The sequence below is a fragment of the Eumetopias jubatus genome, unplaced genomic scaffold, assembly GCF_037043125.1.
Source record: "Eumetopias jubatus isolate StellerSeaLion01/CBP00866 unplaced genomic scaffold, mEumJub1_p1.0 scaffold_8, whole genome shotgun sequence".
NCBI lineage: Eukaryota > Metazoa > Chordata > Mammalia > Carnivora > Otariidae > Eumetopias > Eumetopias jubatus.
In genome coordinates, this window is record NW_028274814.1 from 80469095 (window position 1) to 80612706 (window position 143612).

A 143612-nucleotide genomic window follows, 5' to 3' on the forward strand; every position below is an offset into this window, starting at 1 on the left:
AACTGAGCCACCCAGGCGCCCTTAAGCTGGTTTAAATGGATGGATAGAACTTAGATGAAAATGAAAGAGAGTTCAGGAGATTTAAAACAAAAAAAATGAAAGTATATTTAGAAGTCAATGAAAATAGCAGCGACCAGCCTTTTTACTGAGTGATACTGGGTCAATTAGATATCCATGTGTGGGTGGGGGGAAGAACCTAGACCTCTATCTTATACATACAAAAATCAATTCCAAATTATTTGAAATCTGAATAAGAAAGCTAAAACAATGAAGCTTCTAAAAGAAAAAATATAGGCTAATAGCTGCATGACCTTGGGATAAGCAAAGATTTCTCAGAACAAAGAAAACATGAAAGAGAAGATGGAGCCTGATGCGGGACTCTATCCCAGGAGGCTGGGACCATGACCTGAGCCAAAGGCAGACGCTTAACCAACTGAGCCACCCAGGTGCCCCTCCTGTTTTCAGTTCTTAAGAACTACTTTTTATCAAAAGACACCATTAAGAACGTAAAAAGGAGAAAAAACATTTGAGATATATCTGACTTGTATGGAAAATATCCAAAGAACTCCCACAAATCAATAAGAAAATGCAAGTGACCCAATAGAAAAAAGTGGCCAAAGACTTAAACTGGCATTTCACAAAGGAGGATATCTAAATGGTCAATAAACATATGAAAAGGTGCTCAATACCGTCAGAGAAAAGCAAATTAAAACTCCAGTAAGCCAGCAAACATGAAAAACTGCTCAACCTCTTTAGTCATTAGAGAAATGCCAACCAAAACCCACAATGAAAACACCTCTCACACCCACTAGGATGGCTGTAATACTGTAATAAAAAAATTTTTTAATTTAAAAAGGAAAATAAGTGTTGGCTAGGATATGGAGAAATTGGATCCTTACATTGTTGGTGAGAATGCAAAATGGCTCAGCCACTATGGAAAAAGTTTGGCATTCCCTGCAATTCCACTCCTAGGTGTATACTCATAAGAACTGAAAACAGGAGGGGCACCTGGGTGGCTCAGTTGGTTAAGCATCTGCCTTTGGCTCAGGTCATGATCCCAGCGTCCTGGGATAGAGTCCTGCATCAGGCTCCCTGCTCCACGGGGAGTCTGCTTCTCCCTCTCCCTCTGCCTGCTGCTCCCTTCTTGAGCACTCTCTCTCTCTCTCTCTCTGTCAAATAAATAAATAAAATCTTAAAAAAAAAGAATTGAAAACAGGAACTAAAATAAGCACATGTGCACACACTATTCACGATAGCTCCAAAATGGAAAGTCCCCAAATGTCCATCCATGGATAAATGAATAAACAAATTATGACACATATAATGAAACATTATTCATCCATAGAAAGGAGTGAAGTACTGATATTTTACATGCTTCCTTGTGGATAAACTTCAAAAATGTTATGCTAAGGGGCACCTGGGTGGCTCAGTCTGTTAAGTGTCCCATTCTTCGTTTTGGCTCAGGTCATGATCTCAGGGTCCTGAGATGGAGCCCCTCATCGGGCTCAGCGCTCAGAGTGGAGTCAGCTTGTCCCTTTCCCTCCCCCTCTGCCCGCCCCCCCACTCATGAACTCTCTCTCTCTCTCTCTCTCAAATAAATAAATTAAATCTTTAAAAACAAAAACATGCTAAGTGAAAGAAGTCAGACCCAAAAGATTACTTATTGTAAAATTCCATTTGTATGAATATCCAGAATAGATCGAGAGAGACAGAACACAGACTGATGGTTGCCAGAAGCTCAGGGCAGGGGTGGGGAATGGACAGGAAGAGTAATGAAGAGAAACTAATTAGTGGGTAAAGGGTTTTACTCTGGAGTGGTGGAAATGTTTTGGAACTAAATAGACGTGGTAATTGCGCTGCATTGTGAATATACTAATTCCCACGAGTTGTTCACTCTAAAATGGTTAATTTTATGTTATATAAGTTTCACCTCAGTAAATTATTTTTTAAAAAACTGTAGTACCTCTATACATACCCACTAGAAAGGATGAAATAAAGAAGACTGTCATTTCTAAGTTTGGTGAAGATACAGAGCAATTAGAACCCTCTTACATTTCTGGAGGTATTATCAAAGTGAGACAAACACATGCCCTCTTTTAACCCCAGTATTCCATTCCTGTTTCTACCTGAAGAGAAATGAACACATATGGCCACCAGAAGACATGTGCAAAAGCTTTTGTCAGCTGTTAGCAGCTTTTGTCCACAATAACCTAAAACAATAAACAACCTCACTGTCTATCAAGGTAAGATGGATAAACTGTGCTGGATTCATACATGGAATACTGGCCAGCAATAAAAAGAATGAACTACTGGTACAGACACAACAAAGATAAATTTCAGAGAAAAGATGTTGAGTGAAAGAAGCCAAACCCTGAAGAGTACTTTATATTCTACTTATATGAAGTTCAGGAACTGGTCAAACTAATCTAGATCAATGAGATAGAGATAGATGGCAGACTAGCCTTTGCTAGGTTAGTGGTCATGGTGGTGGTTATTGCCGAGAGAGCTCAAGAGAGCTGTCTGGCTGCTAGAATCAATCTTCTATAACTTAATCTGGGTGGTGGTTACACAGGTGTATACACACACACACACACACACACACACACACAAAATAACCAATCTGTGCACTTGAGATCTATATATTTTATTATGTTCTACCTTAAGAAAAAAAGCCTAGAAAATCAAAACAAAAAACAGTCACCAGAGTAGATGTTCTTGCAGGGAAGAGTAGAAGAGAATGTCTGAGAAGTGTAAAGTTGTAGAAGACCTTGAATGGCAGTGGAGTGGCAGAAGTTTGGATGGTGTCCTATAAGTCTGGTAGGTTTGAAGGAGGGAAATGGCATAATGGAAGCAGAGATGTGCCTGGTAGTCTGAGGACTGGTCTACAAGTGGAGACTGTTGCAGTAGGACCTGGATGCCGGTGATACTGTTGCAAGTGGAAACTCAGAAGAAAGAAGAATTAGTAAGGCTGGTCACTGGTTGGGCAAGGACAGCAAAGGATGATGGGGCAAAGATGACTGAGATTCATTGCCAGATGGCTGGAAAAATGATGGCTCTAATAACAGAATTAAGAAAGCCAGGAGAAGGAATCAGTTTGGGAAGTAAAGAGATGAATGGTTTTACTTGCGTTAATTTTGAAATGGTGACGGCAGTTGTGAGACTCAGGAGAACAATTAGGGCTGGTGATCAAAATCTGGAAATCACCCATGTACAGATTATGTTGAGTAGATGAGATCCCTAAAAGAGTGTTGCAGAAAGATTGCAGAAGTCCGGCCCATAGAGAAGAAGAGACTGTAGTTGTAGCCAGAACCAGGATAACATAGAACGGAATGAGGATCTTAAGCCATATGGAGAGAGAGCGGGGCAGGAGATATAAAGGGAGAAGATACAGAAGTAGGAAAGGAAAAGCAAAGATTGAGACTGTGAGGGGGAGCGGGGATCATTGAGGGACCATGGTCTTGGAGAAGGCGGGAGGAAACAGGTTCTGGAAACAAAGGCAGAGGACTTAACCTTGGTCAGCTTGACCTTTGAAGAACACAGGGGTGTACAGTCAGGTCACAGGCTTTGTCAGCATCTTCAGTCACTGCCTCTTGCAGTATATGCATTTTTTTCAATTGGAGCATAGTTGACGCAGAGTGTTACATTAGTTTCAGATGTATAGCATAGTGACTGGACAAGTCTAACCTGTGCTCACCATGAGTGTAACTGCCATCTGTCCCCATACAACACTATGACCACACCATTGACCTTATTTCCTATGCTGTGCCTTTCATCCCTGTAATGTATTCATTCCATAACTGGAAGCCTGTATCTCTTCCTCCCCTTTATCCACTTTGCCCATCCCCGCCTTGCCCGCCCCCCTTGCCAACCATCAGTTTGTTCTCTGTGTTTATGGTCTATTTCTGCTGTTTGTTTGTTTGTTTTAGATTCTATATATAAGTGAAATCATATGGTATTTGTCTTTTTCTGTCTCACTTATCTCACTTAGCATTAAGCCCTCTAGGTCCATCTGTGTTGTTGCAAATGGCAAGATGTCATTCTTTTTTATGGCTGAATAATATTCCATTGTGTATATATGTGTATATATATATATACCACAACTTCTCTAGCCATTCATCTTTCTTTAAAAGAAATTTTTTTAAGATTTTTTTTTTAAAGGTTTTATTTATTTGACAGAGAAAGACATAGCGAGAGAGGGAACACGAGCAGGGGGAGTGGGAGAGAGAGAAGCAGGCTTCCCGCTGAGCAGGAAGCCCGATGCGGGGCTCAATCCCAGGACCCTGGGATCATGACCTGAGCCGAAGGCAGACGCTTAACGACTGAGCCACCCAGGTGGCCCATCGATTCATCTTTCGATGGACACTTGGGTTGCTTCCATGTGGAAGCAACTCTTGCAGTATTCTTTGTCCTCTAAATAGGAACTGAGGGTGACCCAGGGTTGAGAATGAGTGTGACTGTGAAAGCCAAGAGGTCCCAGGTATTTGAACTTATTATGTGTTTCAAGCATAATCCTATCATTTGTGAAAGGGATACAGAAGTAGTTTAAGGCACCACGCTTGCCCTCTGGGAATTTATAGGGTACAATTCAACAATGACTAAGAGCCAAAACAAGGGCAAATAGGATGTTTTGAATCCTGATTTGTCATTTTCTAGCTGTGTAACTTTGGTCAGGCTGTATTGTGTCTCTGTGTCTCTGTTTTCTCATCTCTTAAAAAGGAAGAATAATGATAACCTCATATGTTGCCCTGGGGATTAAATGGGTTAATAGAAGCAAGGTGCTTGGAACAGTGCCTGAAACATAGTAAGTGGTAGATAAACGTTAGCTAAGATCATGATAAATTAGTAAAGGCTGCAGCTGGTGGGAAGGTTGTGTGGAGGAGTGGGCATTTACCAGAGACAATTCAGGGATAGAGAGGAGGAAAGGAATGAGAGAAAAGGAATCTAGCGTGCGGAAAACGTTCTGAATAAAGTCTCAGATCAGCAATACCATTGGCACTTGCCTGTGATTTACTTGACAATCCAGACTATTCCTGCTGGGAGCAGTGCGGATTAGAGTAGAACAGGAGGGTGGGTGACTGGCCCTGGTCACAAGAAGAGACGTATGATTTGGAGAGTGAGGGCACTTTGGTTGTGATTTTTACCCTGGCCCTGTGACCTTGGGCAAGTTGTCCAATCTTAGGACCCCAAGTTTCCTAATCTCTAAAATGAAATGGACTGTATCTGTAAAATCCCTTGCTTCTCAAAAATTCTGTGCCTCATATGTGAAAATAATTTCTTGGACCCCACGGTCTGTGGAACAGTGGGTTTTTTCCAGCGCAGCATGGAGCTCTCTGGTCTTTGTGGGGGCAGACTTGTGGTTCCGGCATCATTAGTCCCATGCTGTAAGGGAGTGAGCTGACCAGCCCACATAGAGACACTACACACTGCCTTTGCAACACTTAGCAATCACTACCACTAGAGAAATCTGGGATCTCTGCGGGTGTGTTTATGAAAGGAACCCTTGGGTATTTCACTCTCAAATTATTTAGAGTTAACCCTACTACTGTTCTCTTGAGGAGCCTCGAGTTTTATGGATACTTGCCTTGAAGTGGACCCTGAAGGCTAAGTAGGAGGGAAAGAACAATCTTTAGCCTTTTAAAAAAAAATTTCCCAGATTGTCTTTGTGGAGCTCGCAGAACTAACGGCAAAAGCAGCACCATGAACACCAGATGAAATGCTGGTAAAGCCCTAAAGCTTTATGGTAAGACTCACCTCTTGGGTCCTTTTGTGACAGGCACCAAACACTGTTGTTTTTGATGTTAGAGATTCCCCTGTTTCAAGGTGTGTTTTGTTTAAAGTTTTTATTTATTGAGAGAGAGAGAGAGAGAGTGTGTGTGTGTTTGCTGGGGAGAGGCAGAGGAAGACAGGGAGAGAGAGAATCTCAGGCAGACTCCGTGCTGAGCGCGGAGCCCAACTGGAAGCTCAATCTCAGGACCCTGAGATCAGGACCTGAGCTGAAATCAAGAGGTGGACTCTTTTTTCTTTTTCTTTTTTTTTTTTAAAGATTTTATTTGTTTATCTGACAGAGAGAGAAACAGTGAGAGCAGAATCACAAGCAGGGGGAGTGGGAGAGGGAGAAGCAGGCTTCCCGCTGAGCAGGGAGCCCGATGTGGGGCTTGATCCCAGGACCCCGGGATCATGACCTGAGCCGAAGGCAGACACTTAATGACTGAGCCTCCCAGGTGCCCCTCAAAGCATGTTTTAAATAACTCAGGACTCTGTATGAACATGGAAATGGGCTTTTCAAATCCCCTGCTTAGAAATCATTGGCTCTAGTATGGCACTACTTCATTTTTCCTTTTAGAAGGGAAGTTTGGTTTGTTGTTCTGTTCTCACTTGTGTCCTTCGTGGTTTGAGCCCCTCTGGGCTGCACGCGGGCCTCTCTGCCATCCTTCACTCTGTGACGGGCACTGCAGTGCTGTTGCTTCAGAAGTTCTCGGAGATTCCTCTGCCATTTGCTTCCCCCCCCCCCCCGCCCCACCCCCAATTGTCCCTGGCAGGATCTCAGTCATCAGAGAGGTACTTCTGGACTCTGTACCAGATGGACTTTACACATCCTGGTGAATTGAAAAATAATTTGAAATGGAAGAGCCAAAGTAGATGGAAGCGATTTTATCTCTATTTTGTCCCTCCAAAGTTTAGTGTTTTCCAAAACTGAGATTCGAAAAGAGTGACGGTTTGCCCTTGTGTTGTATTTGGAAGGAAGAGTATTTCTTTAGGGAACAGAGTTCCAGGAAAGGAAGGTGACTTGGGCATATAAGGATTCCAAAGCCAACATGTGCCCCTGGGTAATGTTAGATATGCCTTATTAGTTAGAATAGAAGTTCCTTGAGGGAAATGGAATCCATCTTTGTAGTCGTATGTGGTTGCAAACAGTGAGTGGTGTGTAAGTAAGTAAGAAAAGCTAGCAATTCAGGAACCTCCCGTCTTTCCATCTCCCTGGCTACCCATTCCCCTGAGGGCTGGTGACGGGCCTCACCTAGCCCGTTCCCGCCACGGATTTTCTGGAGAGAAAAGTAACCGTGTCATGGAAGCAACTGTGTGTTGCCGAGGTTGTGAATAAGGGGCAAGAGTGAGATGGTTTGGTCTGGCCTCTTTTCAGAGCGGCGATTGATTACTGCTGTCTGTGTTGCCTTTTCTTCCAGAGCTGACCTGTCCCGGACGCAGCATAACTAACGAAGCTGCTGCAGGATGAGAAGATGGCAGCGCGGCTGCTCGCACCACCAGGCCCTGATAGTTTCAAGCCTTTCACCCCTGAGTCGCTGGCAAACATCGAGAGGCGCATTGCCGAGAGCAAGCTCAAGAAACCGCCCAAGGCCGAAGGCAGTCACCGGGAAGACGATGAGGACAGCAAGCCCAAGCCAAACAGTGACCTGGAGGCAGGGAAGAGTCTGCCTTTCATCTATGGGGACATCCCACAAGGCCTGGTCGCAGTTCCCCTGGAGGACTTTGACCCATACTATTTGACGCAGAAAGTGAGTTGGAGGAGGTGGCGGCCCAGCTTCAGACCCCCTTTCCTCACAGGCTTTAGGGGAGACAGGGGAGAAAGAACTGTCCCTTTGCCCAAGTTTGGATAAGTAGTTCACCTTCTGGTTCAGTTCTGGTTAATGGGGTTTATTTTTCAGTTTAATTGCTGCTCAGGGTCATTTGTGGGTCTTGACACTTCTCGACTCTGTTAATAAGACTTCCATTTTTGGCTCCAGGCCAGATCAGAAAAAGATGAAAACAGGTTAAAAACAAAAACAAAAGAGAACATAAATGCAATGGGACTATTTAACAGAGTCCAGGAAAGATGGCATAGTGAAAGATGATATAGCCGGGTAGACTCTCTCTCCCACACACATTCAAAATTCTATCTTTAAATATAAAGATGATGTAACTATTACAGTATCAACAAAGCCTATTGTTAATATAAAGGAGTTGATGGATTTGTACTCTATCCGAACTTTCTCTGTCCCTTGGTAACATTAGATCATAGCTGTTGGAGACAGGAATAGAATAAGGTAAACCAAACCGGGCCAGTGAGGACACGGGTCTTTGGCCTTGTTACTCAGTTGTGTGGGTTGAGCCACCACTCATTCTTCCATTAGAGTCCATTCTGTTATTCTTGCCGGTAAGAAGCACAAGTGAAATAAATGCTACTCTTCGTTTGGCCAAGAGTTTCAAACTCCCCTAACAAATATTTGACCAAACCGTGGGTTTCTTTCTCATGATTATCTTTTGAAACGAGGCAACAGGTGGAGAAACAAAGCCCCCTGGTTAATCCACCAGCCAACTAATGAGCCATTGCATACTGAGGAATGACATCAGACACCATTTTAGGGATCCCTCATTTGATAAATGTCAGTTAAAGAATTAGAGTGATAGGTGTTTCCAGATGAGGGGAGAAAAGGCTTTGTGTAATTACATATTCACAAATATACAGCTTACCTAAACCCTCTTTATTAACAAAATTGCCTCATAAACTTCTCCTAACTTGTCCTTCAATCTTTTAATTTGGAAGAAATTTTAGTTTCTTGGCTTAATAATGGGACAGAAGTAAGATGAGACCAGTAGATCTCTTGATCTAGCTATATAGTTGTGGAGTCATTTTTGGCTCAGGATGGCAAAAGCAGTTAAGACATTGTCTACACAAAATGGTCCTTCACTCACTTCTGTTGCACCTGAAAAATATAGAAAGTTTCAGAAACAAAGCATGATGTGATAGAAATAACAGTAGACTAGAAGTAAACACTCCTGACTCTGCCATAATTCACCATGTTTATTATCTGTATTTCTCTTTTCTCTTTTCTCTTTTGTGTATTGTTCAAGCTACCACAGATAGATTATAGGAAGAGAAAGTTGTAAATAAAGAAAAAACTTGTCAAAACTAGTTCATGTCTGTTAGCAAGACATGTCACTTCTCTGGGCCTAAATTTTCTCATCTAGAACTGAGAAGTTGGACAAAATTTCTAAGGACTTTTTCAAACATCAAGTTCTGGAACTGAGTAGTTTTCATAAACTTTCATTGATTTCCTCATTTACTCTTCCCTTTTTTAAAGTCTAACTTTGTAATCTGGGCCTTTGCAGAGTGGGGTAAATGGGGGAAAGAGGAGGCAGGCTGTAACATTCTGGGTTAGTGAATAAGGAAACATGGAATCGTAGGCTATTTTTAGAAAAAAATTACATTCGTTATAAAATTTTGAAATATTTTTAGATTTCCTTGCTCTTTCCTACCCTTACGTCCATGATCTTAGAAAAGGTACAAAGCAATGACAAATCACAGGGTTTAGGTTGTACCTATTTAGGTGAGTTGGCCAATGATATAACTTTTTCAGAAAGTACTCTTATGGCAATAAGAAAATTGCCTTGGACCCTGGCCTTTCAAGTTCCTAAAACCTCTTTGCTTTTATTTTAACTGTTTATTTTTCCAACTCAAATACAAAGTAAGTCTACCTTTCTTAAACCTGACTTAATATATGAAGAATACATAGAGCTATTTGTTGTCAGAGCCAGTTTCCCTTTGCATGCCTTTTCCCCTGGTCCTGCCCTATAGATAGCGTCTTTTCTCCTAATGCCTCAGATTTCAGTGGCCCTGGATCGGGACGGAGGCCTCAAGCCAACAGTCTCTGACCTTGATAGGTATCATTCCTTGGGTAGGATAGATGTTGATGGAGCTCTATTAGGGGACTGGCACTTCATGATAGACAGTCTGACTTCAGCCTTTGGCCTCACCACAAGGGTAGATAGTTTGCGGAAAGGATAACTTTAATTGTATTTTTTTTTTTTGCTCATCTTTTTTTTTCGTTATTGTGAAACATACCACCATGCAGAAAAGTTCATACAACATAAGTGCATAGATTAATGATTATTATAAAGCAAACAAACTAACACTCATGACAAGAAAGAACATTAGTAGCACTTCAGAAGTATTAATTATACTTTTAATCAAGGGATTTTTTTTAAGATTTTATTTTTAAGTAATCTCAACACCCAACATGGGGCTCAAACTTACAACCCCAAAATCAAGAGTCACATGCCAGCCAGGCACCCCAAAGCAAGGGATTTTTTAGTTGAATAATAATATGCTTGCTCAAGTTTATTTACAAATCTTCACTGGCATTACTAATACTTCTAACTAGGCCTTTCACTAGGCCAAATTAGCAAGGTCTCCTCTACAAGGAAGCACACTGGGAATTAACCACAAATCAAAAAATATTGAGAGTAGAAATGACTTTAAGAGGAATTCCCTTGCGTTTGTTTTTCATGGACTGCCTTAAATAATTCTTGCAAAATAGAATTTTCTTTGTTAAATGGTACAAGTGGATTTCTTTATCTTTTCTTTATAGGTCTCATTTTCTACCTAATTAATCATTTTTATGGTTCTCATTGAAATTGGTTTCTCATTTCCTTCCCTCTGTTTTAGAGGGTGAAAGAAAACTACTTCCCTGTCAGTAGAGTGGTTTTATCCCATTGTGGATTTCATACTCTCCAGGGACACAGGAACATAAACCTGTGTGTCATATTTTCAGGATACCCTTGTACCAGCTGGGGCTGGTTTGAGCTATCACAAGCTTCTTGAGGCCCTCAGAAATGTTGTCCATGTTGCATTTCACTCCCAGCTAGTCCCTGAAAACAGTCTAGATTATCCTCTCTCTGGATTTCTTCAGACCTACCAGTGCTATAACATTTTCTTTGCCTCTTGGTACTTTGTTCTAATGTCTCCGTTCTTTGGCTTTCTTGTATTTCAGCTGTTGCTTGCAAATAATTGAATTTAAGGGATTTGTTTGTTTGTTTGTTTACATTAAATAAAAATAAGTTGTATACCTACATGGTTAAAAAATCAATTGAAGATATTAAGTAAAAAGTCTCTCCTTTACACCTCTCCTTCATCTGCTCACTCCCTGTCTCCCTGAACAGGTAACCACTGTTAGGAGGGTCTTCCAGAGTTTCTTTATATATGTATCGGCAAAAAAAATAGGCATTCAAAGGAACTTGAACTCTCCTGAATGCCTTTGTTCTTGGTTTTCTTTCTGCTATTTTCTTAAGCCTGTTGAAATCTTAATTTTGTTATTTGTTTTCCCTTCTTTCATGCTTTGAATTCTTTTTTTTTAAAGATTTTATTTATTTATTTGGGAGAGAAGGAATGAGACAGAGAGAGCATGAGGGGGGGAGGGTCAGATAGAGAAGCAGACTCCCCACTCGGCAGGGAGTCAGATGCAGGACTCGATCCTAGGACTCCAGGATCATGACCTGAGCTGAAGGCAGTCGCTTAACCAACTGAGCCACCCAGGCGCCCCTGAAATCTTATATTTTATCGGTGTAAATTCTCAATTCATTTCTCCCCCTTCCAAACTTTTTTAATAAATCAAATCAAGGACTTTCTATTACTTGAAAAAGTGTCTCTCTCTCCAATCCTTAAACAATAACTTGTTGAATTTCAAATGGCCACATATATTCCCGATAACTATCTTAAGTGGGGCAGCAGGAAAGTTTGTGGATTAGGTTGAAAAAGGCCTTCAGAGTTGGCTCCTACTTCTTTTTCCACTTCTTAAATTAGTAATTGATCCATGTGTCCTTTTTGTTCAGTGGGTATACCCTCTTATAAGAAAGTCTTATGAACAAAAATCTAAATTATAGGATGGACTGATGTGCCTTTAAATAGGGCACATGCTATTGCATTAAAAAATTATATGTGGTTTCCCAAAGTTCACTTCACCTTCAACTCTTCATTTCTCTTTTCCTACAAATTGAAGTCTACCTAGAATCATAGAAAATTAGAATATTGTATCCTTAGACATTAGCTAATTCAGCCTCCTCCTTGTATAAATTTAATGAGGGGAAGTACTTGTCAAAAGCCAACATTAGGGACACCTGGGTGGCTCAGTCTGTTAAGCATCTGCCTTTGGCTCAGGTCATGATCCCAGGGTCCTGGGATGGAGCTAGGAGTCAGGCTCCCTGCCCAGTGGGGAGTCTGCTTCTCCCACCCTCTGCCCCTTCCCCGATCATGCTCTCTCTATCTCTCCCTCTCAAATAAATAAATAAAATCTTTTTAAAAAATGTGTAGCCCTTCTTCAAAAAAAATTTAAAAAGCCAACACCAGTGTTCGTGGTGGAGCCAGGACTAGAACCCCTGCCTCCTAACTCTTAGTTTGTTACAACACATTTCCAGTTTTCCACTTTTCTAATGTTGTATTAATTGATCCTCAGCTTCATTGGCTCAGTTCCTCTGAAGCTAGGCAGGCAAATTTAGAGACAGAAAGAAGAGCCTACTTTTTCATTCACATTCCTGATAATCCCTATGGTCTAATAACCCTTTTTAGGATCGGTCCTAAGAAGTGCAGTACTTCTGAGGGAAAGGATGGTGTCTGTATTAGCTCCAGTATTTTATCTTCTGAAGTGAAGGAGCTGAGTAGTCTAGCAGCCCTAGACAAGCTATTCTAGAGACTTGGGCTCAGTATCAGTACTTCTGTTACTATTCAGCTGGACATGTAATCTGAAGGCAATTTATTTAACGTCCCTACCTATTTTCACCTTTTTTTTTTTCTTTTTGGGGGTGGGGCAGAGGGAGAGGGATAAGCAGACTCTCTGCTGAGTGCAGAGCTCAATGCAGGGCTCGAGCTCATGACCCTGAGATCATGACCTGAGCCAAAATCGAGAGTCGGATGTTTCACTGACTGAGCCACCCGGGTGCCCCCATATTTTTACTTTTAACAGAAACATGATCCCCCACCTGTCCCAGTCGCCCAGCCTACTGACAGAATGGGAGAGTGAAAGGAGCACCTAACTGGCAATAGAAACACTTCCGTTTTAGTTCTTCCTTTACCCCTTGTTTGCCCTTGGCCAAATCACTCAAATTTCTCTGGGCTTCAATTTCCTTACCTATAATAAACGCAGGATAGGAGTTGGACCTATATGTCTATCCTTCTAATTGTATTTCACACTATGTCTATCACATAGTATATTTTAGCTGTGGCAAACTGCTTCCTGTTTCCCGAGTGTCCCCTGCCTCCTGGTCTCCATTACCTCCTCTTAGAATGTACTGTCCTTTAACTGCACCTTTTGCTGCTCAACCCATTCGTCCAGGCCCTAGGGCCTCTTCTTCCTTAGAGCCTGACTTGATTCTCTACACCAGAACTGATTCCTCCTCCTTCTGAGTTTTTGTAATACATTAAGGTCTTCAGCCCAACCTTTACTAAAAAGTGGTTTTTAGATTTAATTCATGTTAGCTATAGCAGGGCATCCTGTTCCCAGCAATGTTTACAATTTTCTCCTTACATGTGCGCACACACTCGCGCGTACACACACACACACACGCAGTTCCGTGCGCTCCTGGCAGAAAATCCTTGCTGAATCTATTTTCACACACTTTTCAACAGGTGTGCAGAACAGAGGCTGCTGAATGAGAGTTTACGTTCATTAGGTGTGATGTGAACTATTGCTAATGAGGTGTTGCATTTCCTGCTTTTACACAATAAGCCTAGATGCTCCGTTCTGTTCTAAATAAAAACTACATATTTTAAAACTTTGTTTTTAAAAAGCCATTTTACAACAATATAAAAAAACCCAAAATGGTGTTTCTGTTCTTTTATCCCCCAAATCAAAGTGAGGCAAATGCTTGTGCACCAGCAGGAGGCAGGCCATCATCAGGGTGATGGATTAAGGATGTGTGTGGGGGCGGGGGGGGATGCTTTTCTACTCTCCAAGCATCATTCTCTAGAGGGGAAGGAATTTAGTTGAACACTCCCACATCCAAATCCTCTTGAAAACCTTAGCGATAGACCAAGTGTTGGGAAATCTGGCTTCTGAGCCTATCCTCGTCTATTCCAGGCCATCTTGAGCATGTCCCTTAACCATTCAGTGTGTCAGTTTCCCTAATTTAGGAAATTGAGATTATGCTAATAGCTAATATCCCACCTATTTTGCTGCGTTGTCGTGAAGATCATTTCTTGACTAGCCTACATAAAACAAAACAGCCTATTGCTCCAACCCTGTTTCATTTTTCTCCATAGCTTAGCAGCCCCTGCCATATATTTATTTGCTTACTGTTCATCCTCTTGTGTGGTCATCAGCTGGAACAGTGCCTGCCCTGTCGTAAGTGCTCAATCCATATCTGTTGATTAAATTAATCTGAGGGGATAATGCATATGAAAACACTATGTACTTTTCTGAGTGTTTTGATCATGAAAGATGACATTATGATATTTTTTCTAATAAAAATGTTCCCATTGACCAAAATGCATTGAACCCTCGAGGGAAAAGAGACTGATTACCAGTATATCTTTTCCTTTCCCAAAGAATTAGTTTCCTTTAGAGGCTGAGGAAGTAGATCAGGAAGTAGTTTTCCTGACATTTTAGGTATTTTCAGAGGGCTGGATGACTGTTGTTAAATGCTACCAGTCTTGTCTCTCCTTTTGTAGAAACTTAGAATTGGAAAAGACTTTATCAAAGGTCATAGCCTCCACCTAGTGCTTGAATCTCTTCTTGGTTTATTGGTATTATGTGTCTATTATACAAGGGGTGTTATTTCCTGAATATTATAAGTTATCCTGTCATGTCTACCTTCATTAAGTGTTTTGCTTCTTTCTTGGCTGTATGAGTTGTGTTACCCTCCCTGTATTAACTGCCTATAAAGGAAATGAGAGAAACGGACATTGGAATATATACCAGTTTGGTTTGCCTCATATAAAACATGACCCATTTATTCAACAAAAATACTTCTTGAGTACTTCCTTTATGTGAGGCATTGTGGGGCAGGGGGTCTGTTCGGTTCTCTTGGGGAAACAAAGGTTAATAAAAGTCCATTCTTTACCCTTAAGTAGCTTATAACATGGCCTTGATTAGTATGATAAAATTATTGACAAGGGAGACCCAGAAAGGGCCTTACTTACTTCATAGTAAGAGTAGTATTTGAAACAGGCTTTGGAGTTTAGAAAAGAGAGATAGACAAACATTCTAGGCAGAAAGAAAAATGCGAGCAAAGGCTCAGAGACAAGGGTGTAGGACGATGGAAGAAAACACTGAGTAGTCTGATTTGACTGGAATGTGGGGAAATGAGTGAGGAACCGTGGGAGATGAGGCTGGGGACAGGGAGCTGGAGCCAGATCACGGAAGACTCAGTGTGAGATGAGGAAATTTGGTCCTTACCCGATAAACAGCAGAGAACTACCAGAGGTGTTGGGGAGTGCAGATTTGTGATTGAAGCAGAGCTTTGGGGCGGGGGGAATGTGGTATGTAGGGTGGACCAGAGGGAAAGAGACCGAGCTGTGAGGTGATGAGAGTCCAAACTATAATGGTAGAAGTGAAAAGGGCAGTGGATGAAGTCAAGAGCTGTTACAGAGATAAATTGATAGGATTTTGTGATTGATTGTGGAAGGTTAAGGACAGAGTCCAGCATTCAGTCATTCATTTGATAATTTGATAAATTGTTATTGAGCGTTTTCTGTATGCCCAGCCTCTGTTCCATGCCCTTGGGAACAAATCAGACAAGCCCTTTCTGCTATTCTTGGAACTTAGTTTTCGTTGGGGAGACAGGTAATAAACAAGTAAAGAAATAAATCATTACAGATAATGATATGTGCATTAAAGAGAATATGGCCCAGGTACTTGAGAGGTTGTGGTGCTCTAACTTGGTAAGAGACTAAACCTGGAGAATACAGAAGAATCAAAGTCTACTTGCTGTCTAAATATTCATTGTCTTAAGTAGACCTTTAGCAAGCACTAAATTATAATCTTTAAAAGGACCCATAATGCAGATATTCTGAGTTACTTAAAAGCCAGTATCGTCACTCTGTTGAGAGATTTTGCCAGTCTTCGATTTTTACGTAGGCAAGAGTCCAGTACATTTCAGCATCAGCATGAGTCACAGAGGCACCTGCAGATGAACCTAGCATTTGCTCCAGAAAAAAGGTTCAGGTCTTCTCAACTCCTTGCACAAGTACTAAGTTGTAGTTCCAAAGCTCTGAGCCATGTTAGTGTAGAAGAGACACCTTCACGGGAATTCTAGAATGCGTGTTATTAGCTAATCACCTCAGCCATAAAATTATACTGATTGATAGTTTTAGGAATTCGTCTCTGATGGTTTCTCCAGGGTTGTGAAATATTTTTATTTTAATAAAAATTGACCTGTTGAATGGGTTAGTTAATAATGGCCTTTGGAAATGTTGGAGGATGTCTCAAGATCACAATGATACTGATCATCTTCTGACAATAATTAACCATATTTTAAATCCTTTCTTAGTCAAAGAGAACAAGCCTGTGACATCATTATACAGAGGAATGCTTCTCTTACTAATTGTTTCCAAATTCACATGAGTTGTAAATTCCTTACGTATTGTTCTTTACATTTAACCCTGTTTGACACAGTTCAAAATTAGGATTGCCCCATTATATGACAATTTCTGCCAAATCTGAACCTGGCAGTAGAATTTTCCATAATGGCTCTGAAGAGGCACTCCTGTTCCAGACACTTTGTTGAGGTTACAAAGTTTGGCCTGTGGAAGCAAGTTGAATAAAAGGTCCCTCCAGTTTCAGACGATGAGGTCCCCTGTCTACTGTTCAAGGCCAGTCCCTCTCCCTGTGCCTTTGACCCCACCCATGCCTTCCAACCTTCTCTAGAACTTCACTCTCACTTTTCTGGTCTGTCAGTCTTTCCCTTTTCATCCTGGTTCCTTCTCCTCAGCCTATAAGCACTCCCAAAGCCTCTCCCATTCTAATGAGCCCTCACTTGAGCCTGCATCACCAGCTAGTCTAACTTCTCTTCTCCTGCCATTGAAACTTGTAAAGAGTAGCCTTTACTCACCATCACCAGCTGCACATCTCCCATCAACTTTCCCATCCTTGCAGCCTGACTGCATCCTCACCTCTTGCTGACATTCTCAAGATAAGATCCTCTGTGATGTCAAATTGCCAAATTTATCAGACATTGTTTTACATATTATCCCACTGAATCTCTTTACTGTATTTGATACTGTTGATTACTCCCTAATTCCTGCAGTTCTTCTTTTCCTTGGCTTAATATTCCGTATATCTCCGATCATTCCTTCTCTTCCATTTCCACCACCTCTCCCTTAAGTGTTGGTGTTCTCCCAGGTTCCGTACCCGTGTTCCTCTCATTTGGCACACTCTCCCTGGGTGATGTCACCCATTCTCTCAGGACTCTTGAATCTGTATCTCCAACCTGCACCTTGCCAGGCATCTCTAGCTGGGTTTCCCACAGGTAACTAAGTGTGTTCAATATTGAACTCCATTTCTCCCCTCAAACCTCCTTCTTTCATCTACTACTTTATGGATGACACTACCCAAATTCTAGATATCATCCTTGACTCCCCAATTTTCTGCAGTCCTTAAGGGTTACCAACATTAGGAAGCTGTCAGTAGAATGTTGTGTGTTTTTATAAGTAAGAAAATACTGTGGCTCAGAAATCTTAATTGTTTAGATTCCCTGAGCTAATGTGTGGTAGAGCCAGATTTTAGGCGCAGGAATGTGTGGTTTAATATTCATGGTCTTTCTGCCATACCGTACTGTCTCTATAGCGTATACTACAGACTGATTTTTTGTTTTCTACTGTCACTTTTAGATAATTTTCTAGCATTTTACACTGCCTCAATATGCAGTTAGTATGTGGTGTTTTGGGGGGTTTGTGTGTGTGTGTGTATGTGTATCTGGTTCAGGCTGTATCTTTAGCATGGTATCTAAGACACAGAAAAGATGAGAAGACTTTTCAAACTGCAACAAATAATTGTTATGGGCAGATGAGCTAAAGGGTGGAAAAGGTCAATTAGACACCTAGCAGGAAGTTACATGTAGTTATAGGCTAGCTGTATAGTTGTATGGCCATTTCCTCATGTCTAAGAGATTAATTTGTATATTCAGTAAACATGTATGAATTCTCTACCTTGTGCCAGATGGGCATCATATATTATGCACTCTGCTTCCTAAGTTGAGAAACAACAGTTGGAAGCCATGGCCCCGCCTTTAAGGATCTCAGGGTCCAGTGAGAGATACAGATGTGTACACAAAAATGACAACACTACGTTAACTGCTCTAATTGAAGTAAGTGCCACGTGGAGACACACAGGAAGGAAGGATATTTCTGTTTGAGAGAGTTGAATGGGGCCATCTGCAGAGAGGAGGTGATAGTTGAGCTGGACTTTAAAGTATTAAAATATGGTTTAAAAAATTCACCTGTTCAAAAAGAGAAGAAAGAGTAGTTCGGGTGTACATGCAAAGGCAGAGAGGCATGGGAAAGACGGAATTGTTTCAAATGGTGAGTTTAGTTGTGACGAGAGCATGGAGTGTGGTTTGCCAAGACAGGAGCCAAAGGTGGAGAGGCAGGTGGGTCCCAATGTGTGCGTACTAAGCCGTGTTTATTTTCTCCCTCTTCCGGAGTTCTCAGGTCTGACATAAGCTCTGGGGCCCATCTTGAGCCGGTGCAGCCATACAGGCGTCTCCTAGTGACTCTGGATACTTAGTCTGGCTTATCCTATTGACTTCTGCCAAGTGTGTGAGTACTAACTAACGTGAATGGTAGCCCTCGGGGTTTCCTCATGGCCACCCCATGTTGGGAGCCAGAGAGCAGGAGTGGCAGTAGTCTGTGTGATGGTCGCGGCAGCATCCTCATCACGGCCATTGAGGGTTTGTTCTGTGCCAGGCACTGTAGTGAGGATTTTTGGTGAATCTTCATTTAATTCTCATAACCTGATAAAGTAGGTACCATTAGTCATTATCCCTATTTTAACAATAAGAAAACTGAGTCTTAACAACCTAAATAAGTCGGCAACCTTTCTAAGAGCAAGGAGAACAAGAATATAGAATATTCTGGAATATGAATACAGTGACTAGAGGGGTTTAATATGCTTTACATAACAAACGTGCATTTTGTTTTACCCTGGAGCAGCTGCAGTCTGTGTACCCTAAGAGGGGAAAGGAGAAAGAGATCAAAGGCAAATTCATACTGAAGGGCAGCTAGGAAGAGTGGCCATGTAGGAGGTTCAGAGCTGCCCGGCCTCTAGGGAGCAGCATCATGCTGGCTCAGCGCTGAAGCACAGCACTGCCCTTCTGCCAGGTATGGCTTCCTGTGACCAGGATGTGGGCAGGAAGTGTGTCAGCTGCTCCAAATGTGGGTTGGAGGGCATGAGGTTACAAGGTCAAACCAAATGGAAAAGTGTATGCAGAAGCACCTGGAAAACAGTAAAGCCACAGATAGATGTGGCGCCAGCATTACCTTCATGCAGCTTACCTTGGGAAAAAGACCATAACTATAACCAGCTGCTGTGATCTCTGAGGCATATGCATGGGTTTTCCCTTTGCCAGAGTTAAAGGTATTAAGAAAGAGAGATTCCTTCATTGACTTAAGGATTGGACTGGATGACCTGGCGTGGTAAAAAGCATTCAGGACCAGATGCCAGGAGACCTCTCAGCTCTGTGGTGTTAGTGTGAGCAGAGGTGTCTGTGCTTGGTTTCTTGTCTGTAAAGTGAGGATTTAGATTTTTTTGAAGCCTTTTTAAAATTGCTTTATGATGATTAAGAGCATAGGCTTTGGAGTTAGACCGCCTCAGCTCAATTCTAAGTTTTTGCCACTTAATAAATAATTTTGTGGTCTTGGCAAAGTTACCTGACTTTCCACCTCAATTTCATCATCTGTAAAATAGTACCTACCTACGTCATGAAGTGGTTGCTGTGAGACAGATACTGAATGGGCATCTTAGTGGGCTGCCTGCCACAGAGTAAATGCTTAATGTTCAATGTTATTCCTCCAGTAGGCTTATAGGTACAATTGTCAATGACCAAAAGCAATAAAAACATAAATATGGGATTTAGAGGCCTCTCTTGCCCAATCCTCAGTGTAGTGGAACAGAGACTTGGAAGACAAGGGCTCTAAATACTCATAGGTCGGGGCACCTGGTGGCTCAGTCAGTTAAGCATCCAACTCTTGATCTTGGCTCAGGTCTTGATCTCAGGGTTCTGAGTTCAAGGCCCATGTTTGTGGAGCCTACTTAAAAAAATAAAAAAATAAAAATAAAATAAAATAAAAAATATTCATAGTTCAAACAGAAGTACAACCTAAAGGAAAAAAAATTTGTCCATGTTTCATGTCCCGCTTTAGTTCAGTATTTTTAAAAGGCAGTTTAGTACCAGGACACAGGTACTGAAGAAATTCAGGCCAGTTGAGCCTCTGCTGCTGGAACCTTTACGGAGGCACATGGGACTATAATTGTGATTTCACCTGAGGGACGCACTAAGCAGATTAGCATTAAGAAAAGGCATCTGGACTCTCTTCAACATGGTATAGTCATTTTACAGTGTGGGTCATTTATTTCCCAACAGCTTCCTAGTCTGAAGTAGAATCTGTTTAGACTCAGCATTAGATTTTCCCTTATTAAAATAGAGGAACTTTGAAGGGACATTGATTTGTTGCCTCCTGTATTGGCTCTATAGATAGTTACTCGGGAGTGAACGCCAAATGGCTGTTAATGAGTGGCCAGCGGGCTGCAGCTGTTGCCGCTGCCGTAGCTGTATTTATATTGTTGTTGGATCGAAAACTGTGCATGCACACTCTGAAACCAATCAGCAGAGAGGATTTGACCCTAGCAGAAGTCACGAGAACTAACAATTTATAGTTAGGCAGGAAAGCGCTAACAACTATTATAAGTCAAACTGGCCAGTTGCCTGGTTCAGAAGAAGTACATAGGTCTGGGAGAATAAGGTATATATATGAGGTTGAGGCAGGCAAGAACTTAAGAGTAGAGAAGTCAGCTAAAAGCAAAAGGGTCAGGCAGCTCTAGAGATCAAAACAGTTAAGATCCAGGAGCCAAACTCGGGGAGACGGTCATAAGTCAGTGTCAGTACCAGCTCTAGCTAGATAGACTCAAAGGGCATTGGTTCCCAGCTGCCCTCTTGTAGATTGGCTCAATCCCTGGGCCCCTCACTGTTCACTGTAGCCAGAGGTCATCAGGTATCTGCGGGTTACCTTTGCCCTAACGGAGATGATGACCTCACAGGGGAGGGAGAGCTAGTCTCCTGGGCCGTGTGTCCCATAGCAAACCAGGAGCTGGAGAATAAACCTTTCTCTAAGAAGCTTTCTGGTCTGTGATGTAGTCCACCCCTGTATCAAGTGCTCTTCTCCGTAACATCCTTTCATCTTTGTGTACCCTTTATTATTTTAATCTATACTTTTTGTATGATTTAAAAAGTTAATCCGATCCTGGGGTGGGGTGAGGGTGACAAAATGCCATTATATTGGCCGCACTGCAGTCCTTTGGTCCCTGCGTGCATTTATTGTACTGCATTTGCAGTATGCTAGGATTTGTTTGGTGTGTGTATGAATGTGCTTGTCCCTGGCCATGCACAGTGTCCCTTCCCCTCATGGTGGACCCTGAAGAGAATACATCTTACCCTGACTTAACAATGGCAAAGCTCCTCCGTCCTGTGCTCCAAGCCCCACATTGCTAATTAGCAATGAAAAGCCCATGCTTTTCAGAAGGTTCATTTTATGCTGGCATGACATATTTATTAATACTCCGTGCCATAACTCGTTAAGAGCTGTTCCAGTGCTCTTAATGGGCCTTGTGCTCAAACGCATCCAGTGGCTGTTATTATAAACTGATATTTCCCCTTGGGCAGTAAACCACAATTCAATTTCAGTTTTCCTTTTAACTCACTTCCCAAAGATCTAATTTAAGACAGATTAGGTAAAATATTATTGGACTTCATGGACACCAAGTGATTCTTTTTTTTTTTAATTTTATTTATTTATTTGACAGAGAGAGACACAGCAAGAGAGGGAACACAAGCAGGGGGAATGGGAGAGGGAGAAGGAGGCTTCCTGCTGAGCAAGCAGCCCGATGCGGGGCTCAATCCCAGGACCCTGGGATCATGACCTGAGCCGAAGGCAGACGCTTAAGACTGAGCCACCCAGGCGCCCCGACACCAAGTGATTCTTGCTTAAGAAGTATTCTTGTCAGAATCCAAAGCTTGCTGTCCTTCCCACTCTTCCTGGGCTTTGAAGAATCCAGTGTTGAACAAGGGACGAATCTCCTTTTCTGGATTCTATCAGCGGTTTAATGATGATTACTGAGAATTTATTAGCCATGCATATGGCTTTAAAATGCTTTAAATATATACATATATTTAAAGCATTTTAAATATATATATATATTTTTTTTTTTTTTTTTTTTAAGTCAGCCCATCACCAGTCATCCTGATTTGTTTTCTCTCTCCTCTTCACTGTTCTGCCAAGAACGGGGCATAGAAGCAAGGGAGACAGGGTGGGGGAAGCAGCCCTTTGTGCACTTCTGCCCCGGGACTGCTCCATGCTGCCCCTGCCCACGTAAGTATAGTTTTCAGGGTAGTATCACAGCTGTTGACCCTGGACTTTGACAGAGTATCACGTGAAGGAGCAAAATAACCAATTCAGGAGCGTTCTACCAGATGTAATGTGAAAGAATAAATAATAATAGGCTTTCTCCTCAAAGTATGGCTTGCTGCTTTGTTGCATTTCATCTTGGATGCTTCTGCATATTTTCTAAACCACAGAATCACAGATATCAGAGCAGGAAAGGGCCTGGGATGCCCATCAGACAGCCCTCTCTCTCATTTCGTAGACGAGGAAAATGAGATCCAGAGAGAGGCAGTAGCTCACCCAAGCCATACAGCTAGGTAGAGGCAGGTGAAGCAGGAGAACCTACGTGTTTGAAGACAGGTGTTCTGAAACCCCCCTGTTTTAGTGACCTGGAAGATGACCTGGTGGCTCCCAAATCCTGGTGAGCACAGATTCCTCTGCAGCTTATTGAATCCTGAACCTCTGGGGTAGGACTTGTGAATCTGCATTTCTTTAAAAAGCTAGTCACATAACTCCTATGCAGCCGGTTGGGCCTAGGTCCGGAACTGGTGTTCGTGTGTGACAGGGTTCACCCAGCTGTGCCCTGTGGGTCAGATCATCTCTGCCATTTGTTGTTGTATAGTCCCTGAGTTGAGAAGGGTTTGTACACTTTTAAGTGGTTATGGAAAAGTCAAAGGAAGAATATTTTGTGATGTGTGAAAATTATGTGAAACTTAAATTTCCTTGTCCATAAATAAAGTTTTATTGGGACACAGACACTCTTACTTGTTTATGTGTTGTCTGTGGTTACTTTTGCCCCACAGCGGCAGGGCTGAGTTGACTGTACAGCGCACAGAGCCTGCAATATTTACTGTGTGGCTCTTTACAATAGAGGTTTGCTGGCCCCTGACACATACTAAGCTATTTGTCATGTAAGCCCTGCAAGTGCCAGTGTCAGAAGGGAGATTCCTAAGCTTCAAGTACTTGTCTTAGTCCACACACCATCTTGTTCTATGCTAAAGATGCAGTTATGAAAACTGTGTATAAATTAAGCATACGTACTAATTATTTCAACAATAAAGTATGGTTTTTTTGGTAATACAGCCCGCTACTGGAAGTATGGAGGATTCATCTTCACTGCAGCCGGTTTTGTACGGACCATGTGCTTATTTCTCTTTGAGGAGAAAAAAGATACCTTCTTTTTATACTTGATGAAGATCTAAGATGTAAATATTTAGAAAGGAGTGCTGATAAACTATTTTTACTCTATGTGCAGTATTCAATACCTAAATTAATTATGAAATTTCTACTTCACACATAAAACACAAAACATTTTTTTTTCTTTTAAGATTTTTATTTACTTTTTTGTCAGAGAGAGCGAGCACAAGCAGGGGAGTGGCAGGCAGAGGGAGAAGCCGACTACCCACTGAGCAGGGAGCCCGACGCGGGGCTCGATCCCAGGACCCCGGAATCATGACCTGAGCCGAGGGCAGAACGCTTAACCGACTGAGCCACCCAGCCGCCCCACATAAAACATTCTTAATAAAGCCTTTATACCTATAAAGCCTTTATACCTATAAAACCATAGTTTTTAAATTCGCCAAAGATCCCTACTTTCCTTGCCAACTCCTCACTTACTAACTCAGAGTCCTAGCTGCCTCCTGGCTTTTCTTCAACCAAGGCTAACAGTTTCCGTTTCTTCATGTCTTCTTTTTCTTTTGCCTCTTCTCCTTGCCCCTCACCTCAGACACACAATCGTGTGTTCATTAACCAGGCAGCAGATAGTTGTTGGCGTGCGGACGCTGACTCTGCGGTAGGAAGTACCCTCAGTGGTACCTCTAGACCTGTGTTTCCACCGTGGTCGAACTCAAAGGTCAGAGAAATGGAGGGTGTGGAGTACACTACTTTTAAAAGTAGTGTACTGTTCCCTGTCTCCCTCTCAGGCACGCAGGTGATTTTGTAAAGGCCTGACCTGGTGGTTTGGAGATCCTGGGACATGGGCCAGGGCTTCTTTCATCGCTGCTTAGGCTTTTATGTTGTGTGCCCCAGGGGCTCAAATTTCTCATTCACCAGAGAATCCATCCCCCATCCCAGTTTCATTCTGTGCCACATTGCCACTAAACAGCCTCTCAACACGGCACCAGAGAAGCTGTAAAGAGGCTCCAAACTTGCCATAATATACTGCTTTTCCCTACGTGACCTTTGATAGGTAGTGTGAGCTTTTGTAAAATGTAGAACGCATAGGGGATCATACTCCCTCCTTCACCCATACCTCACAGGAATATTAGGAGGTTGAATGAGGAGGTTATTTAAAAGGCTTGGTGTTTTCATAGAGGGAGTTGCTATAGAAACCCAGAGGCCTACAGGTATTTCAGAGAGGGGATTTCTGGAAAGTCCCAAGGTCTTTGCTTCTTTGAGTAGCCAAATATGGAAGACCTGGACTTTGACCTATTTCAGCTTAACCCTAGGCCTACTGCTTCCTCTTGCTTTTAGGATTCGACTTTCCTACAGCATGCCCCGCCAGAGCCAGTACGCTCTAGTAACAGGAAGAACATTATCACAGTGCAGTCTCAAACACAAGGGATGGTGAATTGAGCATTTCCAGAAGGTATATGGCTCAACACCAGGACTGCTTTCCTACTGGGAGAGAAAGGCATGACTGCCAGATTAGGAAAGGAAAGACTAGATGATGGGAGGAAAGGATCTTTTAAAAAAATATATTGTTGGCAGCTGTTTACTGGGAGTGTGTGGCATGGGTTTGGGTTATTGGAACTGTGGGAAGATATGTGAGATTGACTCCTCCCCTCTGAGAGTGTAAAACCTAGTTTTGGGGGTAACTGGATGGGGCAGAGGGAGGGTTAAAAAAAAAAGACTTAGAGTGGAATGAAAGGCACAAAGTCCAGTTATAAATAGGAGTTCAGAAAAGGGAGAGCTCAGAGTAATTGGGAATATTTCATTAAAAAGTGGGACCTCAGGACCAATTTCAAAATCATGCTTCCTCTGTGGGAAGAGGGGATGTGTTTGGAGTGCATGCAGGAAGGAGCAGCATCAGTAAGGCCTTATCTCTTCAGCAACTGATGGGTACATGGATGTACAATGATGGTATCATTCTTTAGACCTTTTTATATGTTCTACTTCTTAAATGGTTCATTTTTTTTGGTTTTGTTGCTGTGGTATTTGTTTTTTACTGAGATATCATTCACAAGCTAGACAGTTCACCATTTTAAAGTGTGCAGTTCATTGGTCTTTTGTTCACAGGTTGTGCAGTCGTCACCGCTATCTAATTCTAGAACATTCTCATCACCCCAGAGAGACCCCTTTGCAGTGACTCCCCATTCCCCTCTCCATTCAGCCCTAGGCAATGACTAACCAACTTTCTGTCATAGATCTGCCTATTCCAGACATTTCATGTAAATAGAGTCCTACAATATGTGGCCTTTTGTGTCTGAATTCTTTTCAAGATTTTCAAGGTTCACCCATGTTGTGGCATGTATAATCCTTCATTTCTTTCTTTCTTTCCTTTTTTCTGGGCCCAGATGTTTTTAGTTTTCAAGAAGTTCTTCAAATCATTCTGAAGTTCACAATGGGTTAGGAACCACTTTTGGCTATTACTATTCTTAATTCTATTATTTGGCTTGGACTAAAGCTGATTTTTAAAAATTTATCAGTAACACCTTACAGGGCACTCTTCAGATAACGATGTATATATTTTTATTGTGGTAAAATATATGTAACATGAAATTTATCATTTTAACCATTTTTAAGTGCACAATTCAGTGATACTAAATATATCCATCATGTTGTACAACCATCACCACTATCCATTTCCAGAGCTTTTTCATCTTCCCAGAAGGAAACTTACACTCAAACGGTCTCTCCATTTCCCCTCCTCCAGTGCCTGGCAAATTCCATTCTACTTCTATCTCTATGCATCTGCCTATTCCAGATTCCTCAAAGAAGTGGAACTATACTTTGTGTCTGTCTTATAATTCACTTAGCATGATGTCTTGAAGGTTTATCCATATTGTAACATATAAATGAATCTCAATCCCTTTAAAGACTGAATAATATCCCATTATATGGATAGACCACATTTTGTTTATTCATCCATCATTGATGGACATTTCGAGTTCTTTCTGCTTTTGCCGCATTTTGAATAATGCTTTAATGAACCTACATGTATGAGTTTTTGTGTGAATACCTGTTTTTAGTTCTCCTGGGCACATACCTGGGAGTGGAATCGCTGGGTCATATGGTGACTCTGTGTTTAACTTTTGAAGAACTGCCAAACTGTTTTCCAAAGTGGCTGCACCATTTTACAGTCTGCCAGTAATATGTGAGTGTTCCAATTTCTCCACATCATTGCCAGCACTTGTTCTTTTCCATGTTCTTTTTTTTTTCTATTATGACCCCATCCTGGTAAGTGTGAAGTGCTGTCTCATTGTGGTTTTAGTTGCATTTTCTTAATGACTAATGATGTTGAACATCTCTTCATGTGCCTAGTGGCACATGAAGTTTGTCTATCTGCTTTGTAGAAGTGTCTACTTTAAAATTGAATTATTTGTCTTTTTACTGTTGAGTTCTAAGAGTCCTTTTCTAGTCTGGCTGCTAGACCCTTCTTAGATTCACAATATGCAAATATTTCTTCCCATTCTGTGGGGTTCTTTTAACCTCGATAGTGTCATTTGTTGCACAAAATTTTGAATTTTGATGAAGTCCAATTTATCTCTTTTTAATTTGGTTGCTTGTGCTTTAGTGTCACAAGTATGACACCATTGCCTCATCCAAAGATGCAAAGATTTACACTTATGTTTTCTTCAAAGAGTTTTATCATTTTAGCTCTTACATTTAGATCTTTGATCCATTTTGAGTTAATTTTTGTATAAGGTGTGAGGTAGAGGTCCAGATTCATTCTTTTGCATTTGGTTGTCCAGTTGTCCCAGCACTGATTATTGAAGGCTACTCTTTCTCCCTTGAATTGTGTTGGCACCCTTGTCAAAAATCAATTTGCGTAGTTGCATGGGTTTATTTCTGAATTCTCAATTCTGTTCTATTGATAGATACGGCTATCTTTATGCTAGTACCGCAGTGTTGATTACTATAGCTTTGTAGTAAGCTTTGAAACAGGGAAGTGTGAGTCCTCAAATTTGTTCTTATTTTTCAAAATTGTTTTGGCTCTTTTGGTTCCCTTGCATTTCTATATGAATTGAGCATGAATTTTTCAACTTGTTAATTTCTGGCCAAAAAAGCAGTTGAAATTTTGATTGACATTGCATTGAATTTGTAGATTAGTTTGGGGAGTATTCCCATCTTAACAACATTACATCATCTAATCCCTGAGCATGAGATACTTTCCACGGTTTAGGTCTTTGATTTCTTTTGATGATGTTTTGTAATTTTCAGTGTACAAGTCTTATACTTCTTTTATTACATTTATTCCTAGGTATTTTGTTCTTTTGGATGCTCTTGTAAATGGAGTTGTTTTCTTAATTTGCTAATTTTTGGGTTGTTTATTGCTAGTGTATAGAAATACAACTGATTTTTTATATTGATCCTGTATCTTGAAACCGTGCTGAACTTGTTTATGAGCTCTAATAGTTTTGTGTGTATGTATTCCTTAGGGTTTTCCATATGTAGAGTCATTTCATCTGCAAATAGAAATAGTTTTACTTGCTAAACTGCCTTGCCTAGAACATCCAGTACAGAGTTGAATAGAAGTGGTGAGAGGGACATCCTTGTCTTGTTCCTAATTTTAGGGAAAAAGCTTTCAGTCTTATCATTAAATGTGATAATAGCTGTGGATTTTTTCAAAGATGCTCTTTATCCGGTTAAGGAAGTTCCCTTCTATTTCTAGTTTGTTGGGAGTTTTTATTATAAAAGAGTATTAGACTTTGCTGAATGCTTTTTCTGCATCTGTTGAGATGGTCTAGTGGTTATTGCCTTTATTTTATTAGTATGTTGCATTGCATTGATCGATTTTCACATATTAAACCATCTTTGCATTTCTGGGATAAATCCCACTTGATCATGGTGTATAATCCTTTTTATATGCTGCTGGATTCAGTTTGCTGGTATTTTGTTGAGGCTTTTGTGTCTATATTCAAAAGGGATATTATAGTTTTGATTTTTTTCTTTTTTTAAAGATTTTATTTATTTATTTGACAGAGAGAGACACAGCGAGAGAGGGAACACAAGCAGGGGGAGTGGGAGAGGGAGAAGCAGGCTTCCCGCGGAGCAGGGAGCCCAACGCAGGGCTCAATCCCAGGACCCCTGGGATCATGACCTGAGCCGGAGGCAGACGCTTAATGACTGAGCCACCCAGGCGCCCCTAATTTTTTTTTTTTCTTGTGATGTCTTTGTCTGATTTTTTATCAAGACAATACTGGCCTTATAGAATAAGTTGGGCAGTGTGTCCTCTTCTATTTTCTGGAAGAATTTGCAAAGGATTGGTATTAATTCTTTAAACATTTGGTAGAATTCATCAGTGAAGCCATCTGGTCCTGGGCTTTTCTTTGTGGGGGTTCATTTTTTTAATGCAAGGTGCAGAAGAGTATTTATAGTACAATCCCATCTGAGAGAGAAAGAGAGTCTTTTTAAGGCTGTATCTGTGTGCTTGTATTTACACAGAAAAGTTCTGAGAAGATGTATAAAAAAGGATATATAAGCAGCAAAGGTTATCTTTGGGTAGTGAGATAGAGCTTAAGTCTTCTGTGCCTTATATATAATTACAAGCATGTATTGCTTGACATTTTTCGAAAAGCCTACTTAGAATGGCTAACATTTGACCTTTGCTCTTTCATCCACACAGTGAGGTGCTAGTGCTGTGGACTTGCCACTAGCCTTGTCTCCTCAGGAGCTCCGTCTCCTAGGCCCCCTGCATCTCAGGCTTCAGAGTCTGCTGCACCCCTTCCCTGTTCCTCCTCCATCAACACCGGATTACCTGTCAGCTCCCTGAGAACGACCCACAATTATGTGCTAATGTGCCTCTGTACCTTCTGTTCTATTCACCTTCCCTTTCTATTAACCCTTTATCTGCCAGCCCTTCCCCTAGTATCCTTGAAACCCCTTCCAAATATTAGAACACCTATATTAGAAGACCAAATATTGTGAACACCTTCCAGTTCACGCTCCTCCCTTTCATTCTCTACCCAAGGGGAGAAAAAACTCTCCCTCCTGCTGCCTCTCATACATTGCACGTATTTTTGTTATTGAACTTTGTATTTACCCTGCCTCATAATTACTAGTTGACGTATATGGCTTCCCTAAAGGTACAGTTTTATCCAATTCTGTAACCCAGAGTTTAGCACAAAACAGATGCTCAGAAGTACTTTGAATTGAATTCATGAGACAAGAAAAGGCATTGTGGGTAGGATGAGCAATGTGAGCAAAGGCCAAAATTATGAGTTACTATAACATGTACTAGTTTGGCAAGACAGGAAGATTCATGTTGGGAAACATGTTTGAATGATTTTGGCAAGGCTGATTGATCATGGAGGCTCTTAAAAGCCAGATAGAGAAGACTTGGTGGTAAATACTGGCAGAATGAAGAACTCTTCTCACTTACTTCGAGTCTTTGCTCATTTCTTTCTTCTCAGTAAGCTTACCTTGACCACCTCCTTTAAAACGGGTCACCTCTGACCCCAGCACTCTGTGTCTCCCCTTCCCTCCTCTTCCTCCCTTTTCCATAGCACTTAACACATTGTATATCATTTACTTATTCATTATGTTTTTTATCTGTTGCCTGTCTTCCCCATTAGAATATAAGCATCCTGCACCACGGTAGCCTTGTTCACTGCTGTTTCCCAAGCATCTAGAACATTGCCTGGGACGTAGTAGGGATTAGGAAACATTTGTTGGGTGAACGAATCCTGACTTAATGATCTCCAGTATCTTGTCCAGAGCTGGCAGAGTACGGCCTTAGATATAATTCAAATGGTTTGCTTCTGAAAGAAAGAAAGAAATTTATGGACATGTATAAAATTGCTAAGATAGTGCCCACTGTGTGTTATGTATATAATCTGGGGCAGGGCAGGGGAGGGTGGGGAGGGAGAGACAGATACGGTGCCTTAAGTTTTCTTGCCTTAGAAACCAAATTGGGAAGGCAAAATTACAAGTACATTTGAGTTTATTTCTTGCCTAGAAAAATGTTGTTGCGTGTGGTGATTAACTCCCATGCTTTAATAATTTCTCTTTTTCTTTCTCCACAGACCTTTGTAGTATTAAACAGAGGGAAAACTCTCTTCAGATTTAGTGCCACGCCTGCCTTGTACATTTTAAGTCCTTTTAACCTGATAAGAAGAATAGCTATTAAAATTTTGATACATTCATATCCTTTTCTACGAATGTGGAGTGAGTGCAGCATTTGCATGGTCACTGGTATATAGTATATGTTTCTGAACTTTGACAATTGAATTATATATTAAGTGTTTTATTGGTAGTGTTGTTGAAGGTTTGAGTGACCTTCTGCCAGATCCTGAGCTGAGCTTCAGCAAATTCTTTTTTCCTAGGATGATATCATGGTAATCTGGAATTTTGTTGGTATCGTGAAGAGAAACAAATTAAGACAGTAACCTGTAACTTCTTTAAAGTGCTCAGAGTTCAGTAATTTCATCCCGAGGCAAACGATTCAGTTCTTTAATGTAAGTTCAATATTAGAATTTTTGGAAGGCCACTTCTTGAGTACAAAGTATTGAATGAATACTTTAGAGATTTGCCTTGAATATTTCTGATTTCTTGGGCAGTGAGTGTGGAAAGTGCCTGAGATAGTTTCTCAGATTAAATGGCCTCCTTGGTATAGAGTTTAGATATAGATTGCAAGCCTGCTGTGAGTCTTTTTCAGTATTTTTACTCCCCTTCAACAGAAAATGCCAATTTATTCATGTGGCCTTTTATATCTTATTAATACAGGGGAGTGTATGACAGATGAAAAATTATGTGAGGAGTTTAGCAACTTTGCATAATAACTTTAAATTTTATGATTGGTGTTTAGTTTGTCGGTACTTAGTCCCGTGCTTCAAAGGATATTGTATTCTCCAAGTAGGATGAGGAAGGTGGCAGTTGCAATTTAGTAAACTGGTTTGCTAAGCTGTTGCCACATTTTATTAATTCTAAGGATTTAGCAGCATGATTCTGAAATCTGTGGTTTACAGAGACCATAGTTCTGAAACCTAAAGGTTTACAAGGAATCAATAATTCACAGTGGACTTCTTCCCTTTTGTTGGATCAGAAGACAGTGTCTTTTTCTCTTCTAACCAGAACGTGTTCTTATTCGCAGAAGAAAAATTGAGCTGTAGTGAAGAAAAACCCAGCTGTAAGAAGTATTTTTTCTTTTAAAAACTCAATTAGTAGAGTGAAGATAGTGAATGCCATTAGCAAGAGAGAGTGAGTTAGCAACAAATGAGATATGGCTTCTGTGCTTGTTAAAGTGACAGTCTGAGTTTGAGTAACTCACATGCTGACCTAAAGGAGTTTATTTTTTTCTTAGTAGACAAGAACAGAAAGGGCTGAGAAAAGTCTTGGTTGGAACTGAAAAGGCAACAAAATGGTTTGCTATCCGTAAACATTCCTGGACACTTTCAGAATGATCAGATAAATCTACCCCATTATCTAATTCTTAGGAGTATGGTGGTACATATATCCTTGAAATCCTTGCCCAACAGGCCATGACTGGTTTCCCAGATTGTTCAAATGCCACACATAGAGGCTGTTGCCTTGCCCTCTAAGGACAGTTCAGCCCTTTGGAGAACTAGGGGGAAAAACGAACCCTCATGGTCTATACCTGAAACTAACGTAACATTGTGTGCCAACTATACTTCAGTTAAAAAAAAAAAAAGTGAACCATTAATTGCATGTAGATTTTCAGATAACTAGTTATGCAAGATAAGATAACAATAAATGAGTACTGAATAATATAGATTAGATTTAATGTATTTTCTCACCTGATGACTTTGGCATCTGGTAGACTGGTAGATTTCTGGTTGCTATGTATACAGGTATTTAGAGGCTTATTCCATAGCCGCGGCTAAAGTGGCAAGAGGTGGGGGGGGGATGTTTTATCCAAAAGGAATAGAGCAGTGACAGCCCTTTTGAAAGAAAGAGAGTGGCTCTCCTGCTGTGTCCCCCCACAGTTCTCTGGTCGGGTGTGGATACATATGGCAGCATTCTGTGTTCATGGTGGCTTTCATTATCACCTCGCCATTTCCTTATCCTCTGTGCTTTGTCTCCTTTCAGGTTACTGACTTAATTCTCATGATACCCAATGTGAAATGTGTTTGCTTTCTGAGGAAGAAAACAGGCCAGATTTTGTATATTCTCCCTTGACTCTTTTCTACAGTATTTAGCATGATCATTATGTGCACTATTTTGACCAACTGTGTATTCATGACTTTTAGTAACCCTCCTGAATGGTCGAAGAATGTGGAGTAAGTAGCTCATTTATTTATTTGTCCGCTTGCTTGTTTTAAAGATTTTTACACACCAAATCTTGCTTTGCACAGTTTATCCATCAAGGAAGAAAAATGGTTTTTTTCCCACTCTTTACTTCACAGAGAAGGGTGAGGATCCATGTGGAATTTAGGAAATATCCCTAGAAGTCAACTCTAGAAAGAGAAAGTGCGCTCTGGAAGTTACTGCCCTTCACCTCCACCCTCTCCTGTGCTGGCCAGTGCCTTTGACCTGCTGCCCCAGTGCCATCTTGTGCCCTCAGTTAGTCCCTCATGGCACTGCCTTCTCCAACATGAGGTTTCCTATATATATATATATATATATATATTTTTTTTTTAACCTGTCTAAAGTTAAAAATAGCACTGGGGCCTCCTCACCTGGTTCAAAATGATCACCTCCTAGATGGCACCCAGTACAACATTCTAAAGTTCTTGGTTTTGTGTTTCGGTAAGTTTCCTTCAAAGCATCCCTTTCTCTTCCTGCCTTTCTTTCTGCTGCATTGGCTGTGCCCGCTCTGTTTTGTCTCCACCAGTTGAAACCACGTTTCAGGCTGTTATCTGAGAAGATTCATTTAAAGTTTCTGTCTGTTCAGAAATTACCTCAAGCTCTCCATTTCTTTGACAGGTACACATTCACAGGGATTTATACATTTGAATCACTAGTGAAAATCATTGCAAGAGGTTTCTGCATAGATGGCTTTACCTTTTTACGGGATCCGTGGAACTGGTTAGATTTCAGTGTCATCATGATGGCGTAAGTTGTCTGCTTACTTTATTGGTGTTCTGGGTGTGGTTATGGATGTGTGGTTGTATGCCTGGTTGTGTTTGTAAGTGTGTTTGTGGCCAGTTATAAGAGGAATTAATGGATAACCATATAAGGCCAAACGGGCTTATGCCTGTGATTCTTGCTTGCAAGGGCAATGACAGCATGTTTATACAGGAGAGGGTAAGCCAAGGCTTTACAGCTAGGAAAGAAAGTAGCAAGTGATTTTCCATTGACATGCTCTCATATTTTCTCCCCCCTTATAACACTGACCAAGGTTTGCACGCTTATCACCATGGGGCCTTGGTGAAGATTTTGAAATTTTCTAGGCGTTAACCTTAAGCTGAAAATCAGTTTCCTGAGTATGTTGTATTGCATGTAATTTCATGAGGCTGGTCCAGATGTTGCAGACTTGAGAGCACAGTTTAGAGTTAAAACATGAGCCAAGGTATCCGAACTGGTCCCTTCTTAAGGAAGTACTGACCAGAACTTCAAACTACTGTGAGAGAGCAGTATAACCCCATATTAGTATGCTCTAGCTGCATGTTTGTATACCCGTATCTCTTTGGGAAGTGTAACTGATGGCAGAAGAGTTATAGCAGACTTTACTATTTGCATTTTCAGGTGGGGAGGCACTTGGCGGTATGGTAGGGAGTAAGGGTGTCGTATACTTCGTGTGTGCCTGCAGATGTGTGAGAGATTGAGCAAGTTTGTATATACATGGGTCTGAGCATCAGAAAGATGTATTTCAGCTGTAAAATGTGAATGAGTGAACGATATGCATTGAATATTTGAAACTGAAACTTTGACTTTCTGTTATATTAAGGCAATTTCTAGCTTTCCAACATTATGAATACACACTCGTGTTCATTTAAAATTTAAATGTCCTTGCTGGGCACAGAGCTGGTGATAAAATGGGCACTTAACACACTATTTGCTTTGATCCCATGATCCTGAGCCTGCTTTTGTATGTCACGGGTACTTCATCAGTAGGTGTGACTGCAAAGATATGCATACAACTCTTGGATAAGTCATATATATATAGACATTTAGGCACTTTTGCCATTGTCAACTAGGGAGTTATTTAATGTAAATTTGTTTTTATGGGGCTTCTGCTGCAGAAATTTGCCTCCTTTTTCCTAAGAAATTGTTCACAAAGCTTGGGGACATAAGCCTTTGATACCTCCTGACCTTCCTTTTTACTAAAAATAATGAATGGACCAAGAGTAGTCGTTCTGATTGGGATCTACACAGCACGATGCTGATTAAGAGAGTAAGCCCTCGGAACCTCCTGGTTGTATCAGTTCTTTCAAATATTCTTTTGAACTCTCCTTGCCCAATTGAAAAAAGAAGTGTGTTCTTTAAGTGTTTATATTTTGAAATTTTCTTTTTCAACAACAAAAAGAATGAAATCATAGCTTGTATATAAGACCCTTTCTTCCCCCCATTGTCAAACCCTCGCCCAGTGGTACCATTACAAGTTAACTTTGGTTTGATTCTGCAGGTATATAACAGAGTTTGTAAACCTAGGCAATGTTTCAGCTCTACGCACTTTCAGGGTACTGAGGGCTTTGAAAACTATTTCGGTAATCCCAGGTAAGATGGCCCGGGGTTGGTGTTAGGTGTTGGGTTAGGGCCCTGACGTGACGTATTGTACTTTTTGTTTTGTTTTGGTTTTGTTTTTTTCCTTCGGTGTTTGTGTTCGTGTCTGTGTTTGTCATTTGTGTCTGTGTGTGACCTCCCTTACTACAGATATGTGACAGAGTTTGTGGACCTGGGCAATGTCTCAGCGCTGAGAACATTCAGGGTTCTCCGAGCTTTGAAAACTATCTCTGTAATTCCAGGTGAGAAAATTTATACACAAAACTGACTGCCTCATTTCCTCTTTGCCCTCCATTCATTTTGTCCACCACATTCTAAACCGGTGTCAGCACACTTGACATGGCCTTGCATTGCGCATGTTTTTCCTGGGAGACGTTCTCTGGAATGGCCCTTTGGTCCTAAGGCAGATTCAATGGCAGCGCTTTGCCAGGCATGCAGCCCCCATTCCATCCATGCTTTGAAAAAGCACGTGCTTATAAATCACTTGGATCTTCCAATATCTGAAAAAATTGTCACAGAGCTAGCTGTCTCTTTGAACATAAATCATTTGCTTCCTGGCCTCATGGAATTACAGTAAATTTAACATTCACCGTCATCCCATTGCTTGTGATTTCTAGGCTTCCTGTCGCATGGTTTGCTGATGGGATGTTATTCAACGAAGTACACTTTTATTGTTACTGTGTTAATGGAATTATTTAACCACAGAAGACCCCTACCCTGTTAACTAGTCCAGTCTTAGAGCCAAATTGAAGAGCCTTGGAGTTAGTGAACTAAACTTTAGTAATCACTAGCACATCCTATTGCTGTCTGTTTCACTGGAGTAAGAACCAGTAGACATCTACTATGTATGTATTCAGAGGCCATTCTCAAACACAAATCCCAGTGAAAGCTTGTGCAGATGCTGTTAAAACAGTGAAAGGTAAGATAACATAGATCTGTCTGAATGTAGGGGCAAACAACAAGGACAGAAACTTGAGGGAAAAAAAGGAATCAGTCAGTGGGTGGTTGTGAAGTAGTTAATTGACAATCGTTTCATAATTTTTGCCTTTTTCTTTTGGTCCTGGTTGAGTTAGCCCAGTGGTTCTTAACTTTTTGAAGGTTTTGGATCCTTTTGAGAATCAGGGGGAAGTTCCCGGACCCTGCTGAAACCCTCCTATGGACCCCACGTTGAGATCCTTAATTTAATTTAAATCCTTACTACCAGGTAGTGCTTAACTGTTTTTTCTAAAGGCTGGTCTTGAAATCTGGAAGGAAAGATATTTGAGCTAGTCTTTCAAGCCTGAGATACACGGGCAGTAACGTGGCAGAAATCAAGAGCGTGCGGCTGCCAACTGGATGCTAGTTCCGTTCAGGGGCTTTCAGGGAAGACTCCTAAGGGACCAAGCTTCCCGCTGCACTTTTGTGGAAACAGAGACATGAAGAACAGAGGCATCCTGTTCCTGGCTTCGCGTGACTCTTCTGGTGGCTGACTCAGAAATATTCCTCTTTTCCCCTTTTCAACTTTATCTGAATGTCAGACACAGAGAAAGGGAAGCACAAAGGTAGAGTCCTGCAGAGGGCTGACTTGGAATGTGGCTTTCTGAGAACCTCAAGGAAGGTAAACCTCAGTTTCTCCATTTACAAATCTGGGCATGAAGTGGGCCAGTAAATTTGGGCCCTACTGAAAATGAATTCTTTTATAGTTAGCAATGGGAGCTTTCTCCCTATCAACTAGAGGCTGGGCATCAGTTGGAGTATATTCTTGGCAAAAAACTACAACCCTGACTTATCAAGGTTCAGTTCCTAGCCATTTTAAATCGGTTTGACAAAAAAGTGAAGCTCATTCTCCAGGCAACCTCACACAGCTCATTGATGGTACCTTCACCCTTAGGAAGGCCTTGTCTTATTTCTTCAGGCGTCTGGAGCACCAAATCTTTACTTTCATTTTCCCTCTTCTCTCTTTCTTCTCTGCCCTCTTTTAAATATGATCCCATGTTTTCTGCTCCCTTCCCCCAACGTACTCTGCAAGGCATCTGTCTCTTTATGTTCTTGTGATCTGAAACTTCTCTTCCAGAATTAAATTGGAAAGCTGCGTTCTGTTCACTAACTAGGGCAGCAGATGCTATCTCTGGTCTAGCTCTTAGCTTCTGTCTCTGCTGTATGGATAGCTTCTGACCACAGCATTTCTGCAAGGTAACTCTTGACTGGCGTCATATTACTTATCCCTACTATCAAATTATTGATCTATCTATAAAATATATTTGTAAACACATAGTAGTGCTCCATAAATGATTTTAGTGTAGCAATTATTATTATAGAGAAGAAACCTAAACCCAAAGAAAGGGTTTATATCAAGGCTTAGACCTCAACTTCACAATTTGAAATAGATTCCTGATTCCTGTTTCCAGAAGCACCCCCACTGGAGCTGGCTTTGTGAAGTTAAGTGGGATGCAAAATAACTCTAAGGGATAATAAAGCCAATAATAGATCTCTGTCAGTGAGTGGTATAATTGATACTTGAATTAAAGTGTGACTTTTTATGCCAAGTCCTTTCACTCCCTGTACTATTTATAGAGGACTATTGCCCTGTTCCTACCTGCCTGTTAGCCAGCTCTCCTTTCAAGGTGGGAGCACCATTGTATGAGTCACTAGACCTAGTGCCATCTCTTGATTGGAAATCTCCGTCATTCTGACTCTATTGTAGAGCCAGGCCTTCATCCCCTCTTAGTGAAAGCCATTGTTGTGCATACCAAGTTTTCTCGTGGATCAGTTCAGTGGGATTGGTGCTGTCTTTACCTTTTCCTGTTCCCAGTTTGATTGTAGGCTTTTGCTGAAGCTGCCAAAAACAGAAGTGAGAGCAACCACAGAACTGACATGGGGTCTGCAAAATCCCACAAAGCCTTCAGCTCCCTTCATGAAAGTTTTCCTTTCCTGGACAACTCACCCACTCACCTGGGCTGACACTGCCCTCCCTCTTAGCACCTTTGGTAGATAGTCTGAATGTGTCAGCGTGGTCAGGACTCCCAGAAGATGGGACGGTGCAGTGCATCAGTTAGCTCCAGCCTTTTGGATAAGGGGTGCTTTGATTTAGAGCCTTCTAGTGACTTAGAAAAGACCAAACCCACATTCTGACCCTTTTTATTTGCTGATTGAAGACATAGATATGTATTACACATGGTTTCCCTTTTGCTTCAGAGGCCTTGGCTTGAAGAACAGTGCGTGCAAACTGCAGTTACAGGAAAAGACCCTTCCTACGTTTTCTTTGGTCCAGAATTTGCTGGATTCAACTTGACATTGAAGTATTCTGTGTAGAAATTCATGTCTTAAAACTTTGTATTCAGGGCACCTGGGTGGCTCAGTCAGTTGATCGTCCGACTCTTGGTTTCAGCTCAGGTCATGGTCTCTGGGTGGTGGGAATCGAGCCCCACGTCAGGCTCTGTGCTCAGCACGGAGTCTGCTTGTCCCTCTCCCTTTGCTCCTCCCCCCCCCCACCCCATCTCTCTCTCTCTAAAATAAATAAATAAAATCTTTAAGCAAGCAAACAAACGAAAACTTTGTTTTTGCTTTATATTCATTTGGGGCCCGGGCATAAAAATGAGCTTCCGAGTGACTTTGTCAGAAGTTTCATCTTCTGCCTGTTTTAACTATGTGCCACAGGACTGACATGCCCAAAGTTAGGGCAAAAATCTCAAAGCAGGAATCTGAGGTTTTTCCTATGGAGTAGCATTTAGTGGTGTAAATAAAACCAGTTGGGACAGCCTTACTTGCCAGTTGCTTCTCATTTCTATTATCATTTCAGTGACTCCCGAAAAGCGCTGCTTCTCTGTTTGCCAACACTATTTTAATATCATTTTGCTTTCTTTAGAGTTATAATTTTTTTATTCTTTTTCCCTTTGATTTTTTATTTCTGTGCTTTCATTTCTGTTACTTTCTCTCCTTACCTGTGGTATCAGATAAGAAGCAGGAAAAATGATGGGCCCTTCTTCTTCCCACCCCGGTATTCACAAAGAAAGCATTTTCTTCAGACGTATGCATTATGAATATGGCAATTTCTGCTGCACAGTGAAGGGGGATAGAAAGTGTTTTCAGACTATATTTAGATTCCTTGTTTCCTTTATAATATTCTAGTTTTTAATCCAGTTGCTTTTGTATTTCTCCTTTTCCCATTGCTTCTAAGAAAAGATAACTGAAGTTGAACACAGTGGTCTTACATGGGAAAACACTTCAGTCTCAAAGGATCCCACTGACCCACGTTTGGGAGCTAGTTTAAGTTTTGCTCAGACTTTGTGATACGAACCTGGTCTTGAGTAAATAAATCTGCTTCCAAATCTCTCCCAAATTATTCTTGATCTAAAGAACCCTCAACAATATCATTGTGAGGGGCACCTGGGTAGCTCAGTCAGTTAAGCGTCTGCCTTTGGCTCAGGTCATGATTCCAGTGTCCTGGGATCGAGTCCCATGTCAGGCTCCCTGCTCAGCTCTGCCTCTCCCCCTGCTCATGCTCTCTCTCTCTCTCAAATAAATAAAATAAAGAGTATCATTGTGAAACTTGAACCTGCAGCAAGAAAATTGACCTGGTACAACTTTACCCTAGGTCTTGTCTGGACCAAGCCAGACTTTGGGAATTGGGGAACTATTTTCCCCGGGGGTGAGAACTGCTTGTTACTGCTCTTGAGACCCATTCCAATGTTAATTTTGTAGAATTAGCTCATGTTGCTTCAAACCAGACAGATTTCTCAACCTGAGCCACAAGCTAGGAAATATAAATTTACTTTATTTATAATCTGGCATCACCACTGTAGAAGATTTTGATCCCAGTATGCATGGCTGGTTTCTCGGGACTTGGCACATAAGCAGGCTTTTTTCATTTGTCCAAGGGATTTCTGGGCATCATGAAAGGTAACAGGAGGTTCAGAGGTGTGTTTGGATATAGAGGCTTCACCTGCTTCTCAAAATTCCTCAAATGTCCCGACTTCCTCTCTGGTAGCTGACATTTCTGTACATTGGGTCCAGCTGTCTTCTCTTGATCGGTAGTAAATGTATTAACTGCTCCTGCCCAGACTCATCCCAATGCTAGTTAATGTTAGCCTTTTCCAAGAGTTCTCGCTGTCCAATTTGCCCCCACGGGGCTTCTGTTGCACACTCTGTTGTGTAGGAGTTGTTTGAAGGAGCATTCTGCTCTGTTTGGGATAATCAGTTTCCAATCAGTATCTTGCTTGTTCTGGTGTGTGGTGTTGTGAGCCAGTAGAAGAAGCAAGGCAACTTGTCCTCACAGCCAGAACAGTGGCATTTTCCATTCTTGCATGCAACAGGTCAGGAATTCTACCAGCAACTTCTTACTTTATTGATCTGTGTTGGTGGTAACAGGGAGCACTTTTGCCTGGCTGCATTTACTAGCGCGTGTCAGTCACTGCTAGCAAGACTATAGAGCTTGAGCTCAAGAAAGGCATTATATGAAAGACCATCAGGTCCATGAAAAGATCCTCAATATCACTAGTCATTAGGGAAAAGCAAATTAAAACCATAATGAGATATCACCTCACACAAGTTAGAATGGCCGTCATCGAAGAGACGAGATAGCAAACACTGGCATGGCTGTGGAGAAAAGGGAACCGTTGCACACTGTTGGGATTAGTAAATTGGTTCAGCCACTATGGGAAACAGTATGAAGGATCCTCAAAAATTAAAAATAGAACTACCATATGATCCAGCAACTCCACTTCTGGGAATATATCCAAAGGAAACGAAAACACTAACTCAAAAAAGATATCTGCACCCCATGTTCATAACAGCATTATTTACAATAGCCAAGACATGGAAACAATCTGAGTGTCCATTGATGGATGAATAGATAGAGTTGTGAGATAGATACACAATGGAATATTATTCAGGTATAAAAAAACGAGGAAATCCTAACGATTTTTGACAACATGGATGGACCTTGAAAAGTTGGACAAAGACAAATAAACACCGTATGATCTCACTGATGTATGGAATCTAAAAACAAACAAACTCATAGAAAAAGAGATCGGAGTGTGGATACCCGAGGCAGAGTGTGGGGGGAGGAGGAATTGGAGGAAGGGCGCCAAAAGGTACAGACTTCCAGGTATAAGAAAGAAACTGCTAGGGACATAATGTACAACATGACAGCGATAACTGACACCACTGCACGATACATAGGGGAGTTGTTAACAGTAACTCCTAAGAATTCTCATCACAAGGAAAAAATTTTTTTCCTCTTTTTGTCCCCTTCTCTTTTTATTGTATCTATATGAGAGGTGGGTGTTAGCTAAACCTACGGCGGCAATCATTTCACAGTATACGTGAATCAAACCATTGTGATGTGTACCTTACACATCTACAGTGATGTATGTCAATTATTTCTCAATAAAACTGGGGGGTGGGGGAAATGCATTCATAGGCTCATCTCCATAACTTGGCATTGATGTCTGCAAGTACGGTCATTCACAATCATTAACCCTAATGGAAGGAGGAAGCGTCTTGGCAGAGGCCAAATGACCCAGTGACCATTTACATTTAACATTGCTGTGTAATTGTATGTCTACCTCGGCATGCTAACATTACGCCACACCACCTTTCTTCTTGTGGGACCTGAATGAAAATCTTGGAGAGTAAACTTTTTAGTTGGTCATAGTTAGTGTTATTTAGCAGTTATTCTTGCTCAATTAAGATTTGTTTCTCTGAGCCCCTGTGAAGTAAAAGCAGCTGAATACCATTTCCAACTTAAGCTTTTATTTTAAGCTTCTTGAAAGCTGAAAGAACTCTCACCAAGGAGTTGATCTAAACCTCAGACTTCAGAAGAAAACACTTGAAGCTTTTTTTTTTTTTTTTTTTTTAGCCTTCTTGACTCATGTTTACAGATTTCTTCAGCAATGACTTCTGGTTTATGAAGAAAAGATTTTAAACCAACTGACTGAGAGCATTTAGGTCTATCCCCAGGAAAATGATGAGTTCCATGTATGGTTGGTGTATTAGTTGAACATCTTTGGTTGCAAGTGAAAGGATACATGAAGGGCTGGAATGCTTCTGGGCTTCTGGAAGCCAGTGAAACCAGAATGCAGAGCCAGAAAGCTCCAGATACCAGGAAGTATTTTTTCTTTATGTTTTTTCTCTCCATGTGTCTATTTCCTTTTTCTATCTCTTAGCTTACTAACTGCCTTTACTTCTCAGACATCCTAATATAATGACAGAATATGGCTACCACTTAGTTCCCAAATTTACATGTTACCATTCCTTCCACTTGGAAAGACTACTAGACTGTCTTTTGTCCCATTTTAAGGTCCCAGAGGAAAAGATCAGGATTTAGGTCAGATGTCCACCCTGACATCTGTAACCTATTAACAGACGGTCACTTCCTATAAATAAGGCTGCTGGGGGCCCCGCTTTATAAAACGGGATAATTTGAGCCTCATGGCCTAGAATTTCCTGTTAAATGGGCTTGGAACTGTCCAGAGAGTTCCCAGCCCAGGAAAATCAGATTAGACTCATGCTAAAATTGTATTTTTTTTAATTTGATTGATTGATATCGCAAATGCATTGGTTTGACTATTTTGTAGTATTATACTCTTGTTACTAATACAAATGACAGCTTATAGTTCCTTTCTCCATTCATTTAAAATGGAAATAGAAATGGCCTTGAACAATCATCCAGTGTTCAGATCAATGATTGTCTGAACCATTCAGGGAAGATATAAGCTCTTCTCAAAGAAATCCAGGAAAAGAAACTACAACCATCCTTCAGTGACCTATTCAACTATTTCTTTTTTTTTTAATCATGCTTTGACTTTGAAAACAGAACTGTGTAATTTTAGGAGCCTAGAATTAAATTATTGACCTAGTAGAGGCCCACCTCAACCGAGCCAAATACAATGAAGAACTTTTCTATTCCTCAGCAACTTATGAAAATAAGGCCCATAATACTGAAACAACTTTTATTTCTTGATGGTTGCTTTCTATTTTATACCACCAGTATCTTCTTACTTATCTGTGTGACTGTGATACAGTTTCTCAGGGCCTTTGGAATAAGATTGAAATTTCAGCTACTTAATCTCGAAGAAATAAATATCTCTGCCCTATTTTGAAAGACTTTTAAAGAAGATTCTTCAGCTTTTCCTCTACTGCCCACTGCTACATACTCCTGGGTGTATCCACATTCTGTGTATAAGAAAATGAGGTGGGACCTTGACTTTGTTCTGATGTACAGTGGGTCATAGCTAATGACTGAGCCAGGACCAGAGTTCCTACTTTCTGATTTCCTGTCTGATGCTCTTTTTGAACAGTCTTTTTTTTTTTTTTTTAAAGATTTGATTTTAAGAGAGAGAGAAAAAAAGAGCACTATCAGGGGGAGGGGCACAGGGAAAGGGAGAAGCAGACACCCTGTGAAGCAGGGAGCCTGATGTGGGACTCGATCCCAGGACCCTGAGATTATGACCTGAGCCCAAGGCAAACACTTAGCTGACTGAGCCACCCAAGTGCCCCTGCACAGTCTTATGAGGAGAAAATAATCAGGTTAGAAATGTCTTGTGTCCTATGCCTTGAATGTAGACAGTTTCTTCCTAATCCCTTTGGTGGCCACAGTCTCCATGGAAGGTCCATTCTATAAGAAAACGCAGGCCTTTGCATACTTTTGTGTCTCTACAATCTTAATTCATAGCTCTTTTTTCTTTATTTCCTCTTAGATCCCTTTCAGGGTATCTGTGTGAGAGGAAAGAAAATTTCTCATTCATTTGCTCTTTAAATAAAAATATGTCGAGTGCATGCTTTGTGCCAGGTCCTATGCTAGGCATAGCATGCATTACTATTATTGGACTCAGATAGAAAACTCTATTGAATTCAACTTTGAAAATTCTAGGTGGTTACTTGCAAAATACAGCAAAGAACTAGTCATGTCCATACTCCCCATTAGATCACCATGATACAAGGTCAGCCATGCAGTGTCATTATCCCAATCATATCTCTTTGACGAGGGCAACGTGTGTAATAGCGATAGCTTGCAAGCGTTAAGTGCCAGATACTATACTTGGTATTTTGCGTTCATTATCTTATTTAAGCCTCACAACAACCCGGTGAGGGGTATTGTAAATACCTTCTTATAGATGAATAAACTGAGGTTCAGGCAAAAATGGTTAACATTTGAGTCATTTACTATGTACCAGGTACAGTGTTAAGTGCTTATATGAATTATGCTTAATCCTCACAAGAGCCCTATGATAGTCAACTATAATTATTCCCATTTTAAAGATGAAAAAACTAGGATTCCAAGAGGTTAGGTATATTGCTCAGGTCATACTAGTAAGTGGTCTAACTTAGTTAAGAGTAGTAATTATGCACCTAGCTTCACAATTCAAAGCCAAGAATAGGATTTCTCTTGAATTTTAGTCTAATATTCCTGCCTTCAGAAGTGGATCATGGGTGAGATCACTCTTGAGTCCTATGTGTCAAGGCACTGTGACTGCCTTCCACCTGTCCTGGTACACTGGCCTCCCTGGAGTGCTCAGTGCGTTGTTGGCCATTTCCTATGGATGGCCTGATGTCTCAGCATGCCCAGGACAGCCTCACACAGAATCCGTTTTGACCCAAACATCATGAACCCACCACCATGTTTTCCTGTGTCTCCTATCACTGATACCTTCCTTGCAGTTAAGAAAGCTACACGCAGGTTCAAATTTGAACGAGTGGCTTGTATTTAAACCTCCAATTCAAGTGGGTTAGATTTTGTTTTGTTTTGTTTTCAATCTAGGACAGAAAAAAGGCCAGTTGTAGAGAACAGGGCATATATGTGGTCCAGAGAAGGTGTATTTGTAAATGGAAAGACAAACTGTAAATACTGGGTTGATAATAATTAACCTTTTCAATACATTGTTATTTCCAGAACTCTTGGGAAAATATTTATCATACTTTCTCACAACTTGGCTTTTAAACTTTCCAGTAGTTCTCTGTCCAACCAGGAAACCTCCTCAATCCCTGATCTTCCCATTTGTTTATTCAGTGAATATTTATTGAGTACCTGCTGTGGGTTAGGCAGTCTAGATACAGTTGTGAAAGAGACAGATAAATAATTAATTATAAGCAAGATAAATGCTATAGAGGAAAGTATAAGGTGCTATTAAATTATTAATAATAATGGGGGAGGGAGAAGAATTGAAAGTCAGGGAAGGCTTTCTGAGGGAATTGCTATTTAAGCTGAGCCTGAAGAATGAAGAGGAATTAGGCGGGTAGGACAGAGGAGTGGAAGGAAGCATTCCAGACAGAGGGAAGAGCATGTATGAACGCTCTGAGGCAAGTAAGAGCCTGACTCATTTGAGGAGCTAAGCAGCAGTCAGACCCAGGAGAGTACTTCCAGGAGGAAAAGAGCCGCATGTTGGAGAAGGAACTTTCTTTTTCTTCTTAAAAATTATTGACTTAAGAATTAATATGTCTGGAAAAATTGATAATATTGCTGACCCATTGTTATTCCCATGGCATAAGAGAGAGTGGCCATGGTTCAAGGGTGGTGCTGTGGGGAGGAGTAGAAGCCAGTAGCTAAGAGGGAGGCTGGGGGAGGTGGGGAGGGTTCTGAAGTGACTCTGATTCTGGGGCTTCTATCTCCTCAGGCCTGAAGACCATTGTGGGTGCCCTAATCCAGTCAGTGAAGAAGCTGTCAGATGTGATGATTCTGACAGTGTTCTGCCTGAGTGTTTTTGCCTTGATTGGGCTGCAGCTGTTCATGGGCAACCTGCGAAATAAGTGTGTTGTGTGGCCCATAAACTTCAACGAGAGCTATCTGGAAAATGGCACCAAAGGCTTTGATTGGGAAGAGTATATCAACAATAAAAGTAGGTGGCCCCTTCTCTGCAAGGGGCAAAGGACAAGTCTGTCTCTAATTTACATGGTCTGACGCCATCACTGGGCTTTAAAAAGTAGTTGGGGCCAGAAAGGAGTCCAGTGCTATGAAGTTATTCCCTGTCCTCGGGGTAGCACTGTGTTCAGAAGCGTCTCTGGGTTTTTTCTCTCCCTTTAAAACCCAACGTGAAACTCTATAGCTTTTTCACAGGCACCCCTAAACTTTTGCTTTCAAAATCAGGCTTAGGAGTTCGATAAAAATACAATTTGCCCTAGTTGGGTTACCTCAGATGGTTCAGAAAATGCCTCGTAAGCTCTCTTCATGGTACCACGACCTTAGTAGTCAGTCTGGTGTGGGAAGTCAGGTAAATCTCTAAGTAACCATTTGAGCCCCTTTCAGTGAAGGAGTTTTAATAATTTCATTTCAGGAACCACAGCACTTGGGTCTGCACTAAGGAACATTTGGTGTGGTAGTACTTCCATAAAATAATTGGGAAAATTTAGCAATATCACTGTTCATCACCCTGGAGGAACTAAAGGCACTTTAGTAGCCATAAAGAAAACGTTATTGCAAGGCAATTTCAGGGACACATACAGGAAAGGGGAAACATGCCTTCTAATTAATACAGGACAATGCAATGTGATCAGTGAGGGCTTTAGCCTCTCTTTGGTAAAGAGAAGTTTAAAGGATAGAAGGCTAAAGTTGTATGGAGGAGTAAAGAGCCCTGAAAACTCACTTTCAGACCCCTTAGACTCAAGTACCAGAAAGTAGCATATAGATGTCAAATATGAGTGGAGGCCAAGTGTCTGTAAAAAGGACATTGGGTTAGGGCTATATGGTAGCACTTTTTATTTTTAAGTATATATAAGAAAATAATTAATGGGAAAGAATTCTTATCAGGTTTTACTCTGTCAGAAAAGATTTATATGAACTAAAATCAGTGACTGTTTCTGCTGGGGCTAGTTAGGAACAGTGTAACCTTATTCTCTCATTCACTTAAATCTGCCTTATTCATTTCCTGCTCTTCAAACTTTTCTAGCAAATTTTTACACAGTTCCTGGCATGCTGGAACCTTTACTCTGTGGGAACAGTTCTGATGCTGGGTAAGTAGCTTGCCTAATTTTATTCTTCTCCCTTAAAATAATGTGTCAGATGAAAATGGGCAGTATTTTCACTTTTCTTTGTACTCATGTAGTAGATCCTAACTGGGTCTGACATATTGGTTGACTCAGATTTTCTTCCTGTTTCATATTCGTCCATCCAAAATTGGCATTTCACTAGTAGGTGAATGTGCCTATAGTCTCAAGCCAAAATTAAAAATGTAAAAGGCTAAGGATAGAGTCTATAACACCAGATACCTTGCCTGTCTCTTGTAGACTCCCCTCATTCTATTATAACACGATTAATAAAATATAGAGTAGGGACACTGCCTTGATGATAGATTAGTACCAAGGATGACCCAAAACATAGCAGGCCTGATGGCATGGGGAGGGAACAGAATAGCAACATAATATTTTTCTCCATTTTTAAAAAACATTTTATTTATTTATTTGAGAGAGAGCTCACAAGCAGGGGGAACGGGAGGGGGAGAGGGGAGAAGCAGACTCCCCACTGAGCATGGACCTGAAGTGGGACAGGATCCCCAGACTCTGGGGTCATGACCTGAGCCAAAGGCAGCCGCTTAACCAACTGAGGCACCCAGCTGTCCCTTTTTTTTTTTTTCCATTTTTAAAATATTGTGGTAAAATACGTAGAACATAAGATTTACTCTTGTAACCATTTTTAAGTGTCCCGTTCAGTAGCATGAAGTACATTCACAGTGTTGTACAACCATCAACACCATCCATCCCCAGTACTTTCCATCTTCCCAAACTGAGACTGTACCCATTAAACACTAACTTCCCATCTTCCCCTCCCAGTCCCCTAGTGACCACCATTCCACTTTCTGTCTCTATGATTTTGACCACTCTAAGTACGTCATGTAAGTGGAGTCATACAGTGATTGTCTTTTTGCAACTGGCTTCTTTCACTTAGCATGATGTCCTCAAGGTTTACCCATGTGATAGCAGATGTCAGAATTTCCTTCCTTTTTTAGGCTGAATGATATTCCATTGTCTGTATATACCGCATTTTATTTATCCATTCATCTGTCAACAGACACTCAAGTTGCTTCCATATTTTAGTTATTGTGAATAATGCTGCTATGAGCACAAGTTTATAGCAACATAATGTGAAACTTGATTCTGCTACTTTTAGCTTTGAGACTTTTGGCAAGCCTTTCAACTTAGGTGAGCCTCAATTTTATCATCTATAGAATGGATTTCATCTATAAAATGGATTTAATAAGTCACATTCTCAGTTCCTCAAAGGGTTATTTTAATGATCCAATTAGATAACATACGTGAAAGTGCTTTGTAAATAGAAAATTATATAAATGTGAGGATGTCAAATCATTATCCAGAGTATATTGGTCCTCAAGGAATTAGTGTTTTAAGATGACCATGACAACTAGAAGTCCGTTTAATTTCTGTATCAAAGTAGATACTAGAAATTACATTGAAATAACTATCAGGTGAATCTAAGCAAGAGAACTGATAAAACCAAGGTCACTGAAATCCCCAGTATGACTTAGGTTGTCATTAAGGTTGTGTATTAAGAGAAGAGAGGGGGCGCCTGGGTGGCTCCGTCATTAAGCGTCTGCCTTCAGCTCAGGTCATGATCCCAGGGTCCTGGGATCGAGCCCCAAATCGGGCTCCCTGCTCGTCAGGAAGCCTGCTTCCCCCTCACCCACTCCCCCTGCTTGTGTTCCTGCTCTCACTGTGTCTCTCTCTGTCAAATAAATAAATAAAATCTTTAAAAAAAGAGAGAGAGAACAGAGATGATTAAGAGGAACTTCTAGCTGGCCATTTGTCATTTGGGATAGTAGCTAAGATGAATTTGGTTGAATTGCACATTGATGTGAATCTAGGACAATGATTCTCAAATTTTGGCGTGCATAAGAATCACCTGGCATGCCTCTTTAAAATGCAGATTCATGGCTCCCATGTCCAGAGCTTTTATTCCTAGGTCTGGGTAGGACATAGGAATCAGCATTTTTAAGAGGCATGCCTGGTGATTCTGATCCTAGGCTGTTCCCAGAACATCATTTTTTTTTTTAAGTTGACCTGACTAGGGACGCCTGGGTGGCTCAGTCAGTTGAGTGTCTGCCTTCGGCTCAGGTCATGATCCCAGGGTCATGGGATCTAGCCCCGCATGAGGCTCACTGCTCAGTGGGAAGCCTGCTTCTCCCTTTCCCTCTGCTGCTCCCCCTGCTTGTGCTCTCTCTGTCAAATAAATGAATAGAATCTTAAAAAAAAAAAAAAAGTTGACCTAACTACTTTGTTCTTTCTTCTTCTTCTTCCCCCTTTTTTTTTAATACCTATTTTTTTGGCCTGACTTTCTAGATGGTTACTTATTATCTTCACAGTCCTGGAGATAGCTTAGAGTTGATGTTTGGGTAGAATTATGTTGAAAAACCCTCAACTTCCCTTTCTTTTCTCAGGCAATGCCCAGAGGGATACCAGTGTATGAAAGCAGGAAGGAACCCTAATTATGGTTACACAAGCTTTGACACTTTCAGCTGGGCCTTCTTGGCATTGTTTCGCCTTATGACCCAGGACTACTGGGAAAACTTGTATCAGTTGGTAAGGAGTAACACCTCTGTTTTTGAGTGCTGCCTTTTTTTTCTTTGGTGACAGAATTTGCATGAGGGTTTGTGAGTTTGGAGACATTCTGTGTCAGAGACCTTCAGTGAAGATACCATATAGGATTGTAGGATGTTATTTCTCAGAGTCAGCTGGTTTACAAAATTAAGTGAATTCTCCCAGCTCTTGTCCGTTTCTTTAGTACCCAGTCACGTATAGCTGTAGAGGCTCACAGCCTTCACAGCCTTTTCCCTGGCCTGGGAATCTGCTATCTCTGTTTACTTCCTGTTGTTTCACCAGACCATCTGCAGTATTCCTCTTCTCAGATTTTTGGCTTAGAACATCTTTTTAGGGAATATCAACTAAACATACTGTACAAGGCACTATGCTAGACGTGATAAGGATGAGATTTCTATCCACAAGGATCTTAGATTCTCAACGTATCAACATTTGTGAGATTTGTAACACATCTGAACTTGTTCAGGCAGGTTGTGACAGATTAAAAAAAAAAAAAAAGGCCTACCATTGTGTTGGGCTATCTTGGTGACTGTAGGCAAGTCATTTAACTTTGCTGGTGGTGATAGAGAAGTAAATCACGCTGGTGGTGATAGAGAAGTAAGTGTGGGTGATTGCTAAGGGTCTTCCAGCTTAGAAATTCCATGATAATTCATTGTTTTCTATTTGACTCTGTCATTTGGTGATGCCCGTTTGAGAGTGAGAAACATGTCTCCCTCAGGCATGAAGGATCTCTTGAAGGGAAGCTTCTAATTTTCATATCCCATAAGGAATTCTTACTTTCCATTGGACAGCCTAGAGTTCTCTTAGATTCAATTCTTTCTCGTGAAATACTTGCGGTTGTTGCTAAGTTCCATTAAATATTTGTGGTTGAAAAGAATAACAATGAAAACTAAGTAATAGTGGGTCACATATACATAACCTAAAACCCAAGTGTTCTTTGATGTCTGTTTGCTCACTAATAGTGAAGGGAATAGTCCGAGGATCTTCTTTTTTCTCTCCTGTTCTTTATGCCATATCCTTCTTTAAAAACCCACCTTCTTGCAGAAGGATAAGGAAGGATGTCACTTAAGAGGGGGACTTTCTGTGACTTGGACCTGATCCCTAAGATGGAATTTGTCTATTAATGCTCTTTGAGGACCCATAGATAAATAAGCTGAAGTCTTGTATTCTTTTCTTTATACTTGTTTTAGAACCAACTAACAAAGTCAAATATAATTCTTAGCTCAGAGCATTTTTTCCTTTAAAAAAAAAGAATCAAATGTTTTTCCATGAAAGGAGTATATTAGGAATATTTGGAAATGGAAGAGGATTTTTTTCTGTCACAATGACTGGGAGGTACTAGTGACCTTTACTCTGAGTTGAGGAATAGAGGAAGCCATTTGGCCATTAGGATGCTAAGTGCTCTGCAATATGAAGGCGCACCACACAATAAAGGACTGTTCTACTCAAAAGGCAGTGGTGCCCCTGCAGAGGAGTATTATCCCACGAGTTATTTTCAACCTGGTTCATTTGATGCACGTGACTCAGAAAATGGTTTCTGTCTTGACAGACTTTACGAGCAGCTGGGAAAACGTACATGATCTTCTTCGTCTTGGTCATCTTTGTGGGTTCTTTCTATCTCGTGAACTTGATCTTGGCTGTGGTGGCCATGGCTTATGAAGAGCAGAATCAGGCAACCCTGGAGGAGGCAGAGCAAAAAGAGGCTGAATTCAAAGCAATGTTGGAGCAACTTAAGAAGCAACAGGAAGAGGCACAGGTTGGTGATCAATTCTTTGCTACAGTAACTTCCTGCCAGAGCACCATGACTAAGGCTCCATCTGATTGTCATTCCAGTTGATCTTTTTTAGGCACATGGTCAAATAGAAGTCATTAATCTGATTAAAATAACCCAAGTAACAACTGCAGAAGGTCGGTCCAGTTATTCCATTTGTCTTAATGGCCCAGTTGTTTAATATGATCTCTAGTTGAGTTTCTCAACTGTTTAGTTTCAGCTACTCTGGTGGCTGGGAGGAAGACAAGTGGCCAGAGCAGGGTATATAGCGTCTCATGTAAGCACAGCCTTTTGGTTGAGGAAATCGTTAGGATCTCCCTCAGAGATTCTCTGCAGTCATGAAAATATTGGTTGTAATTGAAAAGAAGACACATGTAAGATAGTAAAGTAAAATTTGAAAAACAGACTAGTGATCCCACCACCCTAACACTTTGCTTTCTGATCCTTATCCAAATATACAAATGTTTTTATACTGTTGGGCCCATAATATATAATATAGTTTCTTAGCATTCATTTTCAGACTTGCCCCAAAGAAATTTTTGATACCAAGAAGGCAGCTAAGTTCTTGTCTGAGAAACTCGAGAGAATAAATCCCAGAGTTCTCACCACTGGGTTCTGCCCTGGTTACGTAGAGCCATGTGCCATAACACAGATCAACCAGAAAATGGAGACGGCCAGGTCCTGGCCACAGCCTCCTCAACGGGCTGGTCCGCCTTCCTCCTTTCCCCTGCTTCCCCTACCTGTGGGAAAGGAAATGATCTGCACTGGTCGTGTGGCTTCGGGCGGCTCCAGTTAACAGCTTCTGACCGGCCTCTCCTCCCCTAGGCTGCTGCAATGGCCACCTCCGCAGGCACTGTCTCAGAAGATGCCATCGAGGAAGAAGGTGAAGAAGGTGCAGGCTCTCCTCGCAGCTCCTCTGAAATATCTAAACTCAGTTCCAAGAGTGCCAAAGAAAGACGTAACAGGAGAAAGAAGAGGAAGCAGAAGGAACTCTCTGAAGGAGAGGAAAAAGGGGATCCTGAGAAGGTGTTTAAGTCGGAGTCAGAAGATGGTATGAGGAGGAAGGGCTTTCGGCTGCCAGACAACAGAATTGGGAGGAAATTTTCCATCATGAATCAGGTAAACTCTTTGCAGTGGGTCAAATAAGCCTAAGAAATTCTGCTTTTCCTAATCTCACTTGATTCTCGAATTCACCGTTGGCTCTTCATTTTCCAGCCCCTTCCCTCCATCTTCTGGCCTATCTCTCCATGCTCCATACTCTTCCCTAGAGGCAGGCTTTGTGGGTGTGTTAGGATGGTCCTCTGCTCCAAGGCTGTCCTCCCCACCCCCAACTGCTCTGGCCAGCCCTAGGACCGTGTGATCACCTTTGGCAGACTTACTTCAGCCGGAAGATCTGTGTCACACCAGTGGGCCTTCCATTCTGAAACTTCAGGAAGTACTTTCCTCCTTAAACCTCGGAACACCAGAATTTAGCTTTCAAACATCTCTGTTTAAGAACTGCATATAATTGTGGGTTAAAAAAAAAAAAAGAGTCCTGAAACTCTTTAGGTCACCTTATTTGAGTGTGGCAAATTCTAGTAATTAATTATTCTAGATATAGTGTCATGCTGATAAATTAGCCTACGGTAGATTAAAAGCCTCCAGTTGTAGCCAACTTTGATAAATGGGGAAACTAAGAGAAAGAGAGAGAAGAGGACTTATGGATAATTGCTGAGCATTCTGTTACTATAAATATTACCACATAACACCTATTTTTGGATTTCAAAGACCACCACCAAAATCCAATTCTTAGGCCATTTAATTCCCCATTTTAAGGAAATGCTAGAAAGTTTTTATGGTGTAGAATAGGTTATAGTTACCAGTTTTATGGCAGAGTACCCAGTGTCTTTTTTTTAATCTCCCAGAGATGCTTCACTGTGCCTCTCCCTTGTATCTCTCACTTCCCAGTTCAGTCTCTGCTAGTCCTGTTCATTTTATCACAGCGGACTCTCTCTCGTGTCGTTCGTTTTATCACAGCGGACTCTCTCTCATGTCATCCCCTTCTTTCTATCCTGTTAATCCTTAGTTGAGACCTTTGTTTTGTTTCATCCACTACAGTTAGCCACTACAGGTTAGTTTCCTCTGCTCTTTCTCCCTCTCCTGCATGTTTTCTATACCATTGACAGAGTACTTCTTAGTAAAACAGAGCTGTCATTATTCACCCCCAAGCAGTCACGGAGTGCCTGCCATGCGTCGGGGATTACGACGGGTCCTAGAGATTCGTGGGGGTTCGAACACAGTCCCTGTCGTGGAGCGGCCTCTAACACTCATTTCTGTAATAGCATCGATGGTTCCGTATTGTCCCATAATTGCACTAGGCTGGAGTGTTTTAGAGGGCACAGATCTCCCGCAGCCTGGAGGCGCGGCAACAGCTTTCTTGGGAAGGTAAATAAAGGACAAATGAGAATTAGGTAGTGTATGTGTGTGTTGGTGAGGGAGCAGCAGGAGAGAAGAAAGGACAGGTCAGATTTGGAAGAAAAGTAACTGCCAGTACGGACAGCCCAAGCTTGAATTACTTGTTGGATAACCAAGTAGAGAGGTCTTTTAGACACACAGACAGGCAAGTGATGGCTTTGGGAAGAGGTTCTGAGGTGAGAGACGGTGACTGGAACTGTGAGACTTGAGATACTCAAAGAGGTTGTGTCAGGTAAAGAAAGGAATGGTGGGCTAGGGACATGACCACTGATGTCCGTGGGCATTGGAGATGGAGCTCATGAAGGAAAACAAATGAGTGGTCGTCAGAGGTGCCTAGAGAGCCAGTTCAGTGAAGCCCTGAGAGCACAAAGGTTGGAGAAAGCAGGAGAGTGATCAGTGGATTGAAATTTAACGGAAATGCTTCATGTGCTCAGAATTGGAAATATGTGCTGGATTTGGCAATATAAGTCATTGAGAACTTTAAAGACACATTTCAGTCCAGCATAAGGATGGATATCATATGGAAGTGGAATGGGAAGTGGAGACACTGAGTGTAGACTTCTCATACAGACTTCTTTAAAGAATATGGGTGAAATTATTTTTATAATCTGGGGCAGGGAGCCCAAAAGAAGGGGAAATGGAGGTGGAAAATGGAGTAGAACAGAAAAGAAAATGGAACACAGACTTGGGAGATATGAAAATAGATGTAGTCTTTAATAGGAAAGGGACACCTTGTCCCCAGATGTCAGGATAATAGGGGAGGATGAGTGTGGATAAGTTTGTAGGTAGGAAGTAGGAAGTTGACTAAGATGACACCAGACAGTGTCTAGTGTGCAGTAAGACAGGAAATTCAAAGTCCTATTGAAGGGAATGAGAGATTGAGTAGGGGGTTTAAAGAAAATATTGACAGCGTAGAATAGTTATCATGAAGAACGGGAGAGGGAATTATCCTAATCAGATTCCCTCTGTTTACTAACAAAGCGCCAGCCCTGTAGCTGACAGCCCCAGCACCCCCCTCTCCTGGCCTTCTCAGTCCCCAGTCACTGCGCCCTGTCAGGCACCCTGCGCTTACACCAAAATGAACTGCTAGATGCTTCTCATATGTTTGTTTCCTACCCTCAGTTTTGCTCCAGAAACCCCCTCTCTAAGATGCCCTATTTTTCTCTCAATGTCCACACCATACTTACTCTTCACATCCTTCTCTCAGAAAACCTTCCCTGACCTCCCCCATTCCACACTTCATTGGACATTACCATTTCATCTTTCTATTATGTTTTATACATACCTCTTTATGTGTTGCTTTTTACTCTGCATGGACTCATATTCTTTCTTCTCTTAGATAAAGTGCTAAAAGCAGGGCCTGCATATGGCTAGCGTTCAGATATTTGTTGGACAATTGAATGGGGGACTTTTATAAATCTGATTTCACCCCTTCTGGGACTTCTTTGTGGCCTGGAACCATCTCTCTGTCTCACCTTCACCTCACCTTTCTCCTAGTTCAGCTTTTTTGGGGGAAAAGTGTGATTCAGCTTTGTTGTCATCCAACCCTTGTCTTGAGAGCCGTCACTGAGCTAGTTAATGAATACCTTAGTGCTGTTATTGAATGGTCTCTGATTAATCTATAGGCTTTAGCACAGAGTTGCACTGATTGCTCCCTAGCTCAAAAAATAAAACTGGGCTTCTGAAATGTCCTGCTTTGCATGAAAATGTTCACTTCCTCTCCTTTCTCCATCTGAAAAAAATTGTAGATTCCTAGAGGCCATGGCTGTCTGCCAAGACTTGCTGAGAAACCCCACATGGAAGTCATATTCTTTGTCCCAGGATTATTCTGCAGTTTCTCTGGTTTTCTCTGGAAGAATGACTGAGGAAACTGAGGCCGAGAGAGATTAACTAACTCACCTAAGGTCATATGGCTAATAGGTGTTAGAATCGGGATTTGAACAAGGTCCTTCAGACCACAAAGCTTGTACTCCTGAACACTACGGTACATAGCCACCCCTCCCCACTCACCTCCACACATACATGGTCCTCTCTTATTGGCTCACCAGTGAATGTAGCTTCCGTTTCCCATGGCCAGTTCAGGTGTGTATCCGTTTCCTTTATTGCCAGATCTTCAGAGAGCCCCTTAAGACATCTGCCCACCCCATCTCCTACTCATTTCTCTATAAAATTACTGCTGTTTTTTAGGGCTTAGGACAGTTCATAAATAGTAAGTATTTTTTTTTTTTAAAGATTTTATTTATTTATTTGAGAGAGAGAATGAGATAGAGACAGAGAGAGAGCACGAGAGGGAAGAGGGTCAGAGGGAGAAGCAGACTCCCTGCTGAGCAGGGAGCCCGATGCGGGACTCGATCCTGGAGTCCCAGGATCATGACCTGAGCCGAAGGCAGTCGCTTAACCAACTGAGCCACCCAGGCACCCCATAAATAGTAAGTATTAACAGTTTTTCATAGTATTTTAATTTTTCCTTTGCAGCATTTCTCAAGCTTTTTGGTCTTAGGACCCCTTGATATCCTTAAAAATTGAGAACCTTGGGGCACCTGGGTGGCGCAGTCGATGGAGCGTCCAAATCTTGGTTTCAGCTCAGGTTTTGATCTCAGGGTCATGGGATCAAGCCCCATGTCTGGTTCATCATGGAGTCTACTTAAGACTTTCTCTCTCTCCCTCTCCCTCTCCCCCTCCCCCTCATGCTGTCTTGCTCGCTCAAAAAAAAAAAAAATGTAATTAACAAATCTTTTTAAGATAAATAAATAAATAAATAGGAATCCTTCGCTGTATTAGCATCATAGCTCTATAACTCATGAATGATTTTTAGTATCATGCATTGATCATTTGGGAAATACTGATTCACTGAGTTACACAGATCTTCCAAGTACTGACACACAGTATTAAAAAATCACATACATTATTATCACTACCAGCTCATCAGGAAAGTCCAAATACTGTGAAACTGTCAGGCTCCCAGAGTCCACTCTATACTTGTGAGAAAATGAAAGTGATAAAGGCAGATATCATCTTAGTATTTATGAAATAGTTTTGACCTCTTGAGCCCCCTTAAAAGGATCACAGGACCCCCAGGAGTCCCTAGACCACACTTTGAGAATGCCTGCTGTTTGGGGAAGAAAAAGTGAAGTGAAGAAAAAGTGAAATATGGCATGGACATAGAACATTTAAATCACCAATTTGTCACATTCTAAGCATCCCTGTCATTGTTAAGCCTTGTCCCAACACACAGCTGACATGGTGCCCTAAAACCCTCAGTTTTTCCGTGGAAAAATATGAGGGCCGCATCCTCAAATCAAGAACACCCCAGAGCCATTCTCCCAAGCAAGCACCTAGACCTAAGGTAGTATGTTTAGTTAGCTATGGTGCGCCTGCCTGAAAGGGACCAGAAGCTCCTGATTGCTGGACAGGGAAGATTTTGAAAACAGGAGCTAAAGCCCACGCATTTTATAAAGCAGCCTGGATCCCAGGAGTTAATAGAGCCAAGGGTCCTGAGTCATCACTGAAACCCTCCAGCCCAGGGAAGCTGAGACTGGAGAGAGGCTGAAGTGGATAACCTCAAGATGTATCATCTCCTTAGAGAATGGGCTAGAGCAAGATTGAATGCTGGGTCCGAGGAGAGATGGGGCAAATTATCTTTTCCCCTTCCACATTTATTACAGGCAACTCTTTTGCCAAGAATGGAACATGAAATTAAAGAATAATAGATTGTTTTCTTTTAGTGTGTATTGTCTCAGGATCCTCATTTCTGTGTGTTTGTAGGTCACTGAATTGATCATTATCTTACTTATCACTTTCCTATCAGTTAAGAATAGATCTCATATAGTATATATTTCTGACTAGGCTGCAGGGTGCAAGAGGGCAGGGACCATGTTGTATTTCTTCTTTACCACTGTATCCATATCACTTAATACACAATGGGTATTTAATGATTGTCTGTCAAATAAATGAAGCCTCTTTCCTAATGTGGAGACCTAATGTACCATGTAGTGTCAGCAGCCAGCATCGGCTTAATGCAAAATCACAGATTTAGTCCAGGGAAGTGAACTTCTATGAGAAGTGAGGCAGTGACCCACTGCAGGTGTGGGGTAATGCTCAGGTGTGGGTGGCTAATTTACAGTATATAATCTAAATACATGTTCATTAAATTAAGCACTGTACCTACGATATACAAAGCACTCCAGGAGATACAAAGATGAATCAGGCAGATTGCCCCCAAAGAGCTTGTAGTTGGTTAAAAAGGAAAGCTAAAAGCATGTATATAAAGAACTGTAGTATAAAGTAGAGCTCAAGTACTCTAAAACAGAGGCTCGGGGCTGTGGAAGGGTGAAGGAGGTTTATAGAGGAAGAAGCTGAAGGGCTGGACCATGGACGGTGGCGAGGATTTCCACAGCTGGAAGTGTAGAACATACAGATCTGCAGGCAGTGTGGCTCCATGGGTGGGTCTGTGAGGGGAAAGAGTGAAAGATAAAATGGAAAAACTAAATTAGGATCAAAGCTGGAAGGATCTTGAAGGACATTTTTAGGACATTGATTGATGATATTAAGTGTAATCATGGGATTTAGCAAAGGAGCCCAAGAGTGCCTGAGTCTTGTCTTGTCCTGGCCATATTTCTCTTTAGTGAGCCCTGCAAGGGAGATACATATGCCCAAGGCACTTTTATTAACATCTAGGGAGATACATCCACCCAAGGCACTTTTATTAACATCTAACACAGAACCTCAGCTGAACTGAACATGTGGGTAGAAGCTCAAAGATATTTCCTATCCCCCTCCCCCTGCCACCCAATCTTGGAATCTTACTGTATTTCTTTTTAAAGATTTTATTTATTCATTTGAGAGAGACAGAGAGTGCACAAACCGGGGGAGAGGGAGAGGGAGAAACAGACTCCCTGCTGAGCTGGGAGCCCGACATGGGGCTCGATCCCAGGATCATGACCTGAGCCCCCAGGCGCCCCAAGGGATCTTACTGTATTAATTATCATTTTTATTTTCTGTATTTTATGATGCTTTGACATTTTAGGAGCCTTGCCAGCTGGGGAGAGACTGCCCCTCCCAGTGCAAACTTAATTCCTAGACAGTTAACAACTTGTCTGGAAGTGTGCCTTTCATATACAAATCAACCAATCCAAACCCTCAGCCCCAACTTTTAATCTAACACTCACACACCAAGACACACCAAACCAAAGTTTCCCCTGCCCTCAATCACTCTGAGCTAGGACCACTCCTACAGACCAGAGCCTGCTGAAATTACTCAAACCGCCCAATCCTAAACTTGTCAGATGTGCCTACTCTGCCTCAGCTGTTCCTTCTGAGGAAACCATCATACAGGCTCTGAACCACGCTTTTCCCTTGCTCCTTTTGCCTCCTAACTGACCCTAGTACCTTCCCATGAGGCCCTGCCTGGCATGGCGTGGCATGCCCCCTTCTCTTGAGAGCTATAAGTAATAAACTCTTCCAAAAGTTGCTGTCTCTGTGTCTGCCACCTTACCATTTCTCATCAGAACAAAATCAGAGGCACAATAGGAAGGCATTGCCTTCAGCGTAGCACATTGCCCTGAGGTATAAAAATTTAGGGGATGCCAAACAAAGGGACAATTGAAAATATTAGCGTCTTTAAGTTTTCTTTAACCCAGAAAATTTAAATCCAATGTAAGGCTTTCCAAATTTACCTGTCTTACAATCTGGGCCTTTGGAGTATTTTAAATTCAGGAGTGGGATAGATCTCACTTGGATACATATTAGTATATTTATTAAAAAGAAAAAATAAGGTCATAATTTTTCAAATAAAAATAAATCTGATTTGGCCAATTGCTTTGACAATAAGGGCTGGCTTTGCTAACTATATCATATGGGAGGTAGTTTTGTAAATTAATTGAGCTAAATCTGTGGCTTTAAGGTTTTGATGAAAATATCCTTAAAGCATGTATTAAGATAAAATTATTTTATTAAAAAATTAATGTTGGAAAAAAGTTGGCAGTGATGTATTGAAATTAATGATATTTTGATTATTCCAACCATTTCTTTTGGGTTAAATAATGTTCCTTTAAGTAAAAGAATAACCTCTTTAAGAGTAACCCATATTTTTATTTGTAAATAAAAATGAATCCTTTTTGGCATCCTCGGAAATCAAGAAATGGAATACTTCTAACAACTAGGTAACAAATCATGGGGCAAGTTGGGTGGTTTAGAGTTCTTTGCTTTCAGTAAAGTTGTAAGACTACCTGATTTGATTGTTAGCCAACAGATCATTAAGATAAATTTTGCTGATAGCTTACTATGTGATTCTGGTGTATCATTTGAAAGGAGATCAAAGAATTGAGTGCTATTACTATAACCAAATTCTTCTGTTCCAAGATATTATTTATGTGAATAAGGTTTCTCAGCACTTAAAAGTCTAAATATTAGGGGCGCCTGGGTGGCTCAGTCGGTAAGCGTCTGCCTTTGGCTCAGGTCATGATCCCAGAGTCCTGGGATCGAGCCCCGCATCGGGCTCCCTGCTCAGAGGGAAGCCTGCTTCTGCCTCTCCCACTCCCCCTGCTTGTGTTCCCTCTCTCGCTGTGTCTCTCTCTGTCAAATAAATAAAATAAATTTTTTTTAAAAAATCTAAATATTAGATAGGGAAGGGAAATGTTGATGTTGAGCCATGTTTGATTCTAATAATAAATAATACTGTCTACAAATATTTCATCACCAAAACACCAATTGGAAAAAAAACTCATTAAGAGATACGTTTTAATAAAATTTTCTTTTTAAGCTTAGTAATTACTTATAAAATGTATATGTATATATTTTGATCAATCTTATAAGAATTATAATAAAAAATCAATTCAAGAGAATTTTTAAAAATTCTTAGAGACTCCTGGTCACAGGAATTTTTTTTTAATTTTAAGTACAGTTCTAGAGGGGAGGGGGTGGGGGGATGGGTTAGCCTGGTGATGGGTATTAAAGAGGGCACGTTCTGCGTGGAGCACTGGGTGTTATGCACAAACAATGAGTCATGGAACACTACAGCAAAAACTAATGATGTAATATATGGTGATTAACATAACAATAAAAAATTTAAAAAAAATTTTAAGTACAGTTTATTTATAACTTTTTGTTAAAGAAAATTGTTGATCAAAGGTGATCAATAAAATATAGTAAAGCATAAAAATATACATTAGCATACAATTCTCTAGGGAATGTGGAATTGGAAGTATGGGTTGAAAGAGAAAAAGAAATGAGGAAAAATTTGTAAGTGATAAATAAAAGTTTTATTTTAAAATGTCAGTGCAGGGGTGCCTGGGTGGCTCAGTCGGTTGAGCATCTGCTCTCTGCTCAGGTCATGATCTTGGAGTCCCGGGATTGAGATCAAGCCCCACATTGGACTCCCTGTCAGTGGGGAGTCTGCCTCTTCCTCTGCCCTTCACTCTGCTCGTGCTCTCTCTCATTCTCTCTCTCAAATAAATAAATAAAATCCAAAAAATAATAAGAATAGTAATAAAAATAAAGAAAATGTCAGTGCAGGGGGCACTTGGGTGGCTCAGTTGGTTAAGCATGTAACTATTGATCTCAGCTCGGGTCTTGATCTCAGGGTTGTGAGTTCAAGCCCCGAGTTGGGCTCCACACTGCATGTGGAACCTACATACATACATACATACATACATACATACATACATACATAGTGCTGGGAATTATATAATTTACATATTTAAACTTTTGATGGAGGTGCTTGGGTGGCTTAGTCCATTAAGCATCTGCCTTTGGCTCAGGTCATGATCCCAGGGTCCTGGGATCTAGCCCCACATCGGGCTCCCTGCTCCCTGCTCAGTGGGGAGCCTGCTTCACCCTCTCCCTCTACCCCTCGTCCCACTCCCCATGCTCTCTCTCTCTCTCTTTGCACGCTCTCTCAAATGAAATCTTAAAAAAATAAACTTTTGATGAAAAAAATGTTGACTTTAAAATGGAGTAGGTGGGAACATACATGATATTCAACTGAACAAAAAATGCTTCAAGACCACTGTTGGCATAGGACTTACCTCGAGGGCGTGTACTCATTGAGAGAATAGCAAGTGATAAAGCACTTTTACATTCTGTCCTTTTTGTCAAGTGTGGCATGGACTCTAGCTTGAGTAAATGAAAGGCACACTTCATGTGAGTTCACAGTAATGAGAAACAGACACACCCATGTGTTTCCTGGGGGATTAGCTACATAGTGCTCGAGATAAAAGCATCCTTGCAGTGCATGGGTGAACGGTGAGTAGGATTTTGGTATGGTTAGCTGGTTGCGAGGCTATGGGGCAAGAAGTGAGTGCTTACGGGTGTTGAGTAGTACTACAAACGTAACACCCAGAAGTGCTTTCTGGGAACACTTGTGTCCCGATAGCAGGAGTGCAAGGCTGGGGCCAGGATGGGGAGGCAAACAGCCTTTGCTCAGCCTGTGTGGGGTCCGCTCCCCGTCTCATGGTGTCTCTGTGTCTTTCTCTGTCTCCTTGCCCCTGCAGTCACTGCTCAGCATCCCGGGCTCCCCCTTCCTCTCCCGGCACAACAGCAAAAGCAGCATCTTCAGCTTCAGGGGGCCCGGGCGGTTCCGCGACCCGGGCTCGGAGAACGAGTTCGCGGACGACGAGCACAGCACGGTGGAGGAGAGCGAGGGCCGCCGGGACTCGCTCTTCATCCCGATCCGGGCCCGCGAGCGCCGCAGCAGCTACAGCGGCTACAGCGGCTACAGCCAGGCCAGCCGCTCGTCGCGCATCTTCCCCAGCCTGCGGCGCAGCGTCAAGCGCAACAGCACGGTTGACTGCAACGGCGTGGTGTCCCTCATCGGCGGCCCGGGCTCCCACATCGGCGGGCGGCTCCTGCCAGAGGTGAAAATAGATAAGGCAGCTACCGATGACAGTGTAAGGAAGTAAACACATAGACCGAGCCTAGGCATGGCAGTCTCTCCCGCTCCCTCCTCTCTTCCCTCCGGCCCGGCCTCTGGCTCCCACGCTCAGCTCTTCCGTCCCCACCGTCCCTACCACCCCCGGCCGCTTCTGTCTTCTCCCTCCTGGTTTGTTTCTGTTTCTCTCTTCAGCCCCTCCTTGTTTTCCCTTTCACTTTAATCCCGGCTCTGTTCCCACCCACCCCCCACCAACTTCTTCCTTGTTTCTATTGCCCGACCCCATCAACTCTTTGCTTTCTTTTTCCTCCTTTTCTCTCTCTCCATCTTTGCGAGTCTCTATCAGCCTACCTGTTCTCCCCCCACCGCCACCCCCTCACCCCCGCCACCCCGGCTTTGACTGAATGCCTCTGGCCAGCGGATCCTGCCCGGATGGAATGAGAATGGCGTCCTGCCACCACCAATGACCAAGTCTGAGCCGGTTTGGAACTACCGTTGCTTCTCTCCCTCCCACGTCCTCTCCTCATAGGGAAACAGCCTGGAATTTAAAGCTCTTATCTTTCTGCTAAAACAACAACAACAACAACAACAATATAGCTCAGAATAATTTTCCAGTCTCCTCTGTAAGAATGAGGTGTGATTTTTCCAAAGAGGACCGTGGATACCTGGTGCTGCCAGCGGGAGGTGTGCACCAGGGAGAGCCAAGCAAGGAGAGGTTAGGCAAGCCGGTGCAGAACTCGAGCGAGACATTCAAAAGGGATTGAAATGGAAATAAATCAAAGGAGGGAAAAGTGGGAGGTTGGGGCAAGAACACATGGTGTATGGGGGAGGAAGGAAAAGGGAAGCAAAAAGATGAATTTTAAATGTAATCAAATGTCAGGCTCTGGAGGAGCTACATATAATAGCTTCGTAAAATCACTTGTCTAGGGGTTTGGATAATGGCTCCCCTCTTTGGGAAAAGCCATCTCTTAACACTTCTTTAAATTCTAAGCTGTTTATACCTTTTTTTGTAGTTTCAAATTCTTGTAACCTCAGCGATCCTCATTCTCCGAACCTCTAACTCCTTAACCTCCCTCAGTCCTTCGTTAGCTGGCATAAGCTCCTTGGGATAGCATGCCAGTCCGTTTTGTTCTAACACTTCAGTTTCCTCTAACACAGCACGAAGACAGCCGGTCCTCTAATTAGCATGATGCATGTGTGGAGGAGAACTGGACAGTCAAGGATGGAATAATTCACAATGATCTGTTTTTAACATTTCAGGACAGTTGTTGACTGTACAGATAAAAATTCAAAAGGCAGTTAGGATGTGTTTGACATTGTCTTTTCTCTCCTGCCTTTTTATTTAATAGCAAAATACCCCCCCCACACACACACACGTGTTTGTTTAGCTTTTTACAGGCTACACATTACTTTTACATTCATTATTTAATTTGCTCTGAATAAAAATTTCTGTAAGGCTGACCAAGTGGAAAGCGTTATCCCTGTTTTTAGATGGTGAAGTAGAGCTCAGAGAATTTGGGTTCCTGGAGGTCACACAGCTCATTGTTGATAGAGCCAGAGTCTTAGAGAAAAGACAATCTTCTCTTTCTCAGTGAATTTTAATGCCTTCTCTGTTTAGGCACATAGGCATTTTTCTTCTGGAAAATAGGAACAGTAGTATTCCTAGTAATTCCTAGTACTAGTTCCTAGTAATAGGAACAGTAATAATAACAAACATTGGTTCCAAAATCCCCCCAAAACCAGATGGTTGGCCAAAATAAATGTTATAGATAATTATCTTTACTTTAAATATAATTTTTGTTTGTCCCTAATTCCATATCTAGAGGTAAATTTTTAAGCTCCATAATTAGACAGTTATGTTCTTTGAAAAAGCAAGAGATGATATCAGCAGAGAATGAGGGGTTGGTCACCATGGACAGTACAGTTTGGGCAACTCAAATACTAAGAACCAAATTAAATTTTGACATTCTGGCTGGTTTTTTAAATACTTCAGCCAAATAATACATCTTGCCTTTTCTTTGAAAAGTAGGTATTAGAAAAGGTATTGAGGAAGGAGGAGGTTGAACTTCAGCTAAAGGCAGATGAGCATGTTTGCAGGTTTGGTTTTTGGTTTTTTTGCAGCTTCTGTTATAATATGGGGGGGGGAATTTGAGAGGCAGTTGAGCAGATGGCTGTGGAAGTAAGGCTGTCTGCAGCACCTTACACTGTAGCCCACAGAGTCCTGCCTTTGGGTTTTGGGGTGCCTGCACACTCAACACCCTATAAGCACTTAGGGGATTATCGCAGTGGTTCCAAGCGATGATGGTGACAGATTTGAGGATTCCCAAGGCCAGGAGGGCAGATCCCAGAGTGGCAGGAAATGAGGGAGGCAGGACTATTTTGTCTCCAAAGGCTTCATAACTAGGAAACGCTATTTCATTAGAAGCCGTAAAGAAGCACTTCCTAGCTATTAATTGTGTGGCAATCTATATAAGTTATATTAATAGGCCAAAAAGACGAAACAAAACAAACCCAGACTGCATAGTGTGTGTGTGCTATGATATCAGATCTATAGAAAGACAAACTACCTACAGAGAGAGGATGACTGACTAGAAGTCAACAGTAGTTGCCTTTGGGAGGGGAAATTAAAGGTGACTTTTTTTCTTCCTTACACTTTTCTGTTATTCACAGTTTTCCACAACAGACATAATAATTAGAGCCACCATATATTGCATTCTTGCTATAGTTATGCTAAGCACTTTATATGCATGATCTCATTTAATTTCTTATAATCGTTGTGTTTGGTAGGTGGTTTTATCCTCTTAACAGGTGAGGTTCTGAACCTTAGTGATTCATGGAAATGGAGCTTGAACCAAGGTCTTCCTGCTGTCAAAGAGGCCTTCCTGGCTGCTTGAATATTAGCTGCTTTGGGAAGTGGGAAAAACATTCATCTTAGAAGGACACAATAGATTACTAATGTTATATGCAGCCCAGAGCAGAGGAGCAGCGAATACCGCTTTAGGCTAGGATGTAGCGATTCTTACTGTCAAAACATTTGGGATGCGTCTCCAGTGGATTAACCACTAGAGTGCTTCCATTGTATGCTCATGCTTTGTGGAGTTGTATAGGAGCTGCTGAGGCGCACACGCTGGTCTCACACGGTCTTGATGCTTAGGCTATGCCACATCTGTTTTTTTTCCTCAGACTCAAGTCAAGAAATATAATATTCTCAGGGCGCCTGGGTGGCTCAGTTGATTAAGCATCTGACTCTTGATTTCGGTTCAGGTCATGATCTCAGGGTCCTGAGAGCAAGGCCCACGTTGGGCTCCACGCTCAGCAGGGAGTCTCCCTCTCCCTCTGCCCCTCTCCCTGCTTGTGCATGTGCTCTCTCTCTCAAATAAATAAATCTTAAAAAGAAAAAAGAAATATAATATTCTCTGTGGAGAAAAAGATACCCAGACGTCACCTCATTAGAGTTTCATCAGAAACTATTTCACCTGTTCATTAATTATTCAGTTATGATTAGTGAGTATTTTTCAATAGTTTAGGAATTTTCACTTTTGCTTTTTGCTGAAGCAGAGGATAAGGGAACTTTTCCCGTGTCTTCATCTCCAAGCTGGAAAGTAGGTGAGACTCTCATCACTCACAGAGAAAGCAGATGCTGCTGACAAATCCAAAAATCACAAGTAACTCAGAAATCATGTTGCACTAGCTTACACAAGCATTATCTCATTTAATGCACACAGCTGATAGATACTACTCTTGTGTGCATTTCACTGAGGAGGAAAGCAAGGCTTAGAGAAATGAAGTGACTTGTCCAGCATCACACAGTAACTGGTAGGGTTAGGGCTTGAACACAGTCAGTCTGACTCCAGGGCACTGGCTGGTAACCAGCGCACTGCACCAACTCCGAAGCCCGGGTTCTTCAGTTTATTTACTGATGTGATCCTGGGAAATGAATGTCACCTTTCTAAGCCCATTTCCTTATCTGTAAAAAAGAGACAAAAGGACCTGTGCTATAGGGCTATTGTAAAAATTAAATGTAACAACATTTATAAACTGTGAAGCATATTATTTGGCCCATTCTTGGTGTTCGGAAAGCCAGTTTCCATTTATTTCCCTATACTTTTTTGGCCTTCTTAGCCATGAGAAGTAGACATTAAGATTTCTCCTGAACTGCTTGACTTGGCAAGGGTTGCATTCCTTCTAAAATCTTAAAGAACCTTTGAGAAGAAGAAATTATTGTGCAATTATTTTAAAGCAGATTACTACAAAAATTTGAGAAAGGCTTGAACAGGAGATAAATGGCTAGGTTCTAAAGCTACTTCTAAAATGCTCTAAATTTTAGTTCCAAGAAAGGTAACTAACTGCCTGATAAATTTCCGTTCAGGCATCTCCATGGGAAAGCAATTTAGTTGAGCTTCCTTGGGCAGATCTATAGGAATGTGGGCAAAATCTGCCATCTGCAGGTGTTGTAGGATATCTCTTTGAGAAGGACGGCTACAGTTTAGGAGGTTGGAAATCCGAGGCTAAATGTCCTAATGAACTTTGCATTTGGGTTGAGAGAAATGGAACAAATTTGTACTGAGTTTAACTTTCAAAGAATGTAATTAAGGTTCTCAGTGGCTTCCTCTGTTACTGATAGTTTTACATGAAAGCTCCTTAGAGGCTGAATTCTAAAAAGGCAGAAGCTCCTGCCTTTAAAATGTTGTTAATTCTTCTCTTTCCTCCCCCAACAAAGTAAACAAAACAAACAAAAGAAATAAACACCTCCACTTACAGGAATAAAAAATGACCTGAATATATAGGGAAGGGGAAAGGAAAGAGTATGTGATCTTTCCCCTGGTCTTTGGGTCTCAGCATGGTTGAAGGAAGAAGCCCTCGCCCTCCCTCCCAGGTGCTAATAATTGAGCAGCTGAGCCAATAGCAGAGACACACCTCCCAAGCAGAGTCTGGAGGAAGGGCGCCTCTGAAGCTGCTATACATGGGAGAGTCCACTGCAGCATCCCTTCCCTCCAGCTGGCTAAAATCTGACACAAGATATAGCCAACAACCCGGAGGGTGTGGCCACTTTGGAGAACAGTGGCAGTTCCTCAAAAAATTCAACACAGATTTACCATATGATCCAGCAACTCTACTCCTAGGTAGAACTGAAAACAGTGTTCACACAAAAACTTGTACATGAATATTCATAAAATCATTATTCATAATAGCCAAAAAGTGGAAACAACCCAAATGCCCATCAACTGAGGGATGGATAACTAAAATGTGCTACATCCCTATTATGTAAGATTATTCAGCCGTAAAAGGGAATGACGTATTGATATGTGCTACAGCATGAATGAATCTTGAAAGCATGATGCTCAGCAAAAGAAGCCAGGCACAAAAGGCCACATAATATATGGTTCCATGTATATGAAATGTCTAGAAGAGGCAAGTCTGTAAAGACAAAAAACAGATTATTGGTTGCCAAGGGGCTAGGTAGAGGTGGGGCTTGGGATTGGCTGCTAACAAGTACTGTGTTTTTCTTTGGTATGATGGAAATATCATGGAATACACTGTAAATATACTACAAGCCACTGAATTGCACACTTTGAAACGGTTAAAGTGCAAAACACATGTGATGGTGGCTGACTCCCCACGTCAAGCTCAGAATAAATAGCCTTTCCCACTTGATTGATCTTCATTTATTTCCACACTAGAGATAGCATTTTATACATATTATATACACACTCTGTGTCCCATATTCTTTCTCAAAGGAATTGTACTGCATAATCAGCATTGCAGCAGTGCAATGGGTAACCGTCACCCAAGAGTTACCAAGGGTGTGGATATGATGGTGGTGGAGTAGGAGCTGTCTGACCAGCTGAGCGTTGTCCCCTACACCTCTTTGTACCACAAGACTCTCCCAGAAGGTACCCTTTCCTACTCAATCCCCTCACCTCTCTGAGCAACCTCTTCTATATGTATCACCATAGATGCATTTTCTTTCATTTTCAAGGACTCATACAATATGTATTTCTTATTTGGCTTCTTTCACTCAACAAGGTGTTTTTGAGATACATCCATGTTGTTTCAATAGTTCATTCCCTGTTATTGATGAGTATTGATAAGGTACTTCATTGTATAAATACACTCTACTGTGTTAGTCCACTTTCCTGTCGGTGGATATTCAGGTTCCTGAGAGCAGTCTTGTGCAACTCTTTTGGTAAATAAATGTTTTCATTTATATTGGATAATTATCTCAGAATGAAATTTCTGGGTCATATGGTAAATGTTATATTCAACTTTATAAGAAACTGCCAAACACCTCTCCAAAATAGTTATACCATTTTTTTAATGCTCCTACCAACAGTGTATTAGAGTTCCAATTGCTCCACATCCTAGCCAACATTTGGTGATGTTAGTCTTTGATTTTAGCATGTTAGTAGTCATAAACTCCATCTTACCTGCTTTTAATTTGCATTTCCCTGCTGATTAATGATGATGAGCATCTTTTCATGTGCTTATTGGCTTCTCACAGATCTTTTATTAGCTGCTTATTTTTAAAACTTTTACCCATTATTGATTTGTTTTTTATATGTTATGGATACGAGTCCTTTATCAGATACATAAATTTTTAATTTTGAAGAAATCCAATGTACCAGTTTTTTCCTTTTATGTTGTTTGTTGCATCCTGTCCAAGTAATCTTTGCCATTACCCAAAATTGTGAAGTTATTTTCCTTCTATAAATTTTACAGTTCTGGGTTTTATATTCAGGTCTCTGATGTGGCTCAATTTGTGTGTGTGAAATTAGATGGGAGTTGACTTGGATGAATATCTAGTTTTTCAGTACCATTTGTTAAAAAGACTTTACTTTCTCCACTGAATTGACTTGGCACCTAGGTCAAAAATCAGTTGATGTACATGTGTGGGTCTGTTTCTAGATACTGTTCTGTTCCCTTGGTCTGTTTGTCTGTGCTTATACCAATACTACATTTGTCTAATTACTGTGACTTTATAGTCTTGAAATGAGATAGCATAAGCCCTCCAAACAAAAAATATTTTAAAGATTATTAAATAATCTCTTAAGAGATTAATTTGCTATTCAGCTCTTTTTTAAAAGATTATTTTCCTATTCTAGATCCTTTGCGTGTCCTTATGTATTTTAGAATCATTTTCTGTCAGTTTCTTCAGAAAAGCCTAGAATTCTTATAGTGATTGCTGGGAATAATGGATGTCCTTGAGTCTTTCAATCTGTGAATGTGGTATAATTCTCATTTATTAAAGTCTTGTCAAGTTTCTCTCAGCAAACTTGTGTAGTTTGTGTTGGATGTCTTACCCGTCTTTCATTAGTTTTATTCCTTGGTATTTGTGTTTTTTGATACTGTTGTAAAAGGTATAATTTTTTAAATTTTTTATTTTCAAGTATTTGTTGTTGCCACAACATAGAAATACAGTTAATTTTTGTGTATGACCTTGTATCTCATCACCTTGATAAATTAACATATTGGTTCTATTAGGTCTTTTTTTTTTTTGTAAATTCCATAGGGTTTTCTACATGCACAATAATATTTTCTGTGAAAAACGGCAACTGCACCTTTATGCCTTTTACTTATTTTTCTTGCTTTATTGCACTAGCTAGGACTTGAGATACAAAATTGCATAGAAATGATAAAAGCAGACATTCTTCCTTGTTTCCATTATTAGAGGAAGAGAATTTAATGTTTCATCAAGAAGTGTAATGTTAGCGGTAGATTTTCATAGATATTCTTTATCAAGTTGAAGCTGCTACATTCTATTCCTGGCTCGCTAAGAAATTTTATTATGCAGAGGTGTTGAATTTTATTAAATGTTCTTTTTCTGCATCTGTGAGATAATCAGATGGTTTTTCTCCTTTATTCTTTTAAAGTGATGAATAACATTGACTTTTTTCCTAATGTGAAACTAGCCTTCCTAATATAAACCCTGTTGGTCGTGATGTGTTATCTTTGTATATATTTGCTTGTCTTGTTAAGAATTTCACATCGTTGTTCATGAGGGATATTGGTCTCTCATTTTCTTTACTTGTGGTGTTTTTCTTGTGGTGTTTTCGGCAAGTTTAGTATCAGGTTATGTTAACTTTATAAAACAGGTTGAGAAGTATACCCTTATCCTCTGTTTTCTGAAGGAATTGTTATTAGTATTGGTATTAGTATTATTTTTTATGTAAATTTTGATAGAATTCACTGGTAGAGCCATCTGGACCTAGACTTCTATTTATTGTAAGGTTTTTTTAAATTACAGCTTCTAATGTGGGCTATTTAGATTTTCTATTTCTTCTGTCAGTTTTGATAAGTTGTGTTTTGATAAGTTTGTCCATTTCATACAAGGTGAAATGACATGAAGTTGTTTACAATATATTCTTTTTTTTTTTTTTTAGGTTAGACCACTTAGATTTTTGGGTTTATTTACTATCATACTGTAGCTTATCATACTCTGACTAATATAAATATTGTATAGAAGGTTTCCATCTTACAATGGTTCAACTTACAATTACGGTATATTCTTATTATCCTAATAATGCCTATAGGATTTGTAGTAATGTTCCCATTCCTTTTCCTGAAAATTACCATTTGTGTTTTCTTTTTTTCTTGATCAGTCTTGCTAGGGAATTATCAATTTTAGTAATCTGTTCTTAAAAAAACATTTGCCCTTTTTGATTGTCTGTTGTTTGTCCACTTACTAATTCATTAATCTCCATTCTTATTTTTATTATTTCCTTTCATCTACTTACCCACAGTTTAATTTGATCTTTTTCTAATTTCTCAAGGTGAAAGTTTAGAGCCTTGATTTTATATCTTTTTTATATTCTAATGCAAGCCTTTAGCACTGTAAAATTTTCTCAAACCATGTGTTAGCTGCATCCCATAAATCTTTTTTTTTTTAAAGACTCCGTAAAGGTCATTTGTTTTTTTGTTTTTAAGATTTTATTTATTTATTTATTTATTTATTTGACAGGGAGAGAAGGAACACAAGCAGGGGGAGTGGGAGGGGGAGAGGGAGAAGCAGACTCCTCACCCAGCAGGGAGCCCAATGTGGGGCTCCATCCCAGGACCCTGGGATCATGACCTGAGCTGAAGGCAGACACTTAATGACTGAGCCACCCAGGAGCCCCTGCATCCCATAAATCTTAATGTATTGTTTCCTTTATCCTCAAAGTATTTTCTAATTTTCTTTGTGATTTTATCTTTGATCCATGGATTTTTACCAATTTAAGGGGACTTTTCTGAATATCTTATGATTACCATAAGACTTCTCAATGGAACCTGTTATTTGGATCTGTGGTAAATGTTCTTCCTATGTAAAAAGGTGACATAATGACTTTCTTTTTTTGCCCTCTGAAATTCCCCAAGTATGGTCTTTGAAATTTTTTTTTCTTGGTGTCTTCTTTCATTTATTTCTTTTCTGAAACTGAAGATATGTTCTATAACATGCCTTACTCTGGAACAAATTTTAACATTATAGAAGTTGTCTCCCCATATCCCTGCTACAGTTCATCTTCATCTTACATAGAAAGATATAAATAATAATTGTTCCATCTTAATATTAAGCTTGGGGATAAACTTTAGGTGGATTTTTTTAATCCAAGCTAGAAATTATTTTAGCTTTCAAATAGATACCACTAAATAATAATCTAATGATTTGACTAGGTCCTTTAGATAGCATTTTTATTAACTTTGTTTAAAGTTAATGTTATTAAAGTCTGAAGAATTTATATCTTGTTATATCCAGCAAGTCCAGAAAACAATAAGATATACTTAGAACCAAAGCAGTTTTAAATGCAGTTTCATCCTTTCTTGATGAATCAGCCAGTCCATCAGATCTTACAGTACCTTGGAGTCAGCATTATGAAAATTATCTACCATGTACTGTAGATCTGCAGAGGGCAGCTCAGTAAAATTCTAGAATGAGTAAATGCCAGAAACAAGAGTGTCTACTGTATGGGCCTTTCTGGATTCCTTTTTAGATGACTGTCATTTTTAAAATAGAGTAGTCTAATCTGATTTATTAGGTGTCTTGAATATCAGGTTGGCAATTGCAGCAAAAAGTGGCCTATCAAAGAAATACATCTTATTATGACCTGAGGTACTGGTCAACACATCGTTGTTACATTTACAGGTGTTTGTATAATAATGCAGCCAGGAATTCCCAAGGAAATCAGTTCTTTTTCTTTTCCATTTCTTCTGTTGCTCTGCCAAACAAAACAAAACCCTAAGGTAAACCAAATGTCTGAATCAGTGAAACAGTTTGATGAAATGCTGTAATGAGATAAATTATAATCTGCCAGAAACTTTCTTCTCTACAGTTCTTAAAATCTAATCATATCTAAGGGCAGAAAGGCTTTCTGATGTAGCTCTCTAGAAACAATTATTTTCTTTTCAAAACAGCTAGGATCATTCTGGTACTGATCAGATATACTTCTGTAGCTTCTTACAAACATGTATCTCCCCTGTCCTCTGAGAGACGGTGACTGTCTCTGCCTCTTACCTTCACAATGGAAGGGACAGCTGACATTACACGATGACCTGTTAGAGTGGTTGGCATGGTTACTAGAAAGCTAGCTTTTAAGCCACTGCGTGGAGGCTGATCTAATGTAGTACATTCAGGTTGTCACAAAGAGCACAAGCAAGGGACAGTAAGAAACACTGTGCTGTAACCTCCCGTACCAGTACTGCCCACAGCGGAGCATGTAACAAATACTTTGTGTAACAGGCTGATGGTGTTTTCTGCCCTTTTTGTTTGGGAATTTGAATATTGCAGGTTAACTTATAAAGTAAAATTTTATAAGGGCAAAATAAACAGTGCTATATATGTAATTAAAATAGTGAAACCCTTAGCACACTTGGAGTGGCTTGGAGGAGAATTAGGGTAGGACTTCAACTTGCTAACATTCAGTTAGGCCCAGGTTTGACATTTGGAGGTGACAGTTTGAGAGAGTGATGGTGCCTCCTTCCCACGGAGGAAACAATGTCTACAGTACTCAGTGTGATCAGGGACTTGGCCCTTAAGGAAATGTCGAATAGAGGTGAATTCGACTTATTTTATTGTGTGGTCCAATTCTAGCCAGATGCTGTGGATACAAGACTGAGACAGGAAAACTCAGGTTCTGCTTCAGATGGCATTGCCCCTGGAGATCTGGTCTGCATGCTAGGAATTGACCAGATGAGGTGTTTGGGTCCCAGCCAGATTCTTTGGTTCATTGTAGATTTGTACAAACTTACCTGATCTTATCATCTATAGAGCTAGGATGATGCGTGGTCATGTTTCCTTCTACTTCTTGAGGTGGATAGGATTGTAGGGTCAAATTTAAAAGATGTCATAAAGAGCATCTGTTTCTGCTCATACTCTGGACTCTCTGTCCAGTAAGGCCCAGCTGTAATGTTTGTAAGACTTTACTCACCTGATTTGCCATTTTTTTCAGGCTACAACTGAGGTGGAAATTAAGAAGAAAGGCCCTGGATCTCTCTTAGTTTCCATGGACCAACTGGCCTCCTATGGGCGGAAGGACAGAATCAACAGTATATTGAGTGTTGTTACAAATACACTAGTTGAAGGTATGTGCCCTTGATGTCAGTCCAAGCCACCAAGATATCAATATGTAGTGCGCATGATAAATATAATCCCTGTTCATTGGCCTGAGTTTTGCAAAAATTGACTCTGAACTTTAGGAATAGAGTCTACTGGTTGTAGAAACCAGCATCCCAGATCTGCATGCAGAGAATCAAATAAGGACTTCAGAGCTGCTGCCAGCATTGTACACAGGTAGGTAAGAAGAATGAAGGAATGACAGTCAGGAGTGAGCTAGAAGATCTCAAGACCGTAATGGTCATGAGGAGCCAGTGGGATGAGGCAAGGCATAAAAGCTGTAGACTGAAGAACTGTGAAAATATGAAACGATGGAATCCCCTCCGTGCCCTCTGCCTCAAAACATACCTTCCTCTTTTCCTTGTTAGCTACCTACAACCCTCTTGGTTTTCCCTGAAGGACTAATGTACTGTGCATTTTGATTGCACCTAATTCTGCCTCTCATCAAACACCCCCACGTATCCATAAATATATTTGATGTGTGAATAGGTAAGCCGAAACCCCTCTTATTCCAGCTCTCTGTGCCACAGGGAAAGAACAGGCACTGTTGAATCATAGTGTATCTGCAGTAATGTTGCTGTCAGTGCTTGTACTTGGTATTGGGTGGCTCCGCCACGACACAGCCTGGCATGCTGAGGAATATCAGGATTTTCCATGACACCACAGTCCCCTAGGAAGTATCAGCTCTCCATCCAACTGTGGTCTGGATGTGGTCAGGCTCCTCTTGCTTTCTCTGGAGGTAGATTCACTGACGGCATTTTCTCTCACGAGATTCTGATTCATTCTGCATGAATCTTCTTGCTTTGATTCACGTTGATTTAGGTGAGCTGTCCCACTATAGATCCAGAATATTCTCAAGGCCTCAGATTGCTGTTCTTCAGAGTTCAGACCCCCAGGCTAACCCAACAATAACCAGAGTTCCTGAAATAAGGAGATTCAAAACTATCCTGGTGTCCTTGCGACAAGTTATTTTTTGAGTCATTTGAGCCCAATACCACTTCTACTCTGAGAGAAGGGGAATGAGAGAGAGTGTGTGTTCATTCATTCGGCAGGGGCATCTGTGATAAAGGGAGAATCCCCAGAAGGGAACTCCCCTAGATTATTTACATTCCCACATGTGAGCAAGGTGTTAGACTGTACGTAGACTAATCTTAAGAATGTATCACGTAAAAAGAATATTGAGTTAACTGTTTTCAGCTGCCTGAACATTTATTCCTGTTTTCCTTTAATTCTCATCGAGGTCATCATCTGAGAAAATATCTTTAAACTTTGTGGTTTATACTTTGAGATCACAGGCAAATAACTGCAGAGCATAAGAATTCCAAGCTAAGGGGGCGCCTGGGTGGCTCAGTCGTTATGCGTCTGCCTTCGGCTCAGGTCATGATCTCACTCAGGGTCCTGGGATCGAGCCCCGCATCGGGCTCCCTGCTCAGCAGGAAGCCTGCTTCTCCCTCTCCCACTCCCCCTGCTTGGGTTCCCTCTCTCGCTGTGTCTCTCTGTCAAATAAATAAATAGAATCTTTAAAAAAAAAAAAAAAAAAGAATTCCAAGCTAAGAAACACTAGCTTAAGAACCTTGGCTAATTTTATTCTTTACTTGGAGACAAGGACAGGATTTCTCTGGATATCTGTGGACATGAGAAAGACAAATGAACCACCTCCAACAGGCATATTTTATGATGGCAAAGACATCAGAATGGGAGAACTATTAATGCAGTCCAACAGTTACTCAGTTGACTACTGCAGCGGCCCAGCACAGGGTCTAGTAAAAGTAAATGCGCCCAAAATGTTTGTTAGACTGACCCTTGCCGTGCTTAGAACGGTGGGGCTTCTGTGCTGCAGGCTTCATTTTGGAGGCCTTGGTGCTTCTATTCCTCTACTGAGTTGGGTAGAAACCACTGGAGCGGTAGCTTGGTCTTTTTCTTCTCCCTTTTCTTCCTCTTCTCCCCGTGCTCTTCTTTTTCTTCCTGTTCTACCCTACTCATTCTCTACCCTCCACCCTCTAGCATATACATAATAAAAAATAGATATACGGATAGCTCAGGGGAGAGAGAGACAGTCATACTTGTGTTCCTGAGTGGGAAGCCATTCCAGTTCTTTCTCCCTTTTTGAAGTCCCAATGTTCACATAGCCTTTCACTGCTCAGACATTCCCCTATTGCCTCCCCTAGTATTCGACTCCCTTTGTTAAAGCTGATGAGACAGAACTGCTGTAAGCAAAGAACAATGAATGGCTGGAGCTGAATAATGTGAGAGGGAATTAAAGGACATTAAGAAAGATCCATTCCTATTTAACTGCTGGTCCCTCTGTATTCAATGATTGCTACAACATGAAAAGCCAGCATTGAATGAATAATTGTTCCTGCTTCTCGGACTTCAGTTAGGAAACTCTGACGTTGTTTTAATCTTTGGATTACCAAACCAAAGAAGCAGGCTTCTACCTACCTGATATCTTAGAGAGCACAGTGGAGAATTCCAGAAGCGTGTCAATAAGGAGAAAATCTTGCCTGCTGTGTGTCCCCCAATCCCATTGCAGACATGCTCACCCGGATCCAGGAAACTCAGCAGAATTTAGTCAGCAGAGCCATCAGCTTGGGGATATTTCAGAGGACTGGGGGTAGGGTGTAAGCAGACGACTATAGTCTCACTTCTCTGAGCAGTGAAGCTGTGGGAGAAGGGGAGGGAGTTGGTGAAGTAAGAATGAAGAGGTGATGGTGGTACTTGGCATTATTGGTTCTCAGGTAAAACAGGTTCAAAAACTGCCTCGTAAAGACAACTGGCCATAGCCTTTGGCTGCCATGATTTGTTGATTCACTCTTGTGTTCGACTGACCAGCCCCAGGTGTCAGCATCATTACTTACCTGCTATCTGTCTTTCGTGGTGTGGCTGCAGGCTCTGTGAGGGTGGGGACTCTTATTCATCAGCGTATTCCCAGGGCCTCACACACTGTAGGTGTTTCAAAGTTGTTGAATTGAATTGAGAGAAGTCCTGCCCTCAGAACCCTCACGGTCTACTAACACCACCATCTTGGAATTGTGAGGCCCTCTCTGAAAACAATTCCCAGCACCCCTGAGGTTGAGTCTACGGTAATCTCTTGAGAATGTCCAGGAGCAAAGTAAGGGGAACCCCACAAACCTTTGGATATTTCTTTGGATATGTTAACCCATTCCCCCAGACCAAATTCTTAGCCGCTTCAGGCATGTGGGACCAGTAACAGTTTGTCAAGTTGTGAGTCACTTTATAAACCTCTGTTTTCACCTAACTGATCTTTTCTAGCTCCTAAAGCTCTACATTGTCTTACCGTTTGTGGAACAGAAAAGATTATCCTGAGATCTTACCTGAGAAAATGTGGATAAGATCCCTAGTATCCCTGCAGGAATCTTCCTGATGCCCCCGTAGGGTGGGGAAACCCTTCTGCAGTGTCTGGCAGAGACTTGGAGCCTAGAGCACTGTACAACACTGCAATTGTGTCTACTGTCAGAGACGTGAACAGTTGCTGCTTTAACCTCCACGTGCCAGTGAACAGACATTTGGAGAAGGGAGGAGATTAAAAAAAGGAACGGAACCAAATTTCCAAATATGTACTATAAGAATTTATGGAAATAAGAGAACCTTTTCATTTTCTTTTTTTGGTTAGAAAACTAAATTTACCTTGGGAAGGGAGGGAGTTCTATGAGGAAGAAGCCAAAGCAAATTTTCTTCACAGACTTCCTTTCCCACGCAGACTCCCACGTGGTGCTTACTGTGGCCCTTAAATCTGAAAAACCAAGGCAACCATTTTCTTAGCAACCAGGGAGCCAATCAAAAACCCAACCAAAGCACCCCATCTAAAATAAAGCCATCACCATGGGCACCATCCAGCTGGTTGGAAAAAGGGAAAGTAGACTAATTTAAGGCAGCCATCTTGTTCTTGGTGAAACGTTGGGAAACTTTTTCTCATTCCCTGAATGATTTGATTTTGTCAGCAGAATTGGGTTGGGGTGTGGAATAGATATCCAACCCCATGGAACGAAGACCTTGCTTCTAAGGGTTATCATGCTGACAGGTTTTCAAAGCTACATCTCTTAAAGAACATCCTGGGAGATCAGGGTCCTTGGACTTTTCTAATCCAAGCTATTATAAGTCATACTGTATTTGAGGAGGGCTTTGTTACCTACGGCCTAATGCCTGGATTGTTGTGGCTGCCCGCTGAATGGCTCTCTTCCTTTAGTGTCTAATGGTCCTTTTTCATCTTTGTTTCATGAACGACCTTAGAGGTCACCATGGTCCATGATATTCAGTCTATGTCCAGGATTCTAGGGACGTGCCTCAGGGAAGGAGGAAGTCTGTCAGACTGGGCTCCTCTTCCTGCATCAACTAGAGCAGTTTTTTATATTGGGGATCGCATAAGATCTTGTTGGAAACTAACCAGTCTGGTTTTTTTTTAAAGCAAGAGAGCCAGACTGAAAGACAGAAGATAAGAAAAAGGAAAGAAGAGAGAAAATAAGGAAGGGAAGAGGGGAGGGAGGATGAAAATGGAGAAGGGAAAGGGGGAGGGAATGAGAAAGAGAGGGACTCCTGTGCCCACCTCAGTGGTGAATGGTGAACTCACTACTTGTACTTCTTTGGGACCGGAAGGAACAGCCTGCACCGGGTTGCCGGCCACCCGCGCTGCCTCTGCCACACAGAGAACGGGAGGAGTGAACGCTTCTGTAGCACTTACTGTAGGCCAAGGCGCTCCGAGGCGCTTTCTGTCGTAGCCCGTTTCATTCTTCCAGCAGATTGAAGTACTGTACTCAGGTTCCCCCACTGAGCAGTGGCTGAGCACCCAGGTGCATCTGGCTTCAGGGTCTGTGCTTTTGACTGCTTCTCTGCTAATGATTTAGTGATATGACATATAATATAAAACCTGCCATCTATCGAGGACTCGCCGTGTGCCGGGCCCTGTGCTGGCTGCTTTGTGTTCACCCACTCGCTTACTCCTCAGTCAGTGGATGAGGATTATAGGACTCGTTTAGTCCTATAGCCTGTAAAGGAAGTGTCATTTCAGATGAGGCAACAGAAGCATAGAGGAATCAGTAACTTGCCTGAGATCACACAGTCGTGAGTGTTGAAGCCAGTTGGACCAGGGAGTCAGACTCCAGAGGCCAAGCTCCTAACCATGATGCTGTGCTCCCAAAACGGACAGATCAAACCCTAGTTTATAACCAGATAGTTGTTAACAGGGAAGTGACCTGGGACTGCCCCTGCCTCCTCTTTCCTTTCATGAGAAAGAAAATGGGGTGGGGGGCAGCAACTACACACTCAGGACAGACAGCACTCAAACCACCGTTCTTCTTGTGGTGAAGAGCAGTGATAATGGCCCAGCAGAGGATTAGTAGCAGCCCCCTTTGTTTTCTCCCTGTGTTTGTTCTTTACTCACTGCAGAGCTGGAAGAGTCTCAGAGAAAGTGCCCGCCATGCTGGTATAAATTTGCCAATACTTTCCTCATCTGGGAGTGTCACCCCTACTGGATAAAACTGAAAGAGATTGTGAACTTGATCGTTATGGACCCTTTTGTGGACTTGGCCATCACCATCTGCATTGTCCTCAATACCCTGTTTATGGCCATGGAGCACCATCCCATGACACCACAATTTGAACACGTCTTGGCTGTAGGAAATCTGGTAAGATGGAATACTGTCTTCTGATTTTATGATCTGAACATGTTTTGCCTGTAGGACATCTTTTTCTGATACTGGAAGCTGGAGTTTAGTTGAAAAGAAAGTAATAGTTAATTGGAAGACAAATGCTTCCACATATGGCGTAGCCCCAGTCACTTCTGCTCACTGTTGTGATCCCTTGGCTGTTTCCTCTTTCTGCAGAACTTTGAAGACGTCATTTAGGAGCTATTGGCAGAAAACCAGCCATGGTGACAGAATGGGAGGCATGGTGCGGTGGGTTGGTTTCAGCAACCTGAGCCAAGGACTTCTGGATTTTTTTTTCTCATTCTGTTTCTCACATTGATTCCTGCATTACTCCAGCACATCACTTCCCCTTTCACCTTCAGTAACAACCACCACAAAATAGGGGAGCTCTTTTAGTGCATTAAACATAACTATAAATTTGCCTGCACTGTCATATCTTAATTACCCATATGGGGCCTCTCTGTGGGAAACTTTTAATTCTAGGCTGGTTTCCCCCTCACATCCAACTTCTGGGCTCTCATCCAGTTTCTACCGTTAGTTGATCTGTGCCAAATTTATTTTAATGTTAGCTTAAGTCATATATTTAATTTATCATATTGTTTAGAAGATAAGAATGAGGTTTTTTTTTTTTTAATAGTTTCTCAAGTCAAATAGTTGTGTTTTGGGGATTATCTGTTTTATTTCTTTAATCCAAAAATCAGGAGTTGATTGAATTTTGATAGATAGGAAAGATTTAGTTGGAAAGAATCTTCTAGGTCATCTGGACTTCATTATTCCTTAGGAGTTTCACGATGAGCAAGTCAAATCTAGTTGTCTGTTACCTTTTGAGTATGATCTCTGCCTGATGTTCTCCTTTCCCTCTCTCTCTCTCTCTCTCTCTTTCTCTCTTTCCCTCCCCACATGCGCACACACGCGCACACACACATGCCTCACACACACAAAGAGTTTTTACATTAAGTCATAATAGACTATTAGAGTGTTATACTAGCATTTTGAATTCTGATTATGAAAACACACATGGCAAAGGAGGAGATCCTTTATCTGCTTAGTCCTTGCAGCCTATCATGTTCCCTGGTACATGTCCAAGATAACTCTGTGGTCTTTCCACTCTCCATGTCTGAGTTAGTGACACACTTCAGGCACGCACTGCTTCGACGTAAACCCTCATGTGCAGCCTGATGAAATATGGTTAGTGTTGAAACAGGACACTCTCATAGGCTGTCCAGGAAATCTGCTGACTCTGAAGGGTACCTGACAGTGGGCTGTGTGACTAGCTGACCAGAAGCTTGGCCATCAAGCAACATTTTGAACCAATCAACAAAATGGTACAGATATGAGCTTTATTTTATTAGCCAAGAGTTAAGTAATGAAAAATATGACTTGATAATTTTGTTGTTGATGATGGTGCTGGTGGTATTTTCCCTGTGATGGTTTGTTTTTCTCAAAGTCTTTACTTTTACTTGCTTCTTACAGAATGAGTCTTTGATTTTGAAGGGATTTCGAGAGGCCTTTTCACCTACCATCAGCAGAATTGCCCTCAGACCAGGCCAGGAGATAACATTATTTTTCCCTTTGTTAAAAAACTGTAGACTTAGGGTTACACCTAAATTAGAGCTGTGAGCATTCAGAAGACTTTGCTCAGAATCACTGAGAAGAAAGAGAAGAGAAGGGAAGGTCAGCAACTAATATTCAGGGATTTCTTGAAGGAAGCTAACCAAAACCGAGTTTTAAAATGAGAAAGCACTCTGGGGGCAAGAATTTTCAAGGGATTGTAAAGAATTGTAAGCATGCAATTAGTAGTGGGGATGGAAAATAGTGAATGGTTCAGGACACTGTGGCCTGGCCAGTAGATTCGAGGTGAGCGTGAAGGGAAAGAAATGAAGAATGGCACCTAGATTTGGACATTTAGTAGGTAAGAGGGAAATAGGATGACTGAGAAAGGAATAGGTGTGGAGTTTAAAATCAAGAGTTCTGTTTTGGACATACTAACTTATAATATGCTGTTCATTTCTAACCACAAATGTTTGCATCTGTAAAACAAGGATAACGCCATGTCATCAGTAGTTGGGAGGATAAAATGAGAACCTATAGAGAAGTTTTTGGAATAGTGAAAAGCACTCTACAAATCATGGGAACTGTATTAGTGTAATTCAGTAGCTTGGATTTTTTTTTAAATCTAATGGGCTTTATTAAATGATTCATTACTTAGGCAGCATCCCATCTAACAAGCAGAGAGGAGCTCCCAAAGGTTTAGACATCTAGAAAGTCTTTGACTAAACCTGAGAAAAAGAAGATGGAAAAGAGTGAGATCAACCAGCTTGTGAAATAGGGGACGATCTTGTCTCACGGTTGGAACTCTGAGGACTTCCCATAGCTGGGGCGGTGAATTGAACTGTGTTTATCCATAGATACACAGAGGGAGGTTTCTGATGGTAGAAGAGAACAGTTTGCTGTAAAGTGAGGGTCCCTCCTGCCTCCTCCACCCTCCCCACAAGGAAAAACATTAATCCGAGGAAGAACCTTACAGATAATTCTACCCATCCCCCATGTTCCATAGAGGAAATGGAAGCCCAGGGAGACTATGTGACTTCTACAACTTTTGTGTTATTCAGGAGATAAATGTAAGGATTCTTTTCTTGCCTTTTTTGCAACTATTTGAACACAACAGTGAGTTTATAAGGTGTTTTGTTTTGTTTTGTTTGTTTTTTAAGCAATCTCAATCTTGGAGAAAGATTTCAGGTACAGTCTAAGACATTTTTTTGGAGAGTAAGTTGCTGACACAGCCTCTCAGCCTCTCACGTGTGTGTTTTATGAACAGTACACTCTCATACAAAACCATGATACAGCCATCAGACTCGGGAAATTCCTGTGCACCTCACAGCCACTTCATTCTCAGGCCCCTTCAGGTTCTGCCAGAAATCCCAGTCATGTCCTCTGTAACAAAAGGACGCCGTTCCAGTGTCCTGTTGCATTCGGTTGTCCCCGTCTCTTAAGTCTTTTTCAGCTTGGCGGACTTCTTCAGTCTTTCATCGGCTTTCTTGACCTTGGCACTTGGGAAGGCTACAGGCCAGTTATTTTGTAGAATTCCCTCAAGATCAGTTTGTCTGATGCTTCCTCACGATTAGACTCAGCTTACACATTTGGCAGGAATATCACACAAGCGAGGCTGTCTTCTCTTTGAACCTTCCAGGTGGCACAGTTTCCATTTTGTCCCATATTGGTGATGGTCACTTGGTCAGTTGATGAAGGAGGAGTCTTCCAGTCTTCTCTCCTTGGAATTACTCATTCCATTTATAATTCCGTTATAATCAGTAAATCTTTGTGAAGATGTTTTGAAAATACCTAAATTTACTTTTCTTCATTAAAATTATGATTTATTCATTTATTTATATCAACGTGGACTCATGGCTTTCAGTTTTACCTGGTGGGTTATAATCCATTATTATCATTTACCTAAATGTTTAAACCGTTCCTGATTTGGCCTCTGAGAGTTCCTTCAAGCTGGTTTATGTGTCCTGTTAACATATCCTCATTACTTCCTTTTTTCTGGTATCACAGAGTATTCCAGGCTAATTTTGTATTTTTCCCATCTCAGGCCTGGACCAGCCATTTCTCAAGGAGCCCTGGTTGTTGTAGTGGAAAATGATATTTAGAAGTCAAGATCTATTGGAGGCAATGTGCATGACTGGGCCCTCTCAGTAGGGGGCTGGCTGTTTATTCTAGTCCAGCATTACCGGATCATTCTGGTGTCTCCCTTTCTATAGTTGTAACTCCTCTGACAAAAAGAAACCTGGTTGCCACTATCTGTAGTGTATTTATTTGATCAAAAAACCACTGTTACCTCTTGCAAGGTGATTGTCCTCCTTGCCCTGGTCAGGCTCTGGCTTCCTATGCTAGACACCCAGCATCTACACCAATGTCCTCCCTGTAGGTTTACCTCTCCCCACACTTCTCAGGCCCTGACACCCCAGTTGCAATTTCTTTGAGAACTGCTACCTTAGGACATAAATTCCTAGGTGAATATTTGAGGACACTCACAAGAGCCACATTTATGTACAGTTGTTGGTTGATACTCTGCTTATAATTCTCCTTTTTTCTCCTCCTCAAGAAGCATGCCACGGTGCAAATTAGAATGGCATCATAGGGATAGCCTTAAATCTACTCTTTCCCATTTGTAAAAAAGTAATTCTTTCGTACCAGCAAACCCCAAATGATGGCAATCACTGTATGTTGAAATAACATGGTTGCTGACCTCTGTCACAGGCGTTTCTGCCCGGCATCTGGGTGCCATTCATCCCATTGAAAAGCAACAGTACTCTGTCATCGTTGATTTTCTCTTAGGAACCAGAGTTCCCACAGTATAAATATTCCATGGTCAGTTAGCCAGTGCTTATTACTGAGCATTTCCTCTGTGTTCACCAGAACCAACAGGACAGCAAATCCAGTCTCTACTTATAAGTGTGTGCAGTAAGCAGGCTGACATTTCTATGTAGAGAAACCTTCCATAGGTTTACACTGAGCGTAAAATGTCTGTCAGGAATTGATTAGCTGCCCTCACTTACAGTGATGTTCCATCTGTAGATGCTTAGCATGCACTGTGAACTTTGATTTTGCTTAACTGGATCTCTCTAGGGAATATTTTCTTTCAGTTCTAGAATACTGCATCTTCAGTTTAGAAAAATGGGGAGCCATGGAAAAGTACACAGACACAAAACCTTACAGCCCACATATCCATTTTGATTTCCATCACACTGTTCTGTTTTGTCATTGCTATACATTCATTGAGTCTGTTTCCAAACACTGTCTGTAATCTTAAGTATTTTTCACTATTTCCAGTTTTGTCCTCAGACCATATCTTCAGAGTTTTTCTAAAACTGCTTCCTTTATAAACTTGGTAACCAGGTAGTTGCAAGCTGTAATTTATTATGAGTTTATAACCTATTACATATAAAGTCCTCTAAAATCATAATATTCAGTAAGAGTCTGTTGTTACATGGTTAGCTTAGAATGAGGGTTTGGTCTTGTCAAAACTGGCATTTGTGGGATTTTACTTTCTTACTGCATGTTATGTTACCAAGTCCTGTGGGATATAGAAGGCATTGGGAGACACAGAGTGCTCTGAAAGGTACAAAAGTAGGAGTCAGGTAACACCGGGAAGAAGTCATTCTCATATCGAATAAGCTCCAAGCCTAAAACAGTTATTACATCATTGATTCTCATACTGAAACAATCAAAAGGAAGCACCAAAGTCTCCAACAATAAGAAAAAGTTTTGAGGGGGCACCTGAGTGGCTCAGTTGATTAAGCGGCCAGCTCTTGATTTCAGCTCAGGTCATGATCTCAGGGTCCTAGGATCGAGCCCCATGTTGCAACAGGCTCCGTGCTCAGTGTGTTTGAGATTCTTTCTCTCTCCCTCCCTTTGCCCCTCCCCCTGCTCATGCTCTCTCTCTCTCTCTCTCTCTCTAAAATAAATAAATCTTTAATAAAAAGAAAAGAAAGTTCTTTGAGGATATACTCAGTAGAATTTTATACAAACGATATAAATGGGAATTCAGAAGCCGATGTAGCAACATGGATTGAATTATGGTAAGTGAAAAATAAGACCCAAGATATTATGTACTCTATGATTTTACAACTCTGTCAAAACATATATGCATTTGAAAAAAACCAGAAAGGGAATACGTAAAAATGATGGTTGTATGCAAGAGGATGAGACTATACTTTTTCCCCATAATTTGCACACTATTAGCAGTGTTCTGTTTCTTTTACAATTTAAAATAAGAAACTCTGCAGCCTATGTCAACCTTTGATAAAACACATAATATCAAATCAGGAATAATTGTATGTTTTTAAAATAGAATTATAATTCAATGAGTGGTGTTTTTTTTGTTTGTTTGTTTTAGGCAAATATCCCAAACATAAACATTCAAAATGACTGCTGACCCTTTAGAAGGGGTCTCCTGTGTGGTCTTCCTGTTGCTTAAAATAGCTTTTTAAATGCGGTCTTGAACAGTGTGAATTAGGTGGTTCTGAAAATGAAGATGAACGTTGGGACTAAGTACTTGATTCAAGAGGAAAACAAGGCTCTCCTGCATCATGTGGAGTAGTCATGCGGCATCTAAGTGCTGATGTCCTCAGATGCACAATTTAATAAGGCTAGCTCTTGCAGCTTCTTGGACATGTTGTATTCAAAGATAATGACAAAGGCATTCTCTTTCTATTATTTCTTTTTCTTACCCCCTGCCTTCCCCTCTTTAGGTTTTCACTGGAATTTTCACAGCGGAAATGTTCCTGAAGCTCATAGCCATGGATCCCTACTATTATTTCCAAGAAGGTTGGAACATTTTTGACGGATTTATTGTCTCCCTCAGTTTAATGGAACTGGGTCTAGCAGACGTGGAGGGGCTTTCGGTGCTGCGATCTTTCCGATTGGTATTCCATATTTCTCCAATTTCTTTTTACATTTCCTGTCTTGCAGCTACTAAAAAATTTTTGCCTAAGTTAATTTAATGATTAAAAAAATCCTTAGCTATATTCTACTCACAATTCCTGTTGGCAATTTATTGGCTTAGATACTAAAATCTTGAAAATTTTTCTGCTACGTGCCTAATATAGAAGTTAGTTTTTAATATCAATCAACAAACAGAGGTCAATTTTAGGAAGTTCCTCAGAAAATAATGGTTAATCGAAAAGATGAAAAAGGATCCTAAGGGCTATTCTGAGGTCTAATGAATTTGCTAGTAAATTTGTTTCTTTATTTGAACATCTCCCTGAAATGGAATTTCTCCTTGTTCAAAGATGTCTCTCATTTCTTCCATCATGGTGACACCTTCCAGAAAACAGGAATAAAATAGTATTCTTTAAAATTATATTGAAATTAATTGTTGAACATTGGCTTTTTTCCCATAACATTAGCTGAGAAGGATTTTGTAGTGTATTTGAAGAAGTGAATGTTAAAATTACTAAAATGACTTTGAAAGAATGGTTAATGATACCCTCGAAATAGCTTCCCATAAACACAGGCATAAATGATGTCCTGATTAAGTCCCTTGAGAAGCTGAGTTACTTGGGGGATATCCCACTCAGAGCATCAGAACTGGCTTAGGTTTTCTCTCCCTACTGGGAAAAATACCTTAGCACTTATAACTGAAAGGATTTTAGGTTTTTTCATTAGGATATTCAGCATATTGAAGAAAGAGAATTGGAACAGCATGGAATTATTTATAAAAGAGAGGTCTTGCTCAGTCTAAGTCACAAATAACATCTGCCAAGTTTCTGGAACCTCTGCTTACTAGTCTTGGGTTAGGATCCAGCCCACAGTAGACTTTTTGGAAATTGTTCTCATTATCTGGAAGATGAGATGAAGGACTAAGAGGTGGAATTAGCACTAGTACTCCTTATAATTTAAAAAGCCAGTCAGAAAGGGAAAAAATATGAACGATCCAGATATTCGTACAGAGAAACACCTGGTACATCTTGAACTCTCAGATAAGACTCAAGCTTTTAATAGGGAAGAAATGTTCCGCTCTGTGCTGTTGCCTTCTACGAGAACTCCTATTAATCCTGTGTTAGTTATCAACTTGTGACATCTGAAGATGATCTCATCATTATCATTTCATTCATGGGCTTTATGCATTATGATTCTCAGACTACTAACTAAGACCTTGTAAGTCATTCATTACAGAATATAGAAATATCATGACTGCAGGTAACAGAAGTTCTGTCCTCTGAATTAATATCATTACAGGCCCTTTTCATAAGATGTCTGATATATGTCGAACTGCACCGACTAGGGCATTGTGCTTTTCCTCTAAGTTATTCCAAGCATATCTCAAAGTTTCGTATCAGCTATTGATTGTTTATTGGCAAGCAAAAAGAGATATATTTAGATTTTTTTTTAAGATTTTATTTATTTATTTGACAGAGAGAGAGACAGCGAGAGAGGGAACACAGGCAGGGGGAGTGGGAGAGGGAGAAGACTTCCCACAGAGCAGGGAGCCCGATGCGGGGCTCGATCCCAGGACCCTGGGATCAGGACCTGAGCCGAAGGCAGACGCTTAATGACTGAGCCACCCAGGCACCCCAAGATATTTAGAATTTTTAAATGCAGGTTTTTTTAAAGAGTTATGGTTTATTTTTCACTGCCCTTACCATCCTGATCTTTGGCTTTACTACAACTCACATTTTCCTTGATACGTTCCTTGAGAAGTCAAGGCAAAATCAATAACAAAAGGATATATTCATGTATGGGTTCTTAAAAAGTGGATTGAGGGGTGCCAGCATGGCTTAGTTGGTTAAGCGTCCCAACTATTGATCTCAGTTCAGGTCTTGATCTCAGGGTCATGAGTTCAAATCCCCTATTGGGCTTCGCGCTGGGCATGGAGCCTACTTAAACAAAAATAAAAGTTAAAAAATAAAACATAAAAAGTGATTTGACTCAGGGACTAATACAGGGGGCTAGAGGCAATGTTCTTGGTTCCTAGTTTAAGTCTTTCACTTACTGTGAAACTAATCCATTTTCCCTGTCTATGCCTCACATTCTCCCATTTTAGTCTAAGACAGAAAGTCCTGGGAACTTTCCAAAGGTGCTCAATAAATTTAAGCTGATCTCACTAATTTTACATATTTTTATTTTAGTCATGTGGAAGAAAATGGATTGAGTATCATTTGATTTTTGTTTTGTTTTTTTTTCCCTTAGCTCCGAGTCTTCAAATTGGCCAAATCCTGGCCCACCCTGAACATGCTGATCAAGATTATTGGAAATTCAGTGGGTGCCCTGGGCAACCTGACCCTGGTGCTGGCCATTATTGTCTTTATCTTTGCCGTGGTAGGAATGCAACTCTTTGGAAAGAGCTACAAAGAGTGTGTCTGCAAGATCAACCAGGACTGTGAACTCCCTCGCTGGCACATGAATGACTTTTTCCATTCCTTCCTCATTGTCTTTCGAGTGCTGTGCGGGGAGTGGATCGAGACCATGTGGGACTGCATGGAAGTGGCAGGCCAGGCCATGTGCCTCATTGTCTTCATGATGGTCATGGTTATTGGCAACTTGGTGGTTAGTACTAACTTGTACAACTTTTCCTTCTTTGCCCAGAACATCTTACCCTTGACCCAGATTCCCAATGGGCTTGGGCCAACTAGCTTCCATGTCTGTGCTGGGTTTTAGTCTTTCTTGGCTCAAGAACCCTATGGTACAAATGAGGGAGAGGAGACTGCTCTTTGCAGAGGCCTGCTGAGTCATAAGCCCCACAGCCTGTCAGCCCTTTTTCATAGTTATGGAAACAAAACTCAGCAAAGTTAAGTGACCTTCCTGAAGTCAGTCAACTGGTAAATGTCAGGGCATGTATTAGATCCTGGACTACAAAATCTATGCTCTTTCTACTACAGAAGTTTCCTTCATTTAATTAGAATTTCTCAACCTTGACACTGTTGGCACTTTGGGTTAGATAATTTTTTGTTGTAGGATTATAATATGTGTTGTAGGATGTTTAGCAGCATTCCTGACCTCTACCTTTTACTGGGCAGTAATGCCCCCCCAACCCTAATAGGTGACAACCAAAAATGTCTCCAGATGTTGCCAGCTGTCCCCTATGAGGCAAAATTGCCCTCCATTTAGAACCACTGATCTAAATCGACGGAGGGTTTTATCTAACTTGTATAAATGGCTAATCACTTTTTTGCTTTACTCTGATCTGTCAGCCTGCTGTCTTCTGCCTCTGTATATAGAATATTCACCAACAGATTTTGACGCCATGTTTCTCAAAGTGTGGTCAGAGGACTAGCAGCAATGAGATCACTTTAGAGTATGTTAGAAATGCAGAATCTTGGGCCTCACCCCAGAACTACTGAATCAGAATCTGCATTTTTAACAGGACCCCCAGGTGATTGACATGCACACTAAAGTTTAAGAAGTACTTGTCTTTCAGGTCAGGCCCAATCCAACTTGCAAGTCTAGAGCAAGGGGGGCTGGAAGAAAGCAAACCCAGATAACCCCCTGTCAGCTCATCCAGAGCAGTTTTCCTCCTTTTTGTGCCATAGAGAAGCATGCCAGGAGAGAGTTCCAGCTCACCAGCCTCTGAACCAGCCGTGCCACCCTAATTCTTTCCTATGATCTGTAAAAATAGACACCGTGACTGTTTCTGTAATCCCTCCCTTTCTCCATGCCCGACCATCCTTCCCTCAGTCCTATTCCCGCTGGCCTTCCCACTTCTTCAGTGAATGCAGCTTTGCCTCCTGGTACATAGTGGGATCCACATTTCCCAGCCCCGACCTCACCCCCCTTTCTCCATTCTCCTCACTTGTCTCCACATCCACTCCCCATGACTCTACAGACGCCTGAGCACATGACTTTATTTCTGCTTCTGATGACACCTTTCCCGGTTCCCCTTTGCTCTGTCCTTCTGCCCACCTAGTCTCTAGGAATCTGTGACTATAAATCTCTTCTGACTCTCTTCTCTCCCTTCCCAGTAAATTGTCTGATGCCTTTCATACATCTTCATAGTATTTCTAAGATTTTCCCCATCCTTTCCATTCCTGTAACCCATCCAGTATTTTTAAAAGTGTGGTCTGAAGATCACAGCCATCCAAGTTTCACTCATTAAAAAAGGCTGTCCCAGGCCCTATGCCAGATCTACTGAATCAAATCTTAAAGGTGAGGCCAAGGAAATAGTATTTTTTCATGCAACTCCCCCCACCAGGAGATTTTCAGGCATGCTATATGGTTTGAGATTACAGTAGCCTAATCCAGACCCTTATTAACTCATGCAAGTAACAGCTCTAACTGTACGTAGCTGGTAGGAATGAGTTTCTCAAATCTCCATCATCTGTTATTCCTTTACTCAAAGACCAATAGTGAATCCAATTAAATAAAATTCAAATCCCTCAGCCTGGCCTTCAAAGCCCCCTCCAACTCACCCCCATTTTACCAACCATATTCCTTTGTAATTCTACAAATGGCCCGAATAATTTGCATACATAGAGTTCATTTATTGTTTCCATCCCTCCCACTCTACCCATACTATTATCTCCACCCAAAATGTATCGCTTGCTCTTCTTCAGAAGTGTGACAAAGTAAGGGCCAGGTGTAAATCACGAAGTGAACACCTCTCCCAATTTGTAAAGTAAGTCTTAATACAAATAAGTTAATCTTAATGTCCAATGTGGTAAAATAGGCTATTAAAACATAAATAAATAAAGCTTGCATCTGATGGCTGGACACTTAGATATACAACAGAACACAACAGTCACCATCACTGTCTTGTTAAGCTGTTTTATTTTATAAATGTTAGGAAAACAAAGGAAATTAATTCTTCAGATGACATGAGCTGTATTTCAATTCTCCTTTCTTGATTTGTTGTAGGAACTCATGACTCTCCAAGCCTAGTTGTTTTTCTCATGTGGGTTCTCCAAGACGTCCACTGCCCGTGAATACATGGCATCTGTCCCTTCTTCAGTCCTCCCAATAAGCCGTGTCCATCTTTTTCTTCGGTTTGAGGGGGAATTGTTTTCCAAGATGGATACAGTTTTTATTTTTTCTGATTATAAGAAAAGTAATATATTTGGGGGTACATATATATGTATGTCAAACTCTAAGAGAACCAAGAAAAGAGGTGCTAACCTTGTATTACAACCAAAACCAAACAAACTGCCCCCTTGGTGGAAAAGAGTATGGAGATTCCTCAAAAAGTTAAAAATAGAACTACCATATGATCCAGTAATTCCATTACTGGGTATCTTCCCAAAGAAAACAGAAACACTAATTAGGAAAGATATATGCACCCCTATGTTTATTGCAATAGAAACTCTTGTGCCTGTCACATAAGTCTGTGGGCTTCCAGTTTTAATCCTAGTTTAGTGGCAGACTTTACTTAATACCGTCTACATTCCTTCTCCTTTCTCCTAATGCCACTGGTACAGGTGCTGAATCTGTTTCTGGCCTTGCTTCTGAGCTCCTTCAGTGCAGACAATCTGGCAGCCACGGATGATGATGGAGAAATGAACAACCTACAAATCTCAGTCATCCGAATCAAGAAGGGGGTGGCTTGGGCCAAACTGAAAGTGCACGCCTTCATGCAGGCCCACTTTAAGCAGCGTGAGGCCGATGAAGTGAAGCCTCTGGACGAGCTATATGAAAAGAAGGCCAACTGCATCGCCAACCACACTGGTGCAGACATCCACCGGAATGGTGACTTCCAGAAGAATGGCAATGGCACAACCAGTGGCATTGGCAGCAGTGTGGAGAAGTATATCATTGATGAGGACCACATGTCCTTCATCAACAATCCCAACTTGACTGTGCGGGTGCCCATTGCTGTCGGAGAGTCTGATTTTGAGAACCTCAACACAGAGGATGTTAGCAGCGAGTCAGATCCTGAAGGCAGCAAAGATGTAAGGTCCCAGTCTAGAACCCAACCTCGATTCTGTGTGGGAACAAACAGGGCCCTGTCAGCTCCCGAGACTGGTTCAGCTATGGGCTTGGTAGAGAGCTTGTGGAATAGCCAGCTAGGTTTGAGAACCAACCCTAATACCCATTGTCATTCTAGACCTTCCCTGGGTGACCTAGTTTCCTGAGATGGTCCTAGATCTGTCTCCATTGCTGCTGGATCATCTCAGTCAGAGGCTGGAGCAAACCCTCCAGAACTTCCCTGCCATTAATCTGTCAGCTGTAGCACTGAGACCCACCAGTAGCCACATTTTGTGGAGGGTGGATCACTCATCTGGGAGCAGACTTCAGTGTGTTCTACTCAGTCTTGACAGAAGTTTTGAGGGCCCTCTGGTAATTGTTTGCCCCTCTGGAACCGGATGATGATGAGTTTATAATAAGAATTGCAAAGAATTACAGCTGGTCCCTCGTCCATGCCCGAAGTAGAACTGTCAGTATGGAGTGGAAGTATCGCTCCAGAGTTGGTTGAGCTCCCTTTTCTTTGCGAATCTAGAAACTGGATGATACTAGCTCCTCTGAAGGAAGCACCATCGATATCAAACCCGAAGTAGAAGAAGTCCCCGTGGAACAGCCAGAGGAATACTTGGATCCAGACGCCTGCTTCACAGAAGGTGCAAGGGGGCAAGGACAAGGGTGGGCCTGTGGCCCTGGCACTGCTCGCGGATTTCTGCCGGGGTCAGTGGTTGGCTGAGGGTGGGTGCTCCGTGGCCATCTTCAGGAGCTTTGTTCCCCACCTCCGCATTTTGAGGGAAGTTGATATTGTTTCCCTTGTTTGGTTCCTACCTATATTCGCAAACATTTCTTTGTCCATTTTCTCTTGGCCTCAGGCCAAAAACCGCTAGCAAGGCCTGTTCTGTCATGGCTGTGTCAGCCTCCTGGCTACCCTTTTCTCCTCCCTCTCACTGCTTCTTTAGAGGACATCTTCCTAACTGCAGAGGCCATGCCCTGGTAGCCTTGCAGTATAGCCCCAGCCCTGCCACCGTCCGCGTTGGAGTCAGACATTCTGATTCAGCCACTGTACTCCCGGCTGTGTGGTGGGGCAGCGCCTGGTGGGGCCTGAGAGCCCACAAGGGCAGGTCTGGGCAGGCACGCTCCACCGTCTGACCTGCCTCTCCCACTGGTGCCAGGTTGTGTCCAGCGATTTAAGTGCTGCCAGGTCAACATCGAAGAAGGGCTAGGCAAGTCCTGGTGGATCCTGAGGAAGACCTGCTTCCTCATCGTGGAGCACAATTGGTTTGAGACCTTCATCATTTTCATGATTCTGCTCAGCAGTGGTGCCCTGGTGAGTCCAGGGGAAAGGATGGGGAGGGATGGGCTGGGGAAGGCTTTGTAGGAACTAGTGGGAGAGACCAGATGGGGCCCAAGCCCAGTTTCTCTGAGAGCACAGATGGCTGTGGTCCCAAGGATAATGGCCTGCAAAGTGCTTTGGCCTGTTGTTTTGAGCCTTTAGGATTAGAATCCACTTAGCCACATCTTGATCTTCTTTACACTCAGCATGATCCTTCTCACGTCCAAGACCCCCTTTCAATCAGGATGAGAGCACAAATTAATTATCTTCACTGCTTAGTTTGCCCCATCCTAAGCAACTTCCTAAAATGAACTTCCCTTTCTCGCCTAATACCCCAAATACCTTGTTCTTTACTTTTCACTTGCCCCATATGGGAGGGAGGTTGGGTTCGCCTACGCCATCTCCCCTCACACCCTAACTGGTTTGGAGAACCCATGGCATTGGCAAATACTTAAAGAGCCAGGCCTCTCGTGTAAAGGTTGTTCATATTCTAAGTGCTTATCACTGATGAGTGTGAGGCACAGGGGGGGCACTGAACACGCAGGCTCCTTCCCTGCTGGAACTAATTATCTGAGCATTTGCTTTCATTTTAGCTGGCTTGTAACTGGGGAGACCTGGACAGGGCCAGGGGTGAGGGAGCTGTTCCCCAGTTGGATAGATTTGAGGATAGGAGGGACTTAGAGATGCTGCACATTTTCCTTGTTTGAGTTAAGGGAAAGCTGAAGAATACAGAATTTTAAAATGCTTTCAAAGAAGGCGGGCACATTTGTGTAGGGATAGAAGCAAAGCCTAATCTGGATGCAGAAAATAGCAAGAAAGAAGCCCCAAATTTAGTGTTAAAGATCCCGACAGTGACTTGAGAAGTTTCGCTTCGACTGATGAGGTAGGAGAATAAGAGAAGCTGAAATGGAGGCCGTAGGTGGCAAAGAAGAGCTGGTGGGGAGTGGGGGGTGGGAAGCAGGGATTATGCAGGAATGCGGCAGGACAAATGCAGGAGGCCTGAGGGGTGGCTTGGTAGCCTGGACCTGAGCAAGGCAGGGGTCCCACTGCCCTGCCCGCTCTGGGCATTTATTGCCTCCACAGCCCTTCCCTCAGTGCTGGCTGAGGTGCTGTGCAGGCCTGAGATGACAGCACGGTCTCTGCCCGTGAGACTCAGGCCAGTGCCAGGAGAAAGGTATTTTGTGACTGTCGACATCGCTCTTCCTCCAATCTAGTAAACAGAAACCCAGAATTAAGAGAACACACCTCATCTGACTCTTCTCTTTCTCATCTCCACAAAAAATAAAAGCAGCAGTGAAACAGAAGTTTTGAACTTTCTTTACTGCTCACCTTTGACAGTTTTTCTTTATTGTAGATGAGTAAAACAGAGGGTACTTGGCTCAGTACATGGAGACCCTGTGCAATTAGTAGGCTTGAGACCTAAAAACAGCAAAGTGAAGGTGCGCCTGGGTGGCTCAGTTGGTTAAGCACCCAACTCTCGATTTCGCCTCAGGTCATGATCTCAGGGTTGTCGGATCAAGCCCTGCACTGGGCTCAGCAGGGAGTCTGATGGAGAGTCTCTCTCTCCCTCTGACCCTCACCCCCACTCTCCACTCTCTCACTCTCTCTCTCAAAAAAAAAAAAAAAAAAAGAATAGCAAAGTGAAGCCATAGCTAAAATGTCTGAGAGAAGGCAAGAATGGGGTTATGACGGGACTTCAGAGAGAGGGGGTAGAGCCACCAGTGACGGGAAGCTCAGTCTGGGGCATCTCACATGTATCGGGTGACAGAGTGAATCTCTGCAAAGGGAGGTAAGGGGAAACTTGACGTGGAAGCTGTTGAGTTTTTCACTGAGCAGAGGGGGTTTATTTGTACAAAAGACCCCTGAGAAGGACTATGGACCTATGACCTCTCCCCAGCTGCCCAGTAATGGAACTGGAGCACCTGATGTCCATGTGCCCCGTGTTGAAAATGTATCTGCAGGCAGCCCGATTCTGTCCTTCCTTCCAGAACTGTCCGGAGGAGGACCTCCCATTGCAGGACACAGGACTTTTGTTCCACCTGTAGTTTTCTCTCACGCTGCGGGACCCCCTCCTCTCCCTCCGCAGCCCACCACTCCAGTCATGGGAATGCTCATACCTTTGTGTTAGGGAGTGACCTCATTCAGGAATTCCAGAGACAGAAAGTCGGACTAAGATTTTCTTCACCTGAGCATCTCCCAGTCCTGTGACCCTCCCCCTGAAATCTGTGGCATCAGGGGCTGAAGGGAGAAAAGATGTTACCGTATAAACATATAGAGTGTTGGCAAGGACACAGAGAACCTGGAACCCTCATACGCTGCCGGAGGAAATGTAGAATGGTGCTGCCATTTTGGGGAGCTGTTTGGCAGTACCTCAAAAACTGAAGCCTACAGTTACCATGTGAGCCGGCAGTTCCGCTCCTTGGTATTATACCCTAGAGAAATGAAGACATGTCCACATAAAAAAGGATGCGTGAATGCTCGTGGCAGCGCTGTTCACAATAGCCAGAACATAGGCACACAAGTGTCCGTCAGTGAGGAAGGTAAACAGACTGCGGTACAGCCATACATTGGAGTCTTATTCAGCAGTCAAGAGAAATGCAGCACTGATGTGGGCTGCAGCATGGACGAACTTGGAAAACGGTGCGCAGGGAGAGAAGTCAGTCACCAGGGACCACAGATCATCTGATTCCCTTCACATGAAGAGAGAAAATAGCATATTGGTTGCCTGGGACTCGTAGGAGACAGGGAGGCTAGAGGGTGGCAGCTAGAAGGCGTGGGGTTTCTTTTTGGGGTGGATGAAGATATTCTAAACTTGATTGTGTGATGGATGCACAACTCTGAATATACTGAGAGCTTTTCAACCGCGGAATTGCATGGTATGTGGATTGTATCTCAGTAAGACTTTTTCTAAGAAGCCACGTGAGGCAGGGGGGTAGGGTGAGAGAGACAGGAATCCGAGGCTAGGTCCGCCGCAGGGGGAGGAGCTGCCGCGGGGAGGGGGGCCTTCCAGCCTTGCTTGCCTGCCTTCAGGCTCGGTAGGCAGCCACTGCTTCTCTTCCAGGCCTTCGAGGACATCTACATCGAGCAGAGAAAGACCATCCGTACCATCCTGGAATACGCTGACAAGGTCTTCACCTACATCTTCATCCTGGAGATGTTGCTCAAGTGGACAGCCTACGGCTTCGTCAAGTTCTTCACCAACGCCTGGTGCTGGCTGGACTTCCTCATTGTGGCTGTACGTGTCCCGCTTTCTACTCCCCACCCCTTCTGGTAGCAAAACAAAAGCAGGGATGTTCCTTCCTCCAACGGCCAGAGTTGCCTGGGGACCCAGGGTGTCGGACAAGATGGAGGTGTAGTTTTGGGTAAAGCTCGGAGCACTCAGTGCTCTGAGAGGCCCTACATTTGCTCCAGGGACTGACCAGCCGGCTCTGTGCTCTGGTGGTTCGGCTTAGAAGAGTCAGGGATTAGGAACGGGGAGAGCAAACATTGGTGCCAGCGCCCCTCGTTATTAGGCTGGGAACAAGAAGGTTCTTGCCCCATACCAGCAGGCTGTCCTCTTTCTGGTGCCCGGAGAGGGGTGAGGATGACGTGGGTGCTGCTGGGGTCCAGGTCGGAGGGCGGATCTCGGTAGGCTTTCTGCTGACCGTTCCTCTGGACACTTCACCAACTAAAGGCTCCGTACCAGACTCCTCTGAACAAGTCAGTCTCTCCAGAGGAGGTGGCGTTCACACCAAAATAACCGCCCCCCTTCCCACACATTGCCATTTCCGCAGTGGTGATCACACTTAAGAGAATCCTTTCTTCCTCCAGATTCCAAGACCATCTCCAAGGCTTGGTGGCCTCTGATCATCTGCAAAGCTTGCCGGCCATCACCTCCTGTGTTATTTTTCAGGGTTTAAGCCGCATCATCTGTAACTGTTGCTCACCCCACCAGCCCTTGTTCCTTGTTGGCTTTTCTAACTGTGTTGAGTGCTTCTGATTCTGTGTAATCACTAAAGCTCTTTTCTTCTAGCCAAATCAGCATTTGAAAGAAAGGGTGAATGGGAATTTCAGGACCAGGGCCTACGGAGAATTCACTTCCTGCTGAGCGCTAAGTACCGAGCAAATGGAATGTTTGGAGGTTGGGTGGGTACATATAGAATATATATTTCCTCAGCTGTATAGTAAACTACCTAGAGCGTGCCTCTGGGATCCCGAACAGAACAGCATGGAAGCCTCTGTCAAATGACAGGAGCCCAGCACTCCGCACCAGTGATCTCTGCTCTATAAATGCATTCCTGTTCCTATACAGTGTCTGCGACTTCCAACTTCCGTGGTTAATGACTCCTTCCAGGAGCTCTTGCTCTGCTCCTATTTGCATTCCCTTTTCAGAAATCAGGCCTTTAGAAGATGCCAGATGAGGTGAAAGTCACCCTCTGCCCTTAAAGTGAACCAAACAGGTACTGCCTCAGAGGGCACCAACACGAGGCCGCCCTAGCAAGAGGTTTCAGCACTCCCTTCAGCAACTACCACTAGTACCTTCTGACGGAAGGACTCTACCTCCCGCAGACGGAAAGCCCGAGCTCTGAGAATTAAGAAATGGGCTTGGGAGATGGCCCAGAGAACTAAACGGACCCTGGGCCTGCTCTCTTACCACAGAACAGGACCACCTGGTACCCACATCAGCTGATAAAAGCATTGACCGTCCTGCACATCACCATTTATTTAGCAAACATTTCTATCACTTTTCATACTGGGTGGCAGAGAAATAGAAAGTATGAGACAGGGGCGCCTGGGTGGCTCAGTCATTAAGCATCTGTCTTCAGCTCAGGTCATGATCCCAGGGTCCTGGGATCAAGCCCCGCATCGGGCTCCCTGCTCAGCGGGAAGCCTGCTTCTCCCTCTCCCACTCCCCCTGCTTGTGTTCCCTCTCTCGCTGTCTCTCTCTGTCAAATAAATAAATAAAATCTTTAAAAAGAAAAAAGAAAGTATGAGACAGACATGTGGCCAACAGTAATCCATAAATTCCCCAGCTTGAGGGAGTTGCTGGATTCTTACATTGCCTTGAGACCTGACAGTGGTTCCTAAGAACACCTCTGTACCAGTTATTAGTCAACAAGTAGAAATCAAATACCATTCTCTGTGTAGAGCTGTCCCAGAAGCTGTAGGGAGTCATGTGGGGCAGGCAGGCATGGCCCCTGGCGCTCACACCAGCTTGCAGGACCACTCGGGCCTGACCCCAGCCTTGCGGTAATCCAGCATTCTGGGAACAGGGCTCTCCCGGGACCCTCCCATCCACTGACTTCTCTTGGACACAACAGTGCATTTTGTATCATGTCTATTGAGCACCCACAACATGCCAAGCCTCCTGCCAGGAGTTGTGGGAGATACAGAGAACAGAAGACATGGACGGTTCCCTCGAAGGGCCTGGAAAGATGAGACATGTATACAAATAATCACAGTCCAAAGCAGCATGCGCTAAGTGGGAGCAGCCCCAGTCCGCAATGTGGCTGCACCGTTTGCCACCCTGAGTTGTGAATGGAGAAGCAGGCTCAGTTGACACCTGCACAGCTGGAGCCATCACAGTTTTTGCTGTCTTGTGCCTTTGACATTCTAGAACATCCAGCAGGTGTAAATTTTAGGTCCTACTTTAGCACTATCTCTGAGAGGCTCCCTTCTTCCCATCTCATCCCCCAGTGACTAGATGTCCAAATCTGTTTTTCATCACCATGTTTGTTTCCCTGATGGATTCTCATTCCTTTGTGTTGTCCCTTAAAGCTGCTAAGAGGACTTTTTACAATCACATGGATTATCCCAACAACTTCCAAGGTTAATTCTCTTTGGTTACAAGGCAGGTAATTCCCAGAGACAATGTTTCATTTTGCTCAGGTTCTTGGCTGCACTGGAGATCTTGTCCTGTAGAAGACTATTGTCATCTTTCCCCTAGGGAAATTTATCCCATCATATCCGGAGGTTAGCCAGCGTATCAGTTCCAAGGACGGGAACTTTCAGAGACCACACATCCTGAATTCAGACTATTACAGACATTCTCCATTTGAAAATGTTCACATCATTTGGAAAAAGCCCACCCAGTGTCTCCCTTTTTTTCCATTCCTGTAGCCACTGATACCCTGAATTTTTACTTCCCAACTCCTTTCTTTTTTCCAGGTTTGATTCTTTCCTTAAAGTGTACTTTCAGCAATGATTTGGTTACCTCCAGTGAAAGTTTAACATGGGGGCTCAGGATTATCAGAGCACCCTCAGCTGCTAAGGAATAATGGACATAGGACCCTTGCTGACCCTGCCTTGGGAGATCTTGGCTGGATTGATCCGCTGAGCCGCACATTATCTTGGCACCATTTAGAGCCAGCCTCAGGATCGGCATCTGTACCTCCATCCTTCTTCCCACCTCAGGCCTCTCCGTTATCAGATTAACCACCCCTGGGCCCCCCGAAGAGCTGGGTCTCCCTGCCATGTGTGGGGCCCGTCGTGCATGGGGCCCATTGCCCCTCAAAGCTTAGTGTTTTGCGGTCTTTACCTGGCATAGTTTCTCAGGTTGAGGTTCACTCGGGTATTTTGAACTCAGGCACTTAGTCAGGATGGGATAGCTCACCTTCAGGTGTACCTATTGAGGTCTCACTAAGAATCTGGCAATTATAGATTATTTGGTGTTAAGAGTTGGCTGCACTTGGCAATATTAGGCAAAAACACCTCCATGTAGATTCTTCCTGGTAATGATGAATGGAGGGAAAATGATTGGTTGGGCTACTGTGTTCCAGATAAAGCTTTTGAGGCCCTTGTTTCAGACAAAAATTGAACTCTGAAGCATGTACTCTTCAAAGAACATGAGTAAATAGGGCAGGCTTTAATTCCAGATTTGCTTTGAATACTGCCTAGGACTGCAGGGAAGATACCTACACTGATAGATTATGAGTCCATGCATGGATAAAGGTCCACACCCCTTTTAAAAAATTGAAATCCTTGAGCCTGCTCATTCCTTTCCCTTACTAGGTCACGGACATTCCATTTCTACCTCCTGTCAGTCCTGCTGCTTCATTGTAAAAAGAAAAGAAATTATTTTTTAAAACGTTTTATACAGTTCAGAGATACAGAATCAAAGAATTAAAGCCCTCAGCTAGAGATAAAAAGCAACAAATGAAACTGAGTTGCAGGTTGTTTCCTTTTTTTCTCCTCTAATTTTGCTTTAAAACATCAATTTAGGCCAAACAGATCGGTAACCACCACTTTCCAGTAGAGGGAACTTAAGAATGATTGATGGGAACATCTTAACCTATCCCAGATTTGTGGTGCAGTACTCGGGAAAGACTGCTCCAAGAAACCCAGAGCCCCAGACATGTCAGGATTTGATCTGCTAAGGGTAGTTTCCTTTGGTGGGAATTCAGGTCAGGCCCAGGTGGCCCTCGGTATAGTCAGCATCCAGTGTTGTGGGACCACCTGGGAACTGCTCTGAGTGCTCTGGTACCAGGGCAAGCTGAGTTTGGCTCTGGAAGAGCAGGAAGGCATTTGACCATCCTGACTCCAGGCCTGGAGACCTGCAGGCTTCTCCCCAGCAGGGCAATACTGTCAACTCAGGATTGTTCAGATACTGATAACCCTCTCTTGGGATATTGTACATGCCAGTCGGGGAGGTGACCTGTCTGTGGCAGGAGCTCTGGCCTACAAACCAGGAGGGTGGGTCTCTTTCTGGCTCCAGAACTGCCAGTGGGACAGTCGGCAGATTCTCGTGGGTCTCCGTGTGCTCCTCTGTGAATAAAATTTCTAAAATTTTTCTAAGAATCCTTCCAGCTGTTTTTCTAACAATGAGAGTAGAAGATGGTCCAGGAAGGGACAGACCTGAGGCCGGTTCATTTTGAGCCGTTATGGAGAGAAAGAATGGGGATGATAAGGAGAAATATGGGTTCAGTTTTCAGACCCACCCAAGTTCTCATGAAAGAGTCATGGTGGTAGTTCAAGGACGGAAGGATTATTATAGTTGAAAGTGAGAGATGGAAGAATTGCTTAAGGGAGTTCTTGTGGAGCCAAAACTCTGTCTAGAAATTGCTTCCTTTGGTTCTTGCCTTCTCGGGAACTGCAAAGCCAGCTGTGGCACCTACTGGATACGTTTCCTTTGTTGATGTAGTAACTCATCACATTCTCCAGCAAATGGTTTCTTGTCAACCAGGAGCAAGAGAGCTTGTCCCTGTTGGAAATCCATGGTGAATGAGCTGAGGAGGGGGCAGCTTGTGTGGAGTGTGTGTATTTATCTGTATTCTTTTCCATAGGTACCATTAAATTTGTCTGGCTTAATTTAATGGCAACTTCTGGGAGCTGCAGAGGCTGTAAAGGGCGAGGGTAAGGTTTTTGTCATCTGTTCAGGCTCCTCTCCTTCCACTGGAACGTCCTCATTCCCCCTCTCCCTTCAGCCTCTCCCCTTTGCCAACCTGTATGTATGTTCTACCGCCTCCTCTCGATTTCCTCCTCCCCCCTGTGTTTTTTCTTCTGCCTCTCAACCTCCTTTCCTTTCAGGTCGTTTGAGTCCAAGTTGAAGTAGGCAGCTGGTGTTACCCACTCTCTCTCCCTGGGGGGCCCAATCTGTGTAATCAGTGCTAGGGGCTTTATTCTAACACTCTGGAACCTCTTTTCTTGTTTTTCTTTGTTTTGTTTTGTTTCCTTTTTTGTTTTTGTTTTTCTCTTCTGTTTCCGTGTAGGTCTCTTTAGTCAGCCTTATAGCTAATGCCCTGGGCTACTCGGAACTAGGTGCCATAAAGTCCCTTAGGACCCTAAGAGCTTTGAGACCCTTAAGAGCCTTATCACGATTTGAAGGGATGAGGGTAAGATACTAAGAGCAGCTGATCCTTCTGCATGCCGATGGAAACTGTTTACGCATGCTAGAACTGATCACACGGTGGGAAGATCATTCAGACACGATCTGTGATGCAGCTGCTGATTTGATCCTCCACTCTCTCCCCGCACCTGCCCTGTGCGAGGGGGTCGCATCAAGCTGCCTCATCACATTAATATGGGCCCCACCCCAACAGCGTGCCATCGCAGAACATGTTAACGCTGGCTATTCTCATTTGGCCTGGCTTACCTCTAGCACTCGGGGCGGCTTTCTGGGCTGTTGATTTAATAGGGAGAATCACCAGGTGCAAAGAAGGGGAATTGTAACCCACAGACCCACTGAAAAGCAGAGGCCGCAGGCAGGGCGAGTGCCATAGAGGGGCATCAGCCAGGTGGGGACTGTGGCCTTGCCGTCACTGAGAAAGCAGCTGAAAGACATGATGGCAGGCCTGGAATTGGGAATGGCTTAGAATTTGGCATGGCCCTGGGAAAAGAAATGCTTTTCTTTCTATTCTGATTCCTCTTATTGCACCTTGTTGTTCTCAGCCCAGTCCCATAAGGACTGGCAGCCTCTCTGTCTGATAGCAAAGCTTTCCTCCTCACCCCCCACCCCTCTGCCCACGCTATATGGTCCCCTATCCTGACACCATCAAAATAACAATCAGGTATGATGCCAGATGACTTCTCAGCTAGTTCTCCTGAAATTTCTTGACACCTGCTATTCCTGCTTTGGTGATACTCCACCCAAATCCAAACAGGGCAAGGTGCTGTCACCCTGCCAACTTCGAAACAAGTCTCCCTCTTTTGGTGCCCTTTTGCTGTCTCTCTTGGTTAAAAAAAAAAAAAGTGCATGTGTGTGCATGCGCGTGTGCACACACACACATGCTGAAAAGTCAATTTCCTAAAATCAAGTGGGCAACTGGCTTTTAGTGGTAATCGTTGTCCTGTGGTAACAGAGAGAGGTCTGTTATACTTAACGAGACCAAGAAAACTCGTTTCCATTCAGATGTTGAATACATGCAGGAGAGCAAACCAGAGGATATGTTTTTAAATGTGCAAATATCAGAATGTAGGAATAAAAATTAAATGGTTCCAGTGGTCCCCAGGAAGAAAGGCCGACTGGAGAGACTAGGTACGAGGCCAGTGCCACTTCACCCATTCCTCATCTGTGCTCCCTGGCCACTGCTCCACAGAACTCCCCACGGTTGTACAGGAGGGTGAGAACGTCACTGCGCCTCGGGAACTGTATTTTGTTAGTTTCTTCAGACAAATGCTTTTCGCCACCAATTGTGTCTTTTCTGTAGCACAGTCACGGTTCGGTTTACTGCATATAAGCTTTCCACAACCCGCCCGAAACCATCCGCAGGAAGGTCAGGTCCACGGCAACACAGACTTCTTCCAGTTTAAAAAACAAAGCAAAACTTGGGAGTCTAAGTCTTTCTCCCAGAAAGAAGAGAGATTTCAGAACGTGCACAGTGAGGTCACCGGAAGGCGCCGGCTAGAGTGAGGGAGAGAGAGCGTATACTGCGGATGACTCCGTGTTCCGGGTCATTAGACCCAGGACTACCGTGCCCTCCCCTCCTCCCCTGCTTTCCCACTGTTTTCAGCAAGGGCTGGTGAAACTCTTTTCATAAGTCCTGTCAGTTCTGTTTAGAGCGTTGATAATTGGTGTTGGCGACTGAAACACTGAGGAGTAAAGGAAGGCTGTTGAAGACCGTACTGGGCACACTGTAGCCACCTCAGCAGCCTGTGCTCTTCCTCAGCCGGTGCCAGTGATCCTGGACCTCCTAAAGCCACACTGGTAATACCTGAAGAAAGCCCAAGAAAAAATGCCCAGCTGACACTTGCTACTAACTTTCTCCACCCAGATGCTCATTACTGCCAGGCCTCGCCCGTGGCAGAAGTCGTCCCTGATGACCAGCTGGGGCCAGCTTGCTCAGGAGGAGGTTATTTGAGTCACCTGGACCCAGGGGCCCTTTGGGTGGCCACACCTCTTCCCTTCAGCCCCTCCCCCTGTCCCCACCTTTCCTTGGACTCCCAGTTTCCATTCCCCCAAAACTTCTAGTTGCCAAATTTCAAGTAATTTAGGGACCAGAAGCGGTGATCAGAACCAGCAGAAAGTTTTCTCTGAAAAAGCATGAGAAAGTGAAACCTCTACATGAAGGTTTTTTTCAGCTAAGGTAATATGAGCGAAAACCAGTTTGAACTGAAAGCCAGGATTTCAAACAATGAGTGTTCAGCAAGGGAAGCTCTGGTAGAGGAGTGTCCCTTGGTTTGGTTGGCTCCAGTCAGCCAGCAGAACTGGCCACTTCTGGTTGGGCAGGGGAGAGGGCTCAGGGCCCAGCCTGTCCTGCAGTTCCCCAGCCCCTCTGTGAAAGAGTAACTGCAGGAAGAAAAGACTGAGTCTGCCTGAGCTAACAGTCAGCTTCCCAGCGTTAAACAGGATCAGGTGTATACATTTTCCCTGAAGGCTGCTGTCCTACAGGGCCATATGTTTTCTATTTTTTGGTATGGGTTCTTACATACACCGACACTGAGCGATTACCCTTAGAAAATGTTCGATAAGAACTCTTCATAACCTGAATACCATCAATGCAGGTGGGCTCAACTGTCACTGTGCTGCTCCAATGGTGGGCTCAGACCTCCGTTTGGGAGGGAACATAGGGCCCCAGCCCGTCCTGGGACACTGACTTCAGTTCTTCCTCTCTCCTTCCTCAAACCAAACACCAGAAAATCAAGACACTCATGCTATTGACAAAGGAACACTTAATGTAGTTCTTTGCTTTTCTCTCCTCCATAGTAATCTTCATTGAAGAGATTTTGCTGTGCTATTAAATTGTTGAGGTTATATAATGCTATGAAACATGCATGCCTTTTTGTTGATTGTCAGTACATAGTTGTCCATTAAAGCCATGTTCCCTCTGCCAGATATTAAAAGCTATTTGACAGATTTTATAGCATTTAATGAATGGTAATGTTCTAGACATTATGGGAAGACAACAATGCTCTAAGAATTAATATCCATTGGAATTTTTTCATCAGTTAAGTAGATTTGAAGCAATCATTAAGTATAAATGTCCATTGAAAACAGTAACTTCATAGATTGCTAGACCCAAGTTTTAGTAATATTTCTATACCTAGTTTTGAACAATGAATTTTTATCATAACAAAGACAATGTAGAATAATTTGAGTTATCAGGGACCAATTCACGAAGTGACTGCCTATGGAAACTTGAATTGCCATTTGCACTTACCTGTAGTGCGAGAGTGCTTCTTGCCCTTTGGTCACTGAGAATATCAGCACGACGACAATTATATATGGAGCACAGTTAAACAACTTTCATTATTAGCTCATGTCTACAGCCAGGAAAAATTATTAGTAAATTTCACCAACTGTTTACTCTTTTATTCATAAAGCTAAGTGAAGAAGTTTTTCTTTGGTTATACTTAATCAAAAGTATATTTATATCATATAAGTACGTTGGATTTTATAGGATTTTATGTCCTACATATAAGAGAACAAGGTTCAGTAAATACTTTCGTGTCTTGATTCTTTTGATCAGATCTATGGTATAAAAGTGGGAAGAGGTCACTTAGTTAATGAGCTAATTATTCTTCCCTGCTATAAATCTTACCCCATATTTAACTGTAACGTGTAACACTGTGCAGGACAGGTTAGACCGGGTTGAGATAGTCAGAAGCGTTCCTAGAGGAGGTAGATTCTGAACTGAGATAAAAAGAAGCATTTCTAGGTTTGAAATCTTTTGGGGTCTACTTCCCTATTGCACACTTGTGATGGTCTAATAGAAGGTCATGATCTCTCACCTAAGCTCTGCTGCAAAATGCTGTCACATAGACTTGAGCTTTTGAATTTTGATAATCGACTCTCTTACTGTCCGAGAAGTGATTACTCCATTTGTGGATCATCCTCTTTTTGCCTGTTCTTTTGCATATTTCATTGCTTTCTAGTGCTCCACCAAGGGGTGAGCAACTGTAGAATGAGGAGGTAAAATTCAAATCTGATCACCTGACAAATTTGGTAACATCAATTAATCAATCAATCATTCTCCAAAATAACATGGAGGATTTTCTAGATTTCAGATATTCTGGCTTTCCTCCCTCAAAGTAATAAACAGTTAAAGGATAATCATTTTACACTAATGACAGAGTTATTAAATCTAGAGGAGATTTCTTGGTCTAAGAATTAAGAAATAACTACCTCTCAATCTAAAGGCCTTCATATGTGAATTGGAGAAACACCAAACTAATATTTTAATCTAAAGAAGAGTGACTCCTTAGCAGAATATCATTGCCTTTTCTATATAGGACAGAACAGCTCTTCCCAGCCCCGCGTTCCAACCAGCGACACTGCTGTCTAAGGCGAGAACGGAAGATAAGGAAAATCCAACCCCAAGTCAAGTTGGGCTCAAACAGAGCCCAGAGCTGCCCCCTGGTGTTCCTTCCACAGCACAGCCCTGTGGGCCCTTTTGATGCTGTGCCTACGCAGTGTGTATGTCCTGCCTCTTCCCTGCACTGAAAAATTGAGGCCAGAACACGGTGATACTTCTCACCTCCTTCTGACAAAACATTAGAAAGCTGTGTTTATAGCCATTATTTTTATTTTAACTCCATTTTAATTTTCCTAGGATATTTAGAAAAAGGAAGACACATTCTTCCCACCTTAGGGTCACCTCTCTGGGCCTTAGCAGTCCCGCTTAAGACAACAGCAAGTGAGAATCAGGGCAGAATGAACACCAGCTTTATTTTCTGCCCCACCCCCTGCCCTGAAATGCTATTTTTATAAGCCCTTTGAACTCCTCTAGTGAAAATTGCTGCCACAGTGGAAGTGTTGTCTAGCTACTCTCACCTATAGTGTGAATCAAAATCAAAGTTAAAAACAACCCAGAAACTTTGATTCCTGAAGGGTTTTTTTCCCTTTGCATTTTTTTCATTCCTGAGCCTTACTGCAGTCAGTGATTTTTAACAATATGCCAGTTTGGGGGTTTCAAGAACATTGATCTAACTCAGAACTCTCCAGAAAACGTAAGTCATTCCTATTTCTAATACATTGTGAAGAGTCGAGTCCAGCCCTGGATTGAGCAGAGAGACATTAATCAGCATTAGCCAAACAGGGGCGACTCTTAGATTCAGAAGCCTACAAAGTCAGGAAAAAAAAAAAAAGGCTTAAGAAGAATAATGAACCTTGAGTGAAAAATACATCTGTTCAGATTTTATTTTATTCCGTTTGGTAGAGGGAATATAGCTTTTTTTTTTTTCTCTTGAGCCTGCAAAATATGCATGCTCAGCTATTGCCTGAAATAAGATAACTGGCCTTGCATAAAAGAGACTTTGTGTACCATTGACTGATTCCCTGCTAACCCCAAAGGGTAGTTCTCTGTGATTTTGAACAATCCTACCTTGTTTTGCAGAGGGGGAATGTCTGTTGAAAGGCAACTGGTGAGCTTGAAATCAGATTTCCCCCATGGGGACATATTTTATGAGTTGGCAAGGAGGGAGACTAGACTAAGAAATAATTTTTTCAGTCCCAGGTTGGAGCCTGGGAGAGAAGACCTAGGTCAACTGGGGCAGGGAAATTCGTGTTAGATGAAATAAATATGGAATTTACTAGTATTCCTCAAAATATATTTTAGAGATTTAGAAAATTTTGGTCCTACTTGTGGATCTGTCCAGCCACCCTAATTCCAAAGGGGACACAACATTTTTATATAGTCAGAACAAGCCACACAGTATCATTCCCCTCCTGGAAATCAAAAGAGTATGCTTGCCCATACTTCCTCCCAACACTCAGCAACCTCCCCCTTCCAATGCAGGTGGTGGTGAATGCCTTGGTGGGCGCCATCCCCTCCATCATGAATGTGCTGCTGGTGTGTCTCATCTTCTGGCTGATTTTCAGCATCATGGGAGTTAACCTGTTTGCGGGAAAGTATCACTACTGCTTTAATGAGACTTCTGAAATCCGATTTGATATTGAAGATGTCAACAATAAAACTGAGTGTGAAAAGCTCATGGAGGGGAACAACACAGAAATCAGGTGGAAGAATGTGAAGATCAACTTTGACAACGTTGGGGCAGGCTACCTGGCTCTTCTTCAAGTGGTAAGCATTGCTGTTTTTGCCAGTCCTGTGACGCCCAGACAGCTGGCAAAAATCGCATTTGGTTCCTTCTCATTCCTGCATCCAGAATCAGAATTACTCCTAGTAGGTCAGAGAACAATGTCCTTTCCCAAACCAGTTCCAGGGAGACACCTTTCCTGAGAACTTCTGAATTCTCCAAGACCTCACTCAAAGGGGATCTCTCACTGTGCTCAGGAGCAGAGTTCTGCTCAGTAACAAATAGATTCCTGCAGCATAAGAAAGTTGCAGAGAGACCACCTTCTCTCTCCAGGACAAAGTATGTATTTAAGGAGAAGGGGTGGGGGGCAAAAAAAAGAAGGTAAGTGCATAGACACCACCCCCACCAAAAAAAATGGGAATTTTGATTCAGCAGAATAATCCTATATAACAGCTACACTAAGTGAACTAAAGAAAAGAATATGACAGTGCTAGGATGCTGCCACTCATGTCAGCCCAACCCCAGAGAAAGGTCTCAAATTAATATATCGCAGTAAGAAAGGATTTATTTTAATTATGTAGTGTACCCTCATGTCTTAGTTTTCTCTTCCACTCTCACCAATTTTTTGGACTGTTGGATGAGACAGGATGATGCAATGAAACCTCTTAAGATTTGGAGTCAGACAGTTGTAGGTTTGAGCCACACTCTGATGTTTATTGCATATGTAAACTTGGACAAATTATTCAACTTCCCCAAGTCTGTTTCTTCATCTGTTAAAAGTCGGTAATAATACCTTGCACTGTTGTTAAGAGGATTCATGATGATTTATTAAAATTTCTTAGAACAATGCCTGGCACAGAGCAGTGCTTAATTAATAGTATTTTGCTATTAGGTATTTTTGTTACTATGTTAGAACTGTGCCTACATCGTAGAGTCGTTGGGAGGATTGAATGCTATAATGCAGGTGAAACTTTCAACTTGACCTTACAGATAGTAAGCACTTACTGTCAGCTAGTATTAGGAGCCAAAGTTAATAGAATGAGCTTTATCCTACTCCAGAGTCTTTTGTTCTTTTATCCCAGTTGGGGAAATTGGACCCACAAATTGAATCCGAATTGGAGCAGCTCCAGGAGACCAAAGCACATCAGTCAGCCAATTAGGCATTGTATTCAGAGTCCCCACCTTGTGCAAGGTGCTGTGCTTGGCACTACTAGGGCCGTCTGATGAATGAAGAACCACCCGTGCCCTGAAAAAAACTTTGAGTCTGGTTGAACAAATAAAACAAATGGGACAAAAAGAAAACAGAGAACACTGAATTGCTAACCCGTATTTGTTTCCAAAATCAGACGAGGTATAGTAGATGGAAAGAGAGTGCAGTTAGGAAGGACTGCCTGGGATGAAGCCAGGATTGCCACTGACATAGGCTAAATGCAGAAAGTAGTAGGGGGAAAGTTCTGGCCTTGCGTTGTTTTTGTTTTTGTTTTTTTTTAACTGCAACTTAGAAATTTTCAGACCCCCATTGCTTATTTAACACCACTGTAAAAAAATGACTTGTCAGTGGTAGGCTAAGTTCTCAGTACCTCAATAGATTCCTGCCACTCATTTGTAAATATGAGTTTGCCCTAGCTTTAGGAAACCTTCTCAGACCCATTTTAAAGACCTTTTGTGAGAGAATTGATCCAGTTACCACTGTCAACATGTTTCTCTGCCAAACTTTGGAGTTATTTTCAGGGACTTAGTCAAAGCTCCCTCGGGACCTGTATTAACTAACAGAAAATTCTGTGTCCATATGAGGCCATGCCCAAACTCTGTCTTGTGTTCACGTTGAACCTGAGCCTGGCCTCTGTGACCCCTGTCTAGACCCCCGCCCACCCCGTAACAGGCACAGTCTAATGACTGACTCTGTTTGCCAGGCAACCTTCAAAGGCTGGATGGACATCATGTATGCAGCTGTAGATTCCCGAAAGGTAAGGATACACCTGGCGAAACCACAACCTTCTTAGATGGCTAGAAAGCAAGCAGCATGGCGGCACTTATCAAGAAAGAGGGGGTTAGGACATGTATTGCTTGTTTGATTGATTATAGATCACTTTCCTCCTCTCAGTCAGTCATCGCTCTCTTACACTGGCTCCGGATGATTAGGCCGTTGAGTTTTACCCAGTGGAGCCATCTCCTCTTCAGTACTGCTGACAGAAGTGTGGCTCCTAGCCTACAGCCCTCCCCTCCCCCTGGCCTCGGCATTTGCATATTCTCCACCTAAGTCAAGTGGCAGGGCAGGGCAGGGCAGAGAGAACGTAGAGCGCCCTCACCCCAGCTTGCGCAGCAGCTCCAGTGGTCAGTTATGGCTGGTGGCGATGGCATGTCAGAATGGCCCGCCTCCTCCCACGCTAGGAGCTGATTCTCTTCTTTTCTCTCTTATCCTTTGACAGCCTGACGAGCAGCCTAAGTATGAGGACAACATCTACATGTACATCTACTTTGTCATCTTCATCATCTTCGGCTCCTTCTTCACCCTGAACCTGTTCATTGGCGTCATCATTGATAACTTCAATCAACAAAAGAAAAAGATAGGTCTCGTCCCCTCACTGCCAGCGGCCAGAGCTCAGCTCAGATGAGAGGCACTTCTGTCCCTATCTCTAGAAAGAAAATGCCTCTCTCTCTCTAAAATCCGTATTATCACCTCACTGTGGCCCTGGCCCCATTATACATTAGCGCCACCCAGCTCTTTCTGTGAGGGGCTGGATTGCACAGTATGTGGTTTACCACATTTCCTAGGCCAAACTAGCAATTTACTAGTACCAAATGTACTAGCAATTCTTGAGGTCTTTGCTGGGTTTGGCATCTTGCCAGAGGGAGGCAGAGTCAGAGAGGGTCTGGTGACAGGGGTGAGAAGGAAAGCAGCAACTGAATAACTGTAGCAAGAAGTAGAAAGTGTCTAGACTTGTCATTACTGATGGGATTCCCTGGGCACCACTAGCAAACTGGGATTTGAAAGCCCATCCTTGGAAAGTTCACTTCCTCACTTGTTCCAGACAGTTAACAATTTTTCCCAAACAGACTGAAGCACTCACTCTTGTCATCCATTTTAGAAGTCAAGTCTGTGTCAAGGAACTCCCTGTGTTGTTTTCTTGCACCAGGATTTCTGAATTTTTAATATTGTTGGAAATAAATGGACCAATAACCAGGACTTGAAAATCCTTTCGTTTAAAAATATTATTCTTTAGAATTTTATCAGGAAAGCAGGTCCAAAAACATGTGTGAACCAGTGAGATGCAACTGATGCTCTCAAGTGTACCCTTCCCTGAGGGCCCACAGTGGGGTAGCCCATTTCCTTTGTGCCTAGCCACTGGCAGACCTCAGGAATTCCAAGCTGAAGACAAAGGCTGGTATTTCTTTGAATTAGAATAGTTGTCCCAGGTTGACCTCATTATGGGGCAACTATTAGCTTAACTGACTTCTGGAAAGATAAGGGGGTCAGTCCCCCCTCAGTTCTTAGGGTTGAACCTTACGTCCAAACCATAGCATGTGAGAGCCTATTGTAATTGCTCGCTCTCTTCTTTCTTCCTTTACTTTGGAGGTCAGGACATCTTCATGACCGAAGAACAGAAGAAGTACTACAATGCCATGAAAAAGCTGGGCTCAAAGAAACCACAGAAACCCATTCCCCGCCCCCTGGTGAGTGCAGGCTGAGGGCAGAGTGAGACCCCATATGGTAAAGACACTGGTAGGGTTATTGCCAAGGAAAGAAAAGTAAGTGATGGGCTGCCTGTGCCCTCTGATCCTCTCCCAGCTGCCCCATTCAGAGGCTCTGGGGAAGAGAGCAGAACAGGGACTGAGGTATGGGATGGCTTTTATATTTGAGCTTGACCTTTCCTCTGAGACTTCCTTGGGCAGCAGCAGAGAAGCAGCCTGTTAGAACCACATTGGCTCTGGCACTGGTAGAAAGATGTTTTAAGAGACCACTAAAAAATTAACAAAGGAAAGTAAAAATGAAAGCTGGTCTCTTTCCTACCAGTGCAAGATAGGATGTGGCCACTGTCTTCTCAGCTCTCTACCCAGCAAGCAAGTCTTTGCAAGATATCTGTGGGAGCAGAAGAGGGTAAAACTAGAAGTCTGATGTCCTGATTTTCTGTCTTGAGCGGAGCCTTTTGTAAAACAGATTTGGGCACTGGGATTTTGCTTTGCCCTCCTGTTGGTGCTTGCCCTCTAGCTTCAGAGGAGATGCTCTGCTCCCAAAGCCATATACCCAGAGGAGTGGGACATAACCCCCAGGCTCAAAGTTCCATCTTCTCTAACTTTCATTTAAAGTAACTTTTTATTTAAAAACAGCATAAATCTTAAACACTCACCTGGCAGTCTAATTTGTAAAAATAAAAAAATAGAGCTACTTTGAACCAAGAATGGGTTTTTCCCTACTTAGTGCTACCCCCTGGGCCTGGCGTACCCGCCTCACCAACTTCTGAGAGGAAGCCCTCAGGCCCCGCAGAACAGTTGGAAAACCAGCAAGTGAAAGTGATCCTCAAAATAAGCACCAACTTGAGCGCCTAGATTCTTTAAAAAAAAAAAAATCAGAGAGATCTTAAGAAAGAGAACATTTTTGGTATTTCCTTGAGTTTAGAGCTTCCATTTTGTGATGGAAACGAGACTAAGGAGAATGGAGAGGGTTAACATTTCTGAAGTTCTGTTCAGTCCTTTGCATGTAGGAAGCTGAATGTATTTTCTTCTACTCTAAAATATGGAAACTTAATGTGGCAGGAGACATTAATAAAGAGTGATCAGCACTCATTCAGCAAATAGTTATAGATCTCCTACTAGACCCACTGTTGTGTCTGAATTATGAGGTACTTATGATACAGGGGGGATAGAGATAATAAAATAAGCAAACCGCCACTATATAATGTGGAGCGTTGTGAGAAAAAACAACTAGAGAGAGCCTGACAGAGAATAGGGAGGCTTGGGCAGGGGATCGACTTCAATAGAGTAGTTAGAGGAAGCCTCACTAGGGAGGGTCTACTTGGGTAGATGAGAAGGAGCCAGAGTTCTGGGGGAGAAGATCCTAGAAAAGCAAATGAGGTTGTAAAAGCAGGAAAGCATCAGTGTTGCCGGTGGTGGCGGGCTAGAGGAAGGAGCATGAGATGAGCTGGATTAGACCATGCGAGGCATCTCTAAATCAGGCTAGCAAGAAGAATTTTGTTGCAAGCCCAATGAGAAACTGTTGAAAGGTTTTAAGTAGAAGTGGGATGTGACCCATTTATGTTTTTAAATAATCACACTTGCTACTCTGTGGAGACTACACCGGATGTGGGGAAGAGAGGAAGCAGGGACATTAGTTAGGAGACTCTTCCAGAAGTCCAGATAGAAGCTGGCAGTGCTTGGGCTAGAGTAGGGCCAACAGAAGTGGGATAAAGTGGGTGAATTCAGAAGAATCAGTGGGACCGGCTGGGCATGTGGTGGACAAGGGAGAGGAAGGCGACAAGGGTGACCCTCAGGTTTCTGGCTTGGAGACTGGGTGGACTATTGAGATGGGAGGAGAGCGCGTTGGGTGAAAGGCAGGGGAGGGACTTGTTAGGTTTGAGATGTTTATGGGTCAACAAGGAGAGATGTTGAGAAAGCAACACGGGAATTCAGAGGAAGGAACTTGAGAAACCTAAGTACATAAATACTGTGTATGCAGTAGGCATAGATGAGCTCTCCGGGGGAGACAGTGCAGAGAGAAGAGGTGAGGGCAAGGTGGACATGGCCAGCACACGAGGCTGAACCAGAGCAACTGGCGAGCCAGGAAGACCTCCAGAAGCATGTGATGGCATAGACACAGAAGCGTGGCCGTGTTAGAAAACCTGGGGAGGTGACACTGAAGTCGGGGTCTGCCCATGCTCCTGACATTCTGCCAGAGCAGCAGCATAGGGGGCTGGCCAGGGTTACAGAAAAGAAAGGCGATGGCAACTTCCACGGTCCGCTCAGAGAGGCTCTCATGAATGCTCTTGTGTCTTTCCTCCCCTTCCCACCCACCCCCCAGAACAAAATCCAAGGTATCATCTTTGATTTTGTCACTCAACAAGCCTTTGATATCGTTATCATGATGCTCATCTGCCTTAACATGGTGACAATGATGGTGGAGACAGATACGCAGAGCAAGCAGATGGAAAACATTCTCTACTGGATTAACCTGGTCTTCGTCATCTTTTTCACCTGTGAGTGTGTGCTCAAAATGTTTGCCTTGAGGCACTACTACTTCACCATTGGCTGGAACATCTTTGACTTCGTGGTAGTCATCCTCTCCATTGTGGGTAAGTGGGGCGAGCGGGGGGGAGATGCAGGGCACCTGACTGGCCTTGAGCGTGGGACTTCTGGGACAGCGGCCACTTCCACGGGTGTCAAGTGCAGGCCCGGGACTCTCATGGCGGAAGCCCGCGTGCATCTCTAAGTCATCTTGGGGGCCCGTGCAGTAGGTCACGTGGTCAGTGATTTCTCCTGAGTGTTCATAGTCGTCTTGGATGATAAATTCCCTGGTTGAAGAGGGGGAAATGATAGAGATTTGACTCTTTTTTTTTCAAGGAGTTTAAAGTTAACAGGGAAGGTAAAAACAATTATGGCTGCGGTAGCAGTATAATGTGGAAAAAGGAGTGGTAGGAGGTTGCTACGTTGGATGATAATGAAAATGGTCTGAGAACATTCTGGTGGGGACCGCCAGGGCTCGTTTTGCTGAGGTTTTACTGTGTGCCAGGCATAGTTCTTCACTGGCATGATCTCAACTGGATCCTTATGACAGCCCGGGAAGCAGCTCTTTTTTAATCTTCTGTATGTCCAAGATCACCCACCTAGGAGGTGGCAGAGGCAGAACTCAGGTTGGATCTTAACGGCAACTGTGTGACATTTTGCTTCAACCAAAAGGCATGGGAGGCAGAGGAAATGCTGGCCTATCAATTGGCCTCCCAGAACGTTTCCTTGCCTTCCTAAAAGGCATCTCAAATAATGAAACACTGGCTTGGTTCCAGGTAGGTTTAACTGACGTAGGCTGGCAGAGGGAGAGTGCCCAAGGCCCGCGGGAACCAGCCCCGGAGCCAGTGGCCAGGCTGGCTGAGCAAGGTGGTGACTGGAGGTGACCGAAGGCAGCTGGCCCTCCCCTTGGTCAGGGTTAGTTTCTGGTTTTCTAGTTCTGTCCGCGGGAGCAGCACATCCATAAGTGTGTTGATATATTGAGCACTAATCGCATATATCTCCCCCCAAGAAAATTACTTTGGGCAACACTGTACATGGAGTTTCCCTGTGGAGAGTCACAGAGCACATTAGCCTATAGAAAGTTCTTGAAAGTCCTACAGTAAAGAATGGTTGAACTCACCATGCTACCTTTATTTTGATCACAACACCCTTTTTTCAAGTAATAAGAATGGTATCTCATGTTTTACTGAAACATACTATGCGCCAGTCACCATTCTAAGTGCTTTACTCTAGTTATAATTCCTACAGTCCTCACAACGACCATCTGAGTATCACAAGGAACTGAGGCACAGAGCAGTGACCAAGACATGAGGCTGGTGAGCAAGTGAGCAGGGGTTCAAGCCCAGCCCTGGGACTCAAATCCATACTCCTAACCTCCCACAAAACACACTTTGGACAGTGTTGCCTTGTCCACTGTTCTTGAATGTTTTCTGCCCACCTATCATTGAGTGGGCTGGAAAACCCACAAACCAAACCATGCCCTCTATTCTCTCTCTTTTTTTTTATTTTTATTTTTTTTTAAAGATTTTATTTATTTATTGGACAGAGAGAGACAGCGAGAGCAGGAACACAAGCAGGGGGAGTGGGAGAGGGAGAAGCAGGCTTCCTGCTGAGCCGGGAGCCCGATGTGGGACTCGATCCCAGGACCCTGGGATCATGACCTGAGCCGAAGGCAGACGCTTAACGACTGAGCCACCCAGGCGCCCCACCATGCCCCCTATTCTCAGATGGTACTCAAAAATACAGAGAAAGAATAATTTTACTTTTGGTGATTAGGATTTTTATTAAATATCATTCATTTGTTCAGAAACAAAAGTATAGAAATTATCTTTTTATTTTTTTAAGATTTTATTTATTTGTCAGAGAGAGAAAGAGAGAGAGCACAAGCAGGGGGAGCAACCGGTAGAGGGAGAAGCAGGCTCCCCACTGAGCAAGGAGCCCGATGCAAGACTTGATCCCAAGACCCTGGGATCATGACCTGAGCTGAAGGCAGACGCCTAACCGACTGAGCCATCCAGGCGTCCCAAGAAATTATCTTTTTAAATTAAGAGGAGTTAGGGTAATTAGCTCTGGGACCTCCTAGAGGACCCTTTAAATGGTGTTCCTGCTCCCTGGAGTGCTGTCTACCCATCTTTCTCCCCTTTTCTCTGGGAACAAATACATGTTCATCAAACAAAACCTTACTCTGGCACCTTCTCTGAAGCCTTACTTGCCCACCAGACATGGAATGCAGTATTCCAGATATTACCTTACTTCTTATGGTCACTGGTTATGACTTAATTGAGATGTAAGAAGAAGAGAGCTGAGAATTCATCTTGGGTCCTGGCTAAGGTAGACATTTGTGTTTTTGTTTTTGTTTTTTTTTTTTGAAACTTCAAATACTCTATGGAATTCTAGCTCCAGAAGATGCTCCAAGAGGCTGTCCAGCCTACTCTCTGAACTTACTGCATCTCATCCCTTTCTGAAAGTTAAGATTTTTGTCTTATGTTGAAAAAGAGTCACGCATAATGAGCTTGACTGATCACAAAGACAGCTTTATGAAGGAATGGATGGGGGAGTGTAAGCCCAAAATGGTTGCTGTTACTCTGATATGTCTCCAGTTAGACACCTCTTTGAGTCTTAGAGGAGGGAAACAAAACAAACAAACAAAAAAATTTTATCCTAGCTTAAAGAGCTCAGTGGGGTGCCTGAGTATCTCAGTTGGTCAAGCGTCCAACTCTTGATCTCCACTCAGGTCATGATCTCTGGGGTCGTGGGATCGAGCCCCGCGTCAAGCCCTGCATGAGGGTCTGTGCTCAGCAGGGAGTCTGCTTGAGATTCTCTCTCTCTCTCTCTCTCTCTCTCTCAAAAAAATAAATAAATCTCTTTAAGAAAAGGGAAAATAAATCTCAAATAAGGAGATTACACAGCCTCCTGCAGTTCACTGTCCCAGTATCTGTGAATCCTTCGGTTGAAAGATATTTCCTTATTCAAAGTAAATCCCTCCTGTCAGTGGAAGCTCATGTTGTCTCATCAGGGCCTCGACAGCAGGAGAAGGCACTGACGGAAGAGGGCATGTCTTTGCCTTCCCCTCAGCTGCCACGTCCCAACCTTTGCGTGTTGTCTTCCTTCTGTGGCCCTTCACTGGACTCCCATGGTTGCTCTGCAGCGTTCAAGGCAAGTGGTCTGGCTGAGGTGGACCCCCAGATAAATGTAAACAGAAAAAGTCCTGTGGATTTACATGGTCACCCTCTACTTTTATATCCTACTTACGCCTTGACGTTTTTCTCTGCTGATGCTGTTTCTGATTTATGGATTTAAACACAAAATCTAGAAGCTCTGAGTTAAAAGCCACTCCTGAGAGATCCCTCTGGTTTTCTCGGCTACTTTGGCAGGGTAGGGACATGGCACAATAAGAAACCAAAAATGTCTTTTCAGAGCCAGGAAGAAGATACTTTGGAAATTAGCGGCATAGCGGAATAACTAAGACACCACAGCCCAGGGGCGTGAACTCCTGGGTGGCACCGGGCCCTCTCATTCACTGTGTGTGGATATGGAAATTTGCTAGCATTTCGGAAAGGAATCAGTAACACCTCGGCAAGTCACACATGCGCAAAACTGAGAAAAACTAATCATTCTTGAGTGGGAAAACAGATAAATGAGGACCTGTTCATGAAATGGAATACTGTTCAACCATGAAAATGAATAATCCAGAATTATTTTAACACCAGAGATCAATCTCACAAACATAATGCAAAGTCTCAAAATTAAGTTAGAGATCTAAAAAACTTGTTCTAAAAAGATACAGTATAATTCTTTCAACGTAGTAGGATGCTAGGATGCTATCTATCTATCTGTGATAGCTATGGATTCATCCATAGTGGTGAAATTGTGAAGAAACTGGAATAATACTACACCATCTCCAGGATTGTGGTTGAAGAGAGGAAGCAAATTTGGTAGAATACTTGCATCTGTTAAATCTGGATGTGAAGTGCATAAATGTCTATGTTATTGTTTTATCTGCTTTTCCATATGTTTGAAACATGTGATTTTCTCTTTTCATCAGGAGAGTTCAGATTGAATGGTAAGGCGTTAATTCTATGAAGCCCTTTGAACTTAAGGGCTCCGGTGCCAGGTGACCTAAGAGAAAGGGGTCTCCAATCTCAGTAACATTTCTTCTTCTGTCCTCTTCTTAGGAATGTTCCTGGCTGATATAATTGAGAAATACTTTGTTTCCCCAACCCTATTCCGAGTCATCCGATTGGCCCGTATTGGGCGCATCTTGCGTCTGATCAAAGGTGCCAAAGGGATTCGTACCCTGCTCTTTGCCTTAATGATGTCCTTGCCTGCTCTGTTCAACATTGGCCTTCTGCTCTTCCTGGTCATGTTCATCTTCTCCATCTTTGGGATGTCCAATTTCGCCTATGTGAAGCACGAGGCTGGCATTGATGACATGTTCAACTTTGAGACCTTTGGCAACAGCATGATCTGCCTGTTTCAGATCACAACCTCGGCTGGTTGGGATGGCCTGCTGCTGCCCATCCTAAACCGCCCCCCTGACTGCAGTCTGGATAAGGAACACCCAGGGAGTGGCTTTAAGGGAGACTGCGGGAACCCCTCAGTGGGCATCTTCTTCTTTGTAAGCTACATCATCATCTCCTTCCTAATCGTTGTGAACATGTACATCGCCATCATCTTGGAGAACTTCAGTGTAGCCACGGAGGAAAGTGCCGACCCTCTGAGCGAGGATGACTTTGAGACCTTCTATGAGATCTGGGAGAAGTTTGACCCCGATGCCACCCAGTTCATCGAGTACTGTAAGCTGGCAGACTTTGCGGATGCCTTGGAGCACCCTCTCCGAGTGCCCAAGCCCAACACCATCGAGCTCATTGCCATGGACCTGCCCATGGTCAGCGGAGACCGCATCCACTGCTTGGACATCCTTTTTGCCTTCACCAAGCGGGTGCTGGGAGATAGCGGGGAGTTAGACATCCTCCGGCAGCAGATGGAGGAGCGGTTCGTGGCGTCCAATCCTTCCAAAGTGTCTTACGAGCCAATCACGACCACCCTGCGGCGCAAGCAGGAGGAGGTGTCGGCAGTGGTCCTGCAGCGCGCCTACCGGGGACATCTAGCAAGGCGGGGCTTCATTTGCAAAAAGACCACTTCCAATAAGCTGGAGAACGGAGGCACGCACAGGGAGAAAAGAGAGAGCACCCCGTCTACAGCCTCCCTCCCGTCCTATGACAGTGTAACTAAACCTGAGAAGGAGAAACAGCAACGGGCAGAGGAAGGAAGAAGGGAAAGGGCCAAAAGACAAAAGGAGGTCAGAGAATCCAAGTGTTAGAGGAAAGCAAAAATTAAATATTGTACAGATGTAAAACTTGCAAGTGAAAGATTGTTTACAAACTTCCTGAATATTATCAATGCAGAACAGCTGTGGAGACACTTTAACCTGAAGATCTATACCAAACGTAGTCTGCTTACCATGTAACACGGTTGCATCTTGAGCAGTGACCTGCCAAGGGCCAAGGACCCTGCTCCCTGGACTCACCAATTTTCTAATGCTTGGGCAGGTGGTTACTGCATGTTCCACATCAGTCAATGCAACTTAGGACAAAACCAACAGGATACAAAAACCAGAGGAGAGGCTGCCGGGACCAGCATATTTCCGTTGCAGCCAAATGGATTTTATTTTTTCATTTTGGTGATTCTCAGAAGCAGAAAGCATCACTTTAAAAGTCTGTTTGTTCATGCAAACTATATTTGCATTCTTACATTAGTTAAGCTAAGCAGCAAAAAGAAAACACACACACACACACACACACACACACACACACTCACATCTAGCCCATGTCATTCAATTGTCAGTTTCTTTGACATAAACCGCATCTTCTCCACATGGGCTTCACGTGGTCTGGAGATGGGTGGGGGAAACAATCAGGTTTCTTCAGGCTGAGGAGGACTTGCTCAGGCCGATTCCAAACATTGTGCTCGTTCAATGCGTAGAAATGATTTGCATGATGGCATGCCGTGATCAGAAGTCATGCATGAGAACCATACACCACAGGACACTACTAATCCTGTCCCCTGCACTGGGTCAGCCTTCGGACAGGACCCAGCCCTGCACCGTTCACTGTATTTGGAGAAAAAAATGGTAAGAGTTCCATACCCGCTGCAATTCCTTATGAATTCTTAGAAGTCTTTCATACACCTTCTGGGTAGGGAAACATAACCAACCAATTGACCACCACCAACAACAACAAAAAAACAAACCCAGCCCAACAAGCAGATGGATCCGTTGTGTGTATATGTTTAACAGACATCTCTAACATACAGCCATTGTTGCACATTTTGAAAGATGAACTACTTAATGCTGCTCTGTGTCCCTTCCATGGGGAAACTTTGATCTCGAATGGCTTGTATTAATAATGTCACTGTAAAACCAAATCCTAGGGCTAAAAACAAAAAATCAAAAAAAAGTTCATTTGTATTGCAATATTTATGATGATTGTTTAGCCTTCATACTGGAGAACTGACACTTATTTGGGGAGAGATAAAAGTGCTGTTCAAAGTGGCACGTTATCTCTAGGGGGCAATTTGGGGAACTGAAAGCAAACTTTCAGTTGGTCAGGGGTTGGGGTGCTCACTTCATTCAGTGTCCTGTCCTTCTGCACTGTGGCTTTCTCCGGGCTCGGGTCCCACTGGAGAGGGGTGCAGATCTTCCCAGCGGGCCTCTCCCCTCTACAGAGGGGTTGTGGCGAGCTCACGCACTGCATGATTCCTCTTTGCCTCCATCTCATTTTTCCACCAAGCAGGGCTTCCCTTACCTACAGAGCTGGGTGAGGGCAGCAGCACTGGGAGCTGTGGCGGTGGTTTCTTTCGTGTGTTAGAGAATAAATAGTCACTGCTGGGCCCCCAGGTAGAGACGGAGCCGCCTCTGAACCAAGCCCACTTGGTTTCTTTATTGCACTGATTCTCATGAGAAAGCGATTTACTCTGAATTCTTAACACGTCCCAGCTTCTGCCGGCACAGTTCCCTCTCAGCCAGTTGTGCTGCTTAGCGGCCTGCCCGTTGTCCTTGGAGGGTGGCTTTGTGGGGAGCACCGTGTCTTCCGTTCCATCTCCCGCTCTAGGGAAGACCGTTTTTAGTCCAGGGGTTTCTCATCAGATGACTAGAGCTCAAAACCAAGATGCTGCAGTTGAATGTGTCAGGAAGTCTATACAAGGAATGAGGAGAGACTTGAGCATGCAAACCAAATCAAAACAAATTCTTCCTGAACCATAAAACCGAGGGGGACTAAAAGCACCCCATAATCAGATACACCAACCTGCCTTGCAATAGAAGCACTTTGGTGTAATTGTACCATCCACCTGACTAGCTTTGCGTAGAACAAACCACGGCAAGGCAGTAAACAGAGCTTTCTATCTTGTCGGACCTTTAGAAACTCTGCCCAGCTCTCGTCAGCCTGCTTCTGCGGCCTCCTCCGTAGAACTTTTATACTACACCTGACACCAGGTTGGAAAAGCATTTCTCTCAGTGACCCTGCTAACTGCTAGGACGAATGTATAGTAACATGTACAGGCTACATCGTAAACAGCACAAAACAGAAGCTGACAAGTGTGGCTATTCTTTTTAAGAGAATTATAAATACTGTAATATATCATTTTATTTTATTGGCATGCCTTTTTGTAAATACAAATTATTAACTTATTAAATAGGAAATGGCTTCTGGCTTATGCCATTGTCATGTTTATTTTTATTTTTTATACTTTTCTTTCTTCTTAGAACTTAGATGCTGTCAGCCAATGTACATCCCCAAACCAGACAGACAGACAAAAAATTTTTTATTGCTAATGGTCTTTTCCAAAACAACAAAAAAATATATATTTTTGTTCCAATGTGCAATAAATTCTAACCACTTCTATGCAAGATTTGGCTAAACTTCATAATTGTTCTTAGGTCTTGAGATGGGCAACAGAGCTATAAGATCCCGCTCGGTACCCCCCAAGTGCTCATGCTAGTGATGTCATTAAGCTACTAGAGCATATTAATGAGATTTTTCTAAGATCTGACCTTTTCCCTCCCACCCCCCGGACCCCCAACAGCTATCTCCTCAGTAACACACACATGGGCCTTGGTATCTGACCCCCATCAGCCAGCTTCATAGGGAAGAAGCCACCCCCACTCTATTTGATGTTTCCAATTTTTTTTTTAACTTTTCCTACCTTCTTTTCCCCTCACCCACCATCCCTCCACCCACTCGCTCGCTCACTCTCTCACTCACCCGCCCTGCTCCACACTTCTTTGGTAGTAAATGACACCATCACCAGCAGTTTACACCCGCAGTTAACAGGCATTGAACTGAAAGAGTCAGTGAGGACGTTTTTGTACGCCTTCACTGAGTGGGTAAGTGGCAAGGCTTTGCCAAATATTAACAAAGCCAACAGCAACCACAGTATCACTGCACATATATATATAGAGATCTATAAATATAATATAAATATTTATTTTTTGTAGCCAGGTCCTTGGTGCAGTATTTATACTCCACAATCCACCTTTAAAAAAAGGACAAAAAAGCAAAAAGACATGTGTGATGCTGTTAATTTAAAATGCAGAGCCAAAGCCACTGAGCGGCCGCTGACACGGTTGCTAGTTTGTGTGTGAAAAACACTTTCCCCTCTTCTTTCCTTAACCTCCTTGTTGCTTAGGCTGAGGAGACTCCATAATTTAAAGCAGAGGGTGAGAGCAGCAAAAACGTCCCGAGTCAACGTGACCTACTCCCACTCGCTCTAAATGAGCCACTTTTGGCGCCAGAAGTTGACTGGGGAGAAATTAACAGAAGTTCCCAGTCAGAGCCCCTGGAACGACAGTGCCCAAAGTTCTTTTCTTTTCCGCCGCAACCAATGTAACCTTGTAAAAGACCACTAGTGAAGATTAGTGTGTTAGTGAATGCATGGAGGCCAACACTGCTCTAAATGAGACATGATTAAAAAAAAAAAAAAAAAGTACATCACTACTTTAAGCCAAAAGGAAACAAAATAAAAATGACCCTTTTTACTGTACAAGGGAAGCCTGTCTTGGTGTCCGTTTGTTGCTTGACTACCCCAATTCTTGAGTCCTGGGAGGGGTCTGGGAATCGGGACCTTAGCACATTTGGGAAAAGGCGGGGAACAGAAGGGAGAGAGATCAGGGTCTCTCGCAAAGTTCTGGCTGAGAAGTAGAGATTGGAGAGCAAAGCAAGGTCCCGCCCACCACCACCTCCCCCCTACCCAGATCCCCCCCACTCACCCATTGCATGTGGCGTTCTTCCCCCTCCCGGGCCAGTGCTTCCAGGCCCATGAAACCCCTTCTTCACCAGTCCGCCTGGCGGAGCCCCCCGAGATGACGTCAGCCAACCCAGCCGGGCTGGCTTCACTTCTGCCTTTTTCACCAGTATGTTCAAACAAACAAACAAACAAACTATCCTAATGCCCCAAAGCTCGGGCGAGCCCCATGCCCAGCAGTCTCCACTCTCTAGCTAATGCTGGGCCCTGCCCTCCATCACCCCAACACATACACCAGCAGACTACGGCTGGTCTCGTTCACCTTCGTGCAGGGGAGAGGGGCACCGCTCCCCTCCCTCACCCTGCCCTGCTTTGGGGACATCCCTCTCTAGGCCATGTCTCCCCGTCCAGGAACACTCTCAGGAGGATTATGAAGTGCCCACTCTGGTCCGCTCCAGTAGCTCCACTCTGGAGAGAGATGGCTGGTAGGTCAGTCCCCATCCTCCTCCCCTCGGCCCCAGCCTCCAGGCCTGCTGTGGAGGTGAGTTGCCATGGGTTATGGCTTTGTGACTTGAGTCCTGGGCATCTTCTGTAACGATGCCTCTTTCTTTTCTCAGATGTTGCCCAAAGTTTTGCAAAAAGCTTCGTTCATTTTCAGGTACCCCCACCCCCTAAAGAATCGGCTGCAACTAGCCAGCCAGGGGGGCATCAGGAGAGAAGAGGAAATCTGGGTCGGGAGGGGTCCAAGGTGTGCACAGGGTCTGTGCTGTGGCTCAGCTCTGTGCTTTCTTGGATTCCCTTTCTGAGATTACCAAGATTTCCTCCACGAAAGTGCTCCTGAGGCACCCCCTGCCCCTGCTCCCCACTGCTGTTTGCTGTACATAGAGGCTAAGTGGGGTGGGGTGGGCGGGTGTGCACGTGTGGTGTGTGTGTGTGTGAAGAATGTATATAGGTAAAGGGGAGCGTGGTCCAGTGGTTCCAGAAAAGGGACAGAACTCCTGTGTTCCATCCCCAGCTCAACCACTGGCTCGCTGTGTGGCCTTGGGCAAGTCACTTAACCTCTCTGTGCCTCAGTTTCCTCATCTGTAAAATGGGGATAATAATACTGACCTACCTCACAGGGGTGTTGTGAGGCTTTAACTAAATGTTTTGTAAAGTGTTTTGAGATACAGAGGCAAAGGCACTAGGGAAGGGCAAAGTATTATTTGGACTTAAGGAAGACGAAATGGTACCATAAATGCTGCTATTCTGAGAGCCATTTTAAACTGCACTGCTCCAACCACCCCCGCTTCTCATCACCAGGACAGCAGGTCGAGAAAATGTCTTTCCTTTCACTTGCTTCTGGGGTTTGTGATTATTCTAGACACTTAATTTTTTTCCCTTGCTGTATCTCCTCTTTCCCTCACCCCCTCGACTTGTTCCCTGTTCCGTTTACGCGGAAATGGCAGAAATGCTTGAGAAATGGGAATGCATAAGTGGATTGGAAGTTTATAGTCTGAAATTTCAATTTTACTTTGTACTGTACATCTTTTTACTTTAGAATTTGCAATAAAGGGTTACGTCAATCTTGTTTTCAACTCTCCTCTTGGACTGGCCTGTCATTCTGTCATTGTTCTCACACCAAAGCCCCTCGGCCCGGGGTAGACGGGGGAGTCAAGCTCTCCCACCCAGCCAGACCCCACAGCCGTCCTCTCTGCCTTCCCCTGTGGCAGGGGACAGAGCCGGAGGGCTCACCCAGGCTCAGCTCCCCAGATGGGCTGGCCGGGCCCCAGCCACTCAGGTGGGTGGGAAACGTTTGGGGCTCCAGGGAGGCTAGGTCTTACTGTCTCTTGCCTGAGTAGGGGGAGCGGCTTGGAGGCAGCAGCCCCAGAAAGTGGGGACGCCTCTAGCTGTACCACCCCTGCGCACTCCAGCAGGGCCTGGGCGTAAAACAGAAACTCATCTTGTCAAGCTGCCTTACTGGTCACAGATCATTCCCTCTGGAGTTCAGCTTTCGGCTCAGGCAGCTCTGGGTTCAAAACCCTGACTCTGCCACTAACTAGTTGTGGCCACTTTCTTTACGTGTCATGGAGAGCATACCTGCTTTTCTTGGGTTCTGAAGATTCTATCAAATAATGCAGGTAACTGCTCCGCACAGGGCCTGGCATACAGTTAGCACTCACTAAATGCAAGAACTCCTGTGAGCGAAGGAGGCACTAAAGCTGACCAGGGGGAGGGCCTGCCTCCCACCCCCGGGACACTGGCACCGAGGCCCTCCTCTCCCGCTGGCAGCCCCGCTGGCGATGCGGCCATTTCCAACAAACCAACGCTCGCTCCCTCCTTTGCGTATTCGGTAACGTTTATAATAGGGCGAAGGCAGCACTCTGCCAAGGCTGTGCTCCCGTCTCACAGCCAGGGGCACTGAGGCGAGGGGCGCCCCGGCCCGCGCGCAGCCGCCCGGGCCCTCGGCTCGAGCTCCGCAGACAGGAGCGGCCTCGCCTCCCCCGCGCCGCGCGCCTGGGCCAGCCTGCGCCGGGGAGGGCCGGGGCCGGGGCCGTCGCCGCCCGTGACCCACAGCGTGAGCACGACGAGCAGCGCCCCGGCGCCCAGCGCCCCCACGAAGCCGGTGAGGAGGCCGAGCGCCAGCGGCCCGACCCAGCCGGCCGGGCTGCGTTCGTAGGGACCCTGGGGCAGACGCTCCACGATCAGCTGCAGCGCGTCCCAGTCCGGCTCCGGCAGCCAGGCGCGGCGTGGGCGCGGGGCCAGGGGCGCGGCGGCGGGGCGGGGGCCGGGGCCGGGGCCGGGGGCGGGGCCGGGGCCGGGGGCGGGGCCGGCGGCGGGCGGCCGCACGTAGCGCTGGCCGAACTTGCGCAGCTGCAGCGTCGCCTGCTGGTGGAGGTTCTTGCCCAGCTCCCGGGCCACGTCGGGGCGGCCGCTGCGCCGCAGGGCCCGGACCACGCGGTCCCAAGACAGGGTCGAGGCCTCCGCCGCCAGCCAGGCCGCCAGCTTCTCCCGACAGCCGTCCGACACCTCCGCGGGCTCGGCCGCCGCCCGCCGCCGCCGCCACAGCCGGCCCGGCGGCACGGACGTGGACTCCGGCGGCTCGGCGCGGGCCAGCCGGTCCTCAGAGAGCCGGGCCAGCTCGGCCTCGACGTCCGGCTCCGGCGCCTTCAGGAGCGACTGGAAATGGCCGCACTCCTCCGGGGTCAGCAGCTCGGCCAGACGGACGGCCGCGTGGGGGCCCATGGCGTCCAGGGCCCCCGCCGGGACCAGCGCCCAGCCCCAGAGCGCCAGCGCCAGGGCCTGAGCCCGAGCCGCCATGGCCACCACCGACTGTGACCACGCCGTACCTACTGTGGTGGGAGGGGCTCCGAACGCCCACGGGTGGGGGAGGGGTGCCTGGTACCCGTGGCGGGCGGGGGAGGGGGGCTTCCGCAAGCCGGGACCGGGGCGAGGGGGCAGCCCACACGTGGGATCTCCCAGCACCCAGAAACTAGGAATCGGAAGGAATTAGGAGTGAGAGTTTTCCAAGACCCAGGGGTGGGGGACACCCAGTCCCCCAGGAGGCTAAGATCCTGGGCCCTTATATTAAAACTCCTGCCCTAGGCCTGCCGCCTGGCCATCCCACTAATGCCTCAAATTGCCAGGTGTCCCACATCTCTCATAATCCATTCACCGCCCCTCAGCCTCCAGCACAAGCCCTAGACCCCTTGCTCTCCATGATCCAATACCCAATTCCAAATTCTCGGGCTACCTACTAAATACCAAATATTTATAGGCTCACCAATTCCCATCCTCCCACAGGTGCCTCCAAACCCTCACCTCCTTTTGTCTGGATGACTTGTCTGGTAAACTCCTCAAGTCCCCACCCCTACTCCACACACACCAGGGCCCCACTCCCTAACCTTGTTTCCTTTCCTGAGCAAGCTTGGTTCGGGCTCTCCTTTGGATCTTGGCCCACAATCTCTTCTGCCTTGGTCACTCCTCAGCTGACAGGTACCTTTTGGGAAGCCCTCCCGGACTCCAGTACAAACCCTTCACCCCTCTCCATTAGGTACCCCTCTTATCTACTGGTACGCTTCGTTGCCCCTCTGCCTTTTTCTGTCTCCTCCATTCCACTGTAAGGTCCATCTGCTGTCCCTGCAGCAACTAGCACAAAGTAGGTGTTCAGTAAAGATTTGTTGGATCCTCGTGTGAATTCTTAACTTGCAAATCAGGCCCTGTCCACAGGCCATCAACCCACTTTCCTCCAAGCACACATGTGACTTTCATCTCCAAGCCTCCGCTCTTCCCCAGGGCACAAAAGCTCCTCAGGGTGCAAGTGGTCCAGCCTCACTTCCTCCAGCCCTCCCACCCCTGCCCTTGCTTTATGCTCCTGTAACAAATCACACCTATGGTGCTTTCCACCGCCACCAGGAGTCAGGAACGTTTCTGGGCATTCTTGAGATAGCTTGTTTTGGTTTTGTGTTGGTTTTCTGTTCCAAGATAGCCTGTGCATCCTCCATTAGGACATTTCTCTGGAAATTGGTTAATTGAAGGACTTATCTAGTATTAGTGTCTTCCAAGTACCAAATCCGATACCAGACGTGAGAATATAAAATTTTTATATGGTCCTTCCCCAAGCAGCTTTATCCACTTATTTTCAAATGACCCATTTTTTAGTTCTTCTCACCTTGAACAGTGGCTGTGCGTAACCATTTCTGTGTCCTCAGTGCTACCGTGTCTGTACAGAGTAGGAGTGTAATAAGTCAACTGGAGTGTGAGGAAGGTCTAGACCTCCAAAGGCCAAGAGGGTTGGCATCGCTGAGTCCTGGGGCAATGCCTGGAGCCCCCATGTGCAGGCACACAATTGTTTCTCTCACAGGGGAGCTGGCTGCTTTGCGGGCTCTCCCCTTGGGCTTGCTTTGCCCCCTGAAAGCCCAGGGCGTGTGTCAGCCCTGAGCCCGTGCATGCTGGTGCATCTTCAGTAATTTTGCTTAGACCTCAAGAGGTTGTGGGTCCACACCTCCGACAGGTATCTCCGTATAGCTTTTTCAACAAGATCTTCCCTCCTAGTTCTCAGGCTCTCAGTTTATGATGAGCTGGCAAAGGTAGAGTTTGGGAATGGACAGATGGTGGCGGACAAAGGATCCCACGTGCCCCTGAAGACTGGAACTTGGCTGTCTCCATACCCTGCCCTCTGCCCCCTTCCCTCCCTCCAAGAATCAAGTCTAATCTTAGCTCTAGCCAGCAAGGGCAGCTGTCCACATTCCGAGTGCACCGGCCTCTTCAGCCCCCGTTTTCTCCAAGCATTCATTTCCTCATCCATTCACTCATTCAACAAACATGTGAGCCCTTCTTTCCCCTCATACTTTGGGACTCTGGAGATAGGGAGTCAGCCCGAATTCTGAGCCTCTGGGAGCTCGAAGCTGCAGGAGGACCTTCCCTATCCAGGGGCTTCTCACTTTGTAGGCCTTAGTGCCCAACGCTGGGTAGGAACTTGCTGCGTGAGAATGAGTACCAGGAGTCCCACAGTCACGTTCTGCTGCAGGACTAGAAACACCCACAGGGTCGCACCACCCGTGGCACACCTGGATGCCCAAGCATTCCCCAGAGGGCTCCCCACATCCTGCTGCCCCCAAGAAATCCTCTGGAAACCACATGTCATCGCTTTAATACTGTGTAATACTTTCTTTTAAAATACAGTCTCTTCTGAGGTAGACAGACCACAACTGCAGAGCATCGTCAGACAGGAGATAAATACATCCATGTACAACACGCAGCAAAATGAGGTAGAAATGGTTACAGCTGGAGGAGAGGACCCCAACCCCAGTCTGGGTAGAGGAAGAGGAGGGCCAGCTTGCCAAGTCTGCCCTCCCCCAATCCCTGCCCCTGGATTCTTTGGTATGCCCCCCCAACATTACCAGAGCTGGACCTGCCCTTCCCCCCCCCCACCCTCCCCAGCGCCCATGAGGTAGGTGCTAGTAGACTGGGAGCTGTGTCCTTGTGCAAAGTTCCCCGAGGCCAGCAGAGGAGGCAGTGGGGGCCCTGGGTCTCAGTGAGCTCCTCCTCCCCGCAGCTGCCTGCCTCTTGAAGGGAAGGCTGGCATCCCAACCCCACTTCCCCATGCCCTCCACCCCCCCATATACATCCGCACACCTGAGAGAACCCCCTCCTGCCCTGCTCCCTCCAAAGGGCGCTTCCCAGCCGTGCAACCCACGGCTTCTGGGCACCAAAGCCCTGCAGTCTGCCAGCTCCAAGGAGAGGAGGCCCAAAAAGACCAAGAATGAAAAGGAGGGGAAAACAGAGCAGATTTCCTGTTAGCACTCCTACCTAGGCCAGCACAGGCCCTCAGCACCTTGGCACCTGAAATGTCCCCCATGGACACCCCTCCAGCTGGGAGTGGGAGATGGTAGAGACTGTAGGAGCTATAAGGGTGAACAGGGAACGGGGGGGGGGCCCTGGGGGGGGAGAGAAGAGGTACGGTGAGGGTTTGCACCCTACTTTGGAGCAAAGGTCAGAGTTGTGAAATGGGCTCCCTGAGGGGGAGGGAGACAAACTGAAGCCCCATCAAGGGAAAGTTGCAGGGAAGGAGGGAATATTGTTCTCACAAGGAAGGGCCCCCAAGCCTGGCCTCTGGTGGAAAGTTTGGGTGGGACTGAAAATAACCACCCCCCGTCTGGGAAAAACAGTCTGCCCATCTCCTTCACCCTCTCGCAGCCCCTGGATCTCCCAACCTAGGACCCTAGGATGATGGGAGGCACACTTGCCCCCAGAACATTCTTTTGTAACAGATGCTCACTCCTCCTTGGAGCCTCCCAACACCCAGGGAAGCTGAGTCTGTAGTCAATTTTGTGCCCAACCAGACTTGTGGCCACACTGTCTTCTCTCCTGAGGGAATCCTCCTAACAGAAGTTATAGAAGACCTCCGCCTATGAAGGGCCAGGGTGAGATGACCTCTCTGGGGACTTTCTGCCCAGGTCACCTTCCCATCCGGGCCCTCTCTCTCTGGATCTGGGGCAGGAAAGGGGGCAGAGGGCATCTCTCTGGATAACAGACAACACTAAGCTGGGGGGTGGGGCTCAGGGGGAGAGCAGCAGGACCTACCTCTTCTCAAATCCCACAACCCACTCCCCCACACCCCTGCCTACAACCTTGGACCTGGGGAGGAAGCCCTAGAAATACATTCCGCTTCTGTCCCAGGAAGAGCAGGGGTTTCAGTGTGGCTCTGGGTCTTCCTCTCCCCTTCCCCACAAGTTTCACTTTGAGTCTCCTGGGAGAATTTGTTGGGGGGGGGCAGGGAACACACAGGAGAGCAGCCAAAGTCTAACATTCTTTCTGAGGTCAGTTTCTTCCTGAGTTGTCAAAATAAAACAAAAACCAGCAAATTCTACACATCTTACAAAAATAAGAGGCCTAAAATATTAAACAAGCTACATTTCTGGGATTTCCCCCTCAAAAACAAACAAACAAAAACCCTTCTTTGGGTGGTTTTTTTTTCTTTTTTCTTTTTTTTTTTTTTTTTTTTTTTTGGCTTGCCCTCCCCCCTCCAAGACCCAAGGATGCAGCTGGGTGAGGGATAATGGGGTGGGAGGGAACTCCCTACCCCCTCCTCCTCAGCCCCTGGACTTCCAGATCTCCTGCAAAGGGACACTGCATTCTTTTGAATGAGAGGGACCAAGAGAAACAGAGAGGCTGGAAAGCGAGGGAGGGAGACAGAAGCACAGAGGGTGATAGATGGAGAGATAGGGGAGGGAGGGGCAAAAGAGAAACAGGGCCAACATATGAGAAAGTCAGTGACAAAACCACGGAGAAAGAAAACTACGCGAATGCAGAGAAAGAGGGGGTAGGAGAGAGCCATTCAGGGAGCGAGGAGACAAAAGGATTGTGGCGAGGGCGCAGGAGTTCCTTAGGCCCCGGGTGCCAGCCCATCCCGGGTCTGCCCGTCGGCCGGGCGGAGATGGCGAGCTTCCCGTCCACAATAAATAGGAAAAACCTGAGTACACAGCGCATATGGCATCTATCTGCCTAGCAGAAGCATTTTCCTTCCCACGGAAAAAAAAAAAAAAATCCACCGGCAGCCCCTCCCCTCCCCCAGCCCACATTCATCACTCCGGCCCCCTCCCAGCCCGGTTTGGTTAAAGACAACCCTCCCGACCGGAGGGGCGGGGGAAGCGGGGCGGCTTGCTCCCGCGGCCTCCCGGCGCGCCGTCAGTGTCCGGAGCCGTACATTTTGTCCCATTCCACGTACGAGTCCAGGTCCTTGGGGGAGGCCCTAGGGCCCACCTTGGCGAGCGCTGCCTCCAAGTCCTTGTAGGAAAGGGGGCGCTGCAGCCGCGGGAGGCCCGCCCCGGCCGCTGCCTGCTGGCACAGCTGCCCCAACTCGCCCCCGGAGAAGCCCTGGGTGCCCTGCACCAGGGCCGCGAGCTCCCGCTCGTTCAGCGCGCAGCCCTGCTGGGCCAGCGCCCGCTGCAGGATCTGCCCGCGAGCAGGGCCATCGGGCAGCGCCACGTAGAAGCGGAGAGCGAAGCGCCGGCGGGTAGCCTCGTCCAGAGCCGCGGGCCGCGAGGTGGTGCCCACGACCAGCACGCCGTCGGCCCCTGCGCCGCAGCCGCCATCCAGGCAAGCCAGGAGCGGCGCCTGCAGCGCGCCCGCCGCAGCGATGCCGTCGTCCCGAGCCGGGAGCAGCGCGTCCAGCTCGCTGATGAGGAGCACGGAGGGCGGGCGGCAGCGCGCAGCCGCGAAGGCGGCCTGGAGGAGGTGCGCGCCCTCGGCGGCGCCCGGCGCGGCCAGCGTCGCTCCGCGCAGGCGCAGCAGCGTGGCGCCCAGCTGCGTGGCCAGGCAGCGGCCCAGCAGCGCTTTGCCAGCGCCCCGCGGTCCGAAGAGCAGCACGGTCCGCGGCGGGCGCGGGCTGCCGGGGTAAGCGGGCGGCCTGAGCAGGGGCCACACCAGCTCCTCCTCCAGCGCGGCCTTGAGCGCGCCCTGACCTGCCACGTCTGCCCACTGCACCGGGGGCCCGCAGTCTAGCATCTTGCTCGTCACCAGCTCCAGGGCCCCCGGGTCCACGCCTTTGGGGGGCTCTGCCGACGGCACCGCGAAGCCCCCGCGGGTAGCCGGCGCCGGGGCGCGCTCCGGGAACTTTTCAAAGGGCTCGAGTTGCGGGCCGTAGACAGGGGAGCCCAAGACCTTGAGGGGCACGCCGCCACCGTACTTGCCCGACGCCTCCTCCGCGGCTCCCGGCGGCTTCGGCCGGAACCCGTTGCCCCGACACTCGCCGTTGTCCGTTGCGGGGTAGGAGGCGCCGTCGGCCGCCGGGGCCTTGGCGGGCTCGTAGACGTACTTGCGGTAGCGGCCCTCCGCGCCTTCGTCGGCGGCCTTGCGCTTCAGCGACACCCCGGCCTCGGCCGCCTGGAAGCTGTAGGAGGTGGGCGCCGGCCGGGGCGGAGCGGGCGCCGGCAGGGGCGTGGGCGCCGCCAGGCCCGAGGTCAGGTAGGGGGCCGGGGGCGGGGCCGGGGGCGGTGGGAGAGCCCCGTAGCCGGGCTGCGCGGGGTAGCCTCCCGCGGGGTAGTTGTACAGCGGCCCCGAGGGGCCGTAGCCCGGCGGAGGCGGGGGCTGCAGGAGCGCGGCGGGGGGCGGCGGGGGCAGCGCGGTGCCGGTCTGCGCGCAGTAGCCGGGGGCCAGGTACCCCCCGCCGTAGCCCGCCCCGTACTCGGGCGCCGCCGACGGGCCTCCGCAAGCATTGCCGGCGTAGAGGGGTTCAGGCAGGTTCCCGGCTAAAACCGGGGAGCCCCCGAGGCCCCCGGAGCCGCCCCCACTGCCCGACTTGGTTCCCGGGAGGCCCTCGTGGAGTGAGGCCAAGGGGTAGGGTGGCTCCGGCCCTGGCCAGGGCTCGGGGTCTCCCTTGGCGCCGTTGAGGAAGGCGGCGTCGCCATAGCCGCCCAGCGCGGGGCGCTCGTAGGGAGAGTCCAGGACCCCTGAGTACTTTTCTGCGTAGCGCTTGAGGAGGTTGGAGGCTGTGAGGGCAGAGATGTCGTCGTGTGCCCAAGCATAGTGGCAGCGCTGGCGACCCCCAGGGGGCAGCTCCAACTTGTGGGCCGGCGACGGGGTAGTGGAGGAGACGTCCAGGTGCTGTTCTGGCCACTGGTTGAGGGGCTGGGCGTGTTCCGGTGTCCAGTGCATCTTCGACAGAACTGCAGGCGAGAGGGAGAGAAGCAGCTAGAGAGGTCCTGCAGAGCCTCTGAGGGGCCGCCAGCCACAGGCCAGCCCGCTTAGATGGCAGCTTGGCACAGGCCGCTTTCCACCACCCACCACCCCCGTGCCACCCTCCGGGGCCTCCCTTCTGCAGGCACCACATACACAGTACTTGCCTTGGCGGGCACGTCCCAGGATCAAAGCTATCTGAAAACACTTTCCTCAGAGAGGTCTGGAAACGATATGTTTGACCCTAACTTCACCTTAGAGGCAATATGATGATGATTTTGTCCCAGCCACACAAGCCCTGCCCTCTACAACACCTGGTCCTTACTTTCAAACCTAATGTAGTTAAGGGTCAGGCGATGAGTGAGACTCCCAGCCCCTGGAAATAGTCAAACCCAGGTGGGGCTCCTTCAGTAAGGCGTGTTTGCTGCACACCCACCACGTGCTAGGCATTCCAGAAACAACTAGGTTTGTATGAAGATGGATGGCCCCGCAGTTTGATAGTCCTACCTGTGCTGTTCACCTCTGCCCTCCCTGAGATTCCAGGGCCCACTTTGGGCCTGAAGTCAGAGACCCCAGTGTGTGGAAGCAGTGCCTCGTGGCCCCTGGGAAATCCTAGGGACTGACCCAGAAGCATTCACTTCCTTTCCACTTAGTTTCTTTCAGTCTCTGCCTGATGCAGTCAGAGCACCTGGGTTCCAGAATGCCCCCTGCACATGCTGGCTGTGTGCCCAGGCAGGTGTCGCCATCTGCCTGGTGCCCCGGATGCCTTCCACCACGATACAGAACCATTATTCAGAAGAGGCAAATCCTATTCCAGAGAAGATGGGGAAAAGTTAGGACACGTCATAGAAAGTGGCTCATAGATTTGTTTCTGTAACCAAATAACCAAGTAACCAAATAACTCACTTTGTGAAATAAAAAAAACACCACCCTACTCAAAAGAAGCAAAAATGTTCCTGGCTTAGAAATCTTGGAACTATTTTTCATAGACCTCAGGAAGCAGGCCTGTGAGATGTAATAAACAACATCCTCTTAGACAGCCATGCCATAAACATGGCAGAAACGTTCCACAGAAGTTTCTTAACGCTAGCTTTGAGCACCAGCCAAGGCATGAGTCAAACACTGGTAAAAAGGGATTCAGGGCCTGGGGAACAACACTTTCCAGGCACATGGCTCCAAAGGGTTGGCCTGTTCTGAGGATTAAATCTCAAAGACTAAATGGGCCCGTGGCATGCCAGAGGCGGTTTTTGCTAATGACTATTTCTCAAACCTAAGCTTTTGATAAGGTATGTTAAACGGACAGCTTCAATATTCTTTGTTCAAATTTTTATTGGGCAAACAGTAAGCGTTGTGCTAGGCAACGGGGCAGGTTGAAAGGCAATACGGTGGTTCAGACAGGTGAAAAGGACAGGCAGACGCCGTCGTTTGTGAGGTGGGAAAATAGAAGCGTGTGCCAGGGGCTCTGGAGCTCAGGGAAATGTCCCCTGCCTGGTTGAGAAGACCTCAGCAGGGAGGTGGTGTCTTTACTGGACCTTGAAAGGTGAGGGGCCAAGTCGGCCAGGCAGGCTAGAGGGTTCCAGCACAACGCATTCTGAAAGCCAGGGCGGTGCTAGCTCACACGCCCTATTCCTTCCTCAAGACCCTTTACTGCCACCTTCTGGAAAACTGTTATAATAAATCTACAAATCTCCCGTGTCCATGGGGTGAAGCATGCCCCTTTAAAGGGCTCATGTTCAGTGTGCAGCCCGCATAACTGTACGCTGCAAGCCTGGCGGGAGTGCTAAGAAGCGCTGGGTCACCGGAGCCTTGGAAGTGGGTGTGTATGGGGGGGGTGGTAGAAGAGGCTGCAGATCAAGTGGCTTCTGGGGTTCTCCACAGTTGTCCTTATTTGCAGCGGCTTGTTGACAGCACCACCTCTGTTGGTCTCACTACTGCCTATGGCTGTGCCCTGCTGTCAATGGGAGGGGACACTCTTTGAAAATAAAACTATATTCTCATCCCCACTGCCCTAAGGAAGGCATGAGCCATAGATACTAAAGCTAAAAAGGGAAGTAGAGTTCTTTGAGGTTGTTTGTTCTCCATCTGAGAGGTGACCCTGGCCACCAAAGACAAGAGGTTCGGAGCAGAGAGGACAGACCTGAGTGGGAGGTCTGCGGAGGGCAGGGACGCCGCTCTCCAGCTCCTGCTGAGGGGGGTCTCCCCAGAACAGAGGCATTACCTAGTGTCAGAGGGGGTGATTCCCTGGGACGTCAGAAATCACAAGTGGTTCTGGTTTGCAGGGTTATATGAGGTAACATCAGAGTTCTACAAATGGCGGGGCGCCTGGCTGGCTCAGTCGGTTAAGCATGTGATCTTGATTTCGGCTCAGGTCATGATCTCAGGGTCCTGAGATCAGGCCCCACGTTGAGCTCTATGCTCAGTGGGGAGTCTGCTTGAGATTCTCTCTCCCTCTCCCCCCACCCCCGTGCTCATTCTCTCTCTCTCAAAGAAATCTTAAAAAAAAAAAAAAATTCTCCAAATGCAAATACTCTGTTGTGAAATGGACCCCAAAACTGTTTCGTTTTTTCTATTTACTATGATCTGTGCTTTGGCTCCTTAATATGGAGAAAAGAGATTTGACCTTGATCACACATCCTAGCATGCTGGGGAAAAAAGCATGACCCTGTTACAGAAGGACACAGACACAGTAAAGAAAGCTCTGGATCTGGCCTTAGCCACACACACTTCCTTCACCCCCTGCCAGACCTTCTGCTCCCCCTCGTCTGTCACGTGGTATCCTCCCTGCCCCTCTCACTCAGTTCCTGCCATGGCCTCAGCCCTCTCCACTCAAGTCCCCACCCTCAAGACCAAAGACTCAGGCCTGGTCATCACTGAACCGCTCCATCTCGGCAATTGTGCACTCAGGGAAGCCACCTCCAGCTCTCCAAACCTGCCGCCCAACCTCATGCCCACTCTCCTGCTCCCGGATTCGCCCCTTCCAGGTGCCTCACAGCCCCTCCCTCAGAGGACCCTGTCCGTGGCCGCTCATGCTGCCCAGATACTGGCCCTTCCACTCCAGGTAATTCGCTGCCCATTTTAGCCAGGGGCACAGCTCCCTCACTTCTGGCCTTCCATTTTCACCTTCATCTACATCCACTTTGCAGCCCAGTATACCTGAGGGGCCATCCACCCCAGCCCTTGACCCCAGTCCAGCCCAGGCTGGGACCTTGCCCCATCCATTAACTATTCCACCCCTCTACTGTGCCCCATTTCCCTCCCCACAGCAAACTTAATTCTTTCCCACTTCCGGAAAGACCTCCTGGACCCTACGTCCCCCACTAGCTTCCAGCCCATCTCTCTGCCCTTTCTCCTTCACCCTATGGCCTCTGCTAGAGGTCCTTTAGACCCCTCACTGGGGCGCGGGGGACCAGGTCAGCAAGTTCTGCTGAACTTAGTCATAGTCACATAGACTGCATCTGGAGACTTCCTCTCACCTCTTCTAAGGGAAAGAACAAAGGTCTGGCCACAGCCAAGCTGCCCAAGGAGCAGGCTCAAGCAACCAACCCAAGGCAAAGGAGAGAAGGACAGCAGTTTGAGGAGAGGGCAGGAGGGGAGGTTGCCTGACCTGCACATAGGCTGAGAATGCTGGCCTACGTGAGCCTGAGGACACCCCTGCACGCAGGCCCCTACACTGGGAACAGCACAGATGTGCACAGCTGCACGCCCCATGCGTATGTGTGTGCGCGTGCATGAACATAGACACCCACTGTCTCAAGCTTGCAGTGCAGCCTCAGTTGGGTGCCTCCTGACACACCCATAGCCTTGCCTTCTCCCCCTTTCAGACTCAGGGGGTGGGGTGGGGGAAGCCAGGGGGTAGACCCTGCTGTCTCCTTGCCCCCACCCCCAGGCCAGTTACAGCCCTCCTGATCTCACACGGAGACCCTGGGCCTGGCCCAGCCCACAAGCTCCTGCCGTTCAGCGTCCTGCATCTGGAGGGGTCTCCTTCCCACTACATAGGCCATACTCCAGTGCCCCTCATCAGCTGAGATGGAAGTGAGGCCAGGCCCCAGGGATTTGTGTTAGGTGTGGGCTTTGAATCAGCAAGACCTGCGTTTGAATCCAGGCTCAGACACTTACTCTCTGACCCTGAGCAGATTACCTGGCCTCACTAAACCTTAAATTTCTCTATCTGTGAAAGTGCATAACCTATGCCTTGTAGAGTGGCCACAAAGATTTAAAAAGGTAATGTGTGTAAAATATGGAGTCCTGTGTGGGGTACAAAATAATATGACACATGGTACAATTAAGAACCCAAGCACTGGCCTCGCCATGCTGAGTGACTCCTAATAACTCCCCTTGGGGTTGGAGGAACTTGGAAAATGTCTGAGGGAGGTTCCCTTCAGCTCTGATAGGACAGATTGCCCCTCATGCCATTTCCCCAGCACCCCAGCACTAGGGGCAGAGCCAGACCCTTTTCTGTGCCTTCCGTGCATTATCTGACGTAGCCTTCACAATGGCTCTATGAGATAACTATTGTTACCATCCCCATTTTACAGATGAGGAGACTGAGGTACAGGGAGAGGAGACTAATACATCCCAAGGTTACACAGCTGTCACACAGCGGAGTAGGATTCAGACCCCAGTAGTATGACCACAGAGCCCAGGCCCTTACTCTTGCCCGCACTGCCTCCCTGGTCTAGCCCTTGGTTCTCGCAGCCAGAGAAGAACCCGAAGGCTTGACAGCCTTTATCAATGCTCATTTCCTTGGTCCTATGGAAATACGTTTCTGTATTTGCCTGGGAATGCGGCTATGCCTCCGGTGCTGGGTATCTACCCTTCACACCTGCAGTTGGAAGCACCTACCCCCTGGGGGATCCCAAGCAGGAGAATTTGTGGCTTCATTGCAAAACAGCCCAGGAGAAGCTGTCCCTCACAAGCACGCACTGCCCGAGGCTGGGCAGACAGGTCTTTTTTTTTTTTTTTTTTTTTTTTTTAAGATTTTATTTATTTGAGAGAGAGAGACATAGCAAGAGCAGGAACACAAGCAGGGGGAGTAGGAGAGGGAGAAGCAGGCTTCCCGCGGAGCAGGGAGCCCGATGTGGGACTCGATCCCAGGACCCGGGGACCATGACCCAAGCCGAAGGCAGACGCTTAACGACTGAGCCACCCAGGCGCCCCAGACAGGTCTTTACTTGAGTCTGCGACCTTCCCTGGGGCCGACTGGGGCCCTGGAGAAAAAGCAACTCTCTCCAGCTGCACTGTTTGGGAAGCAAGGTCAGGCTCCCGATGCCACTCTTTTTCGGCAGACCCGTGAAGGCCAAGGGCCCTCCCACACATATGAGGCTGGAACTCCACTAGACTCCACACACACAGTGCAGCCTTTGAACTCCCCGGTGACAAACAGTAATGGCAAGAATTACTGGATGGAAGGGTAAGTAAAGAATCCCTTAAACAACAGCCCCCCCTTGTTTCTAGGAAGTCTTCCAGGATGGATGAGAGACGTGATCTGTCTTCACAAATGGCCAAAACACTCTGTGCACCAGTTTCAGTCCCTGCAGGCCATGCCCAAGACACTCCGTGCATTCGGCCTGACACAGGCTGGGATAGTGTGATTTGAAAAGAAACATATTTAGCCTTTGTCCACTGTTCCTGGCTCACAGCTCCCAAACCCTTGAAATGTCCTAAGCATAAGAGCAATGGGGGCACCTTTCCCTATGGTCTCTTGTCCTCAGTCCCTGAAATTGCTTTGGAGCTATGAAGGTGAAGTGGGTGAGTTATTCACAACAAGCCCCTTTCCACTGCACCTGAGCTTATGGTAATGAGGTGATTTTTTGAAAAGCCCCTAGATAATCTAAGGATGGAGGCTGGTTGCCAGAGGAACCAGCCTTGATTAAAGGGTTGGAACTTTTGGTCACACCCCACACCCCCCATCCACCCAAGGGAGAGGGGTAGAGGTTGAGCTCAATCACCAATACCCAGTGACTTAAGCGTGGTTATGTAATGAAGCCTCCACAAAACCCCAGAAGGATAGGGTTTGGAGAGCTCTGGGGCTGGTGAACACGTGGACATGCTGGAAGAGCCTGTCCTTCCCACACCTTGCCACGTGCATCTCTTCCATCTGGCCATTCCCGAGTTACATCCTTTTAGAACAACCCGGTGATCTAGTAAACAAATTGGTTCCTTGAGTTCTGTGAGCCCCTCTAGCAAATTAAACAGAAGGACGGGGTCGTGGGATTTTAGCCATCGGTCAGAAGCAGGCCGGTCGATGGGCATGTGAAGTGGGGCAATTTTGTGGGACTGAGTCCTTACACTCTGGGATCGGATGCTTCCTGCTGGCAGAATACTGAGTTCAGTTGGTAGGACCCCCAACTGTTGGGACAGAGCTGGTTGACCTGTGGAAACCCCCACACATGCTGTCAGAAGTGGGGCACGTGGTCATGGAGCGTGAGGATGAAGGAGAGACAGGCCTGTAGGCACTCCTCCTCCACCCCTGCCCCCGTGTCCCAGGGCCGCAGACCCCCTGGGGGGGTCACAGTGACTGTAGGCAAGACGCCTAGCCTCTCTCAAGCATCACGTTCTTCAGGTGTCAAAGGACAGTGGATTCAGGCGGTGGACAGCCACCTTTCTCTCTCTAGGAGCGCTTTCCAGTCAGTTTTATACAAGATGCGGTGGGAGGGGACCCCAAGCATGCAGCGCCAGCACCCGCCTCCAGCTCCCTCAGGAGGTCCCGAACACCCCTTGTGGCTCTTACAGCAATTCTCTGATTCCGAATGCTGTTGCCCACGGACAGGGCTGGGGGCAGCACGGGGGAGGAGGGGCAGCTGCGTGGCGGCTCCAGACCTGAGTGGAGAAGGGGCAAGGCCACCCTCCTGGGCAAGCTCCTCCGGGCTCCATTATCTCAGCCTGGGACAAAGGGGCCGCGGTGGAGAATCCCATTGTCGGGCAGCCTATGGAAATCTCATTAATCTATTCACCGCGGCTCCCACAGGCCTTTTGTCCCAGGCTTTTTGTCTACTGCTCACAAGTGTTGCCCTGGGGGTCTCTGGCTGCCTGGCAGAGCTTGAACTGACCTGCCTGCCCCCCATCCACTGGGCCCTGCCCCCTCGTGCCAACCCCCAGTTATGGCAAGAGGAGAGGAGAGGGGTGATGAGAGGAGCGGAGGACTGGTCACCTGCCACGGCCTTGCACCCGCCACACAGGAACCTCCGGCCTAGCATACGCCAGAGAGCAGCCCCCAACACAGCTGGGCCCCCAGAACCCCACCAGGGGGACCCCCCTGGGGCCTGGCACAGGGCCTAGCACGGGCAGCACCCAATAAGTGTTCAGGGGATGAGCCAGAGGAGGCCAGAGGGGCGGCTGCACGACTTCCTGCGGCGAGGTGCCGTTCTCTGCCAGTCTTACTGCCAAGCAGCCAGCAGATCGTCTCAGGACCCCCGTGTGCCCACCTGCGGTTAGAGACTCGCAGCTGGATCACACTGCGACCCGTCCTCAGGGACTCTGTCCTCTAGCAAGAGAGAGAAGGTACAAGCAGGCATGGCCAAAAGAAAGGGAGGGAGGGAGGAAAAGAGAGAGAAAAGAAAAGAATGAATTCTGGCAGTTCAGAGATGGGTGAGGCTATGTTTGGGCCGGGGGATCAGGGCAGCACCTAAAATGCGTGTCTGAGGCTGGAGGGCCCGGGGACTAGAGGCCAGTGATGAGGACCCGAGCCAAGCAGGGAGCACTGGCATATCCGGCTCAGCCATCCTCACTGCCCACGAGCCCCCACCTAAGTAAACAGTATTTCCAGACCACAACACAAAGTCCCAGGGAGGAGATGCAAGGTCCGAAGAGGCCGCCTCCCTCTGGCGGGTGTTTTTTCTGCCTCCACAGGCTGTGGTCAGGCAAGGGCGTCAAGTAGTGAGCAGGGAACAACTCTTAAGATCTGAACCCTCCCTCCCTGTCCCCAGACTCAATCTTGCACTGGAGAATGGTAAAGAACTTGTAGCTGGCAAGGGTGGGGGGAGGGCCAAGGAAAGATAAAGACTGAGAGCAGCTAGGTGGCTCAGTCAGTTGAGCATCCGACTCTTTTTTTTTTTTAAAGCTTTTATTTATTTATTTGAGAGAGAGAGAGAGAGAGAGAGAGAGAGCGCAAGAGGGGGGAGGGTCAGAGGGAGAAGCAGACTCCCCGCTGAGCGGGGAGCCCGATGCGGGACTCGATCCCGGGACTCCAGGATCATGACCTGAGCCGAAGGCAGTCGCTTAACCACCTGAGCCACCCAGGCGCCCGAGCATCCGACTCTTGATTTGGGCTCAGGTCTTGATCTCAGGGTCGTGAGTTCAAGTCCTGCGTCGGCCCCACACTGGGCATAGAGCCTAGGGGAGGAAGATGAGGACTGGAGCGCGCCATGAGCTGGAGGAGTGGCAATGGTCAGGACAGGGACATTACTGCTGGGGTCGCTCCCTTCGTGTCTCAGGGCAAGTTGCTGGTCCTCTGTTTACTATCTGTGAACATCACAGGCTTCTCTGATCCCTGCGACCCCTTAGTGCAAGCCAGCTTTCCTCCCCGTGCGCAGGGCCTAAAGAATGAGCTCCGCTCCTTCGGGCCTCCAGGTGGTTGCTCACACAGGTGCACCCATCAGATTTTAGTATACGTGCTGCCGAAGGGAGCACAGGTGCACCCATCAGAAATGCTCTCCCTCTGCCAACTAATCCTCTCCCATCCTTCAGGGCCACGCAGGGCCTACCTCTTCCGTGCTGCCTCCATGGCCACTCCAGCCCTAAGGACCCTTTGCCTTCTTGGGCAAACTGGACGAGGACTGGACGAGGCCCATCTTGGCAGCAAGAACAGAGGACATTCCTTCTCCCGTGTGCTGATTCCATCCCCTTTCAAAGCTCAAGGCCAGTGTTCCCTCCATTCTCCCCTCTTCTGCATGGTCCGTTCCCCTGCTAGTGATCCTTCTCATCACACAAACATGTTGTTATTGCTCCCATTCTAGAGGGGGAAAAAAGCTCATAATATAATCTCTTGCTCCTCCTCCAGCTACATCCCATTGCTCTCTGCTTCCTTTTTGCCCAAACAAAACCGAAACAGGTGAAAAGTTGCCTGTACTTCTATTTCTGGCTCCTCCCCTTCGGTTCTCTCTTGCACCCCCTCCAACCAGGCTCTCACACCCAGTACTGCAGTTGCCTGTGCCCATGGCCACCTTGTTAAACCGGTGGTCAGCCGTCAGCTCGGCAACACAGCCTCAGCCGATCCTTCCTGAAACTTCTTTACTGGGCTGCCCACCCCCCTCTCCTCCTCAGCTCCTTTCACCGATGACCACCCCCCCCACCCCCCCCCCCCGCCTACTCGGAGAGCCCTCTGTTCTCAGAGCCTTCTCTCCACATTAATTTCATCCAGTCT

At 44.6% G+C, this 143612-nt stretch overlaps 3 protein-coding genes across 7 annotated transcripts; 1 reads left to right on the plus strand and 2 right to left on the minus strand.

Annotated features, from left to right (window-relative positions):
* Positions 1-7238: 7238 nt before the first annotated feature.
* On the plus strand, positions 7239-120173 carry SCN8A (sodium voltage-gated channel alpha subunit 8). Of its 5 annotated transcripts, none has more exons than XM_028125546.2 (26): positions 7239-7514; positions 30547-30665; positions 32671-32760; positions 33407-33535; positions 35049-35140; positions 45739-45960; positions 47008-47071; positions 49510-49651; positions 51219-51425; positions 52266-52559; positions 62384-62746; positions 74184-74316; positions 79751-79989; positions 86268-86441; positions 88708-89064; positions 91926-92396; positions 92945-93062; positions 93579-93733; positions 96801-96974; positions 102427-102549; positions 108391-108675; positions 110545-110598; positions 111061-111198; positions 112202-112306; positions 114648-114918; positions 119026-120173. In XM_028125546.2, the coding sequence occupies exons 1-26, from the start codon at positions 7239-7241 to the stop codon at positions 120171-120173; spliced, it is 5943 nt and encodes a 1980-aa protein (XP_027981347.1). The 5 variants fall into 5 exon arrangements, with proteins under 5 accessions (XP_027981347.1, XP_027981345.1, XP_027981346.1 ...); XM_028125544.2 differs by lacking the exon at positions 35049-35140 and adding an exon at positions 35297-35388 and having other exon boundaries at positions 62384-62779; XM_028125545.2 differs by lacking the exon at positions 35049-35140 and adding an exon at positions 35297-35388.
* A 6305-nt stretch (positions 120174-126478) lies between these two features.
* Positions 126479-127393, minus strand: TMDD1 (transmembrane and death domain 1). The gene has a single exon (XM_088025721.1). The coding sequence runs from the start codon at positions 127391-127393 to the stop codon at positions 126479-126481; it is 915 nt and encodes a 304-aa protein (XP_087881847.1).
* A 4864-nt stretch (positions 127394-132257) lies between these two features.
* Positions 132258-134233, minus strand: FIGNL2 (fidgetin like 2). Its single transcript, XM_028125423.2, has one exon. It carries the CDS (start codon positions 134228-134230, stop codon positions 132263-132265), a length of 1968 nt encoding a protein of 655 aa, XP_027981224.1. The 5' UTR covers positions 134231-134233; the 3' UTR covers positions 132258-132262.
* Between the last annotated feature and the right edge of the window lie 9379 nt (positions 134234-143612).

What these genes read in the sequence shown, in the direction of transcription:
- FIGNL2 (XM_028125423.2), bottom strand. Translation starts at nt 134,230, where the DNA reads ATGCACTGGACACCGGAACACGCCCAGCCCCTCAACCAGTGGCCAGAA.
- TMDD1 (XM_088025721.1), bottom strand. Translation starts at nt 127,393, where the DNA reads ATGGCGGCTCGGGCTCAGGCCCTGGCGCTGGCGCTCTGGGGCTGGGCG.
- SCN8A (XM_028125544.2), top strand. Translation starts at nt 7,239, where the DNA reads ATGGCAGCGCGGCTGCTCGCACCACCAGGCCCTGATAGTTTCAAGCCT. An exon ending in AGCAACAGGAAGAGGCACAG is followed by an intron (nt 51,426 to 52,265) that starts GTTGGTGATCAA and finishes CTCCTCCCCTAG; the next exon opens with GCTGCTGCAATGGCCACCTC. An exon ending in AGTCATCCTCTCCATTGTGG is followed by an intron (nt 114,919 to 119,025) that starts GTAAGTGGGGCG and finishes TCCTCTTCTTAG; the next exon opens with GAATGTTCCTGGCTGATATA.